Source organism: Pteronotus mesoamericanus, unplaced genomic scaffold (genome assembly GCF_021234165.1).
Source record: "Pteronotus mesoamericanus isolate MK-2021 breed Mesoamerican mustached bat unplaced genomic scaffold, CSHL_Meso_final contig_214, whole genome shotgun sequence".
NCBI classification, from domain to species: domain Eukaryota; kingdom Metazoa; phylum Chordata; class Mammalia; order Chiroptera; family Mormoopidae; genus Pteronotus; species Pteronotus mesoamericanus.
The window spans coordinates 3,695,661-3,801,659 of record NW_026555089.1 but is presented as its reverse complement, the minus strand read 5'-3'; the positions used below and the strand labels follow the sequence as shown (position 1 = coordinate 3,801,659).

At 42.6% G+C, this 105,999-nt stretch overlaps 1 protein-coding gene across 6 annotated transcripts; it reads left to right on the top strand.

Moving 5' to 3' along the window:
* Positions 1 to 13,841: 13,841 nt before the first annotated feature.
* On the top strand, positions 13,842 to 98,560 carry KDM2A (lysine demethylase 2A). 6 transcript variants are annotated; one of them, XM_054570810.1, is made up of 22 exons: positions 13,842 to 14,084; positions 16,854 to 16,982; positions 23,657 to 23,776; positions 60,435 to 60,573; positions 61,209 to 61,287; positions 61,641 to 61,687; positions 67,131 to 67,309; positions 68,822 to 68,928; positions 69,297 to 69,390; positions 70,839 to 70,992; positions 71,856 to 71,971; positions 73,653 to 73,779; positions 75,831 to 76,225; positions 85,314 to 85,397; positions 86,705 to 86,974; positions 87,493 to 87,624; positions 89,026 to 89,115; positions 90,676 to 91,388; positions 93,258 to 93,421; positions 94,011 to 94,169; positions 94,883 to 95,098; positions 95,518 to 98,560. In XM_054570810.1, the coding sequence occupies exons 4-22, from the start codon at positions 60,444 to 60,446 to the stop codon at positions 95,697 to 95,699; spliced, it is 3,438 nt and encodes a 1,145-aa protein (XP_054426785.1). In that variant the 5' UTR covers positions 13,842 to 14,084; positions 16,854 to 16,982; positions 23,657 to 23,776; positions 60,435 to 60,443; the 3' UTR covers positions 95,700 to 98,560. The 6 variants fall into 6 exon arrangements, 5 of the variants coding, with proteins under 5 accessions (XP_054426785.1, XP_054426782.1, XP_054426784.1 ...); XM_054570807.1 differs by lacking the exon at positions 23,657 to 23,776 and adding an exon at positions 15,473 to 15,654; XR_008528927.1 differs by lacking the exons at positions 13,842 to 14,084; positions 23,657 to 23,776 and adding an exon at positions 15,252 to 15,654 and having other exon boundaries at positions 95,518 to 97,623; positions 97,748 to 98,560.
* The last annotated feature ends 7,439 nt before the right edge of the window (positions 98,561 to 105,999 follow it).

Sequence of the window (105,999 nt, the reverse complement as noted above, 5' to 3'; positions counted from 1 at the left end):
GCAATCTTCCCGCAGCGGGGCCACCCTCGGCCACCTGCCCCTTGGCTGCAGCCCTTCCGAACCTTCCACCCCTGGCCCTGCCTGGCACCACCTGAGGGGGCTAAAGAAAAGGCGCCTTAGCTCCCAGCCCGGGCTTTCTCTCCGAAGCCAGCAGAACTTCAATTTAACAAACTCGCCTCCTGCCCACCAAGGAGTTATCTTGGGACAAAATGGAACAAAGTTTGAGTGGCGCGGTCCAAAGTATTTTCAGCCCTGACTGGGTGGCTCAGTTTGTTGGGCGCTGTCCTGCAAAGCGAAGTGTCGCGGATTTGATTCCCGGTCAGGGCACACACCTGGGTTGTGGGTTTGGTCCCCGGTTGGGGTGCCTGTGAGAGGCAACCGATGAATGTTTCACATTGATGTTTCTCTCCCTCCAGTCCCCTTCTCTTTATCTGCTGCGTCACCTCAGTGCCCAAGGAGCCCAGCGTAAGCAGGTGCAGCTAAGCCGTGAAGGCTCAGGGCCCTGTCCAACGGGATCGCTCTGCTCAGATCTGTCACAAGACTGTGAGTGCCCAGGACCAAGCTGGTTCCCAGAGCACATCAATGCCAGGCGCTGCAGAAACTTCTCACAGGAGGATCCTGACCACGTTGCCCTCCCTGCATCCCTGGTCCTCCTCCCAAGCTGCCATCATCCCCTGTCGTGGCAGCTGTCACTTGCCTCCACCGGACTGCGGTTCTGTTTAAGAGAAAGGGCAGTGTCTTCTTCACCCCTTGCAAACCTTGTGCTCGCTGGTGCCTGACAGGGTGACTCCCACATGGGGCTCCTCGCCATTTCAGCCCACAGCAGTGCCTGTCCCACTCCCTCCTCGCCGGACCCTAGCCTGGCGCCCAGGGAAACTCCCTCCTCCCATGTCCCTGTGCTCCACCCATGAGCCACCTTCCCATTCGCCTTCCCAGGGGAGGTCCCCTGCAGCCATCTGGGAAGCCAGCAGTCCTCCATGAACTTCTTCATGTGTCGTGTATCATTTGACACGCGCACACACACAGAGCCTCTTGTGTGTTAACAGCCCAGGAACATAACCTCTCCTGTATTTTTATTTGTAATTTTATTTTTTTAATCCTCACCTGAGGACATGTTTATTGATTTTTAGAGCGGGGAGGGGTGGGGAGAGAGAAACATCGATGCAAAAGAGATATATTGATGGGTTGCCTCCCAAGCATGCCCCGATTGGGGATCAAACCTGCAACCTAGGTATGTGCCCTGACCAGGGATATGGCCAAAACCCTTTGGTGCACAGGATGATGCTCCAACCAACTGAGCCACCCAGCCAGGGCGCGCGCGCGCGTGCGTGCGTGTGTGTGTGTGTGTGTGTGTTTCAGATTTTATTTATTTATTCTTAGAGAGAGGGGAAGGGAGGGAGAACGAGAGGAAGAGAAACATTGATCTGTGAGAGAAACATGGATTGGTTTTCTCTCGCACATGCCCCAACCCAGGCACGTGCCCTGACCAGGGATCAAACCAGCCACCTTTCACTTTGTGGGTTGATGTCCAACCCACTGAGCCACACTGGTCAGGGCTTCCCTGTATTTTTAAATAACCCTCTGGGGAGGCTGGGACGCAGACCTGGGAACCAGGCCACCTGGGTTCACCCCCATTGCTGCCTTGTTCAAGCCACATGACCTTGGGTAAGACCCTTCGCCTCCTAGCTCTTTTCCCTGAAATGGGCCATCTTGGTACCTCCTCACAGGGAGCCAGAGGTCAGCGTGAAGAGCTGGAACAGGCTTGGGCCCTCAATACAGCGGCTAAAAGGGCATCCCTGGGGCTCTGGGACTAGAAAGGCCGGTGAGGTGTGGCTGCCCTGGGGCCTTTACTCACCCACCTCTTGCTCGTGCCTCTCCCTTAGGGCCCAGCAGGGATGCGACCCTGGCTCCTCCAGGGGTCAGACCCTGGCTCAGAGGGCCTCCTGTCCAGCTGGCTTTCCTTGCCCCCATCTGCAAGTTCAAATTCGTGACCCATCACTCCCAGAAAGCCTTGGTGGAGGATGTCGCTCAAGTCTGAGACATTTTTCCTCTGGAACTGACTACTGTCTTCTGGCTCCCACCACCCTATCCTAGTTCTCTTAGAGAACCCATAGAACTTTCTCTCCATTGCATTCCTCAGCCCCGCAGGTAATGACCCGCCCATAGCCCCGCAGCAGTTCCCACTCTGCGTCTGTGCCCCTGGGCTGCTTAGGCTGCTAACTGTGCACGTTAACTGTGCACATCAGCCTGGGCGGGGGGGGGGGGGACTCCTTCAGCCAATGACAGATGATAGCCCTTAGACAAATCAAACATCGAGGCCTGTTCTGCACTATCCCACAGAGGCCCCAGCCAGACCAAGCTTCAATGTCGCTGCAGTAGGCTGTTCGATGACGGACCTTCTGTTGGCCTTGCCCCCACCCCCATTTCCCCGCTCCCCTACTGGTGCTTCTGAGGGCCACATCCCGAATAAAACCCTTGCACTTGTATCCTCTTCTCAGGGTTTGCTTCTGCGTGAACTCAAACTAAAACACACTCACTTGCTTACGTGAAGGCCCGTTGTATTTCTCTCTGTCCTCAGTACCCAGCATCTGGTATCTGGCACAAAGGGACTAAAGACATGAAAAACATGAGGTTCTTCTGAACTCTTCCACAGACTCCGTATCTGAGAGGAAGCCGACAGCGTTCTCAACCTTCAATTAACAGGATTGAACTCTTGGACTCAGACCTTCTGGTTGTAAGCAACAGAAATGGACTCCGGTTAACCACAGCAGGGGGATTCCATGGAAGCACGGGTGTGCGCATGCGCACGTGTGTGGGGCTGTGGTGCGGCCTCCCAGGACTGACCGGGGGCTGAAGGACCAGGTGTGGGTTGGTGGGAAGCCAGGGCGCTCCGTGGCCCACGGCTAGGAGCTTAGCAGGAACAGGCTGACTGCCAGGTAGGAATGATCTCCATTGTCCCCTGTGTCCTAAGGTCACCTGCTCAGGAGTCAACACCCTGAAAGAGAGGGTCTGCTGAGCGAAACTTAAGTCACGAGCCACCCTGGACTGCAGCAGGTGAGAAGAGGAGGAGCTTGCCCCTTCAGCTTCCGCAGAGGGCAGATGCCGCTACTCTCCCTCAAGGACACTCAGGGTGGGGTCTCTGAGAGAGAGACTGGGGTACCCCTAGGAACCACCCTCTAGATGGGGTTGCATGGGGTTGGAGGGGGACCACCGAGAAATGCAAGGTCATCCGTCTACCTTTATTCCTTCTTTCCCACTCAGGGGACAAAGCTTAGTCACTCCATGCCCTCTGCCAAACACCGGTCCTTCTCTACCCCGTTTCAGCCCTCAGTCCCTGTCTCAGTCTAGTCTCTATCACCCTGCCCACGGCTACCTCCTCCCCCAGGCGCCCAGCCTCCAGCCTCCGGGCCCTGCCAGCCAGGCGCTCAGCGCCAGTGCCAAGGCTGCTCTTCCCACCTCCTGCCATGAGCATGGCACTGCCCGTCCTGGAGCCTCTCACGGCTGTCAGGGGCCAACCGATTCCCATCCTGGGCTAACCTCGCCCCCGGCTCCTCCTCCCCAGGCGCTTTTCCTCTCCCAGCTGGCCCCTCTTTCTCGCCCCTTGGCTGGGCCCTCCTGGCAACATGACACAATGTCCTTCCATGGTTTCATCCCATTTGAGTCTTTGCTCAGATGCAAATACTTCACATGCCTGCAATGGCCTCCTGCGATAGTTATAATACTTACAAATTCTACCTCTTCCCTGGCAAGCCCTCTAGTCTCCCTGGTCCCTCAGCTGCTATGTGGCGGCCTGCTCCCCTTACCTTCACGAGCATTTGGTGAGTGAGAGCTGTTTTCCAGGCCCGATTCCAGACACAGTAGAGGAAACAATCCCCTAGTCTTCAGGGGGCTTCCCCCACTGGAGGGAGAACAAGCCGTGAAACACGACGGGGCATGCCGGGGGTGGGGGTGGGGCAAGGGGAGCAGGACCTGAGCCTGTTTGGAGGGGGGGATCCTGTGGGAGACCTGGCTCCTCACCGGAGAGTTCAGGGGAAAATCCAGCAGTGAAGTTGCTGGCCAGGTGGCTCGAGAAGGTCAGGGCCGAAGGAGTGTGGGAGTCGCTCCCACAGAGACGATATCTGAAGTTAGAATAAATGGGGACTTTTATAGAATAAAAGGGAGAGGAGAGCCGAGGGCTGAGACCTAGGCTTTGCATAAAGCCCAAGGGCAACGGCAGGAGGAAGTCCTGTTTACCTGCCGGCTGGGGTCGCCGCCTGCTTTGGACTCTAAGCTCTCCTTCTTGTGTAGGACAGCTGTCCAGGTCCTCACTGACCTCTGGCATGACTAGTGGTCACAGGAAGGGGGCCATCGCTTGCCCTGCTTCCCAAATCCACCCACTTCTCCCTCCAAGGAAGTTAAGAGCAGTAAGACATGACTTCTGTCACAAAGGGGTTGAACTCAAAGCCTCCTTCAACTACACTGCCTTCTCCATCCCCGTGACTATTCCAGGGGTTTTCTTTATACTTTTTTCCTCAGGGGGTTTTCAAGCACAAAGTCCCTCAACCTCTTGTCCCCACAGCCTCCCCGTGCACTGGCCCCGCCACCTCTCTCCAGGTTCAGAGGAAGAGGTATCGTGTCTCAGCTGGAGCTTATCTCGTGGGCCGTTCCACACTGAGAACCTCCTGCTCTCTCAGCCCTTTTCCCAGGCTCCGTTTTGAAGACCCCTTTCTCTGCTGACACCTCGCAGGACACGCAAGCTCATGCTTTCCAATCACCGCTCCGCTCCCTGCCCTCCCTCTGGTCTTCTCTTCACAGGGCATACCCCCACCGCCTTCGCTGACTTCCCACTCCTTGGCTCATGCACTCCAGCGCCCCCAGACACCGCTGGCAAAGACTGACAGTGATGTCACAATGGCTCTGCATCCAAGGGTGGCCGTCCAGCTTCATCTGAGCCCTTGGCCCCTCCCTCCTGCTTGACATTCTCCAGGCTGGTTTCATTTTTCTCCTCTTTTACCTCTGCTCTTTCCTTCTCAGCTGTTTTCATGGGCTCCTCTTCCTCTGCTGAACACACCCTACATCCATGCATCCTGCAAGCAGTAACTGAGCCCCGACAGCGGGCTGGGCCCCATCCTCCTCGCTGCAGCCCTGTCTCGGGATTCAGACCTACTTTCCACACTTTCCCGGGGCACCTTGTTTCTCGCATCGTCTTAACCTCGCGCTGTTGGTTCTTGGGCCTCCAGGTTGATGTCTGGTCTGGGTGTACACTGCTCTTCTTCTAGAGCCCCTCAGCCTCGGTGAGCGCCAACGTGTCCCCATTCCCTTGGTCACGCCCCCTGCTCCTCCTAGATCCTGCACTTTAGAGGGTTTTAATTAGCCAAGGCAGGAAAACAGCAGCTACCCCTGACTCCTCCCTCTTCCTCACTTCCCCACACACCTCAAGTGTGACCAGGCCCTGTGAAGTCATCCCTTACCTCTCATCCCTCCTCTCCAAGCCCATTCTACTGTCTGAGGCCACGTCCTCAGCTCCTCTCACGGGGACCAACAGAACACCTTCGCGTCCTCCCCAGCATTCTGCTTCTGTGCCTCAGCTCTGCTGCCACCGCCACTGCCGTGTTCCCTCTCAGCTCCAGGTTAAGCTGCGCACGGCCCAGCCTGGCCGGCCTGCGGCTTCATCTTACGCCACCCTCCATCCACCGTGGCCGCTCGGATCTGCTGCTTTTTGAGCACCCATGTGGTCTTTCCCACTGAGACCCCTTGTTCAAGCTGTCCCCTCTCCCTGGAAGATTCTTGTTTTGCCATACAATCTCAAATCTAATGTTTCCTCCTCAGAGATGCCTTCCAATTTTCTTCATAGACTTTATCCAACAAATAATTTGCTGGGGTTGCCCCAACTAACTGTAAGCTCAGCTTTATTTCACAAATTTGTTTATAAGACTTTCTATATTTCTGGTGGTGTTTCTAACACTGTGAATGCTAACTCACATGTAACAACGACCTACAAGGAGGGACTCAGATCCCCATTTGACAACTGAGGGAAATCCAAAAATCCCAAGGGCTGTGTGGCTTGAGCAAGGTGACACATTCACTGTGTGGTGCAACTGGGCGTATCTCCAGGGTCCCCACCGCCCCGCTACACCATGTCTGAGCAGGAATCTGCCGTAGTGGCCATGGTATTCCCAGGGCCTACAGCAGTGCCTGCTAACCAGTAGGCAACGCTTGCTGCCTGGGTGATGAACTACCATCCCCTACAAAGGACAAAGCCCTGTGCACGTGCTGAAGAGGGCGGGAGAGGTCTTCGAGGACAGTACCCTCCTCTGCAGCCTCAGCTCTTCTTGGCTGTCATGCCAGGAAGGGCATGCCACAGCACGCCAGGGATGGGACATGCCCTTCCCCTGTTGTCTTTTTTTTTTAAATTTTTTTATTGTTCAAATACATTTGTCTCCACCTTCCTGACACCACTTTCACCTGCCCCCTGCCCCTTGTTGTCTTCTTGATGAATATCAAAACCCTCGTAATATCCCGGCTGAGTGGTGGCTCATTTGTTGGGAGTGTCGTCCTGTACACCGAATGTTTGCAGGTTTGATTACTGGTCAGAACACAATGCCTGGGTTGCAGGTTCCATCCCTGGTCCAGGGGCCTATGAGAGGCACCTGATTGATGTTTTCCTGTTATTTCAATGTCTCTCTCTCTCTCTCTCTCAAAGCAATGAAAAAAATATCCTTGGGTGAGGGGGCAAAGCCCTCTCCCACCGCAGAACTGGCCCCTCCCACCTTTGTGCCCTCACAGTAAGTATCCTGTGCAGACCAGACATGTACACATGTCCTGGTTTATACCTGGTGCGCATATAATTATTAGACTCTTTCACTGTTTGAAAGGGTCTCAGTTTAGAGACTAATTTAGATGGTCATCTGACACCCCCAAAATGTGGTCTCATTCACACTCATGTTGCAGCCCCAGTGCCAAGCACAGTGCCCTGTTCAGGCAGGTGCTCTTTCTGGGGAAGGAACAATAAACAAATATGGTTAAAAATGCCATCCATTTGAGGAGGTTTATGGTTCCAGTTTCATTACTAAACGAGCTGCGTGGCCTTGGCCAAGCTGCTGAACATCTTTAGGCCTCAGACTGCCAGTTTTTAAGATGATCTGCTGGGATTAAGTAACCTGCAAGCTCCATGGCAGACTAAGGTCCCGTGATTCAGTCCTAACGTCTCCTTAATGGATGAGGACCTTACAGGCTGTAAGGAAGAAGTCAGTGCAGCGCCCAGACCCTGGAAAGTCTGGGGGGGAGAGAGGTGCGGCTGCGGCCCGTGAAGCTATGCAGGGGCCCCCCCCTCTCTCTGCTCCAGCTCTGCCCTGGGCCGTCTTGCTCTGTCTAAGCAAGTCGGCATTTTAAAAAATTTAATTTATTGATTTTAGAGAGAGGAAGCAGGGGTGACAGAGAGAAGAAGAGCGAGAAACGTGAATTTGTTGTCCCACTCATTGATGCATTCACTGGTTGATTCTCCTATGTGCCCTGACTGGGGGCTGAAGCTGCAGCCTTGACTTATCAGGACTGACACTCGAACCACTGAGCTACCTGGCCAGGGATCAGGTTGGCATTTTTGAGGTAGTCATTTTTTCTTTTTAAACTGTAAGCTACTTGAGGGCAGAGTCCAAGTCCTACACTTCTTAAATTCTGAGGACCCTGTATATAGTTAGAAATTGGAACAGAGATCCATTCAGATGTGAGACGGTGAGAGGAAGTTTTAATCAGAAGTATGTTAAAACAATGAAGAGAAAGCATTGGAAATTAAGGGCATTGCTCTATTATCAACAGCATCCAAATGACATGCCTGTGTATTACGGAGCAACTTTAATGCACATACAAAGAAATATGGTCCCTTCAAGAGGAGTAGTGTGGATTCAGAAACAGGAAGTCCCTGCAGATTCTATATTTATCCCTCAGCAAGCCAGAATTGAGAATTTAACTGCCTACTTTTATGAATTTCTTTACTATAAAATGCATACAATATAGGATATAGTAAATGACTACTAAATACTAAGATGTAACAGAAAACATTTAAATTATTATACCAAATAGTAACATTTGTGGAAACCATAAGCTTTCACCAATATACACATATGCATTGAAAACATAGATGGGCCCTGACTGGGGTGGCTCGGTGGGTTGGGCATCATCCTGCAAACTGAAAGGTCGCTGATTCGATTTCCGGTCAGGGCACAGGCCTGGGTTTCAGGCCAGGCGCCTGTTTGGGGGCCTGCAAGAGGCAGCCAATCAATATTTCTCTTGCACATCGATGTTTTCCCCCTCTTTTCTTCCTCTCTCCCCCTGTCTCTAAAAATAAATAAAAAAATAGATTTTTAAAAATGAACGCCTTAAAAAAGCAAACAAAAAACCTTAATTCCCAATCTGTGGCAAATCAAGTATAATTGCAAAAAATGTAACATGGAAATCTCACCTTAAACACAGTCAATATTTTCTTGTGGTCCCCCAGAGAGTGCAAAAATAGATTTAGCCAGAAAAAAAAAGAAGGCTGAATACATCTCAGAGTTTAAATATTTAGCAAGCATCTTTGAGAAAAAAAAAAATTGTCATTTTAAAATTACACCCTCCAAATATAATGAACAGTATAATTAAAGAGGTATTGTGGAAAACAATTGACTGGAGATATTAAGTTGATAATATCATATCAAAAGCTGTGCTCTGACATGGACTCTAAAGATGACACCCAAAAATTGGGAGACAGCAGAGACAAGTGGAGCAGAGAGGCTGGAATAAAAAGAGAGTGAAGAACTTGGCCTGAGACTTGCATACATATCTCCTGGATCCTTTGCAGCAGTAGAAGCTTTCTTTTCTAACACCTCTATTCCAGCTGAAGGGACAGCTGCAGGGACAGTTCATCTGGAATAGTAGCTACTACATCACCTTCTGCTCCAGGACACAGGAGTCTCTCTTTATCAAAATCAGACTTCTCTGCAAGGATTCAACCCTCTCCTCTGCCAAGCCTTCACACTCCTCTGTCGCTCAAAAGTGTCGTTGCATTACTTTATTCATTGATTCCATAAATTTGAAGAAGAATGAGTGCCAGCTATGCCTGGCACTATTCTAGGCACAGGGGATGCAGCAATGAACATGAACAAATGAACAAAACTTCCTGCCCATGGGGCCTACATCCAAGCAGCATTCCATATACCCAACCCTAATTGTCTATGTTGTCTTCCAGCGACTCACTCCAATGAGGATGATGTTCTCTAAGTCAGTCGCACCTTCGTGGTACCTCCTCCATGACGTGAAGTCTTCAAGGGTAAAAGCCAAGCTTTCTAATTTTTCAAATTTATTTTCCCCCATCCAAGCGCTTAATTTAGTGCTGGGCACAAGATACTCAGTAACTAAACAAATCCTTCATGTAGGAAAATAAAAAATAAAGAGAAATCAGAGAACCATAATTTTTTTTAAGATTTGATTTATTTACTTTTAGAGAGGAAGGAGGAGAGGGAGAGAGGGAGATAAACATCAGTGTATGAGAGATACCTCTATCCATTGCCTCTCACACGCCCCCAACTGGGGACCTGGCCCACAACCCAGGTGTGTGCCCTGACTGGGAGTCGAACTGGTGACCTTTTGGTGTGTGCAGCCCAGCACTCAATCCACTGAGCCACACCAACCGGGGCAACAAATATGTTATCTTCCAGCTTCCATAGGGCATTTGTATCCATTAGTCCCATTGACTCCACAGTAACCCTGGGAGGCAATCTGGCAGGAGTCACTATCTGTGTTTCATTAAAGAGAGAATGGAGTTCTTGATATGTTAAGGGACGGGGCTAGTAACACACAGCTGGTAAGAACCCCTGAAAAAGCAGGCCAAGGATTGCCAGCCTTAGCTTAGCCAAAGCCGACAAAAGGTAGTGAATGTCCATGAAGAAGATGGGCAAAGATAAGACCCTCTGGGCCCTGGCCTGGTGGCTCAGTTGGTTGGAGCATCGTTTTGTACACCAAAATGTTGTGGGTTCGATCCCTGGTCAGGGCACATACTTAGGTTGCGTTCTATTCCCAGTTGGGTTTCATAGGCGGGGGGGCAGGTTACAACCAATCATTTCTCACTCACATAGATGTTTCTCTCTCTCCTCCTCTCTCTCTGAAATCAATAAAAGCATATCCTCTAGTGAGGATTAAAAAAATAAATAAATAAAAGGATAAGACCCTCTGGGAGGATCAGGAAGAGGCTTAAGTGTTTAGGCAACCGGCCCCTTGGGGATGTGGCTGGGCACCAGAGGACTATTACCAGCTGGGCCAGCAAACAAACGCACAACTGCAAACAGATTTTGAAACTCCAGGATGCCAAGAGGCTTCCCCCTACCAAACACAGGTGTGGTGAGACCCTACCCTTAGGAAGGGCAAGAGGGCCCTTCCTTTTAGAAGGAGAAGTGAGAGCGGCCTGGCCCCAAGGGAAGCTAAGGTTGCTAAAAGAGCAGGTGGATCCCAGATGCTGCGGCAGCTGCCCCAACAGCCGGAGTCAACCCTATGACTCAGGATAGGTGGGTCTGCACACAGCCAGGCCGTCTGCCTGGGGCAAAAATGGCAGCGGGGAGGCACTGGGCTGGGGAGGGTGGTGGTACCATAGTCCCAAGGAAAGGGTCAACCACGTTCCATTAAATTTACAAGTATCTCATGTGCCATCCATGTTCAGTGATATGAACATTTCTGCAGAACATTTCTGGCGTCCTTTTTTTTTTCTCCTGATCAATTCAGATTTTACTTCCAGACTCAAAAGAAAAATTTCTATACCTTAAAACGTAGAATCACCCAATACCTAGTTTTTATCCCTCCTAGGGTTGACACAGTAAATACGTGGTATTGATTTTGGAAGGTCTTTTGAGGGATACAAATGTGGACTTCAAGGAACCTGTAGTCTAGTGGAGGGAAGTGAAGGGAGATTTCCAGGAAATGATTAAATAACAAAACTAGAAAGTACATGCTAAGTGCACCAAAAAGATGGGTAAAGCGAAGTGGGCAAGCGAGGTCTACTCTGCTGATGACAGAGTAGGTGACAACAGCAGGCTAGGAAAGAGGGATGGACGCAGCAGATGGGGAGCAGAAGGGTGACTGAGAGAAGGGTGGGTGCAAAGAGACCTCAGGAGATGGGTGATGATGAGAGACAGAGTCAGGGAACAGAGGAAAATGGAGATTAGAGGCACAGTGCGGGGAAGAGGGAGGAGAGAGAGACTAGAAAACTAGGAAAGGAGAGAAGCTGTAAGTCAAGTCATGACTTACATTCTATAAATTTGCTTAAATATTGAAGCATCTTTATTCAAAACTTTCCGAAATAGTAAATGTGCCAGACACTGAGCTTTAAGACATAACTTATTTCATCTTGAGAGTTACGTATTTTTGCAACTTTATCGATGAAAAACCAAGGCTTTGAGGAATTCATTAGGACTGATTAGCTAGTAACCAGCAGAGTAGACTTTCAGTCTCTGATTCCAGAGCTTTTTAACTACTTACTGCTTCGCTACCTACCACGGGAGCTTGAGGACCAACTTCTCTGTTTGGGTTTAGACCTCCACTGTTTTGGACATCCAATACTTCCTTCTTAACATTTAGGGAGTGTAGAGAAGTTGTAAATACTTTAACTTAGTCGACCAAATTATAGAATTCTATTTTCACCCACTAGTCTCCCAAAAGAAGTGGGTGATCTGGACATCGACTCTGAGCATTTGCTGGGTCTCAGCTTTGCTCAGGAAGGCAGAGATTTGTTAATACCTTATGATGGCACCAGTTTATTCCAGCCAGGGATCCTTTTCCCAATGATTCTAGAAGGAATTTTTCTTTCCTTCTTCCCATCTACCTGCTGTTGCAGTTGAATTCATATAATTCATAATTCCAGTGGCCTTCTTGGGCACTCTCCCAAACTCTATCGTCCTTGAATATGGTTTCTTGGGGCAAAACAGTAAACCCTATGATATGCCCTTGCCAACCACAGCCATTGTGATCGTGGGAGAATCACCAGCCATCTGCTTATCTCTTATCTCACCCTGCACATCTGCCTTGGAATACTAACAAAGCCTGCCTGTGGAGAAGCCATTGTGGACGTGTGTTTAAACCCCATTTCTCCCAATGCAGACTAGTTACCAAATGGTTTTCAACCAGAAAAGAGCTAGTTGCAATCTGACAAAACTTTACTTGCAGTCTTGCCTAAAATAAGTATTATTATTATTACTGTTCTTGGTGTCTTCTTAGGGTTCCTCCCACCATACTCACCTGAGTTGAATCTGTAGAAGGCACTTGTTTGCTGAAAATGAGCAGCTCAGTTGCTGAGGATTAATTAGTTGAGAGGCTCTGGACCTTAAGATAAAGGGCAAGGTGCAAGTGGGCTACAAAGTGAGCTAGATATCTTTCTCTCCCCCACCCCTTGCCAAGTATCCCGTGGGTTATGGGGATGAGTGGGAAGGAAATAAAGCCGTTTATTTCGCAAATAGCAATGAGGCCCAACTCTTACTTCATCTCACAATGGCAAAAGTCTTTCCTATTTAAAAACAAAACAAATGAGCCGCTGCCTTTTTCTATACCTACAGAGAACCAGATGCCTACGGGATTGCATCTGGTGGTGCCAGCGTGAAAGACTTTTACATATATATTACTATAATCTTAAAGACTTAAAAGGCTTTAGACTTGATAAAGTTTTGGTAAAGATCTTGGTATCTGTGCTCTGAAAATCTAAGAAGTCTAAACAAAACTGGTATTAGGATAAAGAATATTTCCTAGTGACTGGAATGCGAGAAGGTGATACCATATTAACAAATCTTTGTTGTTTGTGAGATGTTGCAGTCGGCTATTGCACAGTGCTGGACTTCTCTCTGTAAGAGTAACTATGTAAGCTGTTGATCCTTTCTATACTTGAAGTGTCTTCTTTAAGATGTGTATAATCTTCCTGGCACTTTAGCTTGTCTCCTAAGGATGTTGTGAAACAAAGTACAGAATGTCTGTAAAACTCCCTGAGTTTGCATGTAGAAAAAGCCAGTGTGGTAATAAATAATACCTTGGGTTCACATAGTGCCTTTACGCCAGAATTCAAAACTTGATAGAAATAGAAGGTATCATTATTTCAGTTGACTTCCCCCCAAAAGTCTTCCTGAAAGACGTGAAGGTTGTTTATGGGGAGTTGTATGATTCACTCCATGCCCTTCCTCTCTCTTCCATTTCTGCATCCCAGGAATCAAAGGTGAAAGGGTGGGAAACCAAGGCAGGGAGGAAAACATCTGTGTGACACATCTCAGCAAGAGTGTAGTGAAGCCAGCAGCGCGGCCCCGGACGCGTAACGCCCAAGCCACGGTCCTTGATGGGATTTATAATTGAAACGGGCCCCAAAGCACGAGATTGGCTGGGGGAATGCCCTGATCGCGGTTGGGCTGCTCGCATGGCGTTGCTCAGAATACCTCTGGCCGGGCTCCGTCGACGTCCCCTGCCTGATAGCCCGTCGGGCAGCTGTCGAGCCGCGGGAGCCCGTTCGTGGGCAGGGCCGGCGCGCCTCGGGCGGCTGCTGCCCCGTCGCTGACCCTCGCGCGAAGCTGCGCGCACCGAGAGGAGACATCTTCCCGGCCGGGCCTCCCGCGCCCGCCTCGGCCCGGCCCGGGGCAGCGAGGCTGACCCGTGACTGGGGCGGCCCGCGCACCCCTCCGTGGGGGGCGCCCCGACTCGCCGGGGGCGGGGTCACGTCCCACCCAGGCCGCCGGGGGCACCGGCGCTGCGGAAACCTGAGCGTGGCCGAGGAGCGGGGGCTTCCAGGGCCACGTACCCGGGCGCCTCGGGCCCGCGGTGGGCGCGCCGGCTGCCGCCGCCCCCAGGCCGTCGCGGAGACCACTGCTGCGCCTGGTACCTGTGGACGCCCATGTCAAGCGCCTGGAGTCCTCCCCCCGGGGAGCCGAAACCAGGAGAGACATGCTACTCCCGTTTCCTGCCCCTTCGGAGCGGCGAGGAGTGGGTGAGGCGGGGCCAGGCCGCTGCACGAGAAGCCCCCTGAGCCGAGGGCGGACGGGCTCCCCGGCGGGGGCGCCGGGCCTGCCCGGGGATGGCGGGCAGGCCGGCCTCGGCCGACTGGCGGGCGCAAGGTGAGGGCAGCAGGCGGGAAGGCACCCGTCCCCCGCGCCCCCTCGCCCTAAGCAGGCCGGAGCGGGGCGCCCAGGCCGGGTCGGCCGGGCCCGGCGTCCTGACCCCGGGAGATTCCGCTTTGAGGCGGGCAACGGCTGCCCGGGCCCAGGCCGCCGGGCCCTTAGGTCGTGTGACTGTGAAGGGCTGACTAGGGCAGAGGACGGTTGCAGGGGTACTAGGCGCTTCTCCCCACTGCTGGGGGCTAGTTGTGTTTTATGGGGGGGTCGGGGGTCACCACCCTCCCAGGAGGGGTGGGGGAGGGCCGCCGGCACAGCTGGCCGGCGAGGGGCGGGGTCACAGAGGCGAAGTGTGTGTATGTGTGTGTGAGTGTGTTCGAACGAGGGCGTGGGGGGGCAGAGCGCGCGCGGAGGAGGAACCGTGGCTTGCGCGCAGGCGCGAGCAGCGGGCCGGGCCTGAGCTCTGGAAAGAGGCCGGCGGGGAGCGGGGGCGGTCGGCCTGCGGGAGGGCTAGCAGCCTGAAGCAAGGTGGGGGGGCGGGGCGGGGAGCCGCGTCGGCGTCGCCGGGCGCGGGCGTTTCGAGGCCGACGCATCCGCGCGTGCGCGCGCCAGCAGAGTGCCCGCGTTAAGGAGAGTGACGCGTGCGCGTTCACGTGCGCCCGGGAGAGCGGTAAGAAGCGTAGGGAGGCTTGAAGGGGAGTGGGGGGTGGAGAGGCGAGCCGGGGGAGGGGTGGGGAGGCGGCGCCTGCGCAGTGTGCCGCGGAGGAGCTGTGTGTATGTGAGAGTCTGACGGGTTCAAAATGGCGGCGGCTGCTTCAGCGGCTCCTCCTGTGTGAGGGAAACAACACCCCTCCCCGGCAGCGGCGGCGGCAGCGGCGGCTGTGGCTCGCAGAGCACCTTCCCAGCGGCTGGGCCTGTCGCCGCTCTGTCTATTCTGGGCAGGGGGCGCTCCGGGAGGAGGGACAACGCCAGGGGGCCCATCCTCCCCAATCCCTCCTCTGCGACTGGGGAGTAGCCGGGGTCTCGTCCCGCAGCGCGGAGCCCGGGCTGAGGGGGAGACTCGAGGGGAGCCCGGGCCCCCAGCCCGGCGCGCCGCTCCCGCCCTCTCCGCCCCCCCGGGCCGGGGCCCGCGTTCCGGGGGGCCGGGGCGGCGCGGGGAGCCTCGGGCCGGCCGGTCTCAGCTGATCGGCCGCTGCTCCCGGGCTCCGGAGGCAGCCGGGCGGCTGCTGGCCGAGGGCACAGCGAGAAGGGCGCTCTCCGCGGCCGGGGCTGGCCCGGGGCTCGGGCTCGGGCTGCTGACCGCTGGCCCGGGGGAGGCGGGGGCGCCCTGGGCTCGGCGCCGAGGGGTCGCGCTCTCCTCTCCTGACGCCTCCGACTCCCGGTCTCCAAAGCCAGAAGAGGAGGTTTGATTCAGCAACTGTTTCCTCTGTTTTCCGGGTCGCTCTGACCCTCTCTGGATATTGGGTTGATCCACGGAAAAAACCGAAGACGACGTTTGGGATTTAATTTTTCCTCTCAGTTTTTGGAATCTTTTACTTCTCACTTGGACAAGAACTCACGAGCAAAATCCCCGGTGAGATTTCCCCCTCTACCATCCCCCCCCCCTTGGAAGTTTGGTTCGCTGTGTTATCTAAAGACTTAATGTAAAGTTTCTATTTCTTTTTCCGATGGGCGAACCATTGAAACGCCTTTCCCAGGGGGAGCCCGGCGCGATTTGCCGTTTTTCCTCTCCGGCCCTGGCTGCTCTCAAGCCCGGGCGGTCCTCGCCCAGGGGGTGCAAACACGGTTTCTCTCCCGACTTGGGGCGAGGGCTTCCTCGAGGAGGGTTCTGCTGCAAACTGTTCTTGCAAACTGTGTCATCGGGTCCTCTGGTCTCATAACAGTTTTGAAAGGATGCTATTAACGTGGCCGTAGTGTAGTTAGAAAAGGCAAAACAAATCTGCATTCCCTATGGAAGCCATTATCTGTAAAGAATATTTAGAAAGAAAACACACTATTCTTGGTGTTATGACTGTCGCGCATACCTGTCTTTATTTAATTTTTTGAAAACATGTAAATTTTACTTATATCTATAGGTAGAACTGTTTATTGTATATTTTATCCAGAAGGATCTGATGGAATTTTTGTCTCTGATTTGCAACTCTTGAATTTGTTTCAGAGTTGTACACATCTTGGGTTGGGGTGGAAGGTTGGTTTGGGAATGAAAAGGTCTTGGGGAGTCTAGGAAGGAAGGCGACAATCGTCGCCTTCTGGAGGGGTAAGGAAAATTGTTTAGAAGTCTTTCTTCAAGTCCTAATTCATTTTCCTCTTTTTATATGGTTAGTCTGCCGTTCTGTCCTTTAGTTTTTCATTACCAGTGAGAGAACTAATTTGGTTAGGATCTGGATTAGTTCAGTGCCTGCCTCACCTGATCAGCTCTCCAAAGATAAAAGTCCTGCCCCCACCCCGACTTTTTTTTTTTTTTTTTTTTGGTTAATGCTGCCATGAAGGGGAGCCTTGCTAATTGTATCCTGTGGGAAGAAACAAGTGGTGTGGCCCGACCGCAGGGAACTGAAACCAGCATCTCCTTTGGCCTAGGCCTCAGACTGTTGTAATGTGATTAATGTTGGTCATGACATGGAACCACTTGCCTAAGAGCAGAGAGGTCCCAAACTGATGAAGAGGAACCAGATTTCTGGGAGCCTTTAACTTACACATATTTTAAACACTTCTTTCAATGAAAAGAAAGCTTGAGTTTGAGTTCTCATCTCTGCTCATATCATTATTCTTTAGTGTTGCAATCAATCTGGTTCCTAAGGAGGAAGAGGAAGGCAGCCCTGGAGTGGTTTCTTTACAGTAATTTCAACAGAAGAGTGAGAGATGGAACCCGAAGAAGAAAGGATTCGTTACAGCCAGAGATTGGTTAGTATTTTGTCTTTTTCTTTCTTTTTTTTTTCCCGAGTTTTGAAGCAGAATAACTATAATGTTTCCATTTGTGAATATACTGTGATTACTACTTTTCAGGTGGTTTTTCTGTGCACCAGAGGAGGAGAGAAGGTATATCCTATTCTAGTAGTTATAGCCTTCATATTCATACTGTTTGGAAATGGAGTTATGTGTAGCCTTTAACTTCTAAAGAAACCATTGTAAATCAGAGGGTTTTGTGGATTACAAGGTGACAAGAATTCCTAATTTTGCAATACTGACATTGTAATAGTTTGAATTAAGTTAGATTAGAATGTAAATTTCAGAGGCAGTACTGTTTGAGGAATAGTTTAATGTAATTTTTTTAAGATTATGGTGGGCCAGGATTCATGGCCTTGAGCTGGGGAGTAGAACTGTGGAATCTTTTTTTTTTTTTTTTTTTTTAAACAAATTAACATTGATGGGTTTGGAAGGTTTGGGAGGACATGTTGATTGAGAAAAGGTAGAATAATGGATGCTGATGAAGTTCTGTGTTCTGTATTTTTGGAGGGGATGTATGACATCTTGTTGAAAGAAATTTTTACTTAGTAATGATTTGGAGGGAATTAGCTTGTATGTGCATATGAATACTTGCTCCTTTAGGCCCTGCTTTCCTCTCAAGGTTTCCCCATTGGAGTTTAAGAATTTGATTTTGATTTTGTTTCCCTTGTCAAAGAGCTCTATTACTATTCTTACCATATATTTATTTCAGAAATTTCAGTTTGTGTTTGTATAGTGGGGTGCGAGAAAAGTGACAGAATTTATGTATTATGTGAAGTTTGGTGAACTGAAAGACATAGATTAGAAAATCAGCAAAGGAATTTATGGTGGTGGTTTTATTTGGTTCTGCATTTTAGACTTAGGTAGTTTTGGGGGGGAGTAATTCTTTAATCCATTTTCTGATGATCTCCACTCTTTTTGAGAAAAGGCTACTTTTTTTTCTTCTTGATGTGACTATTGAAAAGATGCGGAGTTTATTGGCAAGTGTATTCAGTAGGCCTGTGTTCTGGCAAGCCTTAATTTCAGAGACTTGCCTCTTGTCTCCCAATCCATGTGTTAAGATTAATATTCTTTATCTCTAACTTTTAGGAATAAACTGTATCATTAATGGAATTTTTTATGTTTAGGATTTTTTTCTTTTGCTTTTTCTTGAGTTAAACATTATTTGGGAAAAAAAAGAAAGAGGGCGCTTATGTTGACAAGCTTCTAGAATTGTGTTGACCTTTCACATAAATATCTGAGGGATCTTGGGATCCAGTCTTTCAAAGAAGAGCCTTTCATCGAGCAAAGTTTCAACAAGGTGATGGTAGGGAGACACAAGGAATCTGTGATTTTTGTCCTGGTAAGATTTTTGTTGTTGTTGTTAATTACAGTGATTGCTACCTGGCTACCTGTTATACACGTTAACCCTTTCCTTATCTAACCTATTTTTTTCTCTTGGTGCATGTGCAGTCGTTTTGCCGTGTTATATAAGAAGGAACACCAGAACTTTGGGGGACCTTTCTTAGAATTTTGGGTAATAATTTTGAAGTTCAGGGAGACTGGCATCTGTTTTTCTTTCTAAGATTACATGACAAAATTATATCCGGAGTGTACATTTCTTCCGTAACATAATGTTTAATATGAGAGCATAATGATGGGTTATTTTTGTGGCAATTTGTCTACCAAACTTTTAATATCTCTTTGGTGAGTACAGAATTATCTATTGATTAAGTTCGATCTTATTTGAGGAATTTTAAGTCTACCATAAAGGCTGATCTTTCCAGTAGTTTATGTATTCTTTTTTAACACTGTGTCTATCTTTAAAGTAGTTCAAAGTATAGAACTTAGGTTTGTTTTGCAGTAATTGGCCGTGGAACATAAAGTTTGAAAGACAAAAACGGCGGGTTTACTCATTTGGCTTATTGATTACAGTTTATGTTTGTCTCATACAGTATATATTTGTCAAGTTGAATTGAATCACATAGTACATTGATTATAGTGGTATTGACTGTTACTTCATGTTATTTTGGGGAACAGAACCTAAATGCTCATCCCTCTGTAACATACCTTAAAAATAGCCTTTTAAGAGAGAAATGTAGTACTATTAAAAGTCTTGAGTCCAAACTCATTTCAGAACAAGAATGACTTCTTTGTGTTCAGAACCCTTTACCTCTCTCTAAAAAAAGAAAAAAGTTGTATTCTTACTAATAAGAATACTATTCATGATTGAATAGATCCTTTTAATGTCTTTAACTGACTTAGCTATTTTAAGTACACAAACTAAATTTAATAAAATAAATTTTGATGTTTATATCATCTTTTTGACATCATTTAAAAAAAAAATCAAATAGCTAGTTTTAAAAAATTGGCTTGTTTTTTACCAAACTATTATTTACCTATTACATGTACAAGAGAATTGTCCCTTTGAAGATGATGTATATGTGTAGATTTAGGTCATAAACTCTGTTTTCTGAAATCAGAAAACTTATTTTGCAGTGTAGGGGAAGACATGGGAAGGTGAACACTGTTAAAGCAAGACATAGATACGTATTTCTTAAGATTATTAGTTTTAGTGTATGAATTTCTAGAACAAAGCGAGATAGATTTCCAAGTCAAATTGATAGACCTGAGGAGAACAGAAGCTTCAGTTTTGGTGATGGGTGAATATTTGGTTGTTCCTGAGGTAAAGGTGATTTATTTTTGTGTTGTCTTTTTTTTTTTAAAAAAGATTTTATTTTTTAGAGAGAAGGGAAGGGAGGGAGAAAGAGAGGGAGAGAAACATCGATGTGCTAGAGAAACATTGGTTGCCATCAACTGGGGACTGGGCCCACAAACCAGGCATGTGCCCTGACCTGAAATCAAACCTGCGACCTTTCAGTTTGCAGGCCAGCGTTCAACCCACTGAGCCACACCAGACAGGACTAATTTTGCATTTTAATAAACTTGGGTATAGGATCTTATTGAAACACCAACAGGTACTAAAGGTGGAACTTTTGTTTTCTTTATTTGGTTTCAGGAGCCAAAGTGCTGGAATAGTTTTGGATGTTTGTGATTCTCCATTTATATATAAGTATTTAAGGGGAACGTTTAGCATTAATATCTTACAGTTTTTTAATCTAATATGTTAGTTGCCCTGACCGGTATGGCTCAGTTGGGTGGGCATCATCCCACAAAGCAAAAGGTTGCTGGTTTGATTCCTGGTCAGGGCACGAGCCTGGGTTGTGGGTTCATTAAGGGGTTCAGTTCCCAGTTGGGGCATGTATGATGGGCAACTGATAGATATTTCTCACATCAATGTTTCTCTCCCTCTTTTTCCCTTCCTCCTTCTCTCTCTAAAAGTAAATAAGATCTTTTTAAAAAGTAAATAAAGTGTTATTAGCCTTGGCTGGTGTGGCTCAGTGGATTGAGCTGCAGCTTGCGAAGCAAAGGGTCACCGGTTCGATTCCCAGTCAGGCCACATGCCCTAGATTGCAGGCCAGGTCTCCAGTAGGAGGTGCGTGAGAGACAACCACACATTGATGTTTCTCTCTTTCTCCCACCCTTCCCCTCTCTCTAACAATAAATAAAATAAATAAATCTTTAAAAACATTTAAAAAAAGGATTAGCTAAATCCTTAACGATTAAAATTGATGATTTTTTAGGTTTCTGAAATCACACCAATTCTGAATACTCTGTATTGCATAGAAAATCAAGGGGAAAATAATGTATGTTTAAAATAAATGCCTAAGATCACTGTGCTATGTAGTTTGATGACCTTCATTTTTAACTTGGGATTTTTTAAAATTTTTATTGGAAAAGATGACCTTTGTTGTACTGAATTATACAATAATATCTGCCCAAAACCTGTATAGTAAAATTCACTAGGCCCTGCCAAAGGCAATTGTAGAAACAAATGAATGCCTAGATCAATGTCAAAGAAAGTGTAGGCAGTATACTTTGGAGTAAAAGAAGTTATGTAACCGGAATATTTTGTTTTCTTTTGAATTCACTTAAGCCTGTTGTGTTATTTGAATGGGGGAGATGTTGATTTAATTGAGAATTCATTTTGCTTGTCAATTTTGATGAGATTAAGAGATTTAACTTCTTTAGTTCACTTCTGTTAGTGTGCCTTACCTACGATTTTCTCTGGAATAGCTAAATCATCGTCTTTGCAAGAAACTGGGGGCATTGCTCTGGCTGGGTGGCTCAGTTGGATTGTCCTCCCATGCACCAAAAGATTGCAGGTTCGATTCTTGGTCAGGGCACATACCTAGGTGGTTTCTTGCACATGCAGAAGGCAACCGATCAATGTTTCTCTCTCTCCTCCTCTCTCCCCTCCTCTAAAATCAATGAGCATATCTTTGGGTGAGGATTAAAAAAGAGAAAGAAAGAAACTAGGGGTACTGAAGCCATGATGATGTTTTCACTTTTTTTGGATTACCCCTGAAATTGTTTCCCCATATTCAGCGATTATCAGATTATCCCTTTTACAAACAGCCCCACTTTAGATGACCCCACTCTAAAATCTTTAAAAAAAAAATAGTGATTTTAGAGAAAAAGCAGGGAGAGAGAGAGAAACATTAATTTGTCGTTCCACTTATTTATGTGTTCATTGGTTGATTCTTGCAGGTGCCCTGACCGGGGAATCGAACCTGCATCCTTGTATAGGGTATAGGGAAGGTTTTCTAACCCACTGAGCTACCTGGCCAAGCCCCCCACTGTAAGATTTTTTGACCAGGAGTGGACTATGCAAAATAAAATCCTCATTTTAAGCCCCTTTTCCCTAGCATGAAAGTGTCATATTGTTAACAACTAGAAAAAAAATTATAGATGGTCTAATATGTTGAATTTGCTTATTTATAATTATATTGTTAGTTTTAACCTTCAGTTTGTGTAGGAATACATTGTTCTGAGTGTGTCAGCCTCCTTCCTGATGATGCAGGAAAAACTTGTTGCCCATTTTTGGGCGATTCCAAGTGCAGATAATAAGGGAGCTAATTCTTTATTCTACTGTATCAGTCTTCCACAGTAAGTTGTGTTTTGGGGATCCAGACAGAGTAAGGACTATATTCAACCTCTATCATTTTCTCTTGTTTTATTTTGCTGAGCACTAATCACTACCTACCATACTTAAATTTGTTAGTTTTTGCATCTCTCTCCATTAGGGTAAGCTCCTTGAGAATTGAGACTTCGTATTTGTTTATGGTGTATATTGGGTGCTTTGAACAGTGCCTGACACATAGAAAGTATTCAATAAGTAGTCTTAAAAAAGAGTGTATTCAATTTACAACATAGTGCTCAACAAGTATTTGTTTATGTTGTTGGGAGCCTTGATAGATACGTTTCTGTACTTCCAGTCTTCTTGAGTGCTAGGAATAGACTGCTGGAATTGAGGAGAGTTTGGTGTGTAGGGATGAGCAGAATATCTGGGTATTCAGTCTTGCAGTGTACATAAGAACCAGAAGGTCTAAGCTATAACAGATAAAAATGTACGCTTATATATATCCCCGATGAACACATTTATAATGTCTGAGCCATTAGAACAAATTAAGAAAATGGCTAGTTAAACTTTAAAAGTTCAGTCTGAATTTACTGTAAGTTCTCCTACCTCTAATCCTGTCCTAAACCCTCTATGTCAAGGTTTTCGCTTTTAGGCAACCTTAAAGTTGTGAAGTTGTAAGTGAGAGTGTTTGTGTTATTCTCAAGTGTTGATTTTGGCCATTAAGTCAGAAAATTGATACATTTACTATATACCATGCTGAGGGACTTACATACTTTATTTATATCCTTTTAGTTTTTTTCACTTAGCAAATGGAGATCCTTAAACAGGTTTCATTGATTTGCTTTATTTTATTTTTGAAATAATACTGTATTTTTTAAAAAAAATTTTTATTTATTTTCATAGAGGGGAAGAGAAGGAGAGAAACATCAATGTGTGGTTGCCTCTCATGTGTCCCCTGCTGGGGGCCTGGCCTGCAACCCAGGCATGTGCCCTAGACTCAGACTCGAACCCGTGACCTTTTGGTTCGCAGGCCGGCGCTCAGCCCACTGAGCCATACCAGCCAGGGCTATTTTTGAAATAATACTGTATTTTTGCATTATGCTTTCACATTAACAATAGTTAAAATTCAGTAGACATTTATCACATGCCAAGTACTAGATTAGGTTCTTTCATATACATTATTTAACCCTCAAAGCAGCCCAGTTACATAGCCTGTATAATTTTAAGCCTTAATTTTCTTTATTTGAGGGGGTGTGGCTTGTTTGACTTGCCCAGGATCATAGTTGGTCAGGGGTAGAACCAGAACTTGAACCCCATGTTTGTTTTCTCATACCATACCATCGCTCTTGTGGTGCATTTCATACAGAAAACAGGTGATACCCACTTCTGTTGTAGGAAGTTGTAGGCTAAGTACTTTCTCTTTTTTTGAGACTTAAAATTTTCTTCCCTAACAGATGCCTGCTTAATATCCTAAATGAGATAGCTATAAATATTTGACAGCAGTGTTTAATCATATTCAGAAAGAGATTGGCACATTCTTTCTTTTTGTGAATTTTGAATTTATTGCATTTAATCTATTAAAACACCAGTATTTGTGTAGTTTGTGTATATCTCAAGCCTTTTATTTATGCATGTCACTCATATAATTGTTTTCTGTTTTAAATTTTAGGTTCTTGGGGGTTTTCTCTATCTGTGAGTACTTGGTAAAAACTTAAACCATAAAGATAAAAGGCAGCAGATAGTGACCAAACGTGGTTTTGGCAAATACAGTGGTGAAGGTCTCCTTCAGGTAGGTAGAGAGGAGGAGGGAAGAGGGTGGCCTGTAGGAGGTAAAGACAACATAAGCTGTACAATGGAGTGGGACGCCCATGAGGTCTGTTCCGAAGGGTCCTTTAGGTTGGTAGGATTAAAGCAGAAGATTTGTTTTGGGAGGGAGGCACTGTTGACAATGTTGGGCACACATTTTAAACAGTTACAAAAATCAGGTATGGAAAATAGAGAGCCATAGGTTGTAGTTTATTTTTAATAGAACAGTAATTTGGTCAGAGTTTTAGCAGTAATAGTTTTGCAGTTTTAGGTCAGGGAGGTGTCTAGAAGAATGTGGAAATAAGCTACCTCTTAAGGTGAAAGGTACCTGAACTTTAGGGCAGTGGTTCTTGAAGTGTAGTCCTCTCATCAGCAGCATAAGCATTATCTGGGTATCTGGGAAAATGTTAGCAATGCACATTTTGGGGCTCTGCCCCATACTTACCAAATCAGAAACTCTGGGGTTAGGGACCAGCAAAATGTTAGCTAGGGGATTCTGATGCATGCAAAAGTTTGAGAAGCACTGTTCTGGGGTATGTATGAATAGTAGAAATGGAAAGTAAGGGAAGAAAGCAGATATGTTGGCAGTGAAGGACTGCTAAAACTTGGGGACTGATGGATAACAGTATGTTATGAGGAAAAAGTGCTTAATTAAGGATCGTGAGTCCTGAGTTCTAGTATCAACTGTATCACCAACTGTGGTTTTGAACAAGAAAACTGACATGTCATTGAGGAAGTTACAATAACGGATTTCTGAGGATTTTGGAGGCAAAGACAATTGAAGAATTGAGATGGACTCTATGAGATTAAATCTGGGTTACTAGGAAGATCAGAGGGAGGGATTCTTTTGAAAGGGGGAGAAGAGAACATAGGTGGGTATTTTAGACAGTTGGAACAGATTTGTTTAAAGCAGGGATCCTCAATTGGGTGTGATTTTTCTCTAGTCAGGAGAGTTTGGCAACATTTGGAGACTATTTTTTTTAAAGATTGTATTTATTTATCTTTTTAGAGAGGGGAGGAAGGGAGAAAGAGAGGGAGAAAAACCTCAATGTGTGAGAAAAGTATTGACGTGGTTGCCTTTTGCACATCCCCAACTTGGGACCTGGCCCACAACCCAGGCATGTGCCCGGACTGGGAATCGTACCAGTGATCTTTTGGTTCACAGGTTGAAGCTTAATCCACTGAGCCACGGCAGCCAGGGTTGGAGACATTTTTGATTGTCAGATTAGGGGAGTACTACTGGTATTTTAGTGAGTAGAGTTTAGGGATGATGCTGAGACACCCTAAATGCACAGGCCAGCCCCCCACAACAATGAATTATCCAGCTCAAAATGTCAGTAGTGTAAGATTGAAAACCAGTACATAGATTCTGTCTGTGTTTCCATCCTGGTTAGCTGTTACTTATCTTAGAATTTTTTTTTTAAGATTTTATTTATTTATTTTTAGATGGGAAGGGAGGAAGAAAAAGGGAGAGAAACATTGATATGTGAGAGAAGCATCGATAGGCTGTCTCCTGCACATGGGAACCTGGCCTGCAACCCAGGCATGTACTCTGACAGGGAATGGAACCAGCAACCTTTCAGTTTGCAGTCCAGCGCTCAAGCCCTGAGCCACACCATCCAGGGCCATGTTAAGAGTTTTAAGGCTCTTACAAACCATCTCAAAAGCACTCTCAGATTTTGTTTCTGAGGGTTTTGTCCAAAGTAAACATGAAGCGTTTTTATTTGTTGCATTTTCACAAAACTAACTTCATGGTCATGGCAAATCCTCAACCCAGTTGCAGCTTTATTACTCTTTTTAACTTAACCTGAGATCAACTTATTTGGGCAACCGAAGTAAGCATTCACTCTTGAGATCAATAATTAAGTTACAACAAGATGTTTCTTTTTGGTACTCTCTTTGAAGGATGGAAAAATGAGATAAAAGCTTCAGTGTTGTTGGGAGCAAATATTGAAATATTATGAATTGCCCTGCAGCTCAACACCTCATGACCATTCCTGAGAAACAACCTCATGAGCTAGTTGTAGTCTTCAGTATGAATTCAAGTTATCCCATCTCTTTACGACCCTGGGTTGCAGGACAGTAATCTGGCCAACGCATTCTTATTTCTGACAGCGACCTCAAGAGAATGTAGATTTGTAAATATAGTAATCATTTTGTAGTATTTTTATTAGCATTTAAAGTTTTTAAAATGTTTGTTTGTTTAGAGAGAGGGGAAGGGAGAGAAACATCGATGTGAAAGAGAAGCATCCATCAGTTGCCTCTGGTATGCACCACAACCAGGGACTGAACCCACAACCTAGCCATATACCCTGACCAGGAATTGAACCAGTGATCTTTTGCTTTGTGGGATGATGCCCAACCAACTGAGCCATGCTGGCCAGGGCCATTTTATAGTACTTTTACATTTCCAGAGTACTTCCCTGTCTCTCATGTCTTTTGACCATCGTAATCTTTTGATCATCCCAAGGGGTTCATGGAACTCAGAGATGGTGCTACCATATAGCACAATTCCAGAAGGTGCCCTTCACATATATTAATCTATGTGGAAGATGCTCTTGGAGTTGTGCAGTATACAAAAATAATGGTGACCCTTTTGGGGTGGAAAAGGTAAAGGAAAAGTCAGCCCGTGTATTTGAAACACAGAGGGAAAGTTTAGTCTGATGGATAATGGTACACATTGAATGTCTACTGTATGCTTGGAACTGGCACTTTCCATATATTAACTAATTCATTTCTCAGCAGCCCTTTGAGGTTGGTTCTAATTCCCATTTTACCGGTTTGGAAGCGGAGGCATACTGCGGTTAACCATGCCATGTTGTCCAAGGTTATTCTGTTAAGGGGAAGAGCTGGGATTCAAAGTAGACATTGTGGCTTTCAAGCCTACTAAGCTATAATGCCACTTCTTTGACTTTGTTGAAGCACATTGTAGATGTTTTGCTGATGAATTTGGGGTGTTTTTCATGTCATCTTTTCTTATTCAGGAGATTCATTCACTTAAATATTTGTTGAGTACTTATTCTGAACCTCATTACCATTCCTGAGAAACAACCTCATGAGCTAATTGTAGTCTTCAGTATGAATTCAAGGTAGCTTGACCGTTATCCCATCTCCTTACGACCCTGGGTTGCAGGACAGTAATCTGGCCAACCCATTCTTATTTCTGACAGCGACCTCAAGGCCTTTGCCTGGGCCTTGCTTTGTTCTCTTTCTAAGTACTGTAACTGTGGTTTCAGATGTGCTGAATGCTTTGAAGAAATTAAGAGGGTGATAAAATTGTTGTATGGTGAGAAAAGCTTCTTGAGATTGGGTGGTTAGTAAGGGCTTTCCTTGTAGATGGCATTTTGTAACTGAGACTTGAGTGGTGAGGAGATAATTTGGTATAGTTCAACGATTTAGGGGACCAGACACGGGTCAACAGAGCTCTTGGTAGAGGGACCAGCTAATGCAAAGTCCTGTTGTAAGGATGAGAAGATATTACAAGCATTTAACCATGTGTCAGACACCACTCTTGGGATACAAGCAAGGCTCTTGGGATACAGTGATAAGTAAGATAGGCATGGGCCCTCTGTCATGAAGCTTACAGTCTGGTGGGGAAGTCAGACATTAAATGAATACTTAACCTAGTAGGTAATGTCAATTATATTGGGTTGACCAAAAGGTCCATTATGTTTTTCTGTATTATAGCTCTAGTACTGCTTAGTTGTCTCTAACTTTATTTGAAATAATTTTGTTAGATTATATTGTGACAATTGTGCATTTAAAAAAACTTACTCAGAATTGGTGAATTTTTGTGCAGCCATTTTAATATTGAAGATGGAAGAAGATAGGCAACATTTTTTTTTTTTTTGGCGTGTTATGCTTTATTTATTCCAGAAAGGTAAAAACTCAACTGAAATGCAAAAAAAGATCTGTGCAGTGAAGGAGAAGGTGCTGTGACTGACTGAACATGTCAAAGGTGGTTTGCGAAGTTTCTCGGTACTATTGACATTTTGGCCAAATAATTCTCGCTGTGGGGCTGTCTTACACATTGGAAGATGTTTAGCAGCAACCCTGGCTTCTGCTCACTAGAAGCCAATAGTAGGAGATGGCCGACATACTCACAATATCCAAATCAATAAAGTTATTGGTGAAAATGAAAAATGTGTCTTTTATTTTACGGGAAAAATGTAATGGACTTTTTGGCCAACCCAATAGTTACACAAAGGACTACAAAGGTAAAATACAGGATGCAGGGAGAGTGTGTAACAGAGTGACCTAATCTAAACTTCAGGAATGGGAGATGGCATTAGAGAACATTTCTCCTGAGGAAGCCTTTAAAGCTGAAACCTAAAGGGTAAGAGGAATCCAGCTATGAAAGAGAAGTGACTAACATACGTAAAAACTCTCAGGTTGGAAGGAATCTGACGTTTGAAGAACCTACCAACTGAACAAAACCGAAAAGTCCAGCATGACTGGAGAGAAGAGAGTGGAGGAGAGAGTTAAAGTCTTGACAGGGTTGTTAGAGGTCAGTCCAAATAGGGCTTTCTCCTGGAGGCAGCAGAGGAGTAAACTCCTTGGACTAATATTTACTGGCTGTGGTATAGAGAAAGGGTCAGGGAGAGAGGAAGAGGTGATTTGGTGAGACAGTTTGGAGGCTACCGTAGAGGTTCAGGTAAGATATGATGGTGGTATGGTTGAGAGTGCTGACAGAAGTAGAGAGGTTTTTTAGAAATATTTAGGAAATAGAATCATAGGATTATGGTTCATTGGATGTGTGGAGAGTGAGGTTAAGAGGGTACATATAAGCATGACTTCCAGATTTTTCTCATGTGGGTGGCTTGTGGTGCAGTCCTTTTGTTGAGAGAGTGCACGCTGAAGGAAGAGCAGGTTTGGAGATTGAGGGAAATAGCGTAAGGTCAGCCAATGTGAGGTGCCTGTAGAACTGGTGAGTAGGTAACTGATTCTCGGCCTAAGGAAGGACTTCCTGGTATACAGCTGGGTCTCACTGGCATATGCATGATAATTAAAGTTGCTTAGACTTGGAGTGGCTTACTGAGAGAGTGAGGAGGGGCCAGAGAGGTGTGAGGAAAACCAAGGTAGTTGTGTCTTAGATGCCAAGGGGATGTGGTACTTACCGTTTATCAGGCACTGTTCTAAGCATTAGTGTATTTTTACTCATTTAGAGAGAGAGGAGGGAGAAACATTGGTCAGTTGCCTCTTGCATGCACCCCAATCGGGGACTGGACCTGCAACCCAGGCATGTACGTGCCCTGACCTGGAATCAAACCAGTGACCTTTCAGTTTGTGGGATGACGCCCAACCAAGTGAGCCAACACCGATTAGGGCTATCATTTCTATTTTATAGGTCAGGAAAAATGACAGAAGAATGGACTATAAATATAATTTCTTCAAGACTACCAGGTGGTAATTGCAAAGTTGGTTTTTGAATCCAGGTTTTAATGGCTCCAGTTTGTATTCTTAAGCTGATAGTGAGAGCAGGGAGTGGTCAGCTGAGGTTGATGTTGCTCAGAGGCTGAGTATATTGAAGACCGAGATTACCATGGATTTGGCCACATAGAGATTTTTTGGTGACCTTAAATGGGAGTTTAGTGGCATTTGTATTCTTCCTATGTTATCTGCCACATTTAATCAGTTCCTAAGACCTGCTGGATTTTGATAGTCAATTCCTTATAATTCCCATTACTACCCCTGTTTCTGACTCAGTCTGGACTACTATAGTAGCCTCCTCCTTAGATTTTTTTTTTTTTCCTGGGTATCTTTTGCATTATTTCTTACTTTGTCCTTCCAAGGTTCTGATTAGGTTGTTCCTATCCTTTGCAACATTCCCACTCTTTTAAGTCCCTGGTGGTGTGGGACGGACCCTGGACTTTATGAGATGTGGAACTCATAGAGTTCATGAGATGTGGCTTTGAATTTTAGCTTATATTCTGTGTAATCTTGGGCAAGTTACTTAACCTTGATGAACTTTAATTTTTCATGTGTGGAATAGTGAAAACAAAACTTACCTTTTGGTAATTATTTATAAGTGCTTGGTTAACTTTAAGGGTTTGCCATTGTAGGCACAAACTCCTTAGTCTGGTATTCAGGCTTCCATTGACTGTTGCAGTTTTATTACATACTTTTTTAAAAAAAGGTTTTATTTATTTTTTTTAGAGAGGGAGAGAAACTTCAATCAGTTGCCTCTCATATGCACCCTGTGCAGAGGCCCAGGCACGTGCCCTGGTTGGGAATTGCTTTTGCAGGATGATGCCCAACAAATGGAACCACACCGGTCAGGGCTTACTATCTACTCTGAACTTACTTTTGTTCCAGTCAAAACAAGCTACCTGCTTGTTTTTTCCCATACAACTTGTGATATCTTATCTCCCTGTCCTGACCCTGCTTTTCATCCTCTAAAGCCCATTTGCAGTGTTGTTTTACTAATCTCACATACTGAAGGAAACCTCTTTCCTGAATCCTCATTTTTTCTCCCTACCTCTCATGATACCTAAATGGATACAAGATAGAATGTTTAATTATGTCAGATTATATGCTCCTTGAGGAAAATTACTACTTCTCTGGCACACACAAAGCACAATACCATGTATATCATTGCGACTAACGTTACTGGTTGGTTAACTTTGACATGAAGACAAAGCAGAATGTAATAAAACTACCCCATTCTGTGGTGAAGTGCTGACAGTTATCAGGATGGTGGTAGTCGGAGAACGGGAGCCAGGGAGCTAAGGAACGCGAATTTACTGTGTCTGAGTGCCCCACTGTTATGGTCATAAGAGAAAGGAGAAACAGGCTGCTCATGTTCCTTGCAAACCATCTAGTTACCCTTGCTCTTACACTGTGCCCACCCAGACTGCTTTCATAATTAGTTTGGTTCTCCTCTTCCTTGATACTGGAAAATGAGTTCATTGAATAGTGGGTGTAAGTATTCATAGTCAGTGGTAGGCATTGTGAGAAGTTAGCTGACAGTTCTTTGGTCTTGTAGAGTGGAGTATTAGCCTACCAAGATTTCTTCTTTGAACTTTGAAGCAGACAAAAATATCTACTTAATGTTAATAGTATCTATAAACACTCCTTTTATGTGCAAAGGTTTAAACATGGTGTGTAGAATGCTAAGGTGCCATTTTCATACCTTAGCTCAGACCCTTTTCTCAAAGAAGCATTTCTTTGACTAAATTCTCATAGAATAGAATACCTTTTATGCAGAGCACTTATCAAAATGGCTACTCTATATTTACTTGGATTATTATTTGATTGCCTATTTCTCTTATAGAGTGTAAGCATCATTAAAGGCTGCTACAGTGCCTTTTCTCACCATTTTATCCCGTGCTTGGTATAATGCCTGGTCCACAGTAGATGCTCGACGGATTTTTTTTTTCCCCTGTGAATGTGCATATCTAAAGTGCTCTCCATCCCACCCTATTCTGTCTTCTCGGTAAGCTCCTAATAATTATCCTCCAAGGCCTCCAGATGTTGTTCTCTTGAGTTCTCCTCAGGTATATTTCCAAGGTACTTTAAATGCATTTCTTTTGTGGAACCAGTCACTTTGTGTTGTAATTATTTGACCACGACTCTCTTTTCACCCAGCTAAAGTAGACTTCTTTAAGACAAGGACGATGTCTTATTCAAGTGCTCAAAAATGTCTATTGAATTTAACAAAAACATATTGTGCAGTTTTAAAAAATACATAAAGTATATAGCATAATAACTTAACCCTAACAATGGAAAGAAGCTTAGATTGGTAATCAGGAAGACTGTTAGTTATCTAAGCTTTATTCACCTGCAAGTTCCTTCTGAGTGAAATAGTTTAAATCAGTTGTTTTCAAAGTGTGACCCTGACTGTATCTGGGAACTTGTTAGAAATGAAGATTCTTGGGTCCTACCCCAAACTTACTGAATCAGAAACTCTGGGAGTAGGACCCAGCACCTGTGTTTCAAAACCCTACCAGGTGATTCTAATATGATAAAGTTTGAAAACCACTGGAATTATTTTAGTAGTTTGTTTTTCTGTTTGTTCAAAAAAAAATAGTTAACTACTTTATACTTCATAGCTTAAAATTATTTTTAAAACTTTTCTTTCACTGGTCGGTGTGGCTCAGTTGGTTGGAGCATGGTCCCATGAACCAGTAGGTTGCAGGTTCATTTCCTGGTCAGGGCACATACCCAAGTTGCAGGGTGTGTATGGAAGGCATTCTGTTGATGTTTCTGTCCCCCCCACCCCCAACTCCTAAAGTAATGAAAAAAAAAATGTCCTCAGGTGAGGATTAAAAAAAAAAAGTAAAAAACCCCACCTTTTCTTCCTATATGTTTCTTACCAGTAGAATTTGTAGACATTTTCCTGAATTAGTAATGATAGCTATATAGGCAAAGTATCTTTGAGTCAAATGGTAAAATCAGAAGTATTTGGAGATTGCTTCTTAATGCTCCTTGCACAAAGCAAAGTGTGTATGAGTGTGTATCTATATATGCATCTTGCACACATGCATGTTTTTCTATCAGTGGAAACTTCTCCATGATGAGTAGTGAAAGAAGGGAAAGATAAAGTACAAGTATGAGTGGGCTGGTAGAATAAGTGTCAAAGAGTAGAAGTTGCTTTTTTGCTGTAGAAGATACACATATTTATTTACCTCCAATACCAAGGAGCTTACTTAGCAGTAGATGTTTGCCTCTGTGTTACCTGCAAGGGGTTGTTGTAGACTGGAAACTGCTGATTATTGTTGGTATTCATTTATGTCCTGTAGAGGGAGTTGCACACTTTATTGATGAAAACCATTATAATAGTTAGAGTATCTCAGATGCATATTTTATGCTAAATGCTTTATATGTGGCTCACTTCCATCATTGTTGTCTTGGCTTAATACTTTGAGTTTAAATTTACTCTATGTTAAATAAAGGGAACCTTTTAGAAATCAACTTCCTAAAAGAACTCCTTTCAGGACAAAGTGATGCCGCCTGGGTGAATGCTTCAAGGATTTAGTCAATAGTATCATGTTTGCTCCATTCACCTCTTGTACCTTTAGTTATAATCCATCTCAGACCTTCTAAATTGTAGAAACCTATTTTCTTTAGTCTTTCCATATAGGGAAGTTGCTTTAAAAAAATTATTTTAATCTCCATTCTCCAAATCTTTTATACCTATTAACTATTTCCTAGTGTGGTTACCAAAACTATGAGAATTTTCTTGGGTTCAGAAATTTTGTTCTTTTTGGTATTTTGCTCATTTATTCAGCAAACATTGTCAGCTGTACCACTGGTGTTTAATGAATATACTGAATGTATAGAAGTAAATGTATTGTACCCTGTCCTTGTAGTCTAAGGGCCATGTAAACAAATAATAAAGCTCTACTGTGACAAATGAAATTTACAAAGTACAGAGGCAAAAGGAAGGAGGAAATAAAGTCTTCAAAGAGGAGGTAACTACCAAGTTGGATATTGGAATAGTAAGTATTGTCCAAGCAGGCCAGAGGGTGAGGAAGGAAATTCCAAGCAGAGGAACCAGCATGTCCAGAGGCAAAGAAGTATGAAACGGCATTACAAGCTCAAAACTGGTACATAAGAAAGGGAAGGGAGCTGAGATCCAAAGTGTCTGAGACATGTTAAGTTGTTTGTACTGTATGCAATTGGTAATGGGAAGACATTAGAGGAACTATAAATTTTGGGGAGACTTGAGCATTTTTGTATTTTAGAAAGATTGCACTTGGAGATTGTGATGGAGGGTAGACTGGTGAGGGAAGTTGTTGAGGCAAGGAAATGAGATAAGAATTTCTTATTGTAGTTTAGAAGGAAATGATAACTAAAGTGTTGGAACCAAGAATTGAGGTGGAGATACGAGTCAAAGTGTTTTTGGAACAGATTTGATGGGACTTGGCAATCCTGTCAGATGTTCCTGGAGAGGATGAGTCCTGGGTTAACATTCCTGGTTGATGGGTGGTGCCACTAATTGAAAGAGATTATCATGGTTTTATACCGAGGTAAGGATATAATTTTGATTTACTTATATTGATCTTTATGTTAAAGTTTCATGTTGGGGATTTCTCGCTGGACAATGCTGCATGGTTGGGTAGACCAGCTGAGGTTGATGGCGATCAAATTGAGACATTAATTGAGAGCAGTCAATGTTATACCATGTGGGAGATAGCCAACATACTCAAAATCAATAAAGTTATTGGTGAAAATTAAAAAAAAATCTTTTTGTGTATAGTACATATTTGATTCACCAATTATTTATTGAGTCTACTTTATGAAGAACCCTACCAGAGATTCTGGGCTAATGTCATGAGGTATCAACATAGATTTGGATGACTTTTTTTAATTATGTAAAACTAGTTCAGAAACCATGTATTCTAATTATTACATGGATTACTTAATTTTTTCTAAGTCTTTTACTTTATGCTTGCCCAAGTCAAAGGCTTGTAATATAATATTATCCACTTAGCTTTTTAAGCTCTTTCTCACTTTATACTCCTCTGTTTGGAATGCTTCTTCATGTTGTCTTCTATATCATTTATGAAAATATTAGGAGCTGTTCCAAACATTATGTTTTGAGGGACAAACATCTGCAGATTCCCATTCACATCTGTCCCTTATTTCTTTATTTTTATTTTTCATATGTGACACAAAAATTTCCAGATTCTATAATTTAAAAGTTCTGTAGCGAAGCCTTGTTAAAGATTTTTGTAATTCTAAATATATTTCTTGCATTTCTCCCTTTATGGAATCCATGTGGCCATTGTGACAACACATTTGGGAAAGCTCACTGCTGGTACTTGTGCCGTCTTAGGTCAAATTGTAACTTTGAGGGACTGTCAGTTACCAACTATGAGGGAAGAAACTCCAGTGGGTAAAAGTAGAGTAGGAATTTCTAGCATCCCTAGGCCTTTCCTGTGTCAGAACAGCTTTCTCATTTTCATAAATTGAGAGTTTTCTGGTCACCTAACTACATATATCTCCTTAATTTGATGAGTGGCTTAGTTTTAAGACCCCCATGTAAACAGAGAACTGTTGGCTCAGATTTTGTTATATTGTAATAATCATTTGAATGATTTATGTATGCCTACCTGTATTAATCAAATTCATTGGCTTCTGCTAAAGTTCTAATGGGAGTAGAATGGCAAACTGACACATGTCCATTTAAATCAGAATCTGTTCATTTCACAGGCATTTGATAGATTGATTGCCATAGGACTTTAAACTATGTGCACTGGCTTAGGTGTGTAATAGTGTCTGTTTAGTTTCTGAAAAGTTCCTTTGGATGTAATCCTTTTTTAAATGCTATTAAATTCTAAAAACAGTTTACTGGCTAGTTGAACTATGGAATTAATTTAATATTAACAAGACTTCAAAAGTAATACAAAGGACATGAGGAAAAATCAAATAGGATTTTCCTGTAGGTAAAATTTTGTTTACTGCCATGGCTGGTATGGCTCAGTGGATTGAGTGCTGGCCTGAGAACCAAGTGATGGTTGGTTCGATTCCTACTCTAGGGCACATGCCTGGGTTGCAGGCCAGATCCCCAGTAGGGGGCGCTCAAGAGGCAACCACACATTTATGTTTCTTTCTCCCTCCCTTCCCCTCTCTAAAATAAATAAAGTCTTTTAAAAAAATTTTTGTTTACATTTTTCCATACTAATCAGTCTTTTAGAATATATTAGTGATGACTCTTCCACAATTTATTAGTATTTTAGTTTCCTTCCCTCAGCTTTGATAGATTTGATATTTGGGTGAGTGAATAAGAAGGAAGCTAAACAGATCTTTCTCCCTCTAGTGATAAAAGTTATATATGCTGGTTGTGAAAAATATAAGAAAGTCACTTGTAATCCCATATTTACCCATCGTTACCATTTTAGCACATCTTTTCCAGATTATGCTTGATATAAGTTAATATCTTAATTTATCATAACCATTTTTCATGTCATTAAACTCTTACTGTAAAAAGTCCTGTAAAATTATGCTGTGATTTCCTGTAGTTTGCCCATTTCTCTGTTACTGAACATTAGGTTGTATCCATTTAGGGGGACATTAAAAATGCGGAGGCAACTGATCGATGTTTCTCTCTCATATTGATGTGTGTGTCTCTCTCTAAAAGCAATGCAAAATGTCCTCAGGTGAAGATTAAAAAATAATAATAAACATAAATATAGTGAGCTTAGTTATGTGTTTTTCTGTGTTTCTGAGCATATTCTTTTCATTCCTAGAAGTGCAGTAATTAAAATTGCAAACATTTTAAAACTTACTATGGAAAAATTTAAACATATACAAAGTAAATGGTGCGGTGAACTCCCATATACCCATCACCAGCTGCAACAATCATCAGTACGTGGAACTCTTTTTCCTTTTTTTTTTTTAAGGATATTTATTTAATTTTAGAGAGAGGAAGTGAGGGAGGAAGAAAGGGAGAGAAACATCAATCACACACCCCTAACTGGGGACCTGGCCTGTGGTCCAGGCACGCGCCCTGACTGGGAATGGAACTGGCAACCCTTCGGTTTACAGGCAGGTGCGCAATCCACAGAGCCACACCAGCCAGGGCAATACGTGGAACTCTTCTGTATGTATCTTCCACTGTCTCTCAGTTATTTTTAATTAAATATCATTTGGCTTTATTTATTTTATCTGTATATACTTAAGTTATATATAGCTAAGTTTTTAGTAAAACTTACTATTGGTGAAGTATGATGCACATGCAGAAAAGAATGTAAAACATCACAAAGTGAATACCCTAGTTATTATCATTCAGTCAAGATTTGGAATTGCTACCACCTCAGATGCTTTCTTGTGCTCCTCCCAATCAGTTCATTTTTCTTCCCCAGCAGAGATGTCTAGCAATATAATTTAGTTTTAGTTGATTTCGAGCTTCTAAAAAATGGGATAATACAATACGGTGTGGTGTTCTATCTAACATTGTGAGATTCATCCACGCTGCCCTGTAATCTGAAGACTTTTTAAAAGCATAACCACATTACTAGTGTCACAAGTAAAACAAACACTTGCTTAATATCTTCATTGTTCAAGTTTTTCTAATTATCTGATTTTTTTAAATGGTTGATTGGTTTGAATCGTGAGTCAGATAAGGTTCACATACACATTGTGTCTGGTTAATATTTATTTGAAGTCTCTCTTAATCTTTAGATCACTCCCTCCCTTTTTTTGTTTTCTTGTGGAAAAACCTGGTCACTTTTCCCATAGAATTTCCTACTTCATAGATTTTGCTGATTGCATATCCATCATGTCAGTGTTTTAAAAGTGAAATATATGTAACATACCATAAAATGTACAGGTCTTGTATTTGGGGAGTTTTAACAGTATAGTCACTATTCAAAACAGGATATAGAGAACATTTTCATCTCTGTGGAAATTTCCCTTGTGCCCCTTTGCAGTTAGTGTCTCCCTTCCTTCTTTGTACCTGGCTTGTTGTCATAGATAAGTTTGCCTGTTTGGAATGTGTGTGTGTGTAATAGCATGAGCTCTGTGCTCTTCTCTGAGAGACTTCTTTCACTTAATTTATATTATGTTTTTGAGATTTGTCCCTGTGTTTCATAGTTTATTCCTTTCTATTGCTGAATATATTCTTCTGTTTATGTTCATCACAATTTGTTCTCTTTTTTAAAAGATTTTATTTATTTATTTTGAGGGAGGAGGGGGAAAGAGGGAGAGAAACATTGATGTGCAAGATACATTGATTGGTTGCCTTTCATGCACCCCCAACTGGGGGCCTGGCCCACAATGCAGGTGTGTGCCATGACTGGGAATCAAACCAGCAACCTTTCAGTTCATAGGCTGGTGCGCAGTCCACTGAGCCACGCCAGTCAGGGATGTTTATTCTTTTCTTGATGGACATTTAGGTTGTTTTCAGTTTTTGAATATTAATGAATAAGACTGCTAAATATTCTTGTACAAGTCTTGATATGAACATGTTTTTATTTCCTTTGAAAAAATACAATGGAGTAATTGCTGGGTCATGTGGTAAGTGTATATATGATAGAAATTGCCAAACTACTTAAAGTGTTCTATTTTATATTATTACCAGTGATGTGTGAGAGCTGTTCTTACTATCCATGTCTCTGCCAACATTTGATTTTTGAGATTAGCCATTTTAGTGAATGTGAAGTAGTATCTCATTTTAATTTGTATTTCTCTTATGACTGATGATGTTGAACAGTTTTCATGTCTTATTGGCCATTTGTATATCTTCTTTGATGAAATGTCTGTTCAAGACTTTTGCCTCTTTTTTTATTGGTTTGTTCGTCGTCTTATTGTTGGTTTGTAGTTCTTATATATTTGGATACAAGTTCTTTGTTAGACGTATGTACTGCAAATACTTTTTCCCAGTCTGTGACTTGTCACTTTTTTTTCTTAATGGTATATTATGGTAAGCATAATTTTTTAAATATATATATATTTGTTTATGGTTTGTTAACATGCTTTTTGAGATTGGATTCTTGCGACAACCTTTTGATGGGGAATGTGGTAGTGTCCCCGTTTTGCTCATTAGGAAATAGAGACCCAGAGACATAAAATGACTTGTCCTAAGCTTATAACAACTAGTAACTGGTACAGCAAAACCTGAAAACCAGGTCTTTTAACTTCAGGTTGAATTTCTTTCCATTACATCGTATTCTCCCTTTCTCTTTTCCCATTACTTGAAAATGATACTGTACTCAGCTTTCTCTTAAATTCTGTGCTCTTTTTCACTTTGGGGCCTTTCTATATGCAGCAGTTCTTTCTGACTTTAACACTTTCCCTTCTCTTTCTAATTCTACTTATTCTTCAGGTTTCAGCTTAGATGTCATATCCTTTGGGAAATTTTTAACATCTCCTTCCTTTTCTGCTAGATAAGGGGTCTCTTCTCCCCATTTCTTTAACATTAGATTTTCTTTTGCTCTCATAGTAAATAGCACCCTGATTGTCTTTCCACCTATTCTTTCTAGATTCTGAGGGCAAGAACCATGACAGTCTTACTTACCAGAATATTAAGGGTCTGGCAAATAGTAGATTCACTGAAATATACAGTGAATTCAGTGGAATACAATTCTTGCCCTATTTGACAGATTGATTTTGTGCTGTGTTCTTAAATCCTTTGGTGTATGTATGTATGTATTTATTTATTTATTTACTCTTTTGTAAGCTTGCTTTTTACATTTTTTCCAATGACACGACATTCATATTACTTTATATTAATTTTTAGTGTGGTATGTTTAATTTATCATTTTTGTGTAACATCATGAAGTTCCATTTGTGATCATTGAATTCCTGAAAGGATTATAACATTTTAAAGTGGGGGTTATAGAAATTTTATTTTATATTCCCTGCATACTTAGGAAGTATTAAATATTATTGAATATTTGACTATCTTTCAATAGTTTTCTTTATCCATTTTATTTTTATCCATTGACTTTTACTGTTGATGATGTCCTAAACTTCAGTTAAACTATGTAATTGCCTGAAAGATACTATGTCTGAAAAATCTAATTTATAAATTTCATAGCCACTGCCTTTAACTTTGAACAGCAGGCTTTGATTCCATCTTTCAGAAAGAGTAGATAGGTTCTTTTAAAAGTAACTTACGGAATTTACTGAAGTTGACAATTGTTCTAGAGTTAGGTTAAAATAAAATCCTTATCTTTAAGAAACACACAGTTAAATATTTAGAAGTAAAGGGCCATCATATATGCAACTTGCTCTCAGATGGATTGGAGTAAGTGGGGGAAAAATACACACACACACACACACACACACACACACACACACATCCACATATATAGGCAGCGGCAACTCTCAGTTTGCATGGTAGTGTGGGAATGTAAAAATGACTGCACACTGAAACCATCCATGATGATCAATGGTAAAAATTATGTGATCTTTAAAATATTTGTCAAGATATTAAAACCTATTTCATTGTTGGTTTTAAATATATGAGGAAATGAAAAATTAGTAAAACTAATATTTATTTGGTATAGTAAAATTTAAAGTATTAGAAACCTTGAATGTCAGTTTTATTTTTGTTACAAACCCATCAAGGATAATGTCAAAAGTTCTTGCCTGCTTCTTGTTTTATTGTTTTGGTTTTTTTTTAAAGATTTTATTTATTTATTTTTAGAAAGAGGGGACAGGAAGGAGAAAGAGAGGAAAAGAAACATTGATCACACAGGCATGTGCCCTGACCGGGAATCGAACCAGCAACCATTCGGTTTTCGGGACAACATCCAACCCACTGAGCCACGCCAGTCAGGGCACTGTCTGCTTCTTGTTGTATAACTTAAAATACAGAGCAAACTTCTTTTGAATACCTTGGCTTCTTGCATTTTATCCTTTGCACTTTCAATGTCATGAAGTATCTTTGAAAGTTCTTTAATTTTTTTTGCTGGTGTCGCTTCCTGTGGGATATCTTTATCCTTTTCAGCATAATCACTTTCCTTATTTAATTGATAGGCTTGTCTGCTCTAAGTTCCTCTGATTCGTATAACTCCTTTTATTTTCTATTCAAATCTCATTTCCAGCATTATCACTTTTAATTTCTTTGCTTTATTTTCATCTTTTTAGGCCAGTTTCCTCCTTTAATATCCATTTTTGTAAAATGTCATGTGATTTATCACTGGAAGACTAGGAGGCAACGCAACTCCTCTTCTTTGTGTGTGAACTGAATAACATGCCCAGTGACTCATCATCAACAGACTTTGAAAGAAGTAATGCAATTGGTCACTGATCATGATGCATACCTGTTATTTACAGGGTAATTTGTGTACTGAAAAATTAGCAGTAAAGTTGTAGTTTGTGTGACTACTCACAGTTCATATACAATGGTAACTGAAATTTGAACTCTGTTGTTAGGGGATTGATGTTAACTAAACTGTGGTACTGAAATGTGTACGTATTGGGACCATGCAAAACAAGTACCAGTATAGAGAGAGCATATGAATGAGCACAAATACTTTCATTTTATAATGTTAGAAGATTAATTCCTTTCAGGAGATTAATGTCATTGCATTTTTACTGACCTGTAGCTTTGATTTACAGGAAGGATCAGAGGATGAGATACTTGATGTATACAAAAGCCGTCTGTTAGCCATGACACATTATAGAGAACAAATATGTGGTATGATAGGGCAACCAACATGAAAAGCTCTAATATGCCAGGCAGTATTAGATATTTTACGTACAGTAGATATGTCATTTGATCCTTATAACAACCTCTGAAGTTGGTGGTATTTTATACAACCTCATTCTATAGATTAGGAAACTGAGGCTCTTGTAGTTTATATAAGCCTAGTAAGTAGCTGATCCAGGATTCACATTCAGATCTTTCAGGAGCCAAACCCATCCTCATTCTATTGCTCCATATTTTGTGGTGGTGTTTGGGGGTCCTCCCAGAGGCCCTTAAGATAGTGGCTAAATTGAGATTAAAACATGAAAAGAGAGGATTTTTTTATATGAAGAACATTTATGCTTATGAAACTTAAGGTGATTAGGTTCAGGTTTAATATTTTGGCAAAAATGCTGCATAGGTCACCATCTGTGCATATTTATTGAGTCGTACCAGGAGACAGTGTCAGGTTGTCTCACTCCTGGTGATGTTAGGCTTGATCATGTGTGACTGTCAGATCTTTCCTGTAAAAATACTCTTTTTTTTGTAATTAGAAAATAATTTGTTGGATGACACTCTGAGATTTCCCCAACAGCTTTTCACTAATAATCTATCTGTTTATAGTGCCCTTGCTCTGATTATATGTTTATCTTTAAAAATTTATTTCCAAATTTTAAAAAATTAAATAATGTAGTTTTGATTGTAGAAAAAAGAATAGATAATTGGGGGAGTCAACTACTGTTGATATTTTATTTTTATTTGCAAATAATGCATTTCTCTATTCCATTTGTACTATATGGAACATATGACCTTCATAAACAGTCTGACCACTGCAGTCCATTTCTATATATTCCTCTTATGTTGGAGACATAATCCAATGTCCTTGAGTGATGGACAGCACCCACCTGACCAGCCACTACCTCATCCTTTCCTTTTTTTTGTTTTGCTTTTTAAAAAAATTGTAGCTCTGGTTGGTATGGCTCAGTGGATTGAGCACCGGCCTGTGAACCAAATGATCACCAGTTCGATTCCCAGTCAAGACATATGCCTGGGTTGCGGGCCAGGTCCCCAGTAGGTGATGTGAGAGGCAGCCACAAAATTGTTGACACTGTTACAGATGTCTCCCATTTCCCCCACCTTTACCCTGCCCCCACCTCCATGGCTAATATCTTCACCTGCTTTTATCCAGTCCCCTCCACCGTCCTCCCCTGTGAGGTCTACCAGTCTGTTCCATGTATCCATGCCTCTGGTTCTATTTTGTTTGTCAGTTTATTTTGTTCTTTAGATTCTATATGTAGGTGAGATCATTTGAGAATAGGTGATCTTAAAGGAAAAGGTCAAAGTCGCGATTGAGCTTTGGTTTTTTTTCAAAATAACTGCTGCCCTGGCTGGTGTGGCTCAGTGGATTGAGTGCCAGCCTGTGAAGCCAAAGGTCGCCAGTTCGATTCCCCATCAGGGCCAGGTTCCCAGTAGGGGGCATGCGAGAGGCAATCACACACTGATGTTTCTCTCCCTCTCTTTCTCCTCCCTTCCCCTCTAAAAATAAGTAAATAAAAGTTATTTAAAAAAATAACTGCAATTTCTAAATTATTTTAGAACTGTACTCTATGAATTATGTCAGAGATGTTCTGTATTCTAATTATTACATAGCACAACACACAGGTCTGTTCAAGTTTTCTGAATTTTCTTTTTAAATTGGCATCAGTAACTAGAAGATGGGACACAATTGCAGACACTTCCAGGAGAACACAGAATTTGAGATCTACTTGTTTGACCCAGATGTAGTGGCAAAGAGAAAAGAAGAATTACTTTTTCATGATTATAAGTAGATTAACCTGGGTGGATTGTGATGCCAGGAATCAGGATTAAATAATGGCTTCTCTGGAAATGGTTGGTTTTGAGTTGGTAAGGGTAAGAAAGCCAAAGAAATCATAATTTTTTAATAGAAAGGGCAGGTAGGCACATGACAGAATGGTTGGGACAAATAGTTTTCTTGATAACTCATTTTCTAATCTTCACTTCTGTCACTTCTTCCAAGACTTGGATTGTCCTGTCCAATATAGTAAGCCACAGGCCTTGTAGCTATTGGGCACATGGGATGTGGCTAGTTTAAATTGAGCTGCGAGTGTAAAACACACACCGAATCTTGAAGACTTAATATGAAAAAAGAATGTAAAATACCCTGATAATTTTTATAATGATGACATTGAAATGGTATTAATGGTTACATATTAAATAATTTATTGAATTAAAGATTATTAAAATTAATTTCATCTTTAAAAATTATGGCTAGAAAAAAATTACAGTGGCTCACATTATCTTTCTATTGGACCCCAACTATTTTCATCTGGAACAGGGGTTGGTATACCACAACCCATGTGCCTCATCTAGCTAGCCATCTGTTTTTATACAGCCCACCAGATAAGAATAGTTTCTATATTTTTTCCCTATATGATTTTTTAAAATTGAGGTAAAATTCCCGTAACACAAAATTAACTATTTTAAGTGCATAATTCATTAGCATTTAGGACATTCAATATGTTGTGTAACCATCACCTCTGTCTAGTTCCAAGACATTTTAAGCACCCCAAAAAAAGGAACCCTGTATCATTAAACAGTCTCCCCACCCTACCCTCCCCCACTTCCCAGTAAGCAATAGTTGACTTTCTCTGTCTGTGTATTATTCTGTTCTGGATATTTCATATAGACGGAGTCATAATATTCCAGTTTCACAGATACTCAGCTTTCATTCTGTGTATGTGCCTTTGCTTTGGCAGTAGAATAGTAAGTTAGTATGGCGTAGACAGAGTTTTTCAGTTTTTGGCTGACCTGCCAGTAGTAATACAGTTTTTGTTCTGACCTAGTAGTGTCATATGCACAGATAGACACAACTGTAGCAAAACTTTCAGGAAGTGGTACTTATCCATACTGAGTTTTCTGATATTTTCCATTTCATTCTATAATTTATTTTATTTTATTTGAAGACTTTATTTATTTGTTTTTAGAGAGGGGGGAAAGCAGGAGAAAGAGGGAGAGAAACATCAATGTGTGGTTGCCTCTCACATGCCTCCTACAGGAGTCCTGGCCCGCAACACAGGCATCTGCCCTGACTAGGAATCAAACTGTCTACCCTTTGGTTCACAGGCAGCACTCAGTCCACTGAGCCACACCAGCCAGGGCCTATTATTTTATTTTTTAAAAAGTGTGCATATGACTTAAATTGATTTTTATGCCCCATGGTTTAAAAGATTGGTGTAGAACAGTGGTTCTCAAAATATGGTATATACCCAGGATTCTTAAACAGGAGTCTTCCTGTCAAAACTATTTTCATAGTAATACTAAGATATTATTTACCTTTTTCTCTGTCATTCTCTAATAAGTGGAGATTTTCCAGAAATACAGTGAAATTTTCCAGAACTGTATGATGTGTGATGACATTGCTATCAGGGCTAATGAAATGTGTATTTTTGTATTCTTGTGTTTTCTAGGATTTCCTAAAGTAGTAGGATATAAATGTGTGTTTTTTCCCAGAGATTAACTCAGTTTTCAGTACTCACATGGTGCTCACACTTGCTGCTTTTGATTATACCCCTTAGAACCCCCGTAACCTCATTGTGATCCAGTGAATCATTACTTTGAAATCCTGAAGTTTTCTTGAGCCTGTGTGGAAATTCTAGTAAAGTGGTAGGTCCTTGCTTAACGTCATTGATAGGTTTTAGGAAACTGCGATTAAGTGAAACAACCTACATATAATGAAACCAGTTATTCCATAGGGTAGTCGATAAAAACAAAAGTCCCTACAACATATGTCTAGTCACAAAAATACTACCAAACATCTAAATAAAGACTGAAAACACTTCTAATATAAAACATTGAAATAAATGTGAGCTATACACATTGAAGAAAGATTAATAACAACAAGTAAGACAATTATTTTCCAACCTACTTACTCCAGTTCAGAGTTGCAGATGTCCAGAGCCTATCCCAGCAGTTCAGGGTACAAGGCAGGAACCAACCCTGGACTGTATGCCCTACATCACAGGACACATTCACGCACCCGTGCACACTAAGACAGTGTAGACACTCCAGTGCACACATCTTTGGGAGGTAGGAGGAAACTGGAGCACCCAGAGAACACCCAGTCAAATGTGAGGAGAACATGCAGGCCTCATACTCTTGGCTGAGAATCGATTTTTTATTCCCTATCAACATTATAATGAAACAGTGTTATTCAAAGACCTCCTATGTACAATTTGACCTGCAACCTGTACAATTTGTTGTCTTGTTTCACAATTATAGATTAGAAAAATCCTCAGTTTTAATTTGTTTATATTTATATATATCTATATCGATTGATTGAGCGCTCTCTCTCTCACTCTCTCTTTTCTCATATACAAAAGCTGTTTGGGGTCCTCAGTAATTTTGTGAGTGTTAGGGATTTCAGAGACCAAAAAATTTGAGAACTTCTGGTGTAGGGGTTAAGAATGTAGACTTATTTTTTTGCTGTTTTTGTGAGGAGGGTGTCACTCCGTTTTGTGCATATATATATATATATATATATATATAAAATGAGATCTATAACCATGACAAATTTTTAAATGTATAGTTAACTATAAGCAGATCTCTAGAATGTTTTCATCTTGTATAACTGAAACTTTGTATACATTGAACAGCAGCTCCCCATTTCCCCCTCCCTTAGTCCCGGGCAAGCATCATGTTAATTTCTGCTTCTATGAGTTTGACCTAGAATTCAGGCTTTTTTTAATAGCAGTTGGATCTGGAATTGAGTCCCAGCTTGGCCACTTAAGCGGTCCTGGCTCAAGTTACCTAATTTTTTGATTCTTACTTTCTTCATAGCTCAAATTGACATTTACTCTCTTACTTCACAGGGTTGTTGTGAGGATTAAATGAGCTAGAAAAATAGACTTGAAAATGCTTAACACATAGGAAGCATTCATGTTAACTATTATTATAATAGAAGATGTAGGAACATTTAATCACATTGCTGTTTAGCTGTAGCATTTCTTATGAATACTCACCTGTGTGAAACTGGATTGTCTAAACCTACTCTTAGTTCTTGTTCTCATTCTCCTCTTGCCTGTGCCTGTAGACTTTTCGTAAGGGTGTTTTGCTTTCCAAATTGTGAGCTCCTTGAAAATAGCAGCTTGCTTCTATTTCTTTCTGTTGTGTCTGGTCAGTACTCAGCCTGTAGGAAGCATTCAAGACAGGTAAATCCTGGTATAAAGGCATGGGGCACACAAGCTTGAACCCCCATGAGGATGATGGTGGAAAAAGAGCTTTTTAGGTACCTGTTCTGATTCTTTACTCTGCCTCTCTTAAGAACTTTCTTTCACTGTTGAATAGGCTTTCTAAGAAGAATAGTGAAGGATGAATTAAAATTTATTAAATTTGGTCTTTGGTTAATCCTGTTTCTCTTGACAGTAGGAAATTATGACATAATTGGCATATTTTTCACCAGGGTTTCTCTCATTACATCCTGACAGTATAAGAGAATCGTAGCAATAGATGCCAAATAATTCATATTAGGACTTTTAATTCTTACTGCCTGAAAATGTGTGCAATAATTATTTCTCCTATAGTACTTTCTGTTAGAACAACACAGGCAAGCAGGTGTGGATATTTTTTAAGTCAAGAACTGAACTGTGTTTTAAACCTCCTACCTTTGTTGGTCATTCTCTCTTTGAGTCTGTCTTCAGCCTTCTATTCTGATCTGTTTCTGTTTTTGTTTTAATTCTCATTCGAGAACAAGTTCATTGATGTTTAGAGAGGCTGACTACTTTACATCTTTTATCTCATTTAATCCTCATACAGTTCTGTGCAGCGGCTTCTATTGTAATCAGCAGTTCGTTCAGTAACCCACATGTAGTGAAAGGATGAACCAGGATTTGAACCCTGAAAACCTGGTCCAGACCCTGCCACTATTCTCTGTAGCCTCACTTTTTATGTATAGGGCACTTCACAGTTTGCAGAATACTTGTACATATATGTTCTTATTTAAACTTCACACCAGTCCTTTGCATTAGGTGAAATTATTGACATTTCCACACGAGGAAATGGAAGCTTAAGGAATATGAAGCTTCAAGATGGCAATACCTAGACCCTGGCCCACATCGACTTCGGACTCCAGCTTCTTTGTTCTTTTTATGTAGTTTTGCTGAAGATAACAAATAATAAATACTGAGGGTCATACCTGAAGGTGAATCTTCTAAGAATTTTAACTTGTTTGTAAGTGATTGGTAATGGTTTAAATGTGAAACTTAAGTCTGGAGAAATTCAGCAAAAATGTGATCATTAACTTGCATCATTGGTTTCTCTGGTAACTTGAGTATAAGTGCTTTATTAAGTATTCCTTTTGCTGTTAGACTTTTTAATGTTGTAGATCAGTATACCACTCTTACACTAATGTTTCTAGTAAATTCAGAAGTGAAGATACAGTTTTGTTTGCTTTAACTTGGTACAGATGGGTGACTGAAAGCTTAGAAGAGAAGAGGTCTTCCTAGGGCTATAATGTAGTCATGGTAGTGAAGAGGAGAGGAACATAATGTGTTTGTGGGAGACAATATAAAATGCCAGCTCTTGGCCCTGGTCACCATGGCTTAGTGGGTTGAGCGTTGTCCCTCAAAGGGAAAGGTTGCCAGTTCAATTCCTGGTCAGGACACATGCCTAAGTTGCAGTTCAGGTCCCTGATTAGGAGCGAGCAAGAGGCAACCAATCAGTGCTTCTTTCCTTCTTTCTCCCTCCCTTCTCTTCTCTCTAAAAATAAAAATAAAACAAAATCTTTTTCTAAAAATGGTTTAAAAAAATAAGTAAAATAAAATAACCAGCCCTTGATCTTTTGCCAATTCCTTCTAGAGCTTCTATTCCTAGATAAGAAATTTCATAACTGCTCTATATCTCAAGTTTGAAAAAGAGGTCATAGTTAGTTAAGAGATTGACATTTGTCTGTGAATCAATACATTTAATCATGAAAGGAAAGAATGTAGCAAGGCTGGAAATGGGTGCATTTATATAATACATTCTGGCTTCAAGTGACTGCTTTCTGTCTCCCTAAACTCACCTAAGACTTAAGTGAAGCAGCACATTTTATATGGTCCCATTTGGGTGGACATTATATGTCCCATTTAAGTGGGACACATTTTATGGTTTATTATCATTTACTGAGTGTTTTTCAGAACAAGCTATCTTTAAGGCTCACAGTACCTTTCTCAGTGACTAGCAGAAGGGTCACTCTCTCCCCTTTTAAATTTAATATAAATGTCTAGGTTTTTTTCCTTTTTCTATAAATTGTTCTTACTTAACAAACATACTACTCTTTACCTTCCAGGAACTGAAATAGCATGGCTTGCACTGTTGCATCAGTTACAGAAGATGGAGAAAAAACTAGGCACTATCTTGCATCTGTGTTCTATGTGTCTGTTGCTATAGAAACAAACCAGGCAGTAAACAGAAGTATTCAGGGAGTATTTGAATCTTAGTTGGTCAGTCATTGGCTAATGAAAATAAAGTTAAGAAATTGGTTGAATTGAGGGAGAAATTGAGTATTTCTGAATCCAAAGATTATTTCCTAGATTAGATCTTCTAAAATTCCCTTATTTTATGCTGTAGGAAGGAAATAATTAGAAAAAGCAAACATTTTATATTCCTTTTGTGTTATGGTTGCACTACTTTTTTAAAATGTCATAGTAAGAACACTAGGTTTAAAAATCATTCTGGAGCTACAAAAAGGTGGTGGTGATTTGAAAGAGTGGGACAGAAATGAGAGCAAAGAATCATACATCTTTATTTCATAGTTACGCAAAAAATATAACCCCAAGGTGACTTAGACAGTGACAGATGTTATCACTTGCTTATTTCTAGTTTCTCTGATGGTTCAAATGGGCTACTTTTGGAGGATATACTGATTGAACATTTGCATTTTGATAGAAATTGTAATATTGCTGATTACTGTTTTTGTCAGTATCCTAGTAGAAGAGTGCTTGTATATTTCTAGTAAAAACCTTCAGGGGAACAAAAATGTGCTTTGGTATAACATTTGTATTCACATTTTTAGATGGTGTTGAGATGCTTGTCTTCATCATGAATTTCAGAGAGTACTTTTGCTACTTGTGGCCACATTTTTTCCTTTGCAGAATTGTGGTACTACCATGGTTAAATGTTTAGCAAGCACACTGTGAACAGTTGATTATACCAAATGGTATGTCGAAAAGCAGGCATTGTTAGGGAAGAGATCCAGTGTATTAACTACTTTCTCAGTTGATTGGTTTTGTAGGGGGCATATTTGTGGTCGGGGTATATGTATCCTTACTCAGAAGTTTTAGGATCATTCTGAATATAGTAGGTATTTTTACAGTGGTTCTGAGGGAACTTTTAGGGGAAAGTTTATTTTGTGTTGTATATCCTTTTTTTGAACTTTCTGCATTCTCAGATGTCTTTTTTTGTTGTTTTTTTTTTTGTTTAATCAAAACAGACTTAGGTGTGAATAACCTTGCCACATTCTCTCAGTGGTATCCAACCTTTTTGCGTCTCTGGGCCACACTGGAAGAAGAAGAGTTGTCTGGGCCACACATTAAATAAACACTAATGAAAACTGATGAGCAAAAAAAATGTTTTAAGTAAATGTAGGATTTTGTGTTGGGCTGCGTTCATAGCCGTCCTGGGCCGCATGTGGCCCGCAGGCCACGGGTTGGATACTCCTGCATGATGCCTTCCTTTTCTAGATTACTCGGTCTTGTTGGAATTACTGTTGGAATTATCTGCTAAAGAAATGCAAGCTTTTTCAGTCATGTCAGTTGATCAGTACACATTCTTTGTAATGTATTAAAGCAGTTATATTAAAACTAAGCATGTGTTCTTCCTTTTACCTTTGTGCTCAGACTTATTTTAGGGTTAGTTAAGTGTTACATAGATCAAAAGATAAAAACCTGGGCCCAGCTCAGTTGGTTGGAGCATCGTCCTGTGCACCCAAAGGCTGCAGGTTTGATCCCTGGCCGGAGCACATACAGGAGGCAACCAGTTGATGTTTCTTTCTCACATAGATGTTTGTATGTCTATCTATGTGTCTGTCTCATTTATAAGGAGATATTGAGAAATCCAGTAAGGTGAAGGGGTTGCTCAAAAATATTTAAAGAGGTCACTGCTGTAGAGGAACAGCCTAGTCTTTATCCATAGTCCTTGCAACTTACTTAGGTGTTCAGTAAAGTTATACAGAATGAATAAACATTTCCTCTTATGTCACTTCTTCTGTGGAGCCTTTGCCAGTTCCCTCTGTGTTGTTCTTCCTCATGGACTTCTATGACATTTGTATCAACCTATCTTAATACATGTCACATTGAAATAATATTATAATTTATTTACATGTCTGTCTCCCCCTACTGGCCAGGGATTTTCTCCTGGGCTAGGAATGTGCTCTTATCTTGATTTGCAGAGCATCTGGCTCTTATTCCATATTCAGCATGTCCCAGTTTGTTGTTTTGTTTTAATTATATTTTATCAATTATGCTATAAGAGATGTCCCAAATTTTCCCCCTTTGCCCCCCTCCACCCAGCAACCCTAACTCCCTCAGGCAGTCTCCACACCATTGTTCATGTCCATGGGTCATGCATATAAGTTCTTCGGCTACTCCATTTCCTATACTATATTTTACATCCCCACGGCTATTCTATAACTACCTGTTTGTCCTTCTTAATCCCTTCACCTCTTCACCCATTTCCCTTCACCCCCTCCTCCCCCATGAAAATGCTCTCCATATCCATGATTTTGTCTCTGTTCTTCTTGAGTACACCTTCCTCTTGTTGTTGCTGTTGGAAGATCAATGGAAGGGATTGACCCAGGCCAGTCAGCTGCAAGGACTGGCTATGACCACTGACCACCAACCTCTGCCCTCTGTGGAGAATCAGCTGTGCCAGGGCAGGGTGGTGGTGCTCTGACATGGTCTGTAACTGTCCACTGGGTGGGCAGGCCCTGGAGTTTCCTCGGTGCTTCAGGGCAGAGTCAGCCCCCACCTGTGTTTTGCCCAGGGCCACCCTGTCTGATCTATAAAGCAATCTGAGATGGCTGCTACTTGTGCTGGGCTTGGAGATTCCCAGGTAAATCCAAGCTGTGAATTGAGACTGGTGGCTGTTGCTTGTTTGATAGGATTTAGGACATTGTGAAGCCTGAGCCAAAACCAGCCATTCATATGGAAAAGCCAGTTTTAACAGATGTAAGTTGGATGGATCAGAGGATCCTCAGGGGATCTCCAGGGTGGCACAAACAGTGTTAGCCAGGTTGATGGAGTCCTAGGTATGACACTTGCCTGCCAGCTCTGTGGCTCTGTGGCTCTGTAGGGGAAGGATTCAGAAAAAGGATAGTGGCCTCTGCTGGCCTTTCAGTCTGGGAGAAAGCTGTCCCCCAGCTCTCGCCTTGATGCCAGACATTTCAGTTCCTCCCGGTGTGCCACTGGTGCCATTCAAGCTTACACCCTGGGACTGGAGCTCAGAGGGAATGAGTCCGAGTAAGTCCATGTGTGGGTTCTTTAAGAGGAACTGTTTGGGACTCCAGAACTTTCTTTTACCAACTCAATCCCTGCTGGGTTTTGCAGGGACACTGCAAAAGTGGAGACTTATCTTCCTGGCACTGGAACCCTGGGCTGGGCGGCCTGGTGTAGGTCTGGGACTCCTTGCTTCTGAGATGTTCCTCCTGAATTTCTGTTCACCACATGTGGATGTGAGACCAGCCCATGCCATGTCTCTGCCCCTCACACCAGTCTGGATGGATGTGGTTTCTTTAATTCCATAGTTGTCAGACTTCAATTCCATTTCTGATGGTTCTGAGTGATGGTCATTCTATAACATAGTTGTGATTTTGATGTGGTTGTGCAAGGAGGTGAGCCGTGTTTACCTATGTTACCATCTTGGCTGGAAGTCATCCCTGTTTTATGAATAAGTGTTCAAGTAATACTTCTTATAGTATACACGCATGGTGGGTGGGGTGGTAGACAGCAATCTATATATATATATGTATCTGCCCCAATGTGTTGACCTTGTGGTAATGTCAGGTTTTCAAAAACATGGAAAGAAAGAAAATGAGAACAATACTTTAAAGTTCAGTTGATCTTGGGGAGAGAGAGGGAGAGAGAGATACTCATTTGATTGTGAAAAGGGCAGGATGAAAGCCTCAGCTTGTTTTGTTGGGTTTTTTTTAAAGATTTTATTTACTTATTTTTAGAGAGGGAAAGGGAGGGAAAAAGAGAAGGAAACATTAGTGTGTTGTTGACTCTTGTACACCTCCTACTGGGGACCTGGCCCACAATCCAGGCATGTGCCCTGACTCAGAATCAAACCAGCGACCCATTGGTTTGCAGGCTGGCACTCAATCCACTGAGCCACACCAGCCAGGGCTGTTTGTTTTTTTAAAGTGTGTATAAGTACTTAATTAGGCTACAAAATTGGGATTTGGTCTATATTGCAAAGATTCAGATTTAATCTATATAGCTTTATACATTTATAAAAACCGTGTCCCGAAATGTTTTTTCCCATGATGTGGGACATGAAAATCTAGTTCTTACTTTGCTGCTTATACCAATTACAGCAAAGAGGCTCTGTGGTTTAAAATTTTTCTCTTGTGTAGTGTGATAAGATAGAGCGGAATCCTACAGAAAGTCAGAGATGAAGAGATTACTCTTGGTTAAAAATATTGGCAGTTTCATCTTTACAGAAGATTTGTAATAAATGTCAGTTTAATTACAAATGTAGAGGATGAGAACAAATTTTAACAATATACACAAAAAATATATTAAGTTAATAACACTCTCTGATGTAAAATAGTCTTTGGTTAGGAGTAGTAATATTTTTATTTCAGCCAGAATAGCTGAATAACCAGTAAATAATATGTCGAGTAAAAGCTAGAATTAGAAATCAGGAATGGTGAAATGTTAAGTAAACAGTGGCATAGCTAGAAATGTAATGTCTTTTAGCAAACCTCAGAAACTTCCCACTCTGAAGAAGAGCTTTTGCTAATCCTTATCTACCAAGGATGGTTTTCTGATTTATAGACAGTCTCCTTTGTTGCCAGCAGGTGCCGCCACTTCACCTCTTCTCTGCCAGAGCCATTTTGGCTGTTTGGGGTCTTCTTCCTTGATAATTGCTTCCATCTGTCTGAAGCTACTGGGCGGCTGAAGTTTCATCCTGAAACGGTTTCTGTTGAACAGCACAATGGTTAAGACCATAGGCTCTATGTAAAACTGCAGTTCCTGGGTTCAAGTCCCTGCTGTATGAATTACTAGCTTTCTAGTTGGGCAAGTTAGTTGTGTACTTTCTTTTCCTTCTTTCTAGAGTAAAGAGAAAAATAATCTTATAGGGTTGTTGGATTTAATATGTGGAAAGTGTCTATTAGTGCCTGGTACATGGTAAAGACTCAAAATTTTAGCTGCTGTTAATACTGTTATTTTGCCCTGGCATCATACATAGTTCACCTTCAGAGCAGTAGCCCTTCTGGATGTCATTAATAAAAAATTACAATAGCCATTTCATACTTTATACAACTCTTCATTCTCTGACTCCTTTGTGTACCTTGGGAAATAGGGATTGCCTGAACTCTCCAGAAAGAACTGTCTATAACATCTGGTTGATCTAGATGCATGGAGGTTTGTTTAATAGAGGGGCATCAGAAGTGCAGGAAGAAAATGTGGAAGTCTCTAGTTGGGCCACCCTGCCAGCCCACCACCAAACCTCTCTCAGAGTCGCTGGTCAGGACAAAGGGGACTGGGTCTGGAATTAGATATTCTTTGAATAAGGACAGACTGACCCGAGGGACTGGTATGTAGCAAAATTTCAACATGGTATAATGTAAAAAGGAGTAAGACTGAGATCTTACTTGGTATCAGATGGTAGAGGACTTATTTTAGAACACAAGCGGACCTTGAATTACTTATCTCCAAAGGGAAAATTAGGATCTAGAGAGGTTAGAGGTTTTACTTAACTGCCTAAGGTCACACAGCAAAGCAGTAATAGTAGAATTGTCACTAAATAAATTCACCCTATAGACACTTTTGCTCTCTTGGATTGTTGTTGTTGTTGTTGTTGTTGTTGTTTCTGTTATAAGTGGTTAACTTAGGTCACTTTTACCTGTCTTCTTCATTTGTAAAATAATACTGCATTTCCTGATTCTTATAGGGTGATTATCTTAGACAAGAAAAACTATTTCATATACTGTAAAATGATAGAAATATACAGTACTCAAAGGATGATTTTTGGTATAGTTATTTTTTAATTGTGGTAAAATATATATTTCCCCTTTTATAGAAGGTTTTATTTTATGTATTTTTAGAGCGAGGGGAAGGGAGGGGGAGAGAGAAGGAAAGAAACATCAGTGTGTGGTTGCCTCTCACATGCCCCCACTGGGCACCTGGTCCTCAACCTAGGCATGTGCCCTGACTGGGAATCAAACCAGCAACCCTTTGGTTTGCAGGTCAGCACTCAATCCACTGAGCCACACCAGCCAGGACAAATGTTCCATTTTTAAGTGTACAGTTCAATGGCATTAATTATAGTTACAATGTTGTGCATATATTACCACTATTTTTGCAAAACGTTTTCATTATCCCAAGTGGAAATTTTGTAACCATAAAGCAGTAACTTCCTATTCTTCCTATACCCAGCCCCTGGTAACCTCTAATCTACTTAGTGTCTCTATTAATTAGCCTATTCTAGGTATATCATGTAAGTGGAATCATACAGTATGTTTCTGGCTTATTTCACTTAGCATAATGTCTTCAAGGTTCATCTATGCTGTAGTATGTATTGGACTCCATTCCTTTTTATGGGTGAATATTATTTCACACTCTGTGCATGTATAACATTTATCCGTTTATCAGTCAGTAGACATTTGGGACTGTTTCTACCTTTTGACTTTATGAATAATGTTGTTATAAAAGTTTGAATTTTACTTTCAGTTCTTTTGGGTATATACCTAGAAGTGGAATTGTTGGATACATGGCAATTTTTTTTTCCATCCCCACTGGAGGGCATGCTTATTGATTCCAGAGAGAAGGGAAGGGAGGGAGAGAAGGGAAGGGAGGGAGAGAAGCATCGATCAGTTCCATGTCTGGATCAGGGACCAAACCCACAACCTAAGCATAGGACAACATTCCCTGTCTTAGTAGTGTGGGTTATTGTAGGAAAGCGTGCCTGTAATGTGGATGGGGCGGGGCCTTAGGTAATCGCCAGGGTGGGGCAACCGGAGTGAACCAGGTTGATGGAGCCTCGGATATGGTGTCCATGCTCTAAAGTTCTGTGTGGGAGAGGGCTCTGAAAAGGGACAGTGGCCACTGCCTGGCTTCTGGAGTTTTGTCTGGGGTGAAGCTGTCCCCTGGCACTTCAGTTTTTCCTGGTATGCCACTGGTGCCCTTCCAGCTCCTGCCCGGGTGCTGGAGCCCAGAGGGAGTGAACGAACCTCTGTAAGTCCTAAGTCCATTGTGGGCCCTTTAAGAGGAGATGCCTGAGAATCCTGCAGTTTCTTCCATTGCCCAATCCCCACTGGTTTTTACAGCCAGAAGTTATTGGGACTTGCCTTCCTGGCACTGGAACCCTGGGCCAGGTGGTCTGGTGTGGGGCTGGGATCCCTCACTTCAGAGGGATTTTTAACCACCACAAGTGGGTGTGGGACTGCCCGTTCGGAGTCTCCACCCCTCCTACCTGTCGGAACGAGTATGACTTCCTTAATTCCTTGGTTGTTGGACTTCATGCAGCACGACTTTCTGATGATTCTGGTTTGTAGCTGTAACTTTTGCTGTGGCTGTATGAAGAGGTGCACTGTGTTTACCTATACCTCCATCTTGACTGGAAGTCCCTATCACATTACTTTTAAAATAAGATTAAAGCAAAGTTAGATCTTGAAAAAAAGACAGTATGCGGAACCTGAAGACCTGTTAAACTATGGCTAATGCATGCTTTTTAAAAAACATTGGTGCAATATTATAGGCATAATTACATGTGCTGATTTTAAACTTAATATTTCATAAGTTCTTTTCATTGTTATTTGTTGTAATAAACATGTTAATGGTCACTATATCCATCAGAGTATATGTTAACCTTGGATAGCTTAACCATTTTTCTATAGGATAAGTCTGGTTTTATCTGAACTGACCTTTAAAAGATGATTTTTCTCTTTTTCACCCCATTTCACTGCCCCAGATATCTAAGAGAAGCAGATGGTTGCTGGCATCAGTGAATATTCCCTGCTTAAAATTCCTGACTCTTTATCTGCTCTTATACTTTTTAGGTATATTCCATAAAGACATTCTGAGAAAATACCCTTCCCATCATTCTTTTTTTTTAACCACATGTTTACAAAAGAGAATGCTAGAAGTTTCTGTGTAATAACTGATAACTCTTTGCACCTAGTCTTGCATCATTCTTTTCTTCAGTTAGCCATGTAGGAGAGTAATAGTATAACTTATATCTGTATCCCTTCAGTTTGACTTACCTATCAATACTTAAATATTCTGTTTATGTGGCCATTATTACTATTTAATATAGTTAATTACTGTTTGACGAGGAGTGGTGATTTTCTTTTAAGACAGTTTAAAAATTATTTTTATTATTTGGATTCTAGAAAACAAGAGTTTACTATATAGTTTGGTCATCTAAATAGAATAAACAGTTACTGGTTATTCAAGAGTACAAGTCATTAACTCTGGCAAGTACAAATTGCTTTTGAGTGAAAATGTGGTTGGAATAGATTTCAGCGTTCAGTTTGTGCCTCCTCTTTAGTATGATACTGGGTTCAGTGAGGGCTGGCGTCTGTGGAAGGCCAGAAACATCCCTTAGGCTGCCTAAAATCACCTGTATGCAAAGCACCTAGAATTTAAAAAAGCACAGCATGCTAGTAAACTATTTTGAAATATTTGGCAGGCTGTAGAAGAATGGTGGTGGTTTTTCTTCGTGTTAAAGTGGTCCTGTCTTTAAGGTTTCATCTGTAGTAGGTTGTGTTTTTGCCCACTGATTTCCTGGTTATTGTGAGGTCTAAGTATGTTTTAAAACATCTAGAAATTTGGTATAGCTATTTACTTTTACCAGGGTTTGTATTAAGGTGGGGAGTGCGGGGGTGGGAGGGCAAGTGAAGGAAGAATTCTTAATACAAGAAGAAAAAACATGCAAAAAAGAAGGAAGGACAGGGGAACTTCTGGCTACCATGTTAGAAACATGGGGATAATCGGGGTGATTATGTCTTCCTGACTGAAGAAGAATCAGTAATGGTAGACCTAGGAAAGTTTGAAGTTTGAAAACATGATAGGGTTTGGGGTTTGTTTTGTTTTGTTTTTGACAAGCATGTTACAACTTAAAGTGCAAATAATATTGAATATAAACTGTAATTTAAAAATAAAACTAAAACCTTATAGTGCAAATGAATACTTTCTAAAAGTGATTATTTGGGGAAACTACATTTATTCTGATGGTATTGCCCTTGCTGCATAATGTACTTGGGAATTGTCTTTTAGAGTTCTCTCCAAAGACACTGACATGAAATAAGGTGAGGAAGAGAACTGAGTGTTGTCCTTCCGAAAAAACCAACCCATGTAAGAAATTGTCAGTGAAAAATACTCCTTCCCCTCCCCCCAAATAAATGTACCTAAAAATATTTTGAACCAGTGATGGCATTATTGGAGTAAATGAAAGTTCCATTGAAATTAGTCCTTTTTTGGCTTTGGAGCTGTAGCTTATGGAAAAGATAACAGGTACTCCTTACTGTTTTTACCTAAACAGGTAAGTTATATCTTGCTCTTCTCAGGTGTGTAATAGTCAATTTTATTTCCTTTAATTTTTATTTCTTGTGATTCATTTTTGCCTATTCCTTAAGAGACCTTTTCCAGTGTCCTGTTTTTCTTACATATTAATATAAATTCAGGTGCTATGTAATCAGTTTTAGATCATCAATACCTAACTTTAAATTCCAATTTTGGTTGTTCTTAACACACAGTAGGGAATGGCACCTTTATTCTTGTACCCATACCAATTGTTCCATCTGTGTTTATTCGAGAAATATCAGCAAATTTCAACACTGGCTAAAGTAAAATACACCAGAAAGTAAATTTGCAGCATAAGCAAAGTGTATAATCCCCTGGTTTTTAGTATATTCACAGAGTTATGTAAATATCACCACTACCTAATTTCAGAACATTTTCATCACTCTTGTTAAGAAACCTATGCTATCAAGTCACTTTTTTTCTTTTTATTTATAGAGTGATGTTAACCTATAAATAAGAAAGTCATCTAACAAATTCTGATCCAAAATGTGGTTTACCACAAAATTTCAGGTAGTGTCAGGAAGGAAAAGCAATTAAGAGTTGTAAAAAGAAAAAGAAAATATGGGAAAACATATGAATCTACATTTTCCTTAGAAAACTGTCTTTCAAGTGAAAGATAAAATTGACTACCATATGATACCTAAATATAATAGTTATAAAGAATATAAAAAGACTGCCCTTAAGACAATAATTAGATAATATTTTTACAGTGAAAGTTAAGCAAAAGGTTTTAGAAATTCTTAGAATGGTTCACTTAAAAACTAATTTAGCCGTTCTGAATTACTTATGTAATCACAGGTGGGCTTTATCTGTGAAAACCACATACAATACTAAGTATTGACATGTAACCAACAATTATAGAGAGACTACTACCAAAAGAAGATGCCTTTCTTGATGGCAAAATGACAAAGAAATGTAAACTAAAATTACAGAGCATTGAAAGGAAGTCCATCATTATTCCCTCTGATTTAAATAAACTGTTGAGAAGAAAATCTTTTTCTTTTACTTTTTAAATTTTTAATTAAATTTATTGGGGTAGCATTGGCTAATAAAATCAAGTAGATTTCAAGTGTACAGTTTTATATGTCATCAAGAAGAAAAATCTTAATGGTCGCTTCTTATTCTTCTCTCTCCCTAGCCCCTGGTAACTGCTGATTTTCCCCCTATCTCTGTGGATTTGCCTATTCTGGATATTTCATGTAGATAAAATAATGCAATACGTGTAATTTTGGTGTTTGGCTTCTTTCACTCAGCATAGCGTAGTGTTTTCAAGATTCTTCTGTGTTGTAACACTTATTAATACTTTGTTTCTTTTTATGGCTGAATAATATTCCATTATGTAAATAATCATATTTTCTTATCCCATTCATCATTGATTGACATTTGGCTTGTTTCTACCTTTTGGCTATTGTGAATGCTGCCATAAACATCTGTGTGCAAGTTTTTGTATGGATTTTGTTTAATCTTTTTGGATATATACATCAAAGTGGAATTGCTGGAACTGCCAAACTTTTTTCTAAAGTGGTTGAACCATTTTACATTCCCATAATCAATGTATAAGGATTTCAATTTCTCTACATTCTTGCCAGCACTTCTTATTGTCCATCTCTTTGATAATAGCCATTCTAGTGGGTGTGAAGTGGTATCTCATTGTGGCTTTAATTTGCATTTCCCCTAATGACTAATGATACTGAATTTTCATGTTCTCATTGGCCATTTGTATGTTTTCTTTGGGAAGACGTTATCCTTAAAGCTAAATATTGGTAGTTACTATTGGGAGTGCGTTTGTTCAGATTAACTTTATTCCTTTATCTGATGTTAAAGAGTTTTTGCTTCATTAATTCAGATGTTTTAGTCTGTTCTTGAAGGTTTCTTAAGAAAGCTAATCTAGATACAGCTTTCCCCTATGAAAAAAAATGTATTTTGTATTCTAGCCTGAAATGTCTATAAAGACAATTTGTCTTCACTCTGATAAGCAATGATAATAGACAAATAAAAATTTTTTAAAAAATTTTACTTACTTATTTTAGAGAGAGGGAAGGGAGGGAGCAAAACGAGGAAGAGAAACATCAATCAGTTGCCTCTTTCACACACACCACCTGCAACCCAGTAGGAGAACCAGGCCCAGGACCCAGGCACGTGCCCTGACTGGGAATCGAACCATTGACCTTTCACTTTGCAGGATGACACCCAACCTGCTGAGCCATGCTGGACAGAGCCAAATAAAATGTTTAATAGACTCTTCTTGGTCAAATTTTTACTGTAAGTTTATGTCTCTAGGCTGAAAGAGTTAGCAAATCACAAGTAGCCTCATTAAAACTTTTATTCTATACATTTTCTGAGAATACTCGCTGACCTTTGGTTAAGAGAAAGTTGTTTTTTGTTTTTGTTTTTTTTTTTTTAAGATTTTTATTTATTTATTTTTAGAGAGGGGAAGGGAAGGAGAGAGGGAGAGAAACATCAACGTGTGGTTGCATCTCATGCGCCCCCTGCTGGGGACCTGTCCTGCAACCCAGGCACCTGACCTAGACTGGGAATCAAACTGGTGACCCTTTGGTTCACCGACTGGTGCCCAGTCCACTGAGCCACACCAGCCAGGGCAGGAGAAAGATCTTAACGCAAGGAATATTGAGGCTTGACCTAGCAACTGAAGTTGAAAGTAGTACTTTGTACATACATGTAGGAGAAACTGTGCCCACATTTGGATAGGTGTGAAAAAGTACAGGATTTCATCCTTGATGTCCCTCTCTCCCCAGCGTGGTACCATGCGACGACGCTATGAAGATGATGGCATTTCAGATGATGAAATTGAAGGGAAAAGAACTTTTGACTTGGAAGAGAAACTTCACACCAACAAATATAATGCAAATTTTGTTACTTTTATGGAGGGAAAAGGTTAGTATTATTTTGATTAAGATCTGTAGTCCCTTAGTGTAGGAAGTTGAGACTCGGGGCGGGGAACAGTGTCTCAGCATCTTTGCAGCCAGAATATTGCCTGTTAATGCTATGGTGCTATTTATCTTTCTTTTACTACACAGTGCCAGTCACATACCACTACCCCCAAGTGCTTCCCCCACCCATGAGTAATTCTCTGCTATATTAGAAGAAGCAAGTATTAGGGCAGGAATATTGTTGGAAGTTTTCCCTTTAGGCCTGTTCCTTCTTTCTCTCTCTTCCCTTGGTTTGGGTTTAATTATGAATAGTACGATGAAATCTCTTTTACGCATGTACCAAAACTGAGATGTGTATTTCCACATGTACTATGCAGATTTGCTGCTTGGCAAACTGACAGGGTGTTAATGGTATGTATTGTTGTGGGCAGAATTAAATTTTTTGGCTATTAAGAGACAGGGTGATGACCATTTCTGCCTAGGATTTCTGAGATGACTTGTTAATAGTAATATCCCCTGTTGGTTGAAATACGAATTAACTATGGAAATACAGACTTAGCAAACCCCTGAGCCCTGCTTCTCAGTTATTTTTTTCCATATACCTCTCGCCTTTCTAACAATATTTTCCTGTGGTGACAGATTTTAATGTAGAGTATATCCAGCGAGGTGGCTTAAGAGACCCTCTGATTTTCAAGAATTCTGATGGACTTGGAATAAAGTAAGTGTTCTTGGCCTAATTAGACATGGTTGAGAAATGGCCATGATATGCCTAGAGCTGCAGACATTGCAATATTGATCATTGCTAATTGAAAATAATTTTACCATTTAGTTTTAAAAGGGTATATATTTCTTCTTTTGTTATAAAAACAATTCATGGTTGTTATAGGTAAATGAAAAAACACAGATCAGCTAAGAAGAAAATAAAATCATTTATATTTAAAATATATTTTCAGCCCAAATAAGAAGATTGATGTGTCTCAACTGGTTCTTAGTACTTTAAGAAAAAACTCACACTGACTAGAGAAGTTACGCTTCCCATTTAAGTTGTGTTTATTGGTATCTGTTTCATAGGATGCCAGATCCAGACTTCACTGTGAATGATGTCAAAATGTGTGTGGGTAAGTATTAAGCTTGTGGCCTTCATGTCTTTGAGACAGATTTTAGATTTAGGACTGAGTCTTAACTCTCTGAGATTTGAAGGCTTAGAAACGATGAGCTGTATCTTTGATTGAAGTAGATACTACTTGAAGTAGTTTCTAAGTTAGAAACTACTATTCAGCAACTGAGAGTTTTCTCAAAGGGAGTTACAAAGTTGCTTTGTTTAGCACTCATTAGACATAGAACATTGGAACTGCTTCTTTCCTATCTACCTACCATTGTTATCTCTGTGTTCCACTGTCCCCTGTCCACATCCTCGCCCACCCCCGCCCCCTGCCTTAAAGAGCCTGCCTTCCAGGGCAACCTACCCAGGAAAGTGAAATTTTATATCTCTGAGCCAAGAATGAAGCTTCATTCATAGCTGTGATTTTCTTTTTTCCCCTAAAAGCAGTGGAGAAATTTGTAGGCAGTTTTTTCCACTGCTACATTTGGTAACTTGGTTGAGGCTTGAAACTTTGTAGACTGAGAAGTAGATACATTAAAACTTCTCTTCCTCAGTTACTGGTTAACTTGAGTCTTTAATCTTTAGTTATATTTTATTATATTCAAAATTCGGAAAAGAAAGCAAATTAGAACAATCTAGTTAAAGAAGAAACTTCCTGGGGTCAGTAATGGTTCAGGTCAATTTTCCACAAATCTATTCAGTGAGACATGCCAGGGTCCTTAGGAATTCAGAGGTGATCGCTCTCCTGTACATGATAAGGCAGTAAAATAGATTGAAATCTTTTAGAAATGTTTTCAACATGAAACAAAAGTTTTCTGATGCTTTTCTTCTACCACTACAATTTCCTGAGCTCCACTGCAATCTTTTGCTTTGGAAATTAAATATTGCAGTACTATCTCTTGGCCACTTGAGGGCCCTTTTTAGACTGTTTATGCAAGAGGTGAGAAGTCATCGATAACCCAAGTAGAGAAAAGTTCTTTCATTCCCTGTGTTTTTTATTTTTTCACTGTTTCTCTATCAGAGTCCAGCCATCTGCCTGTCACTATGTATTTCCTAGTACCTACCACATTCTCTGGAGTGTAGGAGGTGCTCAGTAAATCTGTTGAGTAACTAAAATGCTTTTCTGTTCTTCCCAAGGTAGGGCTTTCTCAGGGGGCCTCAGACCCGTCTGAGTACTTATCAGTCCATCACTTGACTTCTTTACGTAATAGACCCAAAGAACAATAAAAATTCCCTGGATCTTTAATAGACCACCACAGCTTTTCTCTGTTGGCCAAGCATTCTTACGGATTTGTGGTCCATAAATGACCTGTATCAGAATCACCTATAATACTTGTTAAATATATAAACTTCTGGATCTCATCATTGACTTAATCCAAATTTGTGAGCTACACAAATACAAGTCTGTATGCAATCACTAGTCTCCTTTTGTTTTGTTTTTTTGGTTGGGTTTTTGTTTTTGTTTTTTGGATTTTGACTTTTTTTCCTATTAGCATTTAAACACATACTTTGTGTACTCATGAGAACAAAAACGTGGCATGATCAAAAAATGGTGCAATTATTTTAATGTAATTGAAAGGAAAGTGCCTTGTTTATATTTCTACTGATGCAAGGCACTCAGTTACTATTAATTGTCTTATAAAAATGTATTTTACTCTTTTATTTTTTTAATTTATTTTTTATTGTTGGTCAAATACAGTTGTCTCTATTTTCCTGCCACCATTTTCCCCTGCCCCACCCACCCCTACCTCCCACCCTCAGTCCTTCCCCACTTTGGCTTCGTCCATGGGTCCTTTATACTAGTGTCCTTTTGGATTTCTTACCACTTTCTTACAATTGTTTCATTTCTTTAATAATATGTTTGCTGCTAATAATGATCTTTGGAAGCCTTTATATTTTCCAAATAGACCTGTGAATGGTCACAGATAACTTTGCTGTGATTTAAAGTGAAACACTGATTATATCTAAACTAACAGACATCAGAAATTGCAACTGATGCCTAACTTTATATCCAGGTTGTTTGAAGTCTAGATGATAGGAGTTTAAAAAAATTAATGTATTTTAATAGCAAACTTACAGGAACAGCATAGAAGACAGACATTAAAAACATGTACTTGCATACAGGACAACTCAGAAAAGTATAGTGAATAGATGGAATCTACTGTGAGATAAAAATATTACAAACACAGTTTAGTTATCATCAGTAAGAAATTTACTTGTTTTAAAAACCCAGGTGCTGGCATTGTCCAGAAAAATTGAATAGGTTTATTTATAATCACTATACAGTTGAACTGCTGAAACTTGTTTAATGAAACATTTTGACCTGCATCAATGAATGCTTTATATCCCTGCGTTCATATTTTTAAAAACTTGCACTCAAATGAAAGTGGAAAAACTGCCAATATCAGATTTCTGTCCTTTGTTTTCCACTTGCAGTCAAATACTTAGGAAGATAGTTGGTTTTTCTTCCCCTTGGGTAACTAATGACTGTCAAAATGCAGTGAGCAAACTATTGGTGATTACAGTAATCCAGTATCATCATATGTACTGTGGTTAATTCAGTCTTCTTCTCTACAATACTTAAAGTGGAATGTTGTACCTCCAGTGTAAGTTCATGTCCCAGAAAGAAGGAAACCATTCTATCATGTAAACTTTATATGATAGTATATATTGGTTAAGAGTGCAAACTTGAACAAAACTGTCCAGGTTTAAATCCTAGCTCTACAAATTACTAGCTGTGTAACCTTGGACATGTTTCTTAAGTGTGAAGTGCTTAGAACAGTGTCTGACACGTAGTACGTGCTCAATAAATGGTAGCTATTACTATGTCATTATTTTATCTAAGTCTCTGGTGCAGACACAGAGTACTAAGTGCTCTGGTGGCATTCTTAGTCTACATTCTTGAAGGAGAGCATTTACCTTAATTTTTAATTTTTTATTGTAAAATATAGATAATATAAAATTCACCATTGTAATAATTTTAAAGTATACAACTCAGTTGCATAAAGTATATTCACAATGTGCAACCCTCGCTAATATGTAGTTCCAGAACTCTTTTTTTTTTTTATCACCCCAAATGGGAATTCCTTACCCATTGAGTAGTTCCTCCTCATCCCCTCCTTCCCTCTACCCTGGCAGCCATAAATCTGCTTCCTGTCTCTGTGGATTTGCGTATTCTGGATATTTCATATGAGTGGAATCACAAAGTATGTAGCCTTTTGTGTCTGGTTCCTTTCACTTAGCATAACATTTTTGAAGTTTATATATGTTGTAGCACACAGCAGTACCTAATTCCTATTTATGGTGGAATAATATTCCACTGTGTGGGTATACTACATTTTGTTAATCCACTCATCTGTTGATTAACATTATTTCTCCCTTTTGGCTATTGTGACTAGAGCTGCTGTGAACATTTATGTAGAAGTTTTTGTTTGAACACCTGAGGTTGATTCTTTTGAATATATACCTAAGCAGTGGAATTGCTGGGTTATATGGTCATTCTATGTTTAATTTGCTGAGGAACCACAAACTGTTTTTTGGAGCAGGTGCACCATTTTACATTCCTACCAGCAAAGTCTGAGGGCTCCAGTTTCTCTGCACCCTGGCCAGCACTTTTTTTTAAATTATTATTATTATTGCCATCTTAGTGGGTGTGAAGTAATATCTCTTGTCTGCTTGCCTGTTATCTTTTATCTCTAACCAGACTGTAAATTCCTGAAAGGGAAGGGATGAGGTCCTAATACTACTTTATATCTACCAAGGTCAGGTATGTAGTAGGTATTTGTTAGTTTCTTGCAAGTTGAACAGTATTCTTTTGTTGTTGTATTTTTTAAATTAACTTTTTATTTTTAGAGAGAGGGGAAAGGAGAGAGGAAGAGAGGGAGAGAAACATCAATGTGTGGTCGCCTCTCACACGCCCCCTACTGGGGACCTGGGCTGCAACCCAGGCATGTGCCCTGACTGGGAATCAAGCCAGCGACCCTTTGGTTCACAGGCTGGTGCTCAGTCCACTGAGTCATACCAGCCAGAGGCGAACAATATTCTTCATATTCCAACAGCAACTTTTTATTTTTTCTTCCATTCTTGACCACCATTTTCATAACTTTTTATTTTATTTATTTTATTTTACAATTATCCTCACCCAAAGACATTTTTTTTTTTTCATTGCTTTCAGAGAGAAAGAGGAAGGGAGGGAGAGAGAAAGAGAAACATCAGTGTGAGAGAAAAACATCAGTTGGTTGCCTTCTCATACACACCCCAACCAGCAGCCAAGAACCCATAACCTAGATATGTGCCCTCACTGGGAATTGAACCCGTGGCCCTTTGGTCTACTGGACAACATTCCAACCAACTGACTCACACTGTCCAGGGCCATTTCCTTAACTTTTTAGCTGTGCTGCCTTTCCGTATCTTCTCTTTCTCTTGTGCTGTTGTCTCTGTTTGAAATTCTCTCTGTTGAATCTTTCTTGCTGAAACTCTATTTATGCTTCAGGGCCAAACTCAGTGACTCTCCTTTCCTCTCTTTTCTAGTCAGTCTAAGTTTGGTTTTGTTTATTTTTGTTTAAGATATTTTTTCTTTATTTTTAACTACTGTTTAATTAAGCACCTACTTTGTGCTTAATTAAGGTTTTAAGTTTTAAAGATTTTACTTTAAATTCTCACAACAACTCTCAAGGCGATATTATTGGGGCTGAAATTTACAATTAGATCTCTTTGGCTCCAAAACTACTGTTTTTTTTTCTCCCCCTACTCTTTTATACCTCTTGTGGCATTCTGCCTTTTGTTATAGTTGTTATGGTTGGTTGAAAATCTGATATAGGTAGATCTTTGTGTCCATTATAGTATCTTTTTTATTTAGTAAGTATTTGTGGAATGCATGAAAAGAGTTTTATATTAGAAATACTTGACAGGTTTAAGAATACCCTTTTAAACAAAAAGAGTAGACAGATTCTAATTTAATCTAGTTCTTACTAAATAGTGGACCTTTATTCAATTTGTGGGGTAGATTAGGTTCAGTTTCAAACCTACATCAAAGCAGTGTAGCTCAGTGGATAAACACATTGACTCTAGAAATGGGCTACCTGCGTTCTTGTCCTGTTTTGTCCTGCAAGTTACCTATCACCTGTTTTCTCCTCTGTGAAATGGATATCACTACTTAGCATTTAGAATTGTTAGGGTTGAGTGAGATTGAATATAATATTCAATGTCTGAGCATATAATAAACATGCCATAGAGAGTGATTATTATATTTAATACTACCCATTGTCTTTTCCATTTTCTGTGATTTGATTTTCTATTGATTATTCATCTCAGGTCACAACTGTCTCCTTGTCTATTACTGAATACCCTAAATAAGAAAGGATAGTTTCTTTCCTTCCACTTGTATTTTATATTCTTAATGAATTTATGGATATCAGGGGCTCAGTAGAGATGATCAGTGGATGCATTTTTCCTGGCAGGGAGTCGTCGCATGGTGGATGTCATGGATGTCAACACACAGAAAGGCATTGAAATGACTATGGCTCAGTGGACACGCTACTATGAAACCCCAGAGGAGGAGCGAGAAAAACTGTATAATGTCATCAGCCTAGAGTTTAGCCACACCAGGCTGGAGAACATGGTGCAGAGGCCCTCCACGGTTAGTGCAACCATTTTTCCCTCATTGTCATTGTCACCAAGAGGGTTGTTTATTTACCAGAAGAATTTATTACCTTTGGTACATACCAAGATGAGGATAAAGATGAACAAGACAGTTTGGTAAGAATGACTTGTATTTTTAGATGGTTCATCATTTTCTAAAATAATTTTATATAGGAAGGGGCCATTCTGATTTATATCATCAGTAACTTAATTTAGGAACATTGGCCTTTGCACATAATGAAGAAGAGTGTTAAAATTCACTCTTGTAAGTACTGTCAGTAGGAAGTTTGCCTAATAAATTTCTGTTCTATAGGTTTGCTGCCAAGCTTGGGAGAAAACTGGTTTAGAGCCAGGTGATTGTTTTATGAAATGATTTCTTGAGTAAATTCTACTGGATAATTAGTAGCAATAAATTGATACCACATCCTAATGGAAAGTTAGTTTTTGATCCTTAGGTCTCCTGAAGGTAGATGTTGATTTTACCCATCTCGGCAAAGTAGTGACTGTCCACGGGACATTGAGAAAACTTATTTCCCTGAGGGGGATTGGTTTGACTTTGAAATATACCTAGTCATTTTTGGACCAATTTTATTAATTTAATTCCTAACTCAGAACTTTTTTTTGTCAGGTATTCTACCTGAAACAGCAGAACTTGGAATGCACTAATTATTTTTTTAAAGTCAGGTTTCAGTGTTTTATCCATCTCCATTTAAATTATCTTAATTATACCCTTTGACTTTCAAAGTTGAAATATTGTTGTTATGAATATGTATATGTGTGCATTGTAAGTTATATTGTTATTATGGTGATACATTGATATGTGTGGACCAATGGAAAAATGTTCACATATTTCACTATTATTATCTGAAGAGATAGTATAATTTTTTGTCATTGCTTCTTGTTATTGACGATGCTATAACTAAATACTACAGAATTTCTCATTAAGAAAAGTCACTCCCCCCCTTGAATGACAAAAGTCCTTTCTATAGGAAGTATATAGGTGGTTAGAATTTAGCCTTGTTACTAGCCAAACATGATCTACTTAATAAATACAGAATGCAATAAGAGAGAGACATTGTAATTACAACAACATTTTTTATAAATGTGTTCCTTAATATTTTTAGAATTTCAATTTAAAAGTACAATTGTACTAATAAAATTAAAACTTGATCTGGATCATACTTTTTCATTCTTAAAACTTAGTAATGTGTTATTCACACAGGAAGCCTTCTTTGTTATATTCTTAATTTATTCATTTTGTCCCTAATCATTTTTAATGACTAAAAATGCTGATAAAAACAATTTTATAAAAATTAGAAAAATAGTGTACCATTAAATGGAGGAGTGGAATCTGTGGAAGGGCTCAGAAATAGAACATTTTCTAGAGAACAAAGGGCAATGTGTAAGTATCTTTTAGGTACCTAAAACATAGCCAGAAAGATTGAGTGAGCTGTTAACAAGGTCCCAGTCCTTCCTTCGAAGCCTAAATGTTTCCTTTTCCTTTTTAAAGGTGGATTTCATTGACTGGGTAGACAACATGTGGCCAAGGCATTTGAAAGAAAGTCAGACTGAATCAACAAATGCCATCTTGGAGATGCAGTACCCTAAAGTGCAGAAGTAAGTGGCTTATCCTGCATTTTCCTCAGTGTGTTATGGGAGACCAAAGTGATAGCAAGGTGTGGTTCCTCCCTCCAGAGCCTTGCTCTGTGTTGTAAGTGATTAAAAACATGAATTCTTTAAAGAGTAGCCTTTACAGTTCCAAAGGAAAGAGGGTGTATGTTAAGAGCACCATAGTCCACGATCACATGATTAAAGAAAAAGACTTATCCTGGTATGTGATGACCTTCAGTTGCATTCCTCTTACTGACTGGGGGTGGATTAGGCGGAAGATAGAGGGAGCACACAAGGGGAGAATGTGGCATTGTGGTGGGGCAGGTCCTCTTTTTCTCATCAGTGCACTAACGCTGCTGCTTTTTTTGGGTCAGGTACTGTCTAATGAGTGTTCGAGGCTGCTATACTGACTTCCATGTCGACTTTGGTGGTACCTCTGTTTGGTATCACATTCATCAAGGGGGAAAGGTACAGTTGTAGATGTGATGGGGTTGGAATCTGACTCTGGTTATATAACTTTGCTTCAGTTCATGTATGCTTAATTTACCCTGGAAATGACTCTATTAGGAGATTGTCCCTACTCATATCTGGAGAGAATTGTAGATTAAGTTGACCTTCTTGGCTAGAGTTCAGTAGGAATTAGTATTCCTCTAGGCCACTATGATCATGCCAATATTTGCACAGTACTTAGTAAACCTCAACAGTCCTGTTTGTAAATTCCCAAAGCAGAATTCTGCAAATGAAGGCAAGGAAGCGGTTTTAGTAGGATACGATAATTTCTCTATGTGGAAGTGTAATAAGGTAGTAGAAGGGAATACAAATTTTGGATAGATGCACAGTGAAATCAGCAAATTGGGATTCGAACGACCTTTTCCTGTATGAAGGCATTGGTCTGAAATGTGGCCAAAGGAAGCCTTTAAGTTGTTTCTGAAGATACAGATTTTGAAAAAGTATCCGAACTCATGAAGAACTCTATTCCAGCTTGCTGGAGTGTTTCTGAATGTTGTGTCAGAGTGGAAATTTAGAATTACTATCAGAAGTTTATAGTATTATGCTTATTGTTACCCCGTTTACCCTTATTTAGGAGTGAATGCAGGGCCCTGGCCAGGTAGCTTAGTTGATTAGAGCATCGTCCCAATACGCCAAGATTGCGGTTTCGATCCCTGGTCAGGGCACATATAGGGATCAACCAATGGCTCTGACTGGTGTGGCTCAGTGGGTTGGTCATCGTCCTGCAAAGCATTAGGTTGCTGGTTCAATTCCGAGTCAGAACGCATGCCTGGGTTGCAAGCCAGGTCCCTGGTTGGGGGCGTGCAGAGGAAACCAGTTGATGTATCTCTCACATAATGCTGTTTCTCTCCTCCTCTTTCTCCACTCCTTTCCCCTCTCTCTAAAATTAAATAAATAAAATCTTTTTTAAAAAAGAATCAATCAGTGAATGCATAAGTAAGTGGAAAATCAAATTCACGTTTCACTCTGCCTCTAAAATCAGTAAATAATCAATTTAAATAAATAAAAAGAAGTGAATGCATTTGTAAGAGAAAAGTAAAACTGAAATGAAAACACAGATAGAGCTTTAAAGCTTTTAAACTGTGAGGTCCTAATCAAAAACAAATGTACCTCTAAATCCAAAGTCATTTTATTTACTTTGGATTCCTTTAAGTGGTATCTTAAGATTTATCCTTTTTATCCTTTTGGTCTTAGTTGCTACCTTGGAACAAAGCAATCCACGCCTGTCTCTTGAAGATTTTGTACCTAACTAATAGTACTGTAGAGGCCAGACAGCCAGGGGTGAATAAGGGGCTGCCTAGGTAGTAAGACAAATACCCAGTTCTCTTTGCACCTGTTTATCAGTTGAGGGGGGCGACTGGGTCATGTCAATGGCTGTTAACAGACTGAAGTTTTTTAACTCACAGGTCTTCTGGCTCATCCCCCCTACAGCCCACAACCTGGAGCTGTACGAGAATTGGCTGCTGTCAGGGAAACAGGGAGACATCTTTCTGGGCGACCGGGTGTCAGATTGCCAGCGCATTGAGCTCAAGCAGGGCTATACCTTCGTCATTCCCTCAGGTAAACAAAATGGGAAAAAGTGGATTATCTACTCTAGCCACTTTTTTTTCCTTAAATAAAAGGAAGTTGATGGATTACTACCATGAATGATTATGATGCTGGAGTAGTCAGAAAATAAAGGTGTCCTTTCCAGTTATGGAATAGATGCCGAGTTTGTTTGTTTGTTTGTTTGTTTGTTTGTTTGTTTGTAAGCCAGTGATTTTCCATGGAAGGTATATATTACGATTGCCAATGGAAACTTTTCCGATCTATATGTTTGGGCCCCATATTAGCCCTAGAAATTCAGAATCTCTAGGGATAAAACCTCTTCAGCAGTTGATAAACGACCCCTGGTTAAGACCTACCTACTCCTCTAATGGATGTAGAGGCTAGATGGATGGCTTTGAAGACTAGAGAGTGCTGAATCCATAATATTTTTGATTAAATCACTGGTTCCAACATAAGTACACAGAGCACAGATTTTAGAGTCACAAACATGTAGAATTCTCTGCATTTAACTGCTGATACCGCTTTAGTCAAGTACTTAAATCCCTGTTTTATTTTGTTAGGAAGAGTAAACACATGTAAACTCTCTTGTACTGAGCCTGGTTCCTAGTAAGTGCTCCAGTAAATAGAAGCAGCATTTATTAAAAGTTTGTTATGCTAAAACTTTATATACATTTTTCTCAGTGCTTAAACCAACAACCATATAAAGTACAGCTTATCCTGGTTTTATAGAGGATTGTGAGGCTGCAAGAGATTAAATACCTTAACCAACCACTAAGAAGCAGAATCAATAAAAAGTGTGATGGAGTCTTGTACTAGTTCTCTGAGAGAACGTATTATGTGCTTACAGCCACTACTGTTCAACCCCTTTCTTCTAGGATGGATTCATGCTGTGTATACTCCTACGGACACATTAGTGTTTGGAGGCAATTTTTTGCATAGCTTCAATATCCCCATGCAGTTAAAAATATACAACATTGAAGATCGGACACGGGTAAGTAAAGCTGTATAACAATTGACGTGAACAGGTTTATTCCAGTTAAGATATATGTTATGAGAGATTCATTGTCTTGTCCTGGCTGGTGTCGTTCAGCAGGTTGTACATCATCCTGCAAACTGAAAGGTTGCCCGTTTGATTCCCAGTCAGGGCACATGCTTGGGTTGCAGGCCAAGTCTTCATCTGGGGGCACATGAGAGCAACTGATAGATGTCTCTCTCATACATTGATGTTTCTGTCCCTTTGTTTTTTCTTCCCTTCCCCCCTCTCTAAATATAAATAACTTTTTTTTAAGAGAGAGATTCATTGTCTCAAAACTTCAGTTTTTCTTTGGGTTAAAATATACTGTTCGCATTTGGGAAACACTGAGAGAAAAGTTTAGCAAGATTTACATGGTTGGCCCTGGCTGATTTGGCTCAGTTGGTTGGAACATTGTCCTGTGAACCAAATGGTCGCAGGTTTGATTCTTGGTCAGGGCACATACCCAGGTTGTGGGTTCGATCCCCAGTCAAGCAGCCAATTGATGTCTGTCTGTGTCTGTCTGTCTGTGTCTCTCTGATTTAAAAAAAAAAAAAATCTGTATGGTTGGTTTTGAGGCCTCCAATTCCTTGAGGTTCTTTGTATCTTGGATTTTTATATGGCTACAGCTGGACATTTGATAATCTCTTGAGCCATGTTTTTCATTTTTATACTCTTAGAATAATTTGTTTTAGTGAGATTTATCAGTTCAAAATTTATGACTTGAAATTCATGTATCTTTACTAACACTCAAACTATTGTATTTTAACATATAAATGTGTATAGTGTCCTTCTCAACTGAGAGAAATTCTATGAGAGAATTAAGCACTGCAGAAAATGATTTGTGTCTTATTTTCTGTTTTCACTAGGATGGTACACAGCTAATACCTTCTAGATGTTAGGGAAAAAGTTAGGTCATTATATGCAGTCGATACCTTAAAGCAAGATTTGGCAAACTTTTCTGTGCAGACCCAGATAGCAAATATTTTAGGCTTTGTGAGCCATACAGTATCTTTTGGAAGTATTTAACACTGCCTTGTAGAATAAAATACTTAAACAAATGAGCATAGCTCAAGTAAAATAAAATTTTATTTAAGGACGCTGAAATTTGAGTTTCATATAATTTTCTTGTGTCACAAATTATGTTTTAGTTTTTTTTTTTTTAACCATTGAAGAATGTAAGAAACACTCAGCTCACAGGCCTTACAAAAACAGGCAGCTGATCAAATCTATTACCTGTTATTTGCTGGCTGGCCCGTGCCTTATGCGTAAATAGGACTTCCTTAACAAACCCTAGCTGGTAAGGGCTGAATTGTATCTGTATATGATTAAAGTACAAATGGTATTGACATTAAACGACAATTAGAGTACAGATTATTTAGGGTATGTGATGTTCACAACTTGCTTTCAAGTATTTCAGCAAATAATAACAACACATGAATAGAGATTAGCAAATGTGGGGAAATGTTACAGTTGGTGAATCTTAGAAAGCATTATTCATGGTCAGCGTTTTCTAGGTTGTCAGATCCTCTTAAATTTTTGCTCCTAATGCCAACCTAGGTTTACAGAAACCTAGGTTAACTATTGCAGTGATTGAATTGTCTTACTCTCTTTCTTTGAAAATTACCAGCTTGCCTTTCTCATTATTTTGTTCCTTTAGGTTCCAAATAAGTTTCGCTATCCATTCTACTATGAGATGTGTTGGTACGTCTTAGAGCGCTATGTGTACTGCATAACCAACCGCTCCCACCTAACTAAGGAATTTCAGAAAGAGTCCCTCAGCATGGGTAAGTGTTCTGCCTGCATGAACTTTCAAGACACCCTGTAGAACTGAGGGCAAGGTCAAGAATATTCAGTAAGCTATTGCTCAGTATTATTTTTTTATTTATCTACCTGGAAGTACCAAATTCATTGGAGCTGAACACTGGTTAACAGCTAGTCTACCCAGATGTGACTTATTAAGCTAAATAAAATACTCTGGATTTCATCTTTGTCTGAGTTAGTACTCCACTCAGAAGAGTAATCAGTTGTCTAGTATATTTCATTGTATAAAGAACGGTCTTTGACACAATAAAAACTAGGAATATATCATCATAATAACTCTTACTATATTCTAGGGACTATACTGAGCAGTTTACATACATTAAGTTATAAATCTGCCAGGTAGATACTATCTTCATTTTACAAATGGGGGCATTAAGTTTGAAGAAAGTTTAAAAAAACAAAAAAAACCCAAAAACTTGTCCATGATCTTATAGTTAATAAGTGGGAATGCTACAGTTTGAACCAGGTGAGTAAGGCTCTAAAATATATTTTTTCAACTTTTGTTTCCCCAACTCGATCAAGAGAAATATTTATGGACTGTCAGGATAGTTTTGGTTAGGCAATTTCAGGCCATTCCGTGCCTTAGAGTGGACAGGAACACTGTAATGTCATGTGGTCACAGACCTCATGGAACATTCAGTCCAAGCAAGCTACTTTTTGCTTTAGCGTCGTTTCTAATTCTCATTTGAAAATGTAAAATGTTCGCTCAATACATGAAAGCAGGATACGGAATTGTATATACAGTGTGATCTCAATTTTGTTTAAAAATACATTTGATTAAAATCATATACATATGCATAGAAAAAGATAGAAAATATTCAGTACATCACACTATCAAGTTGGGGGGACTTATTTCTTATTACTTCTTTTGTACCTTCTTGTATTTCCTAATAGTAAACCTGTATTACTTTTATAATAAAAGACCAGTGAACATTATAATCTTCTTCTTTCATTAAAACCTTTATTTTTTGCTTTGTTTTGTTTGTTGGCTGTGTTGAGGATTTTAGTTTCAGAGCTTAATAGTCTGACCAAACCCCCCCCCCTTTTTTTTTTTAACTTTTTAAATTAAACTTATTGGATGACATTGGTTAATGACATTAGCTAAGTTTCAGGTGTACAGTTTTTTAATACATAATCTATATATTGCATCGTGTGCTCACCACCTAGAGTCTAGTCTCCTTCCATGATCATACATTTGACCACTTTTACCCTCTTCATCCTCCTCTCATCCCCCTCCCCTCTGGTAACCACCATACTCTTGTCTGTGTCTGAGCTAATTTGTTTGTTTAATATCCCACATATGAGTGAAATCATATGGTTTTTGTCCTTTTCTCTCTGACTTATTTCACTTATATTGGTAGTCTCATGGTCCATCCATGTTGTTGCAAATGGCAGTATTTTATCCTTTCTTATGGCTGAGTAGTGTTCTCTTGTCTATACCACATCTTCAGTCATTCATCAAAGGCCACTTAGGTTGCTTCCGTGTCATAACTACCATGAATAATGCTGCAGTGAATATTGGGGTACATACAACTTTATGAATAGATGTTTTCAGATTTTTCAGGTTGATAGCCAGAAGATGGATTGCTGGGTCATATGGTAGCTCAATTCTTAATTTACAAAACTGCTTTTTAAATATATATGCATCATACTGTCTGCTTTTTCAAAAAATAGTGAAATCATAACCCCAAATTTGAGTTTGAACTTTAAACTCATTTACAGCCATTTTCATAAGTAACTTATTTCTAGTGCACAAAACTAGGCCCTTCCCAATTTTTGAAAATCCAGGTGATTATTACTTCGGTTGTCTTACCACCTCAGGATCCTAGTTTACCTATAGCCATGACTTTCAAGAGCGGACATGTGGGTGTTGGAATAAGAGACCATTTTAAAAACATTACAACTTCAACATTTATAACCTGAAGACCCCTCACATTCTGCCTCAAAGAAATTTTCATTGAGCCACGTGGCCAAGTGGCACGTTCTTACTGCATTTTTTTCTTCATATCGGCAGATTTGGAGTTAAATGGTTTGGAATCTGGAAATGGGGAGGAAGAGTCAGCAGACCGAGAACCCCGGCGCTTGAGCAGTAGGCGTTCAGTCCTCACTAGCCCTGTAGCCAATGGGGTCAACCTGGATTATGATGGACTGGGCAGGACCTGCCGAAGTCTTCCAAGCGTGAAGAAAAGCTTGTCTGGAGACTCATCCTCTGACTCTAGCCGGGGCTCCCACAATGGCCAAGTGTGGGATCCCCAGTGTAGTCCCCGAAAGGACAGGCAGGTCCATCTGACCCATTTTGAGCTCGAAGGCCTTCGCTGCCTTGTAGATAAGTTGGAGTCTCTGCCACTGCACAAGAAATGTGTCCCTACAGGGATAGAGGATGAAGACGCTCTCATTGCTGATGTAAAGGTAAGAGTCAGTTACTGCATGGCGGCTACTGATCTGGCTAGGGCAGCGAGTTTCTGGGTTCTGAGGAAGTACAAGAATTTTGGATAATTTCTGGTTTAACCAGAGGGAAATTAATGTGTGCATGCATATGTTTGTGCTACACAGTATTTCAGTTCCTAGAAAGAGGTTCAGTCCCTGTTATGAAAACACTAACATTTGTATCTTCAGTTAGGACTTAAATTTAATATTAAAAACACAAATTTCAGGCTGATCCTAAAAATAGAGGAGAGCCTGAGGAAACAGTATTTCTTAATACTATACAAATAATACTATTCGTATTAAGAAATAGTACTTTAGCCCTGACTGGTATGACTCAGTGGCTTGAGAGCGGCCTGCAAGACGAAAGGTTGCTTGTCGGTTTGATTCCTGATGCGGACCAGGTCCCCAAGTAGGGGTTGTGTGAGAGGCAACCGATGAATGTATCTCCCACACACTGATGTTCTTCTCCTTCTCTTCCTCCCTTCCTTCCCCTCTCTCTAAAAATAAATAAATAAAATATTTAAAAAATAGTACTTTAAACTTAAGTTGCCCTCAGAAAACAAGACCTATTTCAGAACAGAAGTGGCCAATAACAGTATCTAGTAGTCTTACCCCAAGCAGAAGAGAAATTGTTCTGTGTTAGGTTATATTAAGTAGGTTTAGCATATTTAGTTTCAAATTTATGTAGTATTAGAACTTAAATATATCAGGGCAACATCTAAGAAAAGTATCGTTTAAACATAATGCATCCCATTGCTATATCAAGTTTCTTCATGTTGTATGTACATCTTTCTTCTTTTTCAAGAGGTTTCCCAGTATTCGTAATCTTCAAAAAGCCTTTCCCACCCATTATGTAATGGTCTCAAAGAAATGAATTTATTTTAAGGGATCGAGATTTGAGCCGTCTGAACTGGAGGGAGTTCTTTTAAGTCTTTTCTCGTACGTAACCATTAATGTGAACACCAAAAAATGTGAAGCTGAGAATAACAATTTTCTATTTAAACCAGTGTCTGGAACTATGTCTTAGATGTAGGGTATGGGTGTGTGCATTAGAAAGCGACTTCACAATTTGTAATAGGTGTTATTTTTAAAACCTGTTATATAGATTGTCTTAACCCTCAGAAGAATATATAAGGAATAATAATATGTGACCCTAAGAAAGACGGACTAAATATCTCATAGTAGATTTTTTCCATCCCTAATTCCTGATTCAGGTTTTTCCTTGGTCACCACTAACCAACTGAGGTGCTTCCTTGCCTTCTGCAGCCACCTCAGGGAAGAATTCCAAAGACTGGAATAAGGACAGGACTTTTTTTTTTCTTTTTACAATGACACTTTCATTGTACGTCATTACGTTTACACATCAGTGAAAAAGGTAAAAATTAGAGACACTGAAAGTGGTCTAACCTGTTAAATTTGGTCTTCTCCAGTAGTCACAGAAGCTGGACAGTTGATTTTATGGTTTGATGTTATAAGATTTGTACTAGAAGAGGCAAATGGTATCATTGTGACTTGTATTTAGGGGAGGAAATGACAGAGTTTCTATAATGATTAATGCACAGCGAAACAAACAGCCATCCTTTCCCAGACTCGCAAACTAGATCCCAAATTTACTTCCCATACTTGAGTGAGCAAAGGACACTTAGGTTTGTTGTTTGGGGTTTTTTTTTCCAACTATTGTGATAGGACACATATTTTCCTGAGAATTCGAGTGTAGTATCTTTTTTCTACAGAAGATTTTCGATTTTGTTTTTGTTTGTTTGTTTTTTAATGTAGCTATTTAATCATGGATACATGTGGGAAATATAAAATTAGGACTTTGGGAACTTACTGTATTAACTTGTATAATTACCTTTAAGAACCCTAAGGCCCTGGCCAGGTAGCTCATTTGGTTAAAGTATTGTCCTAATACACCAAGGTTGTGGGTCCAGTCCTTGGTCAGGGTACTTAGAAGAAGCAGCCAATGAATGCATAAATAAATGGAACAACAAATCGATGTTTCTCTCCCTCCCTCTCCCATCTTCTCTCTAAAAATCAATTTTTTAAAAAATTAGTTAAATCCTAAAAATAAAGATTTCTAAGTTTATATCTCACTAACATTCTTTTGGCCTGGGTATCTATATTTCTAATTCATGAAAAGAAAAATAACTTTTCAGCCCTAAGATGTCTATAGATGGATTTGATTCTGTTGAATCCAAGTAGGAATGTCATATTGTAACCCACTGATGATTTATACAAGGTCAACTGTCATGAGCAAAATACACAAACTCAATTAACGTAGTTAAATAAGAATATTCGAGCCCTAGCTAGTGTGGCTCGGTGGATTGAGCACCGGCCTGTGAACCGAAAGGTCGCTGGTTCTGTCCCCAGTCAAGGCACATGCCTGGGTTGCATGCCAGCTCCCCAGTTGGGGGCATGCGTAAGGCAACCTATCCATGTGTCCTTCCCTCTTTCTCCCTGCCTTCCCCTCTCTCTAAAAATAAATAAGTGAAATCTTTTTTTTTTTTTTTTTTTTTTTAAGAATATTTGAGGAGGCAAAGTGGTAGGCAGAAATGTAGAAAGATTTGGGTCAAATATTAAGGGAGGTAAAAGAAGGCTGCTAGAAGAGGAATGACTTTAGAAGAGACACCTAAAGCAGCCTTTTAGCAGTATGAAAGTGTCTGGAGACAATGTCCTTGTGTTTATCAGGAATTGTGAAAAACATGGCTACCAGTGTTGGCTAAGATAGAGAGGCCTAGAGACAAGAGCGTGAGTGGCCCATAAGATGACTGCTTAGGCTGGAAGTGTTTGAATTCTCCCTGCAGAGGCTTTTCCACACTTTCTCTTGTTTATCCAATACGAGGTAAAATGCAGCTGATGTCAGGAGACAACAGATTTAGATCCCAGCTCTGCAGGTAGTTTCACTTAAGATCAAATGGATTAATCAGTCCTACATTCGACTAGCTATGTTTAATATGAGCTTCAGATAATAGTGAGTTTAGAGTTTGAATCCTTTGAAAATCTGAGCATCACACAGAAGAAAAAAAGTGTTGGATTGGGTAGGTGCCGAATCACTGCACAACTGGAGACTGCAGTGCTAGAGAACCTAGTGTCTGTAGCACCAAAGGCTACATACACTGCAGTGGAGGATGAAAGCAAGCTTCGTTTACCCTTCCTGCAGAGAAAGGAATTGTTTCTTGTTGGAACCTGTTTGGCTCTCAGAGATGACTAACACAAGAGACGAGAGGAAAAGTGGTGAAATGAGACGTTCATAAGCGTATTCTCTGGAAGAAAAGTAAAATCTTAGTGATGTGGTGAAAGCGCTTTGAAGATTCCAAAACTTTTAAGTTCTACAGTGTTGAAGAATGAATCATAGAATACAGAGTTGGAAGGGCATTAAATGAAAAATGGGGCATTAAAAAGTGTTGACTAATTGGTAAAATTCAAGGGAAAGTAATTAGTATGTATGAAGTCCTGGTTAGGAGGAGTGTGGGTAAACTTGAATCCTAAAAGTAGACTTAAGATAGGATGGCGTTCTCCCCTACTATGAGATATTTTCACATTGCTAAAATTGAGAAGTTGTGTCCTTGACAGATGTTGAATAAAGAGGCAGGCCCTGAAGCAGTATGTATAGTACAATGCTATTAATGTATGAAAAGGAGCCTCTTTGTAGTTGCATGGTGGGGGGGTGGGGGCGGCCGGAGGAGGGCACAGCAACTGCTGACAGTGGGTCACTTCAGGGCGATGGGAGTCTGCTGGAAAACTGAGTTTTTAATCAGACTTTATTGTTTTGTTTATTTTGATCATAATGGAACTCTTAATACACGTACATATGTATGAAAAAAGAAGTTTTTACTATATCAGTATGTTTGGCTACCTGACCCGCTTAATGAAAAATTAAGTGTTGAATATTTTTCTTTTTTCTTGTTTGCTATAAAACGTTTTGATAAGCTTGGAAATCATGTGGCCTTGGGGCAAGTTTGCTTCTCTAACATCTACCTCAGTGCGGTTGTTGTGAAAATTAGTGATGTCAGTAAAGTATTTTACAAACAGTATCGTTACTACAGAGAAAAATTAAATGTTACAAATCTATGAAATTCATTTATTTTGCTACTGTGAATGATGCCTGCCTACTCCGTGCTAGGAACCAGGCTTAGGGTTGAGATAAACATGCAAACATCCCAGGGACCAAGCCCCCCAGGGAGCTTATATCCAGTGGTGGAACAGGCAGTTACGTGGGCTAAGCACTTAGTAAGCGCGGTCTAGGTTCACAGGTGCTGTGCCTGACAGAGGGCACAGAGCGCACACGGAGGGTCAAGTGGCAGATTCTGTCCTGAGGGAAGGAGGTGTCAGTCTTCTTATTTCAGTAGTTAATAAACTTTCCTGTTAGATAATACAGATTGATTACTACATTATATAAATGGTAAAAGCTCCTGATTTGTGAATTAGAAAACTGTATTTTGTGGTACAATAGGCTACTGCTGCTCTAAGATTCCAACATTTTATTTTGTAATTATGATCTAAAAATTTACCTTAAACTCCATCCCAGGAGTATGATGGGAGTAAAGTCAGAGTTACGGTTACAAATAAATACAGAAGCACTGATCAGAAATTTTCTTTATCTGACAACTAATAAAGAGAATAACTGGTAAAGGACCCAGTATAATTAGATTTGAATCCATTAAGCCAGATTAGGAGAGGAAAAACATTTGCAATTTTTACTGACAATATATTTAAATAATTCACACACTCTTACTGAGTAGAAAGTTTTAAATAATTTAACTCAGCTACAACGCATATAGATTAGGTTAAAATAGATTTAATTGTTTTAAATGTTTTCATTATATTTCTATATTATGTAAGTCATGTTTTTACTAATTCTGATCTTTGTTGCCTATCTTTTATTCTGAATAAATAGGAGGGGGGGGGGGGAAAGCCTTGTTTAATTTGTAATTTGGAAACTAACTTGTAGTGTTTCCTAGTACCCTGTCTGTTTTTCTTTTTTCCTGGTAGCCTCTAGAATTTGTACCTGCTACAACTTGAACCTGTATTTTGTTTCAGAGTAACATATTTCTCTTAAGTATTTGTACTATATCATCCCTTTAGGTTAAATAGTACTAACACCAAAATAAGTATTTTCCAAGACCTCTCACACTGTCAAGGAAAGATTTTCACACGTAATAGGTTAATTGAATCTTTGAGTCTTTAGGATAGAATGACCATACAAAGATTTCCAGAAAGCACTCCACCTAAGAGTACAGATGTCCCTTCTTTCCTTGGTAACTACTGTAAAAATTAAAATATGCAGCCCCTGGCAGCAAAAGCCCCAGATCCCAGGAATATTATTGGGCTGCTGACTCTGCACCAGAAACTCAGTGAAACAACTGTCCTGGAAATAAATAAGACTGTTCCCAGTGGTGACAGCTAGGTTCTTAGTGGCCTAAAATGTTTATTTCAAAGCAGCTTCTGTAATTTCCAAAAAAAGTTCAGGTTACATTTCTGACAGTCTAAAAATTACATAAACCTGGACCCAAAGTATGGTCCACTATAGCCTGAGAGAGCACTTGTTCAGAGCTTCCTCCTGTCTGTAGATTAGTCCAAGGAGAGTGGGGGACACGGATCACTCCAGTCGCTGTCAGAAGTAGCATCAGGTGTCTGCCAGCATGCAGGCTGCTTCATAGAGGTAATCAAGAATGAAGCAGCCAGGACAAGCCACTAATTAGGAAATGTGCAGGAGTGCTGCTGTCGTGAGCATGGGATAACCTTAGGAACAGAATCAGCACTGTAAGTTAAGGTCCCAGGAGACTGGCAGATGTACTTTTGCTGTCTCCCTGAGCCTGGTTCCAGGGCAGGAGAGTGGAGTGCCCTGACCTGAAGTCGCGTCTCAGCTAGTTTGATGTGGTCACAGTGGAACTGCTAGAAGAGCTGCCTGGACACGTCTCTCACATGGTGGCTCCCAGTCCCAACCGTCTCACATGGTGGTTCCCAGTCCCAACCGGAAGCAGGCATCTGTTGTAGAAGTTGTTGATGTTAAACAGACACATTGTTTTGAGTATCTCAGTATTGGTTGGAATGTGTCATTCCTGAAGGTTTTTCTGGAAACCTATATGCTCGTTCTGGATTCTGGGCTGGGAAACTGGCAGGAGGGCAGTTGAAGTCAGGTTGTGTGCAGGGAGAAAAGGTGTCTGGTTCAGCTTCCCCCTGGCTGTTCCCCAGAAGCCGAGCTTTGGGCCACTCTGTGTGCCTGAGAGAGCGGGGAGAGCCCCCCGTGTGCAGTCTGGGAGAGTGCTGGCTAACTAACAATAAGCCAGAAGAGGTGACCCTCAGGGAAAGGGTGTGGGCTGATACAAGGACTAATTCGAGACCAGATGCGGAATGGGTTAAAGCCTTCCCTCCCTCTGGCTGGCGCCTGCTGAAGTCGGCCAGCAGCGCCCTCGGGCCACCCTGGGTTCTCCTATTGCAGGGGCGGTCGGAGGGAGCTGGCAGGCGGGGCTCAGCCCAGCTCCTCGGGCAGGCTCTCCTCCAATGACCAGGAAGAGAGGCTTGAAGAGCACACCCCTCCCGACTCTGCAGCAGGCCGCCTGGGCCCTCTGCTGGCAAGCCCGGCTCCCCCCCCTGCCATCTTCCGTTGCAAAGCATTTCTGGGAGCTGCATGTGGGTGACGCAGCAGCATTGTTCACAGGCAGAGGAAGCCGCGGCTGAGCTGAAGGTCTCGAGAAGGAGCGCCGAGCACTGCATGCTGCTCTCTCTGGGTAGCCTGGACTGCCCTGCCTTATGTACTCTGGGAGATTCCAGAATTTTCAAGTAAATTGGATTTTCCTAGAGGCAGAAAACCTAACTCCTTCAACACAACTTCCAATACAGAAAACAAAACAAAGACGCTGGGGAAACTTCAACCAAAAGCCTCGGCAGCTCCAGAGGGACAAGAAACACAAGGTCAGGCGGGCGGGCAGCAAACCCTTCCTGGTTCGGGTTGTGTGAAACTGTGGGGACTTTGTCTGGCGGAGAGGCAGAAGGACTGCCTGCCGGGCGAGTCCAGGACAATGCTTAGGTTACTTCGTGTTGGTGGAGCCGTCATTGCACTTGTTCCCTCGCCTGGTGGGGTGTGCTTTTGGATGGGGTTGCTTGGCTTTTGAGAATCCTTTCCCCGTCTCTGCTCAGCCTCCTGCTGTTCTCTTCCCCTTCCTGTGCAGTGTGGGGTGTGGGCTTGTGTTTGAATGTTCTCCCAAAAGCCAGGATTCTAGATAGGCGTTAGCCTTTCCGCACTCCGCCCCCGCTCCCTGTCCCAAATCCCCTCTGGTGAAGGTTGGTGGCTTCTTTATATGGTTTCTTGAAGGGCCTCAGCTGGAGTCAGTCTTTTTTGATGAAAGCAGGGCGTGCTTGGTGGTATGGCCCCAGCAAAATGAGGCTTGGAAGCAATCTGCATTTCCCTCCACACCCACACAGACCCTAGTAACTGCGTCTGTATGTGTGAACAGCTGCCCCCCAACCCCCCTTACCCACCCCCACCTACCCCCACCCCGCCGCCCGCCCCAGGCAGACATAGTTTCTCTACCTACCCTTCCCTACTCCCCACAAAAATCTTGCCAGTAACACTAGGCTGCTCTTGGTGAACAGTTAGGTTCCTTTTCTACTCTTAAACAATCGCGAATCTTTCTGTGCACAGTGTTTTGCTGAAAGTGGAAAGTCCCTGTTTGTGGACAGCTCTGCTCTCAGGGAGAGGAAATGGGCAGAGTCCTACTCCCCGGCAGTGTGAAGTGGGGGAGGGGAGCTGTGCGCTCTGTAGCACACATTTTGAATGGACCTGAATTTTTCACCCCAGGGAGGTTAGAGCCTATACCAGAGCCTTGTCCCACAGGGCGCCGCACCCTGCCTCCTGACCACCGTGCAGTGTGATGCTCAACAGAGGCACCAGAATAGGGTGCCATAGCAACTCAAAGTAAATAAAACGACTGGAAATGAAATCTGTTTTGGGGGAGGGTGCGAGGCTTCTGGAAGCTTGGCAGAGGGGGATCTTCATAGATAAACTCTCTGAGTGTGAGTTACAGGGTCTGAGTCCCAACTCTGGGATTTGGAGCATGGTGTTTAGGTTCAGAAGGAAAATGCTTGGTAGGGAAATACCTCGTGCTTCAAAGAGTCCTGGTCTCCAGGCACAGAGCCCACCGAAGTTAAGAGAATGAACATCGAAGATGGCCCAAGCATGCTGACCTGTCCAGGACCAAAGTTTAGTTTTCTCTGAAATAGTTAATATCCTGTACTCACTTGGATTTGTGTTCTTTTGCTGATGTCTTTACTTTAAGACTCATAAGGTCAGAGGAAAAGGGATTTCAGTCTGCTAGATTTGAGATTCTGAAATTTCTGTCTAAAACTTAAAAGGTTTGTTTCAAAATGACACTCAACCAATGTGATTTACTTAAGTGGCAGTTTATACTGCAGTGTTCCATAAGTCATCCAAGCTAGATTGGTTAAAGCTATGAGAGAACCATTGCCCCTAAGATTGTTCCTGCCCTGTGTGTAAGAATAAAGGCAAATGATTGACCTTGTATATGTTTGTGTGTATATGAGAAAGAGATTTGAGATTGAGATTTTTGTGATCGGCCTTAAGGACAGAGCCCTGCGTTGAACCAGACATTAAGACTGTTGTTCATATTATTAATTGAGTATTAGCCAGTCTTTTTTGTTGTTGTTGTTGCCATTTTGCCGACACCTGCAAAATGAAGGCAGTACTTATTACCTGATAGTATTCATTAACTGGTATGGAAAAGTAAAGGGTGAAGTAAAGTTTTACTGTCTTATGTAGAACTGTGTGACTAGTAACCCCTGTCACCATGGTAGCTAGTTGCTTCAGTGAAAGTGTCAACAGTACAGTGCGTTCGCAAGTACTGGGTATGGGAGCAAAGGTAAATTCAAACAGTATGCACTAGTTTGAGTTTCTCTTTCATTTTGATTTACTTGTTTTGCAGTGAGTCTGTACAGACACTGTTTTCCTGCTCTTCCCCTTGGTGCTTGTGGGGACTAAGGCTAAGTCTGGATGCCAATGGGAGTGGTTGGCTCTTTATATTCACTGTTTTTTCCCCCACGTTACCCTCAGGTTTTGCTGGAAGAACTTGCCAACAGCGATCCCAAGTTAGCCCTCACTGGAGTCCCTATAGTACAGTGGCCAAAAAGGGATAAGGTAAGAAACTACTCTTCTTTCTTCTTGACCTTCAGGTTCTAAAGCACTTTGCTGTCTGATCATTATCATTTCAGGAAGTAAAAGCACAACTAGTAGCAGACAGCTTTTGGTGCATTAGTATACACGGACAGAAGATCATTCCTCAGTTCTGTTCTGACTCCTAACTCAGGGTAATTGGCTATCTTTAGAGGTGACTTTCTTAACAAAACTATCAAACTAGGAGACTTGTCTCTAGGTTCGGGTGCCAAGATATGCGTTTTTTTCACCAGAATGGATCAGTTCCTATCCTTCTGGACCAGTGACTCAATTATTTTCACAGAATGATTTAAAACTAGTTAAAATAATTAACATATATATTTAAAAGGCTAGAGTGTGTTTCTATGTTGGATGGAGACCACATTCTCAAGTTCCCCCTTAATTTGGATTTTTCAGTATCAAATTGAAAAGAAAGGAATTAGCCCATAGCTAATAAATTGTCAGGAATTTTTATGACTTCAGTCACGCCCTGTGTAATTTCTTCCCATATCATTCTTTGTCAAAGTTATTAAATAGAAGTAAGTGATAGCATTCTGAACCTGATCATGAGTCTGGCAGATAAATTAGGTCGTTCTTTGGTGTTCCCCGGCTGAAATGGCATGACCATCATATTTCAGGAGTGTTTAGGCAGAATATAAAGGTGTGTGGCTGAAAGATGTCTTTAAAGAACAGTCTCTTCCTTCCTAAACATAGGGGTTCCATGTGGTGTCTGTTTGGCCACATGGGATTGCCTCAAAACAGCTTGGTCATTCATGGATTATTGGAGTGTCTGCTATGTACCACATTGTATGCTTGGATTCAGAGTAATACAGAAATGAACAAGACCTGTCTCACCCTCCAGTCGTTTACTGTCTTCTGTAGGAATACACTCTGAGGAGTAGTATTCAGGATAGGAAATGTTGGAGGACCCCTGGAATGACGCTGGTACCTAGAAAGCTCAGCAGAATGAGAGGGATGTGGCTGAAGTAATTGCTTGAAGGAATTGGCAACCTTTTATGTCAATAAAGAATACAATAAAGATAATAAATTTTTTAGGTTTTGCAGGCCATACAGTCTCTGTCAAAACGTCTCGGTCTGCCAATGCACATAAAAGCAGCCATAGACAATACATAGGCAAATGAGCATGATTGTCTTCCAGTAAATCTTATTTACAAAAAACAGGCAGCAGGCAGATTTGCCATGAGTCGTAGTTTGCCAAGCCGTGTAATCCTCTACCTTTTCCATCTTTAAAGCTACCTGATATATTTGGCTTCACTGCTTTCTCTTTTCAGCTTAAATTCCCTACTCGGCCAAAGGTGCGGGTTCCTACCATCCCCATCACAAAGCCTCACACTATGAAACCAGCTCCACGGTTAACACCTGTGAGGCCAGCTGCTGCCTCCCCAATTGTGTCCGGAGCCAGGCGGAGACGAGTACGATGTCGAAAGTGCAAAGCCTGTGTGCAAGGAGAGTGTGGTGTTTGCCACTACTGCAGGGACATGAAGAAGTTTGGGGGGCCTGGTCGCATGAAGCAGTCCTGTGTCCTCCGGCAGTGCTTGGCAGTGAGTGATCTACTGGGCAAAGAATTTGGGGGAGGGGTAATGGTGCCAAAGGGACTGAAATACACATAGTATACAGTTAGAGACTTCAGAGTTGGAAAGAAAAAAATTACTCTTTTTGGCTTTCTTTGTTTTGTCTCTTTTCTCCCTGGGTTCTGAAGGAATGTATCTAGTACTAAAAAATAGCTAATATATTTCAGCCTTACCCAATTTTCAAATGAGAGACCAATATTTGAAGGACAAATCACTGCCATCTGTCCCCTCTTTAAGTAGATTAGAAAGAAAGGACATCGAGACCAATGGCAGGCTAACTGAAAATAAACTGATCTCTCTCGGTCTCTAGCTAGTTGATTCTCCCCTGCTTCTTCCTCAGCCACTTCTCTACCTGGTCTCCATGCTCCTCACGTGTTTACTGGAGAAATACAGGGACCAAAATCACCTATCTCAGTTAAAGGGAAGCTGAAACAATAAGGATCTAAGTCTACTCTTTTCTTGGTTTCTGTTTTTTTTTCCCCTTGTAGCCCAGACTGCCTCACTCAGTCACGTGCTCCCTCTGCGGAGAAGTGGATCAAAATGAAGAGACACAGGACTTTGAGAAGAAACTCATGGAATGCTGTATCTGCAATGAGATTGTTCATCCTGGCTGCCTCCAGGTGAGGCCTAAGGGGCCCCTGAAGTCGCAGCTGATACAGAGTGTCTAAAGATACTGAATGGAGCAGAAGAGATTGGAACATGTGTCACAAGAGGCTGACAGCAATTCTGTGGGCCATCAGCTGTGGGTCATGTAGTGATCTAACATCTGCCCTTGATCCAGATGTCTGTTCTGTGTGCCAGGCACTGTGCTTTACCTCGAGGATAGACTAATACACAGAAAAGTCCAGGTTTGTGCCCTCCTGGAGCTTACATTCTGGCCTCTGGAGAATGAGTTTGGAGTCTCCAGGCCATCGCGAAACTTCCAGATCTGTTTTGGAATGTTTCATGTCTTTAAGCATCCCTGCTGCTTACTTCATTGTATCTCTGGATATTAGTAACAAAAAGATAGAGTAATAATATTAGCTCACATTTAATGAGTGCTCAGCCTCTTATCAGGCTCAGTGCACATCTGAGGACCTTTAAAAAATAGTAATAAGGAAGTTTGGCCCTCAACCTCAGAGACTGAGTCAACTCTTCTGTCCCTGGGCTGAGGTGTGTTTAGAAGCTTCTCAAGTCATTCTTAATGTACAGCTGAGGCGGAGAGCTGCTGGTTTACCTGCATTCTCTTGTTTAATCTTTAAAACAACCCTGCTGGGTGACCCCATTTCTTCATATTTCTTTGAATCTAAAGGGCATTGGTGCTACTTCCCAAAGATGTCAATGTCTTGACTGCCACCAGAGTGACAGTGATTATAAGACTGTTAATTACAAGGAGTAGCCCAATTTCAGAAAGATTCAAATATGAAAAATATGCACCTTAGAATCTAAAATAGGATATTATCCCCATGATAGTGATAATGGTTAATGCAAAGCATTTACTATAAACCAGGCATTTTTCTAAACACTTTACATAATACATAATTCATTTATCTTCACTACAACCCTGTAAAATGGACATTGTAATTTATCCCCACTTTACCTTGAGAACATTGAGTCACAGAGACTAGGTCACGCTTCTCTAAACCCAAGCAGCCATTAACAGTGCGCCACCGTCAGGATCAGGTCTGGCACTGTTCCTGTGTGCTCTGTTCCTTTCGCAAAGGGGCATGAAACCTTCAGGAGTATATATGTCAGGAAAAGAGACCCCAGACTGTTAGGAATTTCCTCATGGAGCCTAACTTTGATCAAGTAACCATGAGTGAGGGTAGCCAGTTTTTCAGTGGCTAAAGTGTGCTCAAGTGGGACTAAATGACTCTCATTCTTTCTCATTTATGGATCAGTGTATGTAGGTATTTAGGAATGGATTTTCCCAACCATGAGGCGGTTATTGTTTAATAAATGAGGCTTAAGAGACAGGCCTTTTTTTTTTTTTTTTTTTTTTTAAATGAGACAGATTTTTTAACATCCCTGTCTACCTATAGATGGATGGAGAGGGGTTGCTTAACGAGGAATTGCCAAATTGCTGGGAGTGTCCGAAGTGCTACCAGGAGGACAGCTCAGAGAAAGCCCAGGTAAGGGGACTTGATCCAGTTTTGCACTGAGAAGAAAGTAAGCATCAAGCTAAGGAGGTGGCTGGCTATATGTTTGCCTTACCAACTTTGTTCACGTGGTTTTTCTGACCCAGGGAAATATTTTTTCCTTTGATTATTTTTTTCTTTTGTTTGAGTTTTTAATGTTTTGTTTTTGTTATGGAACTTTGATCCACTTGGGGTCTGCAAATGGCTGAGATCCTTATACACTTTGAAGCCCTAGAAAGAGAGAAACCGCAGCTGGGCTGTTTGAGGAGGGAAGTGAGGTGAGCGGCATTGTTCCTGTGGAATGAAACTTGAGGGGAGGGAGTGATCTGAGGCAGCTGGTACATACAGTGGTGTGCTGGAGTTGCCAACTGAGTGGGTTCACATTTTTGTTTTTTCACCTTTGGTGCCTCACAGAAAGCCTGCCCATGTTCCCAGATGTGTCCTATAGAGGCAGCCCCCTTCCTCAGGGAAGACCAGTCCCATGACCTTGGCCCTGAGCAGCTGTGGTTACTAGTCCAATGGTCGCCAGTAATGTCTGAGGACCAAAAGGACTGGTTATGGGGCCAGCGAGACAGCACCTACTAAGGGCACATACAGAGGAGGCAGCTGACCTAGTGTCAGTCATCAAGGCCACAGTGGTCTCCAAGTGCATTGTGCAGGAATAGAGACAAGTGTTCTTATCTCCTTTCTGTTTCTTTTCCCCTGAGCAGTGAGTTAGTTGAGTTTTCAGTCTAAATATCTTTACAGGCAAAGATTTCTGAAGTTGACTAATGCTAAAATTCTCCTTATTCCAAGTTTTCATACTAGGAGCAAGTTCTTACACTAGTGGATTTTACATTTGTTGTCACTGCTGGTAGTGGGCGCGTGCTTCCCTGCCACAACAGGTGGATTGGCAGGTGCTGTATTTTAGTTTTACTGCACTGTAAAAGCCAGCACGCAAAAGGTGGTCATTCTCTTCCAACCGTAGTGGACTAAGATGAGAGGAGAAAAGGGAGCAAGGTTATTGCTTAGGGACAGAAAACGTCTCCTTCAGGAAAATCAACTACTGCTATGATAACTAGTGAAACGCTGATTAGGCTGCAGTGCAGCATAGCCAAGATGGGCTCCAGGAAGGGACAAGAGACTGGAGGGTACAAGTGGCATAGGATGAGGTTGAGGTCCTTTGTGGGAAGTTGGCTTCGCCCAACCTGAATTCCTCCTCTGCATCCTGTGCAGATTCCTCTGGGAACAGTGTGGTTTCTCACGGAGCTTCTCATTCTCTGCTTTATCTCGTACACGCTGACGCTCTCCGGGGATAGGGTGGGGTGCTGAGTGGAAGGGGCAAGCTCAGACAGTGGCGGAGCGGAAGGTCTGTCGTGTTTGCTGCTCCCAGGTTCTGCATCCTGGTCCAAACAGTGTATGGAGGCCTCTTTTCTTTCACCATCAGCATCTCTGTCTTCCACCAGGAGCATCTCTTGCTGTGTTTCCCCATGGGAAAGCAGTGATCTGTCTTCTCTGTAGGTTCCTGACCGTAATAGGGAGGCACTGATATGGCTTTTGGGGCCTGTTTTACAGAAGCGGAAAATGGAAGAGAGTGATGAAGAAGCCGTGCAAGCCAAAGTCCTGCGGCCCCTGCGGAGCTGCGACGAGCCCCTCACACCCCCGCCCCACTCGCCCACTTCCATGCTGCAGCTTATCCATGACCCGGTTTCCCCTCGGGGCATGGTGACTCGGTCATCCCCTGGGGCTGGCCCCAGCGACCACCACAGTGCCAGCCGCGATGAGCGCTTCAAACGGCGGCAGTTGCTGCGGCTGCAGGCCACAGAGCGCACCATGGTACGGGAAAAGGAGAACAATCCCAGCGGCAAAAAGGAGCTGTCTGAAGTTGAAAAAGCCAAGATCCGGGGATCGTACCTCACTGTCACGCTGCAGAGGCCCACCAAAGAGCTCCACGGGACATCCATTGTGCCCAAGCTGCAGGCCATCACGGCCTCTTCTGCCAACCTTCGCCATTCCCCCCGAGTGCTAGTGCAGCACTGCCCAGCCCGAACCCCCCAGCGTGGGGATGAGGAGGGGCTGGGGGGAGAGGAGGAGGAAGAGGAGGAGGAGGAGGAGGAAGATGACAGTGCAGAGGAGGGGGGTGCGGCCAGGCTGAATGGCCGGGGCAGTTGGGCTCAGGATGGAGACGAAAGCTGGATGCAGCGGGAGGTCTGGATGTCTGTCTTCCGCTACCTCAGCCGCAGAGAACTTTGTGAATGTATGCGAGTGTGCAAGACGTGGTATAAATGGTGAGCAGGGATACAGGGGTCAGGACTAGGGGTACGGGAATAGGTGGCAGGTTTTTCATATGAGACAAACATGGGTGTTGGCATCTGGAGGCTTGTTGGGTCCTAAAAGATTGAATTAACCTAGTCTGTTCCCCAGACTGAGGTTCTGTTCATGACGTGGCCACTTGTGCCTGCAAGTGTCACAAGGGAAATTAGGTCCTTCGCCTCCCCTCCCTGTTTCATACTTCCCCATCTCTCTTCACAAGGTGCAGGAAACTGATGTGGGGAATGGATTTGTGTAGTTTGTGCATACACTGAACTCGTCACTCACTGGTTGAGAGCCTGTGCTGTACCAGTCACTCTCCTGGTGCTGGAGACAGATGATGTCCAATAAACACCTGCCTCAGTCACCTCTCCATCTAACGGGAGAGGTGGACACGCTTTTCAAAAAATTTGAAGTTGCTAACAGTTTTCCAGTTTCAATTCTCATTCCTCAAACCTGGACCAGAATTGCTTTCTTCCACAAGCAGAGTCCAGTTTTGAAGCTTCCTGAGACTTCGTTGTCCTTGATGAGACCAGCAGTTTCTCCTCAGGTTGAACACTAAGGGACTAGGGGGAATATACCTAGAGGTGATGAGCAAAGATATCCACAGGGCTTTGCTTTTCTTCAAACTCCTGGATCCCAGGACACGTCCTTTGTATCTGGGTCAAACCCTATTTACAGTAGTTCTCAAAGGCAATGCCCAAACCAGTGGCATCACCTGGGACCTTGTTAAAAATGCAGGTTCTCGGAGCCCATCTCAGTCCTTCTGACAGAACCTCTGTGGGTAGGGCCAGGCAATCAGTCCTTAACTAATTCTCCAGAAGTCCTGATACACGTTAAAGTCTTGAGATATACTACTTGATGGTAAGCAGCTTGTTTCTGCCATAGAAGTTTCATGTGCCATTGGTGAAATTTTTTCTGTCTTTAAATAAAGACCCCATTCTTCACAAATAATGAGTTTATTTCCCAAATCTGAATTAATACGTGATCTATCCCAAATTCTAGCATTTCTCGGTGTGGGGCTAGTGGGCCTGCGTGGCTCTGTCCCTCGGTTTCCAGGCTGAACCATATAAGACTCCCATTATGTGCCTTCTTGCCTTCTGCGAGCCAGACTCTGAGCTGGGCTGAGAGCAGGCACTGTGAAATACTAAGCAGAGGCCTGAATGTAGCAGCGTTACTTGTGGCCTATGGACTTGGAGATTGCATTGGAAAACCAGAGCTCTCTCTTCAGTTCTGATCTGGACTGGCTAGAAAAAGTAGAGATAGCACTGAGGCAGAAACCCAGGCCTGGTTATAAAGATTATTTTTTGGCTTGGTACAGTAGTGGACTTTTCTAGAGCTTAAGGCAGGATGAACTGTGGCTATGCCGAATAGCAACCTGTATCTCCAGGCAGCTGGGAGTGGCTTGACAAGGGAGAAAATGGAGGCAAGCCTAACTTCAGGCAGTAAGTTTTTAATGCTCCCTGACATGCGCTTTGGTGAGAGCTGTACCATTCTAATGTAAATGAGAAGTTATAGTATATTGTTTACTGTGTGTCCCTAACAATTGGACTACTATGTTCTCAGCCCATCCAGGGTAAATCAGGGTGAACTGGTTGAGTTATCCACCAGGAACCTCTAAGGTTGCTATAGAGGACCAGCCCTATTCTCAGAGGCGGGGCGGGGGCGGGGGGGGGGGCGGCAGGGGGCGGGAAACATGATGATCCTTGTAAGCTTGTAGAAGAACCCAGGGCGAGTGGCCCTCCAGATGCTCTGCTTTTCCCAAAAGCCCCAGCAGTCCGTGTTGGAATTTCCTCTAACAAGGGGTATCAGGTTATTGACTGCTAGTTCTCCTCCCTCTGTCACAGGTGCTGCGACAAGAGACTTTGGACAAAAATTGACTTGAGTAGGTGTAAGGCTATTGTACCCCAGGCTCTCAGTGGCATCATCAAGAGGCAGCCAGTTAGCCTCGACCTCAGTTGGACCAACATCTCCAAAAAACAACTGACATGGCTCGTCAATAGGCTGCCAGGTGAGCGGACCTGCGGCTGTCCTTTGAGGCATCCAGGAGCAGGCAGGGAAAGCTGCTTTGTTGGCAGTGTGTTGGAGAAGTGTTTCAGGGCAGCTGCCCCGTACCATAGTTGGGTTTCTGCTTAGCAAAAGATTTACTCAGGGCCACCTTAACTGCCATTCCCCAAGGCGCCACTCTGGACCGGCAGACGAATCACTGCACTAGGCAACAAAAAGAATGGAATCAGGTGCTGCTGCCAGCCCTGCAGGTCTTTTCAGCATTGCTACTGAAGAGGGAATTTAAGTAAGATGTTGCTTTGATCAGCCCCTTGTAAGGTCCTGTTCTTTTCCACATTTTAAGGTCTTGGAAAAACAGGAAGGCACATTTGCATTGCTCTGGTAAGAACTAAGTTGGGTTTACCACCACAGCTAGAAGATATAACATAGGAGGGTACTCAGGAATCTTTGAGCTGGATTACTAATACAAGATAAGGATACAGTCCTCCTTTCCCATTAGAGTAGGAATCCACTTACCTTAGATCAGCTGCTAGTTAAGGCTTTCCATGTGGTAATAGAGTATACTATTCCATGTCTATTTTCTTCTGGTGCAGGATTGAAAGACCTCCTCCTAGCTGGCTGTTCCTGGTCTGCAGTCTCTGCCCTCAGCACCTCCAGCTGCCCCCTTCTCAGGACCCTTGATCTTCGGTGGGCAGTAGGAATCAAGGACCCTCAAATTCGGGACTTGCTGACTCCACCGGCTGATAAACCAGGTATGCTCTGTGTCTGACTTCTCTGTGCTTGTCTTTTAGCATACTTCATCCTCAAAAGCTAAGTTAGTCTCAGAAATGATGCTGTGCAGATTGAGAACAGTATGATGAACTGTATACAGGTACAGGTTAACGATTTACAACCAGATTACCTACAAACAAAGGAGTAAGTCCATTTTGTAGGTCAATGGCACTTGGGATCCAGAGAGTGTAAAGCCTAAGGAAGTCTGGAAAGCCTTCCTAGTTGAGGTGGAACATTAAGAGCTGTTTGCATGAGATAGTCTAGAAAAGTATAGGAGCGTGGGAAAGGCAGGGGCATTCCCCACATACCCTTTGCTATGTGAGGCATAATCCAACAGCTGGGAAGAAAGAAAATGTGTCTGGTTTCCTAGAAACTGTCCCCACGTACTGCCCACTCTGAAGGCAGGGCTGGGCGTGGGCAGTTACGCTTAACCCCTGCGAGGGTGTCTGGCCAGGGAATAGCTGAAGTTTCCTGCAGTTTTAGAGCTAGAATAGAGTTACGAGGGTGGGTGGGTTGGTTGGTTGTTTTGAGAAAGAAACATTGATTTTTGTTGTTGCCGTTGCACTTATTTTTGCATTCACTGGTTGGTCAAACCCACAACCTTGGCTTATCAAGACAACACTCTAACCAGCTGAGCTTCCTGGCCCAGGTGGAGTTCAAAGTTTTGACCTAGGCTCTTTTCTTGTTTGCGCAGGTCAGGACAATCGCAGCAAGCTCCGGAACATGACCGACTTCCGGCTGGCAGGCCTTGACATCACAGATGCCACACTTCGCCTCATCATTCGCCACATGCCCCTCCTGTCTCGACTCGACCTCAGTCACTGCAGCCACCTGACAGATCAGTCCTCCAATCTACTCACTGCTGTCGGGTCTTCCACTCGTTACTCCCTCACAGAGCTCAATATGGCAGGTACGCTGTTGCGGTGTCTCACGGCAAACAGTGCCCTGTGTCTCCTGGAGGGTCCCAGCCCTCTCCAGAGCTTGACCGAATTGTGTTACCTCATTTCCTCACATCTGGACAAGAGATGGATTTCTGTCCCTTTTTTAACGGATGGGGGGCCGAGACCTAGAGTAACTGTCAGGTACCTGAGAGCACAGCCACGCCCCAGCTTCAGTTTGTTCAGCCTTGCAGTGCAGGAAGTGAGGTGGCAGGGGACCTTTAGAGGCCACAGTGCTGATGGCACTTCTGATCTCCGAGCCAGGTAGTTATGGGACAAAGGAGGCTATTGTTCAGCACTTTAAGGGAAAGAGCTGGGGAATTGGACAGCAGAGGCAAGCTCCTGTGGCTGTGTGTGCATAGCATTCTCCTCGTGGTTCCTTTTCCCGCAGGTTGCAATAAATTGACAGACCAGACCCTGATCTACCTACGGCGCATTGCCAATGTCACCTTGATCGACCTTCGAGGATGCAAGCAGATCACTCGTAAAGCCTGCGAGCACTTCATCTCAGACTTGTCCATCAACAGTCTCTACTGCCTGTCTGACGAGAAGCTGATACAGAAGATCAGCTAAGACACACCCGGCCCAGACTGAACAGGAAACCGATCTTCCCCTGACTCCCCAGCCAGGAGAGCCTCTCTCCCCAACCCTGCACAGGCTCTGAGGCCAGCGTCACACTCCCTCTCTGCTCTCCTGTCCCTTGAGCCCTTCCCCTACAGGCGGGGCAGAGAGAGTTGTGGACACTAGGCTTACCTGCCTGCTCCTCTCCCTCCTAAGGAAAAGGGAGTAGCAAATTGATCCAAGGGGAAAGCATAGGCTGTGTGCTGTCGAGGTGCCTGCTCGCCCTCCCGCTCACCCGCCTGCCTGCCAGGAGGCCAGGCTCCGAGTTTGGGTTGTCTGTGCAACTGTCATCTGCGCTGGGCCCTGGGGCCCTCCTCCCCATCCATGGTCCCCAGCAGTGCCTGGTTCTGAGCAAACTCCCAGGGAAGAAAGTGGCCCTGTCTCCATGGCCAGGTTCTCCTTGTGGTGTCCAGTGCGTGTCTCTCCTCCGTCACACTCTCCCAGCTTATGCAGGAGGGGCAGCAGCCCCATGAATGCCAGACCCATACAGATCACACTGGTGCTGTTGAGGTGTCTTAAGACCTCTCATTTGTGTCTGTGTTCTCCCCCTCCCGTTAGCTTGATCCTGTCCGATGTTCCGTGGTAATTCACGTAATGAGGCTCCCCCACCCCCCCCCACCCCAGACCTTCCCACTAGTCTCTATGCGGTCCTTGTTGCACTTATTGGAGTTGAGGCTCTTCAGAGGAGCTGGAACTGTATCCCAGGGACACCCCCATTTTATCGCTTCCTAAGCAGATTCTGAGACAGGCGCCTTCTCCTTGTTCCTGCTTCCACTTCAGCCTCCCCCTGCTCTTTTCCACATCTTTATTCCTGCCTGAACAGGGCTTTCCCAGGATGAGTGTCCTCAGAGGGAGCAGCCTCCCTCCCCAGCTAGGGGAGCAGACACCTGGGCCAGGTCCCCACCTGCCTCCCAGCAGGCACCAGGTCTCCAGTGTAGTGTAGCCCCCAGAGCCCAGACCTGTGTTGAGCCCCAGTGGCTCACGGATCTGGTACCTTGTGCGGGGAGGGGGGGTTCCTGCTTAGAAGCCAGTCACCTGCCCTCTGCCTGCAGCCGTGCGAGGGGGTGTGCATGTGCCTCTGTGTGTGTGGCTGAGTGTATTAACGCGTGTGTGTTGGAGGGGAGGGAGGGAGGGGAGTGTGGTGTCACCCACTTTACCCCCCTGTGTCAAGCCCCATCAGCTGCCCCCTTTTTCTTTGCATTGAACGGCCTGTCCAAAGATCCTCTCTCTAGGGCAGCAGAGAGCTTTTTGCACTTTAAAAAAAAAAAAAAGTAGGAAAAGAAAGAAAGGTCGGAATTTCTTTTGGGTCAATATTGAAATGTGTGAGGAGATATATGCTCAGTAGCAGCAGCCTGTGGCAAGAGCTTATAAGTGATAGACGCGGATTTGCACTCTGCTCTCCCTCCGGAAGGACAGTGATAGCACAACCTTTCCCCACCTCCTCGTCCTCCAACCCCCTCCTTCCCTGGTCCCTTTCCTGCAGCCCAGTCTCAGGCTCTTCTCCTCCTGAAGCCCTACACGGGAGGGCAAGGAACCCAGGCCCCTGAGGAGAGACGCCAACTGCACCCTTGCCACTTCCAAAGCAATAGAGGCAGAGGGGACCCCCCTCTTTGCCACCTAGCCCAGCTTTGACCCTGGCATTGACTGGCCTCCTAAGAGCAAACTGGGTCCTGGTAGGAGGGGTGACATTGTGTCTGTTTCTTCCAATCTGCTGATTGTCTTGGCTGCACCTTAAAAGCAGCAGTCTGCTCCCGTGACCCTCTGCCCCTTCTCTTGGTCTCCAGGCCCAGCAACCTGGGGCTGACACTTGGAGGAAATGCCAGTGACTTATTCCAGAGTGCCTCAGTTAGGGGGACTTCTCTGTAAAGAACCCTGGGTAATGAGCAGAAACCTTATTAATGTTGTTAATGACCTATAATTGGAAGCTTCCTGCCTTTTTTTGGTTGCTCCTGTGGAAAATACTAAAAAGATTGTTTTGTTGTGTTGTCTTTTTATAAAAGGGGAGGTGGAGAGACCCCTTCAGAGCAGGGATTGTGCCGGGAGAGTGCCTCTGACTTTGGGACATTTCATCCGCAGAAATTTCCAAGCTGATGGTTTGTTTTGGGTTTTGGTTTTTATTTTTGTTTGTTTTTGGTTTGGAAAAAAGCATTTTTACCGTGCACATAATTGGTCAGCAGAAAAGGGAACCCAGAAGTGGTGGCAGATGGACCTATGCCTTTGCTGGGTTTTCCTTTTCTCTGGGACTGTGAGGGGGAAAATGGTTTTTAGAGGTGAGGGATGGTCCATATGGAGGAAAGAAATGTCTGTTTGGGGACAGAGGAACCCGGGAGTCCCATCGCATTTCCTGCAATCTGCTCTTAGATGCGGCCTTGCCAGAAGAGCCTGCCCTCAGACCACAGGACCACACACCCTGCCTCCATCTTTCCAAGCACCGGGGCGAAAAACCACAAAGGAAAGGAAGAAAATTTATATATATATAATATAAAATCACTTGGTGATTAAAAAAAATAACTGCTCCATAAATAAAACTCCTAAAGTCACTATGTTTAAAGGGTTTGGTTGTGTTTTTGTTTTTTCGGAGAAATATTGTAAATATATATTTTTTGTTGCTGATTTAGAGTCAATCTCCAATGTTGTGCTAAAAATTTTAAATTAAATGTAAGCATTAAGGGGACAAGTCATGCTATCTCAGTTGACACATCGGGGTTGTTTTGGGCCAGGGAAGGAGGGAAGCTAGATGGACTTTTGTTTTCTAAACATTCTCCACTATTGGTTTTAGAAAAAGCAAAGACATCGTTCCTCTGACACGTGGGAATGGGAGATATTTGTGTAATAAAATTTTTAAAAAGCAAAAAAAGAAATAGCTTCCAATGGGAAATATTTTGATTTGGGTTTTGTTTTTTGTTTTTAATAAAAGACTTTAAAAACAAAACAAAACAAACAATCAAAAAAAACCTTTTCTGCCTTGGTGTGTGTATGTGTGCATGAGAGAGAGAATGAGTCAGAAGGTTCTCGGGCGAAAAGCCAAGGCCAGGGGTTGCCTGCCTTTTCCATCTGAGCAGAAACAGCTAAAAACACCATGTTCTGCTTCATCGGACTTTTTCATGGATGTGAAAGCGTAAGTTCAAGAATAACTGATCTCCTACCCATCCCCCAACCCCCTACCCAAGGCAGTGCTTGGAGTGGCCCTAGAGAGTCGGAGGAGAGCTATAGAAGCGGGGATTTCTGCTCTTGCCACCTCTGGAGAGCTGCTGGCCAAGGCCCACCACCTACTGCTGCTCACTGTTGGATGCAGCTTCCAGCCTTGAGACAGGTGCACTGCAGGCTGCCGCCTCATCCCTGATTGTAGCAGCACGGGAGAGCCGAAGTGCCATCTGGGAGGCCCTGAGTAGGCTTTTTGCCACTACCTTTAGGGGAGCTGGGGTTCCTGCCCACCTGCTCCCCAAGCTGACGGCTAAGGACCACGTTCAGGTCTGCATGTTCTAGTAAAGGATGCGGCCCGGGGCAACGGTCTGATTTCAAGTTGGTTTCCTGAGGATGGATAACAGGAGTGGCTATGTTGGGCCAGGAAAGCATGTCAATTCTGCCTCCTAAATATCTCAGAAACCATCTTGTTTCTCAGTGATGTCATCCCTGCCACCCTAGTTGAAGCCACCACTGTCCAGAACCTTGACCACAGCAAGAGCCCTGAGGCTTCCCAGCCTCCAGCCCAACCCCTTGTCATTCATGTTGACAGCCAAACATTTCTCTTTTAAAAATTAGATTTTTCTGCCCTGCTTAAAACCCATCAAATAGGTCTCAGGATAAGGCCTTCAAGCTTCCTCATCATTTGCCCTTTTTACTCCTCTTCACCCATAGCTAACTTCAAATTCCACCATCTCTGGGCCTTTACACGTGCTGTTCCCTCCACTGATACCTTCATCAGTTTACATGTCACTTTCTTTGGGAAGCCACCTCACCCTCCTCAAGACCAGATCAGATGTTCCCATAGTGCCATGCTGGTTATCAGGACTCCCATGAATCAGTCTTCCTGCTCTCCGGAAGCTCCCCAAGGACAGATCAGTGTGTGTTGCTCACCATGTTTTCCCCAGCAGCTGACACAGAACTTGGCACCTCATAGATAACCAAGAAATACTGTCGAATGAGTGTTTCCAGTAGCTCGGATACCCAGAGACCCATCCCTCCCCAATACAGCCAAGCTGTCTCATTCTCCGAATTCCATTGCCTCATACACCCTCCAGCCTTCTTGTGCCAATGCTACCAGCCCAGCCCCTTTGGCAGCACGGGCACTTTTTCCAATCAAACTGGGATTTAGCTTTGACTTTACCTTCCTAAGGCACACAAAAATTTTCAGTAACTCTCTAGGGTCGTGTCTAAACAACAAACTTACCCTGCCACTGACATCTGTAAAATGAGAAGCACCAAGGTTGAGACATGGTAGGTGCTTCTGTCTAAGAGACTGAACTGGCATCCCTGTGGTTCTCAGACTTGCTGTGTTTAGTGTGTGGTGTGCCATGCTCAACACAACTGAAAATCTGTCCTCCCTTCAAACACTTCTTTCTCCTGAAGCCCCTTCCATTTCCGTGTCAACCAGAAAGGATTAACGTGGACATTCTGTGCCTTTCCTAGGCAACAACAGAAAAACAGCTGGCATCTATCTAAAGGGCCTTACTATATGCTGGCCACCTGTTCTAAGCACTTTTATGTACTCATATAATCCTCAGGACAAACCTACTATTATTATTTTAAAGGTGAGAAACTGAGTTTCAGACACTGACCATTTATTTGCCCAAAATGTCTCAGCTTGTAAAACCTGAAGACTCTGGCTCAGGTGTTGGTCCTATCCACCAGTTTCCTAGCCTCTCTGTGTACCCGTGATCGCATTTCACACTCACACCCCAAAACGGGGTAGGTGTTGTCATTCAAGCCTCAGAGAGGTGAGAGGACAGTCCTAAAGTCCGTGGCAGAGTGAACACTGAGCTTGAGACTACAGAACTCGAGCCTTTGTCCCAGCTCTCCCATGCCCTGCTGAGCATCCAGGCTGGGTGTGTGCCCTCACCACTCTCCCATGGCATTTCGAAATCCTTGAGGGTGGGGCTGGCCTTAGCTACCTCTCCCCTCATCTGTCCCAGGAGTGGGAGGATAAGGAAATTTACGGAGTGTAATGAAAGGCGGGTGTGTGAGAAGGGGAGGCAGGACCGACTGCATGGGTGAATGACCCACGCAGTCACACGGGCCCTGCACTTAGAAGGACCTTGTACTTGGTTTAATGCTCTGCTGTCACCATCTTGAAATTCTTAATTTTTAAACAAGGCGCTCCGCATTTCATTTGCAGTGTGTAGCCAGTCCTGGGGAAGGGACAATCCCAGCTCTCCCCTGACCTCCCAGGCCAACTATGTGCTAAGTGCCATTTGGGTAGCCAGCAGCAGAGCAGGCCTGGCACTTCCCAGCTGCGGAGACCTGTCCTACCACCACCATTCCAAGTGCCCAGACCCAGAAGGGAACTTCCGCACTGCACACCCATGTGTGGGCAGGAAACAATGTGAACACAGTAGATTGCAGCGCCCGGTCGGCCAGGACGGTGCGCATGCGCGCTTGGGTCGTTTCCGGGAGGGGGCCAGCGGCTGGGCGCAGCTGAGGCCGGAGTCCGTCTGAGGCTGGGGCCAGGGGCAGATCCAAGCCCGGGGCGGGGCGGGGCGGACCCAGGGACGGGGCGAGGCGAATCCCGGGGCGGGGCGGAGATGGGGCGGAGATGGGGCGGAGATGGGGCGGAGATGGGGTGGGAGGGGCGGGGCCAAGGATGGACAGGGGCCGAAGCCAGGAGCTGGCCTGCGGCGTGGCGGCTGGGGACCCGGCCCCAGCCCGGGAGGGGAGGGCTGCAGGTTGGAGCCACGTCCGGGCTAAGGATCCGAAGCGGAAAAGGAGACAGGATCGGGGCAGTTCGGGGACTATGTGACCTTCTAGAAGGTTCCAGTAAGAGGAGCTGCTCCCTGGAAGCGGGTTGGGCGAAGCCAGCGGGAAGCCCGGCCCCTCGTTGCGGGCCGCGCCTGTGGGCCGAGGTTCAACGCCAAAGGTTCTGGGACTGCGTGGGAGGGAGTCCTGGAGATGTGGGAGCCTCCTAGATAACAAGGTCCGGGAAAGCTTTTCCCTGCCCCTAACAGCTGCTTCCGTCCCTTCCATCTGACTCTGGTTAAAAAAAAGAAAAAGAAAAAAAAAGTCTTCTTAGAGATTTTCCTATCTCCATTTGAGTAGGCTCCTGACTTTTATAGTAACTTGCCACCTGCCTCGTAAGGATGTTTTGAGTACAAAATGAGATCATCAGAGCTCTAGGAACAGTGCCCTGCACATAATGAGAACCCGGTACATGTCAGTGTTTTTATTATGTGTAGTTGGCCCGTAAGTTCACTGTCTCCCTGTGTTGGATCTTCAAGGCCAAGCACCAATAATATCCTGGAATGTAGCAGAAGCTCAACAAATATTGTCAGATGAGTGAGTGAATGAATGAAATGAACTCCTAGCATCCCAGGCAGAGCCTGGCACTGTCTGGTTCTCAGGAGGTTCATCAGAGAGGTGGCTGTCCATGTTGGTTTCTCCCAGTTAACCTGTATGCCCCTGGTGAAGTCAGGGAAGCTCCCAAGCTCATCCTCCTGGATCCTCAAAGCCCAGAATGGAGATAGAGAGGTACACTCCCGGGCCTTGGCAAGTGCCAGTTCTCACCCCTCACCTCATTCACATTTTCATGTACACAATGTCAAGTTCAAGACCTTTCCCATTCCTCCTTTGTCCCCCCCCCCCAACCATTCCCATGACCCTCCAGATCATCCCACCTCTTCGAATTATAGCTCTTGCAAGATTTGTTGTAGGTATGCATTTAGAGATATTCTTCCCCACTGGACTGGGCCACCAGCGAATCCTGCCTGTTTCTATTTGCGGCCCTAATTTTTGTGCTGGGAGCCATGGTGAGGGTGAGGCGGGCAGCAGTGAACACAACAAACAGGTACCAAGCGAGAGTCTCCTGGGTAGGAACCTTTCAGCCCACAAGATGCCAGGGGAACAGGAGCTCAGCTTCCTGGAAGGGCATTTCAGGCAAGGGCAACTATGAACTCAAGACCCCTGAGGTAGAAGTAAACTTGGCTTGTTGGAGTGACAGCAGGAAGACCAGAGAGACTGAAGACTAAAGGACAAGAGGAAGGAGGTTAGGCTTAAGTTAGAGAGGTGGACAGGAGCCAAAGTGTCTAAGTCTTACACAGAGCACGGAAGAGGAGGTAGGTGTTATCCTCTGTGCAGGGGGCAGTCATTGGAGATGGGGTTTGATTTAGACCTGTAAAATCTCTGACTAGAGGAGAGGCAGGAAGCCCCACGAAGAGCCTGGTGCTGGCGGCAGCACCAGGTGGGAGGTCATGAGACTGGGATAAAGTTCAGCAGGGCAGAGCGGAAGGATCAGGGCATTTTTTGGAAACAGACACACCAGGTAGTCCACAGGGCAGGTGGGAAGACAGCATGTATATCCGCAGGGTGGGGGCAGGTGAGGGAAGAGAGGAATCAAGGATGACTCCGAGGTTGCTGGAAAATCAAGGAGCCAAGACCGAGATGGGGAGGCGGGAGAGGAGCAGGTTGGACAGGGTCTACGTGGTAGGATGGGAGCAAGAGCTCAGTGTGGGACACTTTCAGTTTGCGATACCTATTAGTCATCCGGGGGAGGTACCACGTAATGATGTGTCTGCGGATGTGCCAGCTGGACAAAGATGGGGTTGCACTCCTCTCCCACGGCCACAGTCCCAGCCCGAAGTTGGCACAGTCTGGGCACTGGACAAAGGTTTGTTGAGAGAAGGCCTGATGAAGACAACCGGAAAGGCAAATTTACAATTCACCTTCCTTCAACCACCAGAGGGCAGCACCGCCCCCAAACACGGCATCCCCAGACCAGAAACTGGCACTACCTCCCGGAATGCAAGGACTCACACCAACCTCTTCGCAGCTAGGGCTTCTGAGAGCCACATTTCCAGAGCCAGTGACTCAGTGAGGGGCACAGTGGAGACTGGCTCTCTTGTAGGACCGTGGTTTTAAGCCTTTTGGGGCCCGCAGATAGGGGCGTGGATGGGAGGGGCAGTCTGGGTTTCCAGCAGGTGAGGGAAGGGAGGGCCACCTTCTGGAGCAGGATGGCTGGCATTTGAGAACCCACAGGGACTCTCGTCTGACAAGTTCATCAGGAAGAATTTTAAAAATTGGGGCTGTTCCAGAAACCCCAGGCCAGTGCATGTCTATCGTTGGAGTCCCAAAGAATTGGAGAGGGGCTGGAGGGAGGGAGGGTGGAGGCCTCTGGCCGCAGCACTCTCTGTGCCTCTGACCCCGTTCTGCCCCAGATGCCATGTGCCACCTCAGGCTGAGGAGCTCGTTCACTCATTCACTCATCAAATGTCAATTAGGCCTTTCTCTGTCAGGTTTCGTAGTAGGCACTGGGGACAAGAGATAACCCGGGAGCATCAGTTACAGCTGGAGATGTCATATACCTTTTTCTCTTTTTTTAATTTTTATTTTATTGATTTGAGAGAGAGAGGGAAACAATTTGTTGTTCCACTTGTTTTATGCATTCATTGGCTGCTTGTTGCAAGAGCCCTGTCTGGAGATTGGACCTGCAACCTTGGCATATTGGGACAACACTGTAACCAACTGAGCTTCCCGGACAGGGCTAGGCACCTTTTATTTCCCCCCACACATTAGCATTTCAAACCCCAGCATGCATTTTCCAAATGATGCAAACATTTAATAAAGCTTCACCACCCCCCACTGTTGAAAATGTGACATGATGCATCTTGCGATTGATGATGTTTTCAAATCAAGGGCCTACGTGGTAAGGGCAGAGCCAGAGATGTGCACAATGGGTTGGGAAGTTGGAGAAGGCTGCCTGGAGGAGGTGGGTCTTAATGGATGAGCAGTAGTTCAGCATGGATGAGGACATACAGAGGACTTTCAGGAACAAGGAAGAGCAAAGGCACAGAGGTGAGAATTGATGGGCAGGCTGGTAGAGGGACCTTGGGTGCAAAGGATGGTGGCAACACAGGCTGGAGAAGGGAGCCAGGCACAGTCATCCAAGACCTTGACTTGCAGGTTTAGGGACTTGCTCACCTGATTTGCCCTGGGCAGAGTCAGTGGGGTCTGCAGCTCCCTCTGGCCAGGAGTGCTGCTTCTGGGTGCTAGGCGGGCGGTCATGCCGTCAAATCTAGATTTGGAAGAGGCATCTCTGGTCAGGGCCCACATCAGGGCAGCAGCCATGGGGATCCCGAGAAGCAGAGAGTTTCAAGAAGGTTCTCAGGAGGTCAAACAGTAGGGTGTGGCAATAAACTAGATTAGGGCAGGGAAAGAGGGAGGAGGCGAGGCTATCGCCTGGAGTCCTGGCTTGGGTATCGGAATGGATCATGGTGCTGCCCACGCAGAAGGGACCTTGCCTCTGATGTGCTCTGGTTCTAAGGTCTGCTGAGGCCAGTCTCAGAGTGTAGCTTGAGACATGCACAGGGAGGGCCCCCCTGCTTTGCAAAAGGGTCCTGGTTCCTGTGCCCAGGATGGGGAGTGGACCATGTCACCCTGAAAAGCAGAGTCTGTAGAGAGAGACTGATGAGATAGGAGTGCTATTTTGAAATGCATGTATTACCCCTCACAACCCCTTGGGGTCCCAGCAGAGGGAGTTTCCCTTGCCAGGCAGCAGTGAGTCCCCTGCGCCCTCCCAGGAGGGGGGAGGTCGGATCCCACGTTGTGGAATTACGATGATTCCATCCATTGTGAATCCATCGTTGGGCTGGAGTGCAGGCCAGAGACCTGGGTCTACGAACGGGTCCAGGGAAGGCAGGGCTGGTACGGTGTCCTTGGTCCTGAGTGGGAGCCCTGGGGCAGGGACTGGGGCTGGGGATTGGGAACGGGGTAATCCTGGAGTCTAACTGCAGTCGGGTTCCAGGTTCGTGGTGACCTGTGAAGGGTTCTAAGTTCAGTCTGGGTCCTGGGTGGATGTCCTGGTCCTGGGTTCTTGGTGTTGGGTCTAGGACCCTGGTCTGGTGTTGCTGGTCCAAGACCAGATCTGAGCTCTTCCTCCAAGTCCAGGGTTTGGGGTCATGATAGTGGTCTGGGTCTGGGGTTGGAGTCAAGTTTGGGGGTCAGTAACCCGGATGAGATCAAGACCATGATCAGTGTTTGAAGTCATGGTCCAAAACCTAGATGTGGGATCCTACTGGGGATCTAGGGGTCTGCTTTCAGAGTCAGG

What these genes read in the sequence shown, in the direction of transcription:
- KDM2A (XM_054570809.1), top strand. Translation starts at nt 16,941, where the DNA reads ATGGAACCCGAAGAAGAAAGGATTCGTTACAGCCAGAGATTG. An exon ending in ACATTGAAGATCGGACACGG is followed by an intron (nt 71,972 to 73,652) that starts GTAAGTAAAGCT and finishes TTGTTCCTTTAG; the next exon opens with GTTCCAAATAAGTTTCGCTA. An exon ending in GAAAGAGTCCCTCAGCATGG is followed by an intron (nt 73,780 to 75,830) that starts GTAAGTGTTCTG and finishes TCATATCGGCAG; the next exon opens with ATTTGGAGTTAAATGGTTTG.